At 43.4% G+C, this 142,338-nt stretch overlaps 8 protein-coding genes and 2 pseudogenes across 14 annotated transcripts in view; 5 read left to right on the top strand and 5 right to left on the bottom strand.

The window, feature by feature from the left end:
* LOC120061547 (DNA (cytosine-5)-methyltransferase 3A-like) overlaps nt 1-13,767 on the top strand; it is a 24,934-nt gene extending 11,167 nt beyond the window's left edge. Inside the window, exons 6-23 of the mRNA XM_039011463.1 lie at nt 204-271; nt 3,602-3,751; nt 4,414-4,476; nt 4,577-4,729; nt 4,824-4,931; nt 5,572-5,698; nt 5,953-6,072; nt 6,189-6,230; nt 6,354-6,433; nt 6,596-6,708; nt 6,814-7,082; nt 7,259-7,404; nt 7,588-7,678; nt 9,352-9,500; nt 11,661-11,746; nt 11,909-11,978; nt 12,171-12,289; nt 12,566-13,767. Coding sequence (XP_038867391.1) covers nt 204-271; nt 3,602-3,751; nt 4,414-4,476; nt 4,577-4,729; nt 4,824-4,931; nt 5,572-5,698; nt 5,953-6,072; nt 6,189-6,230; nt 6,354-6,433; nt 6,596-6,708; nt 6,814-7,082; nt 7,259-7,404; nt 7,588-7,678; nt 9,352-9,500; nt 11,661-11,746; nt 11,909-11,978; nt 12,171-12,289; nt 12,566-12,707 — 2,096 coding nt within the window. The 3' untranslated portion in view covers nt 12,708-13,767. The remainder of the gene's footprint in view (nt 1-203; nt 272-3,601; nt 3,752-4,413; nt 4,477-4,576; nt 4,730-4,823; nt 4,932-5,571; nt 5,699-5,952; nt 6,073-6,188; nt 6,231-6,353; nt 6,434-6,595; nt 6,709-6,813; nt 7,083-7,258; nt 7,405-7,587; nt 7,679-9,351; nt 9,501-11,660; nt 11,747-11,908; nt 11,979-12,170; nt 12,290-12,565) is intronic.
* A 6,529-nt stretch (nt 13,768-20,296) lies between these two features.
* LOC120061137 (microtubule-associated protein RP/EB family member 1-like) lies at nt 20,297-29,122 on the top strand. Of its 3 annotated transcripts, none has more exons than XM_039010705.1 (8): nt 20,297-20,418; nt 20,891-21,014; nt 24,974-25,119; nt 25,236-25,428; nt 25,624-25,671; nt 27,353-27,465; nt 27,658-27,810; nt 27,968-28,266. In XM_039010705.1, exons 2-8 carry the CDS (start codon nt 20,894-20,896, stop codon nt 28,016-28,018), a joined length of 825 nt encoding a protein of 274 aa, XP_038866633.1. In that variant the 5' UTR covers nt 20,297-20,418; nt 20,891-20,893; the 3' UTR covers nt 28,019-28,266. The 3 variants fall into 3 exon arrangements, with proteins under 3 accessions (XP_038866633.1, XP_038866632.1, XP_038866634.1); XM_039010704.1 differs by having other exon boundaries at nt 20,887-21,014; XM_039010706.1 differs by lacking the exon at nt 25,624-25,671 and having other exon boundaries at nt 20,887-21,014; nt 27,968-29,122.
* A 136-nt stretch (nt 29,123-29,258) lies between these two features.
* On the bottom strand, nt 29,259-32,433 carry LOC120061546 (annotated as a pseudogene).
* A 38,687-nt stretch (nt 32,434-71,120) lies between these two features.
* LOC120060685 (oxysterol-binding protein-related protein 2-like) lies at nt 71,121-76,491 on the top strand. Of its 2 annotated transcripts, XM_039010085.1 has the most exons (14): nt 71,121-71,194; nt 71,586-71,712; nt 71,861-71,975; nt 72,077-72,152; nt 72,385-72,519; nt 72,639-72,736; nt 72,907-73,089; nt 73,213-73,320; nt 73,434-73,523; nt 75,017-75,137; nt 75,418-75,537; nt 75,663-75,786; nt 75,897-75,987; nt 76,124-76,491. In XM_039010085.1, the coding sequence occupies exons 2-14, from the start codon at nt 71,676-71,678 to the stop codon at nt 76,224-76,226; spliced, it is 1,401 nt and encodes a 466-aa protein (XP_038866013.1). In that variant the 5' UTR covers nt 71,121-71,194; nt 71,586-71,675; the 3' UTR covers nt 76,227-76,491. The 2 variants fall into 2 exon arrangements, with proteins under 2 accessions (XP_038866013.1, XP_038866014.1); XM_039010086.1 differs by lacking the exon at nt 71,121-71,194 and having other exon boundaries at nt 71,602-71,733.
* Nucleotides 76,492-82,344: 5,853 nt separating this feature from the next.
* Nucleotides 82,345-85,611, top strand: LOC120061136 (proteasomal ubiquitin receptor ADRM1-like). The gene is made up of 10 exons (XM_039010703.1): nt 82,345-82,429; nt 82,697-82,912; nt 83,047-83,163; nt 83,348-83,471; nt 83,671-83,757; nt 83,937-84,018; nt 84,187-84,431; nt 84,655-84,812; nt 85,029-85,131; nt 85,359-85,611. The coding sequence occupies exons 2-10, from the start codon at nt 82,706-82,708 to the stop codon at nt 85,454-85,456; spliced, it is 1,221 nt and encodes a 406-aa protein (XP_038866631.1). The 5' UTR covers nt 82,345-82,429; nt 82,697-82,705; the 3' UTR covers nt 85,457-85,611.
* Nucleotides 85,612-89,409: 3,798 nt separating this feature from the next.
* On the bottom strand, nt 89,410-101,375 carry LOC120061135 (CDK5 and ABL1 enzyme substrate 2-like). 2 transcript variants are annotated; one of them, XM_039010701.1, is made up of 9 exons: nt 100,857-101,375; nt 99,876-99,971; nt 93,607-93,684; nt 93,365-93,470; nt 93,114-93,285; nt 92,892-92,989; nt 90,489-90,595; nt 90,098-90,302; nt 89,410-89,922 (listed from the first exon to the last, which is right to left on the bottom strand). In XM_039010701.1, exons 1-9 carry the CDS (start codon nt 101,042-101,044, stop codon nt 89,782-89,784), a joined length of 1,191 nt encoding a protein of 396 aa, XP_038866629.1. In that variant the 5' UTR covers nt 101,045-101,375; the 3' UTR covers nt 89,410-89,781. The 2 variants fall into 2 exon arrangements, with proteins under 2 accessions (XP_038866629.1, XP_038866630.1); XM_039010702.1 differs by lacking the exon at nt 93,607-93,684.
* LOC120060568 lies at nt 95,324-96,239 on the top strand (annotated as a pseudogene).
* A 3,091-nt stretch (nt 101,376-104,466) lies between the features above and the next one.
* Nucleotides 104,467-110,450, bottom strand: LOC120060684 (XK-related protein 7-like). The gene is made up of 3 exons (XM_039010084.1): nt 109,918-110,450; nt 107,456-107,655; nt 104,467-106,892 (listed from the first exon to the last, which is right to left on the bottom strand). Exons 1-3 carry the CDS (start codon nt 110,448-110,450, stop codon nt 105,934-105,936), a joined length of 1,692 nt encoding a protein of 563 aa, XP_038866012.1. The 3' UTR covers nt 104,467-105,933.
* A 4,809-nt stretch (nt 110,451-115,259) lies between these two features.
* Nucleotides 115,260-132,209, bottom strand: LOC120061134 (ras-related protein O-Krev). 3 transcript variants are annotated; one of them, XM_039010698.1, is made up of 9 exons: nt 132,089-132,194; nt 125,237-125,384; nt 118,392-118,480; nt 117,453-117,521; nt 117,312-117,368; nt 117,073-117,213; nt 116,490-116,633; nt 116,206-116,321; nt 115,260-116,021 (listed from the first exon to the last, which is right to left on the bottom strand). In XM_039010698.1, exons 3-8 carry the CDS (start codon nt 118,446-118,448, stop codon nt 116,235-116,237), a joined length of 555 nt encoding a protein of 184 aa, XP_038866626.1. In that variant the 5' UTR covers nt 118,449-118,480; nt 125,237-125,384; nt 132,089-132,194; the 3' UTR covers nt 115,260-116,021; nt 116,206-116,234. The 3 variants fall into 3 exon arrangements, with proteins under 3 accessions (XP_038866626.1, XP_038866625.1, XP_038866628.1); XM_039010697.1 differs by lacking the exon at nt 125,237-125,384 and having other exon boundaries at nt 132,089-132,209; XM_039010700.1 differs by lacking the exons at nt 118,392-118,480; nt 125,237-125,384.
* Nucleotides 132,210-136,482: 4,273 nt separating this feature from the next.
* LOC120061545 (leiomodin-1-like) lies at nt 136,483-141,024 on the bottom strand. The gene is made up of 4 exons (XM_039011462.1): nt 140,788-141,024; nt 138,190-138,403; nt 137,023-137,625; nt 136,483-136,874 (listed from the first exon to the last, which is right to left on the bottom strand). Exons 1-4 carry the CDS (start codon nt 141,022-141,024, stop codon nt 136,483-136,485), a joined length of 1,446 nt encoding a protein of 481 aa, XP_038867390.1.
* Between the last annotated feature and the right edge of the window lie 1,314 nt (nt 141,025-142,338).

Here is a 142,338-nt window from a genome sequence, read left to right as displayed (position 1 = left end):
TTCAGTCAATGACACAGGAAGTAAACTGAAATTGGAATTTCAGTTTACTTCCTGCATTGACTAAATGTAAATGAAATTGACCCCAACCTTGTCTTTTTACTTATCTATTCTCTGTCTTTTCACCTTTTGACAATTTCAGACAAAACTCTTGTATTTTCTGCATTAAAACATTGATTTGGTTTCTATGAAACTTGTTTATGTAGATGGGCCAAAGAATGAGGACGATACTGTGTTCGTTGAGGACAACGTCATTTGGACAAATACTATGGAGGTAATGTTTTTTATTATTTTGTTGATGTTTTTTTGTATCACATTTCTTGTCTAGTAGGATTGGGTGAATCAATTCAACAAATATGGTAACTTAAGATTTAACTAAGGGGGATGTTGTTTTCTTGTGACTCATAATCAACTATGCATAACAGACAGACAGGCCTCCCAAGTGGCGCAGCGGTCTAAGGCACTGCATTGCATTGTTGCGGTGTCACTATAACCTGGGGTTCGATCCCAGGCTGTGTCACAACCGGCTGTGACCGGGAGACCCATAGGACGGCACACAATTGGCCCAGCGTCGTCCTATTTGGCTGGGGGGGGATTACTTGGCTCATCTCGCTCTAGCGACTCCTTGTGGAGGGCCAGGCGCCTGCAGGCTGAATTTGGTCATCAGTTGAACGGTGTTTCCTCCGACACATTGGTGTAGCTGGCTATTAAGTGGGCGGATGTTAACCTGTCTGGCTCCGGCGTTCCGCTAGCGGAACTCCTCCCACATTCCACTGAAAAGGCAGAGCGCGAAATTCAAAAGATATTTTTTAGAAATATTTAACTTTCACACATTAACAAGTCCAATACAGCAAATGAAAGATACACATCTTGTGAATCCAGTCAACATGTCCGATTTTTAAAATGTTTTACAGCGAAAACACCACATATATTTATGTTAGCTCACCACCAAATACAAAAAAGGACAGACATTTTTCACAGCACAGGTAGCATGCACAAAGCCAACCTAACTAACCAAGAACCAACCAAACTAACCAAGAAACAACTTCATCAGATGACAGTCTTATAACATGTTATACAATAAATCTATGTTTTGTTCGAAAAATGTGCATATTTGAGGTATAAATCAGTTTTACATTGCAGCTACCATCACAGCTACCGTCAGAAATAGAACCGAAGCAGCCAGAGTAATTACAGACACCAACGTCAAATACCTAAATACTCATCATAAAACATTTCTGAAAAATCGATGGTGTACAGCAAATTAAAGACAAACATCTTGTGAATCCAGCCAATATTTCCGATTTTTTAAGTGTTTTACAGCGAAAACACAATATAGCATTATATTAGCTTACTACAATAGCCTACCACACTACCGCATTCATTCATCAAGGCACGTTAGCGATAGCAATAGGCACGTTAGCGATAGGGAATAAACCAGCAAAAGATATTAATTTTCACTAACCTTCATAAACCTTCATCAGATGACAGTCCTATAACATCAGGTTATACATACACTTATGTTTTGTTCGAAAATGTGCATATTTAGAGCTGAAATCAGTGGTTATACATTGTGCTAACGTAGCATCTTTTTCCCAGAATGTGCGGATATTTTTATGACACTCCAACTATTCTGACCAAATAACTATTCATAAACGTTACTAGAAAATACATGTTGTATAGGAAATGATAGATACACTAGTTCTTAATGCAATCGCCGTGTTAGAATTCTAAAAATAACTTCATTACGACATCCAGCTTAGGTATAGCGAGAGAGTGCCCAAACTCTGGGCGCAAATGACTATTTCACATGTTCGACAGATATATGAAATAGCATCATAAAATGGGTCCTACTTTTGATGATCTTTCATCAGAATGTTGTACAAGGGGTCCTTTGTCGGGAACAATCGTTGTTTGGATTTAGAATGTCCTCTTCTCCAGTCAATTAGCACGGAAAGCTAGCAAAGTGGCGCTAAGCTCTCCTTCCTGAACAAAGGCACACAACGCAACACGCCTAACGTCCCGAATAAATTTCAATAATCTAATAAAACTATATTGAAAAAACATACTTTACGATGATATTGTCACATGTATCAAATAAAATCAAAGCCGGAGATATTAGTCGTCCATAACGACAGCTTATCAGAAGGCAAATCCAGGTCCCTTCACGCGCTCTCCAGAAAACAGGAAACTGGTGACACGTCATGCCGAGAGCTATTATTCGACCCCAGATCAAGTTATACACTCAATTTCTTCTCTCACTGCCTGTCGACATCTAGTGGAAGACGTATGAAGTGCATGTATTCTAATAAATATCAAGGACATTAATAGGCAGGCCCTAGAACAGTGCATCGATTTCAGATTTTCCACTTCCTGTCAGGAAGTTTGCTGCAAAAGGAGTTCTGTTTTACTCACAGATATAATTCAAACGGTTTTAGAAACTAGAGAGTGTTTTCTATCCAATAGTAATAATAATATGCATATTGTACGAGCAAGAATTGAGTACGAGGCCGTTTAAATTGGGCACGATTTTCCCCCAAAGTGAAAACAGCGCCCTCTGTCCTCAACAGGTTTTAAGAAGAGCGGCTTGGCGGGTCATGTTTCGGCGGACGCATGACTCGACCTTCGCCTCTCCCCAGCCCGTTGCAGTGATGAGACAAGATCGTAATCACATAATTTACTGAAGAAATATTAACAAAGATGGACATACTGTAAATATGGTTGCCTATGTGTCACGCCCTGACCTTAGAGATCCTTTTAATTCTCTATTTGGTTAGGTCAGGGTGTGACTAGGGTGGGCAATCTATGTTTTCTATTTCTTTGTTGGCCGGGTATGGTTCCCAATCAGAGGCAGCTGTCTATCGTTGTCTCTGATTGGGGATCATACCTGCCTTTTTCCACCTGTAGTTTGTGGGATCTTGTTTTTGGTACTGTGCTGTTTAGCCCTACTAGACATTACGTTTCGTATTTGTTGTTGTTGTTTTTTCGGTGTTCATTTAATAAATTATAATGTACAGCTACCACGCTGCACCTTGGTCCGATCCTTCCATCAACGAACGTAACACTATGTTTGTTTTTACCTGTTCTGCTTTGACGTGTTCTTACCTTGCTATAGTGGGGGTGTGACAGATCAAAATAAACTGCACGTGACAATGGAAACAATATCATTCTTTGGAATCAAACAAAGCAAAACATGCATGGGTCTTTTGTATGTCTCCAAAGCTTGACATTATGACAAACCTTTCTATGCAGGTTTTGTGAAGTAAGAGTCACTAGTATGCTTTGCTTTGCTGTTGCTTGTGCAATCAACAATTCTCTATGCTTTTAAATCATTTTTATTAAAACCTTAAATGCTTGGGACAAGTTCATACTAGTATCTCACCCGTGTCTAACAAACTAACCTTGTTAGTAACTTTTTTATCCTCTCCTTTATCTTTCTTCTTCTTTTTTCATGTGGGTCTACTTTATGCTTGGTAGTCATAGCAATTCTTGGATGTGAGTGCATGACTGGGTGTGTGTGTGCGCTTGTGCCCACGTGTGTGCGCTTGTACAATGTCTGTGAGCAGTGTGCGTAATAGGTGTGTGCATGTGTGTTGTCCCTCAGGGCACCATTAGGGGCATTTATGGTTGGGAGAGCAGCTTACGCCAGAAGCCACAGGCGCGCACTGTGTTTCAGGCTGGTGCCGGCACCTGGGTCAAGCCACAGGCGCTTGACAACGACAGCAAAAAGGACCAGGAGTCCGAGGCTGCATCGGTAGGTACTCTCAAAATACCTACCAGTGATGGCTGGTGCGCTGAGATATCGGAGGACGGGCTAATTGTAATGACTAGAATTGAAACTATGTGTTTGATACCGTCTCATTCCATTCCAGCCATTACAATGAGTCCATCCTCCTATATGTCTGCCCACCAGCCTCCTGTGGCTCCTACGCTTGAGGGGAGCCCTTCTGACCTCTAGCGAATGGGACAGTGAAAGGCGCAATGCAATCAAAACACAAAAAAACATATATTTTGCTCTAAAGGTGTGCGTGGCTGTCAACGACACGTCATTCTTTCTGTGCATGGCTCTTGTGATTTGCTTCTAACGTTCTAATTTCCTTTTTAACCCTTTATATGGACTTACGTGGTCTCCCATTTTTCTTAACTCATTCTCACTACTCTGAAATTGGGTCGCTTGAATTAATGTTGACAAAACCTGACAAACCTTACTAACAAAGGGCCAATATTTGCTATTACATGTAAAGAAGGATATGTACAATTGTAGTCACCCATAGGAAAACCTTTCTTTTTTCCAATTTTCAGGTTCATCAGATATCAGTGGATGTGTTCGTCACTGTCTTCAGGCATGCATTGTCAACTATTTTATCTGTGTATTCAAGCATAAATATTTTTGACTTTCAGCCACCGAAGAAGGAGAATCATACATCCAACGTGTCTACAACGAGCCCCAGGGGAGCAAAGAAGGGCATTGATTACCAGGTTCCTATTTTCACAAATATTTGCTATGCATGCCAACATGCTTCCATATCATATAAACCCATGTGAATAACCCTTCATCTCTCTGGTTTTCACCCTGTAGGATGGGAAGGGTTTCCCCACTGGAGAGCTGGTGTGGGGAAAGGTGAAGGGCTTCTCCTGGTGGCCTGGACTGGTGGTGCTCTGGAAGTCCAACAAGGCACCGCCTGTATCCAAGCGCCGGGTAGAGTGGTTCGGTGACGGAATGTTTTCCGAGGTGAGGACTTGACTTGACTCTTTGTAAATAGCAAGATTGACCTGCAGCACAGATTGGTGTTTGGACAAAATTGTTCCTTTGTTTTGTGTTGCAGATCTATACAGAGAGGCTTCTGCATTTTGCAGCTTTTGCAAAGTGCTTCTGCAAGAATTCCTATTCCAGCTTGCCCACCTACAAAGATGCTATCTACCAGGTCCTTGAGGTGGGACATGAATGCTATTATCTATCACTATCTTAACATTTTAATGTACGACTCTGTAATATACTAGCCTGGTCCCAGATCTGTTTGTGCTGTCTTTCCGACTCAACTTGCATGGTCATTGCGTGACTGTCACGCCCTGACCATAGATTGCTTTGTATGTTTCTATTTTTTGTTTGGTCAGGGTGTGATGTGGGTGGGCATTCTATGTTTGTATGTCTATGTTTTCTATTTCTATTGTGTTTGGCCTGGTATGGTTCCCAATCAGAGGCAGCTGTCAATCGTTGTGTCTGATTGAGAACCATACTTAGGTAGCCTGTTTTCCCACTTTGAGTGGTGGGTGGTTATTTTCTGTTTAGTGTTTGTTGCACCTTTCAGAACTGTTCGTTGGTCGTTTTGTTGTTTTTGTTCGCGTGTTCATCGTTATTAAAAGTATTATGGATACGTACCACGCTGCACTTTGGTCCTCCTCTCCTTCTCCCGACGACAATCGTTACAGTGACATTGGCAAGACAGCACAAACAGATGTAGAACTATGCTAGTACTGCACCGTTACATCCCCATATATCACAATATTCCATACGGTATAATACCGCAAAGCACCATGTCACTCACTCACCACTCATATTTCATGTCTATGCAGTTGGCTGGTGAACGCTGTGAGAAGTCCTTTCTTGCAGCGGGGAATAAGCAGGAGTTGATGCTGGACTGGGCCTACAGTGGATTCCTGCCCACTGGACCAGATGGGTTCAACCCCCCACCACCTGCAAGTATGTGTGGTTTAGGGTGAAGTTTCCCCTAGATGCTGATCTTGGGTCAGTTTAGCATTTTCCCTACTAATGATTAAGGTTAGGATTGGGGCCGGGGAAGCTGATCCTAGATCTGTACCTATAGGAAATTTCACCCTGGCGCGTTTTGTGTTGCTTCCATTATATTTCCACAACAGGGTAACACTTATACCTGTGTAGTACACTAGTAACAACAGGTGTTCTCATGTTCCATTTATTTTGTTTCATTCCCAAAGATGCCAAAGACTCAAAGGCAGAATCTTCAGACTCGTCTCTGGCAGACTACCAGCCCCCAGCTAAGAGGAAGTATGTGAACAAGAACAGACCATCCTATGGGAATCAAAGCTACAGCAGAGGTAAGCCCTACACCCACAGCAATCCATATTCATTAATATGGGCCGTTTTTCTAGTTCCTCTGTCACTATAGAATTATATTTGCATCAATTAAATTCCTATCTTTTGTGGTTCACAGAGGCAATGGTACAAGAGGTTATGAAAGGCAAACATGTTAAAGGTATTTAACATTCTTTGAGCTGTAATTGTACTTTTTTGCTCTCTACTTGTCTGCACTTTAGAAAAATATTATATAATGGAATCAGTCATTTTACTAATGTATACAATTCATTATTCACCTCAGAATTCTGTTTATCATGTGGAACCCCCCACATCCACACCTTCCACCCACTGTTTGAGGGGAGTCTTTGCCTGAAGTGCAAGGTAAACTAACTACATCTTCTCATAAAATGAATGACTGTTCAGTTTATTTATGCAAGTGCATCCACGTAGACATGTTAGATCATGTCTGCTTATCATCTGAAAGATTGTTGACTTGAATGACCCTCGTCCCCATGGTAAAGCTGTCCCTCCTAACCTTTGCAGGAGAACTTTATTGAGACTTTGTACAGATACGACGAAGATGGCTACCAGTCCTACTGCACGGTTTGTTGCGCTGGCCAAGAGGTCATTCTGTGTGGCAATGCCAGCTGCTGCAGGTTAGCACTGCTCAAGAGTACACTTTCCCCTCTCTCTTCTTTCACTCCCATTTCCTCTTTCACTCGCTTATCCTCTCTGTCGTTCTCTCTCTCTCTTCCTCTCAGGTGTTTCTGTAAGGACTGCCTGAACATTTTGGTTGGTGATGGAACCTTTGACAAGCTGAAGGATGTTGACCCATGGAGCTGCTTCATGTGCTTACCATCCCAGTGCAACGGATCACTCAAGCTGCGAACTGACTGGAGCGTGCGAGTCCAAGAGTTTTTTGTCAACAACAGTGCTCTAGAGTTTGAACCCCACAGGGTGTATCCCTCCATTCCTGCCCATCAACGCAGACCCATCAGGGTGTTGTCTCTCTTTGATGGGATTGCCACAGGTTTGTACATTCTCAATATGGGCTTTCATTTAACCTATGGAGATGGTTGCAGATAAGTGGTTGTGATGTGTTTTATGAGTATGCAATGGCTTGTGTTTCTTCTGTCTTCAGGATTCAGTCGTTTTGGTTTGTGTGTCAGTGACTGATAATCTTCTATGCCCATTGTGCTCTTGCAGGGTACCTTGTGCTCAAAGACCTGGGCTTCATCGTAGAACGCTACATCGCCTCTGAGATCTGTGGGGACTCGATTGCTGTGGGTATGATCAAACACGAGGGCAAGATAGAGCACATCAATGACGTACGCACCATCACCAGGAAACATGTGAGTTCAGCATACACACACACATTCATGTTCAAACAAATTACAACACACCCACAAACACACACACACACACACACACACACACACACACACACACACACACACACACACACACACACTCACACACACACACTCCTGTGATCATTCTCTAACCTGTCTGTGTCTGTGTTTGCTGTGTTTCAGCTGGCTGAATGGGGTCCCTTTGACCTCCTGATTGGAGGAAGCCCCTGCAACGACCTGGCCTGCGTCAACCCTGCTCGGAAAGGCTTATTTGGTAAGGAACCTCCTGACTTCAAAGTAAATGGAGTGTTTCCACTTGACCAGTGGTTCTCAAACCTCTCCTCGAGAACCCCCAGCCGTCCATGTATTTGATCTATTCCAGAGCTAGCACAGCTAATTTAACTTGTTAACTAATCATCAAGCCCTTGGATAGTTGAATCGGGTGAGCTAGTTCAGGGCTACAACAGAATTGTGAAACTTCTGAGGTAAGGAGGAGAGGTTTTAAGAACCACTGTGCTAGACAATGTAGAGAGCTAATGTCTGGAGAACTTTATCAAGTATGTTATCACATCGTTTTATTAGCAGTTAACATGGTAGCCTACTGTTAGATGCACGTGTCTGTACACGCTAACCTACCCATTGGCCTAGTAAATGGGTTTAAATGGGGTTTTAATGGTCATCAAAAAGAAAGGAGGACCAAGGCACTCTTCATATAATTCATTAAAATGCCTTTATCAGTATGGCATGTTCAATAGAAACAACGTTTTTAAGCCGACGCGTTTCGGCTGCATGGCCTTCGTCAGGGAGTACAAAAAAAAGGAATACAATGTCCTCTTTTGAACAGCTTTTCCAATTAGCCCTAATTGGAAGAGGGAGTGGTTACAAAATAGTAAGTAGTAAGCAATATTATACACATTAAAAGGTGAAATTCTGTAGCTATGTTATCATAAAAATACAACTCCAAGCTAGAAGTATCAGAACACTAAAAGGTAGTTTTAACCTTAAATATGACTGGGAGAAGTGTCAAGAATAAGAAAGCAATATATTCCATAGTACACTAGAACACAGCAAAACATGAACAACAACAGTCTAAACATAGCTGAGGGCAATTGAGCAAAATGTCCACTAGATGACAGCAAATGGACCCATCACGACCCTACAGGAAGGGTGAGAAATCCATATCTTCATTTAAACCAGGTTATTTAGTGGCCTGTAGTTTGTAAATCCAAAAACTTTCCCTTTGGTTTAACTGTTTAAGGCGGTCCCCTTTTCTAATAGAGGCCGGAATAAGATCAATACCCGTAGCTTGTAGGGAGGCAGGGTTGCCATGGTGTAGGGACTTGTAGTGCCTTGCCATGGGGTAGTCTTCATTGCCTACCCGTATGGCGTACTTGTGTTCCGCTAAGCGGTCTTGAAGGCGTCTCTTTGTCCGTCCAATGTAGAACACCTTGCACTGTGGACATTCCAATCTATAGATGACATGAGTGGTTTTACAGTTAATGAAATGCTTGACGTAATACTCCATTTTGGAAGCTGTGTCAACAAAATATTTCTTCTGTGCAATATTACTGCAATGGTTGCAATGGTTACATTTAAAAGAGCCCTTGGGTTTGTGGTAAAGCCAAGTTTTTTGAGAGTCACCCGGAAGATAACTGTGGACTAATTTGTCATTTAGGGTAGGACATCTCTTAAAGCTTATGACTGGTGGCTCAGGAAAGACTTGGCGTAGTAGCGTATCACTTTGGATGATTCCCCAATTATTTTTAATGATTCTTTTTCTTTTAATGTTCTCTGCTTCAGTGCTGTATTTTGTAACAAAATACACTCTCTGATGTATCACGAGGCACTCCCCTTCGCAACAAGTTTTCTCTGTCAAGTAATCCAGCCATTATACCGGCATCTTTCAGGACCTGGTGTTTCATTGGTTTTCTCGGTCTCTGTTTCCAGAGGGCACAGGCAGGCTGTTCTTTGAATATTACAGGATGCTGACCATGATGAGGCCAAGGGATGATGACGACCGTCCGTTCTTCTGGCTCTTTGAAAATGTGGTGGCCATGCGCGGTCATGACCTGGCCGACATCTGTCGCTTTCTTGAGGTAAAGACACTAGCAGCTATTTCATGGTCAATGAGGCCTCTCCCTCTACCTTTCTCTCTCTTTCTTTAACTCTTGCTCTTTCTCCCTCTCTTTCCCTGGTCAATGCATTTGGGCGGTGTGTTTGCGTCTTAATTTCATTATTACTAATACAGTTGAAGTCGGAAGTTTACATACACCTTATACCCTGACTACACATTATTCAATTATTGCACCCACACTGCTCGCGCGCGTCAATGAGCGTCTGCGTTGCCAAGGGCTAAAATAGAAGTCAGTTCTATTTGTGACGCAGATCGCGGTGCAAGTCCTGCCTCTCCCATCTCATTGGTTTATAGAAGCAGATACCCACGTGCCATCTCCTCATTGGTTATACCCACGTGGGTGATTGAAAGACGAACTGTGTTGTCGGCCGTCGTGGTAATACTATGAAAGTTTAGATGCCAATCACCAAGTTCAAAGAAGAAAAAGCCTGGAATGAGGAGAGATGACTAGAAACGATTCGGTTGACCGTTTTATGTGTGGATTAATTGTCAGAGTAGAGGACCTTGTGCATTTCAGGTAAAATAACATCTCAATGTCTATATCCCAGGACAAATTAGCTAGCAACAGCCAGCTAGCTAAATAGGACAAATTAGCTAGCAAGTGCAAGCTAGCTAGCTAAATTGCCATAAATGTTTTATTTTTTTACCTTTCCCCAAATTAATGTAATTGGTTCAGAGTTTGTTTTGATATTTTAACCTGCGTGTCGTGATCGCGTTTGGTGTGGGGGGACAAAATAAATGTATGCACGATGGCGCATGCGAGCATTGCCTTTAAATTGTTTAACTTGGGTCAAACGTTTTGGGTAGACTTCCACAAGCTTCCCACAATAAGTTGGGTGAATTTTGGCTCGCACACGCTTTTTCAGTTCTGCCCACAAATGTTCTATTGGATTGAGGTCAGGGCTTTGTGATGGCCACTCCAGTACCTTGACTTTGTTGTCCTTAAGCCATTTTGCCACAACTTTGGAAGTATGCTTGGGGTCATTCTCCATTTGGATTTGCGACCAAGCTTTAACTTCCTGACTAATGTCTTGAAATGTTGCTTCAATATATCCACATAATTTTCCATCCTCATGATACAATCTATTTTGTGAAGTGCACCAGTCCCTCCTGCAGCAAAGCACCCCCACAACATGATGCTGCCATCCCCGTGCTTCACGGTTGGGATGGTGTTCTTCGGCTTGCAAGCATCCCCCTTTTTCCTCCAAACATAACGATGGTCATTATGGCCAAACAGTTCTATTTTTGTTTCATCAGACCAGAGGATATTTCTCCAAAAAGTACGATCTTTGTCCCCATGTGCAGTTGCAAACCGTAGTCTGGCTTTTTTCTGGCGGTTTTGGCACAGTGGCTTCTTCCTTGCTGAGCGCCTTTCAGGTTATGTCAATATAGGACTCGTTTTACTGTGGATATAGATACTTTTGTACCTGTTTCCTCCAGCATCTTCCCAAGGTCTTTTGCTGTTGTTCTGGGATTGATTTGCACTTTTTGCACCAAAGTACGTTCATATCTAGGAGACAGAACGCGTCTCCTTCCTGAGCGGTATGACGGCCGCGTGGTCCCATGGTGTTTATACTTGCGTACTATTGTTTGTACAGATGAACGTGGTACCTTCAGGTATTTGGAAATTGCTCCCAAGGATGAACCAGACTTGTGGAGGTCTACAATTTTTTTTCTGAGGTCTTGGCTGATTTCTTTTGATTTTCCCATGATGTCTAGCAAAGAGACACTGAGTTTGAAGGTAGGCCTTGAAATACTTCCACAGGTACACCTCCAATTGACTCAAATGATGCAAATCAGAAGCTTCTAAAGCCATGACATCATTTTCTGGAATTTTCCAAGCTGTTTAAAGGCACAGTCAACTTAGTGTATGTAAACTTCTGACCCACTGGAATTGTGATACAGTAAATTATAAGTGAAATAATCTGTCTGTAAACAATTGTTGGAAAAATTACTTGTGTCATGCACAAAGTAGATGTCCTAACCAACTTGCCAAAACTATAGTTTGTTAACAAGAAATGTGTGGAGTGGTTGAAAAACGAGTTTTAATGACTCCAACCTAAGTGTATGTAAACTTCCAACTTCCAACTTCAACTGTAAATCTCATCTCATCTGTTTCCAGTGTAATCCCATCCTGATCGATGCAGTAAAAGTGAGCCCAGCTCACAGAGCTCGCTACTTCTGGGGAAACCTCCCTGGCATGAACAGGTAAACATAAGTACAACTAACACATAGACACATCCCCATATCCCTTCACATACTCCTACTGATGAACACTAACACATGCACTCTCAATATCATGTTGTTTTTCTTATGTTCAACTCATCTACATGAGAGAGTTCACTTGTCTGTATGTTTTTCTCTCCTTAGACCTCTAGCTACCTCTCTGGATGACAAGGTGAACCTGCAGGATTGTCTGGAGCCTGGACGCACGGCCAAGGTAAGACTGACAAGCTCTTGCTTCTAGATTTTCTTATAATTCAGTACTTTACTGACAAGAGAGGTTGAAGTTAAAAGGTTGTTTAACTTCTATTGTCTATTTTCTTATTTCTGAATGAGTTTCTAGCATCAGGTGTGACTGGTGAGTACGTCCATATTTGTGATTGTTATCTGTTGGTTCTTTCCCTTACAGTATAACAAAGTTCGTACCATCACCACCAAGTCCAACTCTATCAGACAGGGGAAGATGGGATCACTACCTGTCGACTTTAATGGCAAGGAGGACTACCTTTGGTGCACAGAGATGGAGAAGTTAGTCTTTATTATTACGTAAAAGGGTAGAGGTGGAACAGCATAGAATATAGAAGTGATCACTGTGTAATTACATTGTTTTAAAGTTTTATAGTTAGCATAATTACTATACTGTGACTGATCATGGATAAAGCTCTCTCTTGTAAAAGTCAATGTACTTACAGTGTGGTAGTTAAGTGAATGTAATCTGTCATTTCTAAAACAAATACACTTACCCTCAGGTTGTTTTGAAATTGTTCTAACATGTTCCATGTTATGTGATTGACCTTTCTGCAGGATCTTCGGCTTTCCCAAGCATTACACTGATGTCAACAACATGGGTCGGAGCCAGCGGCAGAAAGTACTGGGCCGATCATGGAGTGTACCAGTTATCCGGCACCTCTTCGCTCCACTCAAGGACTACTTTGCCTGTGAGTAGGAACCCCACGTTCCTGTGTGTTGCACTGTCGTCAACAACAACAGCAACATGAAATGGCTGATTGTTGGAGAGCGGAGGGTAAAAACAGGATCATTATCCTGCCCTGCTTTTCAGTGAACGGAACTGTCCTGTGTTTCTCAGACTGACCTCACAGAATCATCTTAGTCTTTTTATCACTGGCTGTATTGACTGTTTTATTAGGTTTTAGATAATGAGCATGTCTCAATGCAGTGTGGTCATATGATCATAATATTACCAGAATGCACTGACACTTTTTGGTTCTTTCAGTTTGTCTGGAATAGTTCACATTTGTCTATCATTTATTTGATGTTTGGTTTTGTCAACTTTTGGTCAATGATGGTGAGATCAGACCTCAAACCCTGCCCACTATCTACCTCAATACTAATCTGTGATCGGTCTGACATCTGCAGAAACACAGTTTTATCTCTATTTAATTTAATGATTTTGTATCATTTATTTTATATTTGAATGTTATAAATAGTCAGATAAGTAATGTTCACGTGTAATTATGTGAATAAACCTAATGTTTTTTTACTTGTTTGGAAAAATAGATCTTCCAAGATAATTAAAAATCCAAAACTCAGATTCAAACCAAGGCCAAAAATGTGCCTTGAGTGTTTGTTTGTATTTTACCTTGGCCAATATTCATCATGGTTACAGTCTGTGTGGTGCTATTTTAGGGTTTTTAATTATATTCTTGTCAAAGAGGTGGTCACAGGACACACATTTTCACTAACTATAGGCAGGTTTCCATTGACACAGGTTAATTAGACTAAAGCAATGTTGCAAAAAAATAATTGCCACATGTGTAATGGAAACGGCAGATGTAGGAGAAATTTTCTAAAGATCTAATACATTTTTATACATTCGACAGGGGTGGATTTTTCTTTTGTCTTACGAATAAATTATGATTGCCGAATAATTTTGAAGGTAGGCCTACGCGGGGCATTTGATGTTATCGGGTAACTATAAATGTCCACTCCACATTTAATTCTAAATGCCTACTGCTTGCAAAATCCATTTATTCAACTAGAAAAAATTATGTTTCTTTGCATGATGTCCCCTTTGAAGAAACCCTTTTGGTTCCAGGTAGAACCCTTTAAGGTTCCATGTAGAACCCTTTCCACAGAGGGTTCTACCTGGAACCAAAAAGGGTTCTATCTGGACCCAAAAAGGGTTATCCAATGGGGACAGCCGCAGAACCCTTATTTCTAAGAGTGTACAGGCTATCGCCACTTCATTCATGCGCAATTTGCTAATTTTACCACATTTTTATTCGACATTCTAGGTTTTTGTGAAAAGTGTTATTTTAAGGGGAGACGTCATTACGTCCAGCTGTTTTCATCGACACAAGACAGTTGAATGGAAACGCAGCATTTTTAAATGTCGACAAAAAAAAAAAAAGACTGTAAAAGTTAATGGAGGCATAACTATTGTCTCACTTGTTAGAACATGCCGCTTATAGGCTTTAATTTAGGTGATATAGTCAAGCATGTGAATGCTATATGTACATGCATGCTTTTTCTCTTCAAAGGAAAAGTTGCTGAAACCAGTCCTTACAAGTTTGATTTAAATAGTAAGATGTGTGCCTTCTCCCTGTCTTGGAGCGATGGGGAGATGAACGGTTGTAATCGCAAGGGCCTACTAAACAACTGTTAAAACCTAGATACAATATACATACAACAATTTTTCTTCTGTAATTATTATTCATTCTTAAATATTTTAAAGGAGGGCCTCCCGGGTGGCGCAGTGGTCTAGGGCACTGCATCGCAGTGCTAACTGCGCCACCAGAGTCTCTGGGTTCGCGCCCAGGCTCTGTCGCAGCCGGCCGCGACCGGGAGGTCCGTGGGGCGACGCACAATTGGCATAGCGTCGTCCGGGTTAGGGAGGGTTTGGCCGGTAGGGATATCCTTGTCTCATCGCGCTCCAGCGACTCCTGTGGCGGGCCGGGCGCAGTGCGCGCTAACCAAGGGGGCCAGGTACACGGTGTTTCCTCCGACACATTGGTGCGGCTGGCTTCCGGGTTGGAGGCGCGCTGTGTTAAGAAGCAGTGCGGCTTGGTTGGGTTGTGCTTCGGAGGACGCATGGCTTTCGACCTTCGTCTCTCCCGAGCCCGTACGGGAGTTGTAGCGATGAGACAAGATAGTAATTACTAGAGATTGGATACCACGAAAATTGGGGAGAAAATGGGAAAAAAAATTATAATAAAAAATATTTTAAAGGGAGATGGACAAAGTTCTGAGGAAAGGAGTACATCATCAATGTCTTCACGTAATTGTTTCAGAAAAACAGACAGGCAGCGTGTAAGTTTGTCTTTAAAGTGGGCACTTTTTCTGAAAGCAACTGTTTTAAACTGACCTTGTATGTTCTTGGAGTGTTGATGAAGGTCACATGGAGGGCCTAGTCATAACATACCCACTTCAGTTTCATGCACGTGACGTGTGTTGTAATGACAGGTAATCTGTGTGTTAAGTTGAAGTGATGGCTTTAACTGCAGCGTTCTGTTCATCTCGCTCTCAACAAGTTTGTTGATGATACCACAACACAACCAGCTTTCATCAAAAACTTGAAGTTACGATACATTCTAAAATGAGTACTGTTTGTCATTAGGGGTTACTGAGATTTTTAACTCATCAGTTTGGAACCCTTGTTCCACCCATACCTACCTGTTGTACTGTATGAAGTGTGTCAGTGTGGTGCCTGATCTCAAGTCAGAGGCAGAACAGATACTGTATAACAAATGTGTTTTTCTTGCCATTTCTATTTTTAATAAGCACAACCAGGTGTACACCGTCTGGACAGTGATTTACATAGGATGCTGGCCTTATGAATAGTTTTTTAAAATGAAACAAAAAGAACAAACAATTGTTTTGTGTACTGTATGTTTCTATAATACTTTAATAACAATACCTTTAAAATGAGGTTATTCGGGTCATCACTAGACTCCTATTGGTGCTATATTATTGTTCAATTGTTTTCTTCTTTTTCATATTTTTTTGCATGGTATGTTAATATTGAGTCAAGCTGTATATAACATGTTTAGCTGTCCGCCGGCTTGTTTAGTGTATAGTTGTCATAGTCTCGTAACCCCATGTAAAGCTTTTGATCATGTTAGAGATGAGAAATAAACTGGCCTAATTCTATTATTTGTACTTTGTCTGTGTTGTCAGTCTGTCAATTGATGTATATATTATACTGTGAATACTGTGTGCCTGGTGTGAGTGAGCTTGTGGGCGGTCTCTGGCAAGCTTTTGACAATACAATATTTTTTTTATTTAACTAGGCAAGTCAGTTAAGAACAAATTCTTATTTACAATGACGGCCTACACCGGCCGAAGCTGGGCCAATTGTGCGCTGCCCTATGGGACTCCCAATCACGGCCGGTTATGATACAGCCTGGATTCAAACCAGGGTGTCTGTAGTGACGCCTCTTGCACTGAGATGCAGTGCCTTAGACCGCTGTGCCACTCGGGAGGCCGAGTGATGCATACTATTGCTGAGATTGTGGAAGTGTCTGTAAATTCAACAGGTCATAGTTCAGGTGGTAAAAAACGAAATCCTATTTCTCCTAGTGGGCCCATAAGTGGGAACCATGAGTGGTCGTGCAGAGGTACCTTGGAGGGAGAAAATGGCGGAAGTGGATGTTCTGTTTGAACCAAATTGTGTGTCGAGTGGAGATGAGAAGAATTGTATTACAGTGGCAAATGCAAAAGGAAATAAGAGAAGTAAAGTGATAGTGGAATCTAGTAAATCCAACCTAGTTCTGATTATTTTAAGGTAAGGGTTTTCAATCTATGTAGTTACCTGGGAGATCCAATTAAAACCTCTATAAATATAGTGGATGTGTTGGATGAGGTGGCGTCCATGAGAGTAACGAGAAGTGGGCTTATTTCGTTTTTTTGTGTATCTATGGAACAGAAGGAGTGCTCTGCGCTTCAGGAAGTTATCGGATTGGAATGTGTCGTGTGTGGATCTTCGAAGCAGGGCGCCTATCAAGGGTGTTATCTCTGGGGTGGCGCTAGAAGTATAAGGAATCAAGTGTTTGGTGCACACCGACTGACCCATATGCTTTTTTGATGAAGAGTCTCTCCCTTCTCATGTGTATTTGGGTTTTATGACATATCCTGTGAAAGCCTTCGTGCCCAAACCAATGCAGTGTGATAGATGAAAAATATTTGGTCACGTGTCAAGTGTATGTAGACGGGAGAGGTATCGTATGCCAGCTGAGCCTAAATGCTGCAATTGTGGTGTGCATGCACCCAAATGTCTGAAGTGTCCTGTCTTGGTGAATGAGACAGAGGTGGTAAGAATAAGGGGTGAAAAGCAGGGCCCATCTAGCTTGCCTGGAGTTGAGACTCTTGGCGGTGCGGAGATATTACAGGTTCTTGTGGTCTGTCCACACAATGAACGGATGTTCCGCCCCCTCCTCCAGTGCCTCCACTGCTCCAACGCCATCTTCACCGCGAGAAGCTCACAATTCCCCACATCGTAGTTCCTCTCCGTGGCGTTGAAGCAATGGGAGAAGAAGGAGCAGGGATGTAACTTGAGGTCCAGGGCAGAACACTGGGATAGGGCAGCCCCTACTCCGACATTTGAAGCATTGGCCTCCACCACGAACTGGCGGGACGGGTCAGGATGAACCAAGATGGGAGCTGTTGTGAAACTGTGTTTAAGATCCCACAGCTGGGGACCACGTGAACGGAACCTTGGGAGAGGTGAGTGCAGACAGGGGGGAAGCTAGGGTGCTGTAACCCGGCGATAGAAGTTGGCGAATCCCAGGAAACGTTGCAGTTGCACTCTTGACGTAGGCTGGGGCCAATCCACCACCGCTCTCACCTTCCCGGGATCCATCTGTACACTCCCTGCAGCGATGATGTAACCCAGGAAGGGGATGTTGGAGCGATGGAATTCGCACTTCTCTGCTTTCACAAAAAGCTGGTTCTCCAGGAGGCGTTGGAGAACCTGGCGGACGTGGAGCACGTATTCTTGGGAGGAGCGGGAGAAAACGAGGATGCCATCTAGGTAGACGAACTGGTTCAACATGTCACAGAAAACATCATTCACCAGAGCCTGGAACACAACAGGGGCGTTGGTAAGACCAAATGGCATGACCAGATACTCGTAGTGACCGCTGGTTATGTTGAAGGCAGTCTTCCACTCGTCACCTTCCAGTATCCGCACCAGGTGTTAGGGCAGCTTGGAAAACACGATGTCCCCCTGGAGCGTCTCCCCCGGAACGCTTCAATGGTAGTGTCGGGCACCTGTCGGGCACCACTTCTCGCTCAGTGTTCCCTCGTCATCGAGCTGCAGCCCTCCTCCTTCCCCTTGGACCGCTCTAAGATAGCGTACCTCATCTGGGATGCCCAGCTCGGACGCCAGGGTAGCGTCCATAAAGCTCTCATCGGCCCCAGAGTCGATGAGTACCCGGAGAGATTTTGACTGGTTCCCCCAAGGCAAGATTGTATGAAAAGGGGTGTGAGTAAGGGGAGAGGAAAAGTTCTCCGTATGGCCCACCAGACTACTCGCTCCTACCGGTGAGCCTGGTCTTTTAGTGGACAGGTGGCTTCCAGGTTCCAGGCACTCTCAGATGCCAACGTGCGGAAAGCCACCGCATAGTCTGCCACACTGCGGGAGTCTTGCCGAAGCAACTTCCAAGCAGCCTCTCTCCTGGACTGTTGTTCCCATACTGCCGTAGCCCAGGAAAGCGCCCTCCCGGACATCAGCGTGATGAGGTACGCTATCTTAGAGCAGTCCGAGGGGAAGGAGGAGGGCTGCAGCTCGATGATGAGGGAACACTGAGCGAGAAACGCCCGACTCTCCATCGAAGCGTTCTGGGGGAGGTAAGCGGGGTTACTGGGAAATCGGGGTGTCTGGGGAGGCTGCGCTGCTAACAGCCGGGTTACTGAGGGGCTGGGAAGTTACCGTCGTGGTAGGCTGCCCGTGGAATTGCTCCAGCAATGTGTTCACCGCTTGGTCATGGCGTTCGGCCAAGGTCTGGACCCCTTAAGGTCGTGAAGCTACTCCCTGTGCCTTCCAATGGTGGCTCCTTGGGAGGAGATGGTGTTGCGGAGCTGGTCCGAGTCTGCTGGGTCAGTCATGGCCAGTTCGTACTATCACGTTTCAGGGAAGACCCAGATGCAGACAATGTCAAAGTAACAAAAGTTTATTACTAGAACAAGGGGCAGGCAAAACGACAGGTCAAGGGCAGGCAGAGGCCAGTAATACAGATCAGCGTATAAAAGGTACAGAACGGCAGGCAGTCTCAGGGTCAGGCCAGGCAGAGGTTAATAATCCAGGGTGGTGTGACAAGGTACAGAAACGGCAGGCAGGCTCAGGGTCAGGGCAGGCAGAGGTCAATTATCCAGGCAGAATGGTCAAAACAGGAACTAGAAACAGACAGGAGCAAGGGGAAACCACTGGTAGGCTTGACGAACAAAACTAACTGGCAACAGACAAACAGAGAACTCAGAGAACACTGCTGCTACTCTCTGTTTATCATATATGCATAGTCACTTTAACTATACATTCATGTACATACTACCTCAATTGGGCCGACCAACCAGTGCTCCCGCACATTGGCTAACCGGGCTATCTGCATTGTGCCCTGCCACCCACCACCCGCCAACCCCTCTTTTACGATGCTGCTACTCTCTGTTCATCATATATGCATAGTCACTTTAACCATATCTACATGTACATACTACCTTAATCAGCCTGACTAACTGGTGTCTGTATGTAGCCTCGCTACTTTTATAGCCTCGCTACTGTATATAGCCTGTCTTTTTACAGTTGTTTTATTTCTTTACTTACCTATTGTTCGCCTAACACCTTTTTTGCACTATTGGTTAGAGCCTGTAAGTAAGTATTTCACTGTAAGGTCTACACCTCTTGTATTCGGCGCACGTGACAAATAAACTTTTAATTTGGTATAAATACACTGGGGATAATGGGCGACAGCTGGAGGGAGGTGGAGACAAGCACAAAGACAGGTGAAACAGATCAGGGTGTGACATGTCTAGCATGTCTCCTATGCAGAGGGGATGAGAAGGGTGGAAGAAAGGAGTGATGTTGAAAAAAATAATGGCAGTAGGAGTAGAGACCCTGGATAATATTCCTTGTCAAAAGAGCGATCCTGACATGTTGCATGTTAAGAAGGTGGACTTTGTAGCGTTTATTACATTGGTTATCAACTGCACAGCGCACACAGAGAGGAAATCTGAGAAAATAGGGATCATTGTAAGTGCGGTTGATTGTTTTTTGGGACTCAGGGATTTTACAGCAGAGGCATTACAAAGAATTCTGTCAATGAATGCACCGTCCTCACAGGCAGCTAAGCCTGTTAGGGATGTGATTTGAACTGTTACTGAAGAAGTGAGATGTTTCTCCCCCCCCCCCCCCCCCAGTGGGATATTTTTGGGTTCAATAGGTGGTGGCAATAGACCAATAGGTGCAATCTGCCATAACACCTTAAAGAAGAAGAAGTGGGAGCCATAGCCTGTTGTGTATACTCCAAGCCTGTAGGTGGCAGCAACGTTAATGTTCAGCTACCTTCTAACCGTACAACAAGAGCCAAGAGGAAGGAACAAGGCACGTAAGAATTAAAACGCCGGTGAACGGCGAGAAAGTTTGGTGTATCCACAAGTTTTAACCTTTTTGTAATTTAATTCAACCAGTGGAAGATTAAGAAAATGTAAGTTCAAAAGCGTGTTTCACGGAAATGGATAATGCACAGTAAAACTACCCAGCTAAAATGGATAGCGTATCTAGTGTTAGCGATGATGTCGTTGTTGAAGGATAGGTGTGTTTGATAGCTAACAGCTAGCTATCGTATTGTTAGGTTAGCTGTTCCGGATTAGCTCAATATTAGCTAAACTGGCAAACTCTGTATAACGTGATGCTAACATTATATGACTAACGTTAGCTGGCAAAGATCACTGTCAACTACGTCAAAGTTTATGATGGTTAACACGGCATTTTAGTTAATAGGGCGTAAAGTTAGCAAACGTTAGCTAAAACGTTGACTAGCTACTAGTAGCTGTCTAGCCATAAAGAACATTGATCCTGCGTGTCTTAGCTAGCTAACTAAGATGTAAGTTAGCTAGATGTTTCTTTGTTTGTCCCTTCTTCCCTAAAACTTACATTACTCTCATGTACCAAGCTAGAAGATGGCTGTGAACGTTTACTCCACATCTGTGACCGGCGACAACCTTAGTCGCCATGATATGCTTTCTTGGATCAACGAGTCTGTACAGATGAACTACGCCAAGATTGAGCAGTTGTGCTCAGGTCAGTAAGAAAGCACGTTAGCTAGCTAACTTAGCTGATCTAGATCAAACCAGAAATATGTCCATCGACATAGCTAACTAGCCTGTGATGGCCGTTCCGATGGTTCATTCAAAGCGTGGTAACGTTATTTTCGACAAACCTTTATTTGGAGATGCATACCTTGTCTTTTAAATTTCTGTTTCCAGTTGCAGGTGGAATTCAAAAAAAGAGAATATGAAGAGAAATTATAATTTGACTCAATACAGAAAGTGCATTTAATATTTTTCATAATATTAAATTGCAAGATCCACCTGCAACTGGAAATTGCCGTTTATAAGACACCTGTGGCATCAGAATCGAGAACCAAGAAAGTATCACCAGGAAAAGGTTGGATGGAAGTTTTTTTTAAATCGTACTGTCAATGCATCCTTTGCGCGATCAATTAAGACATATCTATAACGAGTCTGGACTACTTTAGCTATGTGCAGGAGGTTCAAGCCTACTTGGCAACTAACTACAACACCATCAGCCTGTATGTGTAGTCCTATACCGTGCATTCGAAAGTATTCAGACCCCTTGACTTTTTACACATTTTGTTACGTTACAGCCTTATTCTAAAAGGTATTAACATCTCATCAAAATACCCAGAATGACAAAGCAGAAACAGGTTTAGACATTTTTGCTAATTCATATTAAATGAAATTACATTTACACAAGAATTCAGACCGATTACTCAGTACTTTGTTGAAGCACCTTTGGCAGCGATTACAGCTTCAAGTCTTCTTGGGTGTGACGCTACAAGCTTGGCACAGCTTTATTTGGGTAGGTTATCCCATTCTCTGCAGATCCTCTCAAGTTCTGTCAGGTTGGATGGAGAGCGTTGCTGCACAGCTATTTTCAGGTCTCTCCAGCGAGGTTAGATAGGGTTCAAAGCTGGGCTCTGGCTGGGCCACTCAAGGACATTCAGAGACTTGTCCCGAAGCCACTCCTGCGTTGTCTTGGTTGTGTGCTTAGGGTCATTGTCCAGTCGGAAGGGGAACCTTCGTCCAGGTTTCCTCCAGATGTGATGCTTGGCATTCAGGCCAAAGAGTTCAATCTTGGTTTGAGTCCTTTAGGTGCCCTTTGGGAAACTCCAAGTGGGCTGTCATTTGCCTTTTACTCCATAAAGGCCTGATTGGTGGAGTGCTGCAGAGATGGTTGTCCTTCTGGAAGGTTCTCCCATCTCCACAGAGGAACTGGAGCTCTGTCAGTGACCATCTGGTTCTTGGTCACCTCCATGACCAAGAATGGGGTATTGTGTGTAGATTGAGAAGGCTGTAACATAAGAAAATGTGGGAAAAAGTCAAGGGGTCTGAATACTTTCCGAATGCACTGTATATTCATCTACCGCCATCTTGGAAACTACTCCACGTATAGGGAAATTGTACTCACCACAGATAAGTGGCTTGTGCTGTCATAGGACATTTAGGCAAGAGGTAATGTCAGGAGCAGAGAAAAAAGTACCCCATTTCTATACATGAGTAAAAAATAAAGATGCCTTAATAGAAAATGATTCAAATAAGTGTCACCCAGTAAAATACTACTTGAGTAAGTTATAAATTATTTGGTGTTAAGTATCAATTGTGATTGCTAAAATATACTTATGTATCAAAAGTATGGATAATTTCATATTCCTTATTAAGCATACCAGGCGGCACCATTTTCTTGTTTTTTCTTTCTCATTTACGGATAGCCAGGGGCACACGCCAAAACTGACATAATTTGCAAACGAAGCATGTGTGTTAAGTAAGTCCACCAGATCAGAGGCAGTAGAGATGACCAGGGAAGTTCTCTTGACAAGTGTGTGAATTGGACAATTTTCTTGTCCTGCTAAGCATTCAAAATGTAACAAGTACTTTTGGGTGTAAAGTACATTATTTTCTTTAGGAATGTAATGAAATAAGTTGTAAAAAATATAAATACTAAAGTACAGATACCCCCCCCCCCCCCCCCCCCCCAAAAATGACTAAAGTAGTTTTACTTAGCGTCCCACATATCCCAGAGAAGTTAACGTCCCACTTGGCCAAAAGCCAGTAAAAATGCAGAGCGCCAAATCCAAAAATTTCTATAAAAATCAAACTTTCATGAAATCACACATGAAAGACACCAAATTAAAGCTACACTTGTTGTGAATCCAGCCAACATGTCTGATTTCAAATCAAATTTTATTTGTCTCATACACATGGTTAGCAGATGTTAATGCGAGTGTAGCGAAATGCTTGTGCTTCTAGTTCCGACAATGCAGTAATAACCAACGAGTAATCTAACCTAACAATTCCACAACTACTACCTTATACACACAAGTGTAAAGGGATAAAGAATATGTACATAAAGATATATGAATGAGTGATGGTACAGAACGGCATAGGCAAGATGCAGTAGATGGTATCGAGTACAGTATATACATATGAGATGAGTAATGTAGGGTATGTAAACATAAAAGTGCATAGTTTAAAGTGGCTAGTGATACATTTTTGATCAATTTCCATTATTAAAGTGAGCTGGAGTTGAGTCAGTATGTTGGCAGCAGCCACTCGATGTTAGTGGTGGCTGTTTAACAGTCTGATGGCCTTGAGATAGAAGCTGTTTTTCAAAAAGGATTTACGGTGAAAGCACACCTTGCGATTATGTTAGGTCAGTACATAGCCACAGAAAAACACAGCCATTTTTCCAGCCAAAGAGAGGAGTAACAAAAAGCAGAAATAGAGATAAAATTAATCACTAACCTTTGATGATCTTCATCAGATGACACTCATAGGACTTCATGTTACACAATACATGTATGTTTTGTTCGGTAAAGTTCATATTTATATCCAAAAATCTGAGTTTAGGCGGGACGCTACTGTTTCACTTGGCCAAAAGCCAGAGAAAATGCAGAGTGCCAAATTCAAATAAATTACTATAAAATCAAACTTTCATTAAATCACACATGAAAGATACCAAATTAAAGCTACACTGGTTGTGAATCCAGCCAACATGTCAGAATTCAAATAGGCTTTTCGGCGAAAGCAAACGATGCTATTATCTGAGTTAGCACCATAGTAAACAAAGAGAAGCATATTTCAACCCTGCAGGCGCGTCACAAAACGCAGAAATAAAAATATAATTCATGCCTTTGACGAGCTTCTGTTGTTGGCACGCCAATATGTCCCATAAACATCACAAATGGTCCTTTTGTTCGATTAATTCCATCGATATATATATATCCAAAATGTCCATTTATTTGGCGCGTTTGATCCAGAAAAACACCGGTTCCAACTTGTGAAACATGACTACAAAATATCTCAAAAGTTACCTGTAAATTTTGCCAAAACATTTCAAACTACTTTTGTAATACAACTTTAGGTATTTTTTAAAGTAAATAATTGATAAAATTGAAGACAGGATGATCTGTGTTAAATACAGGATTAAAACAAACTAGCTAGCCTTCTGGTCATGCGCCTCTAACAAACAGGACACTTCGAGTGACCCTTGTTCAAGATGGCCGTACTTCTTCATTACACAAAGGAAAAACCCTCAACCAATTTCTAAAGACTGTTGACATCCAGTGGAAGCGGTAGGAACTGCAAGAAGATATATTAGAAATCTGTATTCCCAATGAAAATCCATTGAAAAGAGAGTGACCTCAAACAAAAAAAAATCTGAATGGTTTGTCCTCGGTTTCGCCTGCTAAATAAGTTCTGTTATACTCACATACATGATTCAAACAGTTTTAGAAACTTCAGAGTGTTTTCTATCCAAATCTACTAATAATATGCATATCTTATCTTCTGGGGATGAGTAGCTGGCAGTTGAATTTGGGTATGCTTTTCATCCAAATGTGAAAATGCTGCCCCCTATCCTAGAGAAGTTAAGTACTTTACACTGATTATAGCCTATAAAAGTTGAGACATGATTGATTAGCTGGGAATTTAATAAATGATCTTATCACATTCACACAGGTGCCGCTTACTGTCAGTTCATGGACATGCTTTTCCCTGGATGCATCCCTTTGAAGAAGGTAAAATTTCAGGCAAAACTAGAGACTGAGTTCCTCCACAACTTCAAACTTCTGCAGACCAGTTTTAAGAAGATTGGGGTTGACAAGGTGAGTGTTTCCGAGTGTCTAACTCAATGTGTACTTTCGGCTATTGCAGTATTCCTAAAAGATCACATTACTGCCATTTTTGCCATTGAGATTGACACCTTTTAAACAATTTCCAGATCATTCCTGTGGATAAATTGATAAAAGGCAAGTTCCAGGACAACTTTGAGTTTGTGCAGTGGTTCAAGAAATTATTTGATGCCAACTACGATGGAAAGGAGTATGACCCACTCGGTGCTCGCCAGGGCCAGGACACTGCTCCTACACCCAACCCAGGGCAGGTCGCATCCAAGCCAAGGAAGCCCACCACTGGTGAGGAAGAAAAATGTATAATTTCTAACATTTTGATGAATATAACATAAATACCTAATTGAAAATATAGCTACAAGCAACAACAGGGTGGGCGTCTAATCCAAGTTACTCCCAGTCAGCCGGTGGAACATAAATTGTTCCTGTGTCTTTGATGCTTGATCCCTTAAATGCATACTGTATGCATCTCTATTTCAGTACAGTTCCACAGCTCCCCAGCTCTTATCAGACCAGCGGCGAGAGTCGGTAAGGCGGTTTAATGGTCAAACGGGGATCTCCAATGGGCACCTATGGTGGGCTTTCACATTCATGGTCACACTGTGGAAAGGACTTTTTTGTTGTAAGGCTAGGTCATAGATACCCTACTAAATTACAAGAGGCTATGTCATAAACTTCAAAGTTCCAGAATGGGGTGAAAATGGCAGCCATGTTGGTCAGGGAGAAATCCAAACCAGTCTAATTGGAAGGAAGGGCAGTAGAGGCGTAATCCTGATTATACTTATGCAGGAAAATAAAAGGAGTGATATATCATCAGCTGTTAGTGGCGGTCTCAGACGTTCCCGCAGGTGAAGAATCGGGTTGTGAGTCCTGTTGGACATACTGCCAATTTCTCTAAAATGACAAAGGAGGCTGGTTATGGTACTGAAATGAACATTCAATTCTCTGGCAACAGCTCTGGTGGACAATCCTGCAGTCAGCATGCCAATTGCACTTTCCCTCAACTTGAGACATCTGTGGTGTTGTGACAAAACTGCACATTTTAGTGGCCTTTTGATTTCCCCAGCACCAGGTGCAACTGTGTAGTGATCATGCTGTTTAATCTGCTTCTTGATATGCCACACCTGTTAGGTAGATGGTTTATCTTGGCAAAAGAGAAATGCTCACTAAAAGGGATGTAAACAAATTTGTACACAACATTTGAGAGAAATAAGCTTTTTGTGTGTATGGAACATTTCTGGGATCTTTTATTTCAGCTCAGGAAACATGGGACCAACACTTTACATGTTGCGTTTTATATTTTTATTCAGTGTATATGTGACACAATATCAATACTTGTTGCATTTCCGTCTAAGTACTATCATCAACTGATTTCGACCAGTGTATGGCTGTGTAGGGTCCTATAAAATCAGCGTTGCGGAGAAAGTGGACAGAATTACAGAATCCAGACATTAAAACGGAATTCAATACTCCAAAATCTATTGAACTTAGTAGGAAATCAACTAAATCTATTGTATTTATTAGAAAATGCATTAATTTGCCCAAGATTATCATAAGACATTAATAAAATGCATCAGTGATTTAGTATTTTCCTGGCCCTGTGCGTCCGTTTGTCTACCACTTTGTGTAGCCGTTAGCGATGATGCTAATGTTGACATGTTCTGGTAGATGGAAAGGCTTTCCCCAAACATTTCTTAGTTAACTACAAAGTGGCCTATGCCTACCTGGCAGAATATGATTATTGGCACCAATCCAGTGGCCATTTGTTTAGCAAACTCTGGAATCACATGAGCGCTACAGAAACATTGCTAACCAAACAATGATCTCTAGTTGTTGCACAGTTGAATTAAAGGGTAACAGTGGTAACACTGAGACAGTGGATTGTCCAGTCAGATGGAACAGAGTAAATAGGCATTTTAACGTCATAGATTTAGCCGGTGGTAACTTGTGGAATAGACACCAGCTGGAATGCGGTTTTAAACAATCGGGATTAGACCCACCCGTTGTATAAAGTTGACTGACCCCCTGACAAATGGCTGACCTTTATCCTATCATACGTAGGTTCATGTCCATTCCAGTATTCTATAGGCTAGGAACTGGAGTCAGTGGGTATAAATGTGCAGTTGTGTGTCTAAGGTTGAGTGCATGCGCACAGTCCACTGTTATTATTCTGTCCTAGTTTGCCAACTGTGATTTGTGTTGGATCCAGCTCCCACGAGGTCTACAACGACAGTAACCAAACCCCCGCCCAGGTCAGCAGGGAGTGCTTTGCGGAGGCCCGGCGGGGCAGAGGACGTGGAAAGGGTGGAGCTAGCCCAGGAGGTATGTTCTTTCGGAGGGTCACTGCTAAAATTAGTTGTGATGAGACACAATGAGATTTCCCGTCAATCTCCTGTACAGCTTTTGTGTGCTAGGTGAATAGTTTATTGAAATTGAAGCTTGTTTAGTTGTAACTTGAGTCATGACAGCCCCGCCCAGTCGTTCTCCTATCACTTATGTATTCTCTCGCCTCAGGTCAGTTCCCTGAAGGCCACTGTCCAGGACATGGAGAAAGAGAGAGACTTTTATTTTGGAAAGCTGAGGTCCATTGAGGTCATCTGCCAAGAAGTGGATGGAGAGGCAGATACAACTATGCAGAAGATTATGGATGTTCTATACGCCACTGATGTGAGTGAAACTTCACAGGAATACTCTGACAGACACATCTGAGAGACTCCGTCTTCTGCAGTTCTATACATGTTTCATAACTGATGATTCTGTAGTAGGAAACAAATGTAGCGTTGTATTTGAATATTGAAATCCAAATTTTGTTTCCTGCTAACAGGAGGGGTTTGTTATTCCTGATGCTGAAGGAGAAGAACCAGAAGAGTTCTGATGAAAATGGACACAACTGCAGTTCATACCTTAATCACACACTTCAATACACACACACAAGTTTGCATGTGCAACGTTCATGCGCACTCTTTGGGTCTAATGAACATGCACTTACTCACACTGTGGATTAAGTTGCCTCTGGATTATACACTGCCTGCCACCTTGGTCCAAGTGTTTGTTGGACCAAGTGTTATTTTTTTTTTTTTGGACCATAAAATAAATTTCAGAGACCCTGCTAATCCAGCCACCAGAGAAGAAGAACCCTGGATAAAATTCCAATGGGTTTTTATTTTCTGGGGGTTTTCTGCCTTGTTCTTATTCTGGCCTTTTCTGTGCCTTTAAATTTAGGCCTGTTACTTTTGAAATGTGTTCAGGTTGTCTTTTTATTCCTTATATATTTCCAATTGACCTAAACAGTACTGTACTAGATTATTTTGATATGATATTTGCAAATATGAGTAATTCTTAAATATATATGAATGTATACTCTGCCAATTGAAATTATTGTAATTTTTATGGTATGTTTACACACATTCATTATATACTTAAGAGTTAATTTGTGGTTTAGGCGATCAGCGTTTGTATTTAGTTTGTTTTTTATCTCCGCAGGTATTCATCACATTACTTTTTTGATTTTTCAATGAAATTAAGTGTTTTTATTGAGCACCTTAAATAAAAAAAAGAATGTACTTCTTACCTAAAAGCAAAATTATAAGACTCATTCTGCCATTTGTGTATTGTATGTAGGCTAGAGTTGCACTCCACTGACCTGTGTTCTAATTTACTTCCTCATGTAAGCCAAAGACAGGATGTATGGTTGCCAGTCCACACAGTGAAGAAATACATCCCTCTAGTCTACAGTTAGAGCAGAACTATACACTCTTAGCAGAGGAACTGAGAGCTCTCTTTTAGTAGGAAGTCTGTTTGTGAATTTATTAGCAATATAAGGCTTCTACAGGCATCACTTTTCTTTAAAAATCAAGGTTTGATTGGAAAAACTAGATGTGTTTTTTAGGTTGAAGAAATAACTTTTTAACTTCTATGTGATGTTAACTGAAATTGATTTAGAATGTGTATATTTATCTGCTCATTAAAATGTCCTGACGTACATTTGCATTGCTATTGGCAGTTGGCTCTTGGTAGAATAACTGCAGTAAACCAAAATCAGCACAGTGATATAGGCTAATTCAAAACAAATGTAAACATGCCCAGAGTAAAGGGCCATAAATAAAAACAAATGTCTAGACACCCACTGCACCATAGACTGGGTGGCAGGGTGTACTTGTCATACTGGGTGGTGTCAATTCTGCCACCGGTGGGCAACATGGCAGCCCTTTGTGTGGGGCGGATCTGTTCCTGATCGGGCTCCCTGCCTCCACTCTGGGGGATTGCAATAGGGAGCACCTGCCTTGTGGGGACCACTGTGAGGCAGGGGACCTGAGTGGCGGTGGTGGTGTGGACCCTATCTGTGTCTTGATTCTGTATGTCCCGTTGAGCCAGCTCCATCATCTGCGTCTTCATGTTGCCCTCTCCCTCTGCTGTTGGCACCAGGGGCTTCCTGACGACCGCTCTCCTCATTCTGAGCTGGGCCGTGTCATTTTCTCTGATCAGAATATACAGGTCCTCATCTAGATCTTCCATGTGGGGTTTTCCTCTGTCTCTCACTGACCCCCATCCTTGCATGTTGATATGGCATCCGGTTTCTGCTTCCAGTCACTTGGCCCCAGTAAACTGCCTATAAAGTTATTGTCGGGCTAGTCTTTTACAGGCACAAAGCTTCTCCTGCAGGTGAACGATGAGGCCCACCGGGCCTTGGGTAACTGCAGAGGTTGTTTGTCTACAACATGTCGTTGGACATGTTATCCTGCACTCTATTGATCTCTTCATTCATAACCTTCTCTGTGTCTGTCAAGATGCAAAACAGATTTGGATAACTGGTCATAATCTTTTCATGTAACGATTGTGTCAAATAGGCAGGACTCTGTCTCTCCCCTTCTGTCTCCCTAGTGTCATCTTTCTGTCATCAAGAGTGCAAGGTTTTTTTTTATAAACAGAAAAAAGCTTGGAAATCTGGTCAGAATCTGGTTAAGTTTGATATCAATGATTTACAGTGTAGGAAAAAAGTATTTGATCCCCTGCTGATTTTGTACGTTTGCCCACTGACAAAGAAATTATCAGTCTATAATTTTAATGGTAGGTTTATTTGAACAGTAAGAGACAGAATAACAACAAAAAAATCCAGAAAAACGCATGTCAAAAATGTTATAAATTGATTTGCATTTTAATGAGGGAAATAAGTATTTGACCCCCTCTCAATCAGAAAGATTTCTGGCTCCCAGGTGTCTTTTATACAGGTAACGATCTGAGATTAGGAGCACACTCTTTAAGGGAGTGCTCCTAATCTCAGTTTGTTACCTGTATAAAAGACACCTGTCCACAGAAGCAATCAATCAGAGTCCAAACTCTCCACCATGGCCAAGAACAAAGAGCACTCCAAGGATGTCAGGGACAAGATTGTAGACCTACACAAGGCTGGAATGGGCTACAAGACCATCGCCAAGCAGCTTGGTGAGAAGGTGACAACAGTTGGTGTGATTATTCGCAAATGGAAGAAACACAAAAGAACTGTCAATCTCCCTCGGCCTGGGGCTCCATGCAAGATCTCACCTCGTGGAGTTGCAATGATCATGAGAACGGTGAGGAATCAGCCCAGAACTACATGGGAGGATCTTGTCAATGATCTCAAGGCAGCTGGGACCATAGTCACCAAGAAAACAATTAGTTACACACTACGCCATGAAGGACTGAAATCCTGCAGCGCCCGCAAGGTCCCCCTGCTTACGAAAGCACATATACATGCCCGTCTGAAGTTTGCCAATGAACATCTGAATGATTCAGAGGACAACTGGGTGAAAGTGTTGTGGTCAGATGAGACCAAAATGGAGCTCTTTGGCATCAACTCAACTCGCTGTGTTTGGAGGAGGAATGCTGCCTATGACCCCAAGAACACCATCCCCACCGTCAAACATGGAGGTGGAAACATTATGCTTTGGGGGTGTTTTTCTGCTAAGGGGACAGGACAACTTCACCGCATCAAAGGGACGATGGATGGGGCCATGTACCGTCAAATCTTGGGTGAGAACCACCTTCCCTCAGCCAGGGCATTGAAAATGGGTCGTGGATGGGTATTCCAGCATGACAATGACCCAAAACACACGGCCAAGGCAACAAAGGAGTGGCTCAAGAAGAACCACATTAAGGTCCTGGAGTGGCCGAGCCAGTCTCCAGACCTTAATCCCATAAATCTGTGGAGGGAGCTGAAGGTTCGAGTTGCCAAACGTCAGCCTCGAAACCTTAATGACTTGGAGAAGATCTGCAAAGAGGAGTGGGACAAAATTCCTCCTGAGATGTGTGCAAACCTGGTGGCCAACTACAAGAAACGTCTGACCTCTGTGATTGCCAACAAGGGTTTTGCCACCATGTACAAAGTCATGTTTAGCAGAGGGGTCAAATACTCATTTCCCTCATTAAAATGCAAATCAATTTCAAAAAATTTTGATATGTGCTTTTCTGGATTTTTTTGTTGTTATTCTCTCTCTCACTGTTCAAATAAACCTACCATTAAAATTATAGACTGATAATTTCTTTGTCAGTGGGCAAACGTACAAAATCAGCAGGGGATCGAATACTTTTTTTCCCTCTCTGTATGTTACGACCATCTCTCTCACATTGTGAAATCACCAAAAGAGCATTGTTCTTCTGTGAGCATTTGTGCCTGTGTTAAAGGAGGAAAGCCATGACCAGTGTGAGCTTGTGGACTGTCACAGGGGAACTGAAGATGGCCAGCCTTACAAGGTCAGACTAATATCAATATAAAGCTAGTTTACATTAGGACTTTAAGTGTGTTTGATCACTAAATCCCATTTTGGATTGCTGGGTGTTCAATGTATCCGTTGCCCGTGTTATCACAGTTCCACCTCTGATGACAAGCAGAAACACACCACAACTAAATACATCTGCACACTGTTATGCTCCCCAAAGTGCTCTGTTTTATTTACACAGATATTTCCATTCAAATTGCCTGGGTTTTTGCTGCCTTGTCACCCACATTTTCTACGCAGTTTTTAATTCATCTTGCCCTCCTAAGACATTTTCAAGTGAAAAATGGTTCATGTTGGTTTTAATATCAGATGTGGAGTTAAGTGTGACTGAGGTGCTCTATATCCTCCCTCAGCAGGGTGGGGAGGCGGAGCGTTCAGGGAAGAGCAGTGACTACGGGAGGAGGACATGCCAGCTCAGGGGGGAGTGGAGAATCAGATCAATGAACAGCACCTTCGCCACATTGAACGTATGTTCAGAGAGGCTGACACGGATGGAGGAGGGGGTGAGTGACCCGAACACATAACACCTCTCCATAACTAATAGTATACCACGGTATCATTTTTAGCCCAACCCAGTATCATTTTTAGCCCAACCCAGTATCATTTTTAGCCCAACCCAGTATAATTTTTAGCCCCTAGTGGATCCCTGCCAGTTTCACCAACCAGCTGCACATTTCTACATAGTGTTGTCATACGAACACACATGGGTCGTTCCATGAAATTAGCTAAGGGCCCTCAATAGGCTAGTGCCAGCTCTGACTGCATGTGTGGGTATGGATGTGGGTACGCAGACCCGCGAGCCACTGCGGCACCCCATGATAAGTTCAGATTTGTTGTGGACCCCACCCCAATCTAAGTTGCCCATCCCTGCCATCCATACAGGCTAGAAATGTTTTAACAATTTCAACTTTTTTGTGAAGCTTGCATTCAATTGCCCGTCCCTGTTGCACACGACAAGCTTCCATTCCTCCTGTAACAAGGGGATTTATGGCTGATTTAAGATGAAATCGTCAACCCTGTTGAGGTCAACCCTGTTACTTTATTTGGCACATAATAGGCACTTACTATAGTGATTTTGGGGGGGAAATTGGGTTTTTATTTGGTTGAACATGTGCTCTTTATGACAGAATGTGAATAATAAAAAGAATCATTAAGTTACACTATCCAAAAGGGACCTATTTTCTTGAACAATGTGTCATTCTCTCTGTCAGGGTTGGATATGTATCAGTTCTGAGATGCGATGAAGAAGATCATGGGTGATGTGGATGATGAGGATGTGGACATTATCTTTATGAAGGTGGACACCAACTGTGACGGCAGAATGGACTGGGTGAGAGAGCAAAACGACAATGAACAGGAGTGCTGTTTTGTCGTCAGTTGACCAACTGGTATGTGACAAACACGTAAACACATTTAAATTCTTACTCTCATAAACAAAAACTTTGTGTGGTTTCATACAGGTTGAATATCTGAACTACATGCTTTTAGAGTACAGAGAGAAAGACTCTTTGCAGCAGCAAAACAGGCCAATCTACTTTCCCAAACCACTCAAGATTGCGCCTGTGTAAGTGGTATTTCATTGGCTATGTTCTACAGGTTCCTAAGTAGTATATGTGCATCCTTTAATTTTTCTGTGTCTCTGTCTGTGTAGTGCACACTGTGAGGCCATTGTCCGGCTCCAGTTCTACCCATTCCAGCCCCCAGCCGGGGAGAAAAAGACAGACTCTGGGGAGCATGGCAGGGCCTCGGGGGGTTCTAAGGGCCGCGCCCACAGTGGAAGCTACCTGTCAATCAGCCGTGATGGCGTTCTCAACTATTGGAGCGAGAGGTTCAAGCTGCTGCGCACTGTCAAGGTGCGTATCAGCCATGTTCTAGCATTATATCATGAATAATCAATCAATTAATCTATTACAATTGAATTGAATAGCAATGCATATGTTTTCCCCAGACGATCATGTTTGATATGATGTGAAAACTCTGAAGTAATACATGATGTTGACAGAGATGGAGAAAAGACAGTTGTGAAACATTGCTAGGTAATAGAACATCGCACAAGCAGGTATGCTTCATGTCGTGCTTGTGGACCAGCAGGTATGCTTCATGTCGTGCTTGTGGACCAGCAGGTATGCTTCATGTCGTGCTTGTGGACCAGCAGGTATGCTTCATGTCGTGCTTGTGGACCAGCAGGTATGCTTCATGTCGTGCTTGTGGACCAGCAGGTATGCTTCATGTCGTGCTTGTGGACCAGCAGGTATGCTTCATGTCGTGCTTGTGGACCAGCAGGTATGCTTCATGTCGTGCTTGTGGACCAGCAGGTATGCTTCATGTCGTGCTTGTGGACCAGCAGGTATGCTTCATGTCGTGCTTGTGGACCAGCAGGTATGCTTCATGTCGTGCTTGTGGACCAGCAGGTATGCTTCATGTCGTGCTTGTGGACCAGCAGGTATGCTTCATGTCGTGCTTGTGGACCAGCAGGTATGCTTCATGTCGTGCTTGTGTACCAGCAGGTATGCTTCATGTCGTGCTTGTGGACCAGCAGGTATGCTTCATGTCGTGCTTGTGGACCAGCAGGTATGCTTCATGTCGTGCTTGTGGACCAGCAGGTATGCTTCATGTCGTGCTTGTGGACCAGCAGGTATGCTTCATGTCGTGCTTGTGGACCAGCAGGTATGCTTCATGTCGTGCTTGTGGACCAGCAGGTATGCTTCATGTCGTGCTTGTGGACCAGCAGGTATGCTTCATGTCGTGCTTGTGGACCAGCAGGTATGCTTCATGTCGTGCTTGTGTACCAGCAGGTATGCTTCATGTCGTGCTTGTGGACCAGCAGGTATGCTTCATGTCGTGCTTGTGGACCAGCAGGTATGCTTCATGTCGTGCTTGTGTACCAGCAGGTATGCTTCATGTCGTGCTTGTGGACCAGCAGGTATACTTCATGTCGTGCTTGTGGACCAGCAGGTATGCTTCATGTCGTGCTTGTGGACCAGCAGGTATGCTTCATGTCGTGCTTGTGGACCAGCAGGTATGCTTCATGTCGTGCTTGTGGACCAGCAGGTATGCTTCATGTCGTGCTTGTGGACCAGCAGGTATGCTTCATGTCGTGCTTGTGGACCAGCAGGTATGCTTCATGTCGTGCTTGTGGACCAGCAGGTATGCTTCATGTCGTGCTTGTGGACCAGCAGGTATGCTTCATGTCGTGCTTGTGGACCAGCAGGTATGCTTCATGTCGTGCTTGTGGACCAGCAGGTATGCTTCATGTCGTGCTTGTGGACCAGCAGGTATGCTTCATGTCGTGCTTGTGGACCAGCAGGTATGCTTCATGTCGTGCTTGTGGACCAGCAGGTATGCTTCATGTCGTGCTTGTGGACCAGCAGGTATGCTTCATGTCGTTCTTGTGGACCAGCAGGTATGCTTCATGTCGTGCTTGTGGACCAGCAGGTATGCTTCATGTCGTGCTTGTGGACCAGCAGGTATGCTTCATGTTGTGCTTGTGGGATGTTCTATTCTTTATTTGTGAAACATTCTTTGCATGTTTTTCTCTGCTCTAGATAAGTCAGATGCAGCACACAGTGGCCCAGCCCGTCTGGGTGACAGACATGGTCTGCCTGAGCAACATCAACCAGCTCTCCATCTCCTCCACAGGGCGAGACGTAGGTGTGTCTGTGGGAATGTCTGTACAAACATTTGTACACATGAAAACATCATGTTATGCGGTGATATTATGTTGTACAATGTAATACCTACTGATGTATAGCTACTGTATGTTTGTTGAAGTGTTTGTACAGTGTGTTTGTTTTTCTGTCACCAGAATTCTATGACATCAGTGCCAGTAAGTGTGACATAGTGTTCTCCCTGTCGGAGCTGGAGGCCAACGTGGAGGTGATGGACTACTGGTAGGCTTTGTGTGTATTCCAAATGGCACCCTATTTCCTAGTGCACTGCTATTATTATTGATTATTACTTCTGTTTAATGGAACATAATGATTTTTGCAGGCCTTTTGTGAGAATAACCTTTTTCTCTCTGCTTCCTTTCAGGACAGATGGTAAGAGAGGAGTGTATTCTATTGGTGATGCCAGTGGCACCATATACATCTTTGTCTCCTCTGATGTGGTCCATAATGGCCTGTTCAACAGTGCTGCCTTCAAGACAGGTACTGGGTGAAAACATGCAGGTAAAGATGGTAGGTACACATGTTCATGCCGAAGATCACACTCACTTCTTTGCCTCTTTTTCAGGAACAAACTATCGCATCCCTGTGTCAGCCCTGCTCAAAAACACCTCCAGCTCATTTCTCTGCTTTAGAGTCGTAAGTAGCCTATATAACTTTTGTTTTTCCTGTTCACGCTCTTTCTTCCCCTCTTCAGTTAGTTCTCTGTTTCATATCTTCCCCTTTTTTTTAATGTTCCAGCCCAGCCATAATGACTGGATCCACCAGATCCGCTACATCCCAGAGTTGAATGCCATTGCCACCTGCTGTGCGGCAGACCAAACTTCCATGATCCTGACCACGCTGCCCCACTCACGCAAGTGTAAAATTCAGTACGCCCCCTTTTGCGTTTTCCCGTCTTTATTTTTCAGTGTGTCTATCGTGTTATCTCAGAGTTTTACAGGACTGTTTAAAGACGCACTGCAGCTATATTTGAACTTTTCGTGTTGAAAAACAATATCCCACGTATAAATACAGTAATATACACACACTTAAAGTTAACAAAATATGTTTTGAGCAAAGTAGTTTTTTTTTTACACAACCGCAAACTTCTAAGATTAGGCCATACAAGGAGTTGGTCTGATGTGATGTTATCGGCCTCCCTCCTTGGTTGTGGGAACATCTTGTGCCATGTAATGTCATACCTACCACCTATTGAGATGTGCCTTTTGTTAGGTAAAACAGGTGCTAAATGAGGTAAAGAAGAGACTGGAGTGCCTCTTTAAAATGCCCCCAAATCTCTCATTTCTAATGTTCATTTCACGGATGAATATAATTCTCTTGTTTTTCTTTCTCAGAACTGCACTCTTTCACCTGCAGAAGGGAATTCTGTGTTTTGACTACTCACCTGAGCTCAACGTTCTAGGTATGTGTAGAAGTAATACTCCATACAGTGCTGTTTATGACGTCTAAACCAATTACGTATAAAGTCAGTTCCAAAATTATTGGCACCCTTGATAAAGATTAGCAACAAATACTGTATAAAATAAATACTAAATACTCATCTATATCGCATCCTCCAAACATTTTAAAATTATATTATTTTATATTAAAATCGAAAGCGTATTTTGATTCCACTGGTCCTGGGGCCCTTGTTAAGGTCAACAGCATCAGGAACTTTAGGAGGCTGACACTTCCAAGCACACATCAAAAGCCACAAAGAAATGGTTAATTGACTACAAAAATCTACATTTTGCAATGGCCATTGACTTGAACCTCATTGAAAACCTGTGGTGTGAATGGAAGAGGGCAGCCTATAAACAGTCCTGTAAACAGTCTATAAGCGCAGACGAAGGATATCTAGGATCTGGAAAGATTCTGTATGGAACAATGGTCTAAGATCACTCCCAATGTGTTCTCCAATCTCATTAAACATTACAGAAACATACTAAGTGTCATTATTCTTACAAGGGGAGGGTGCTGGAGTATTGAAAACAGAGGTGCCAATAATTCTGACCCCTATCTTTGAGGTTTTTATTTTTATTACTTGTTAAACTAAATCTCTTTCTCTAAGCAAATGTATTAGTATAAAATAATATAATTTCCCTTTTTTTTCATGCAATATAGCTCAGTATTTATATTACTTATTTTATACAGTATTCTTTGCTGATCTTTCTGTAGCTGTCAATCTGGATATTATTATTTTAATGCAATATCCCATGATGTGTCTTTGTCCACGCTTGTTTTCCAATGTTCCAGTGACTGGATGCTTCGATCGGGTCGTGAGTGACTGGATTCTTCGATCGGGTCGTGAGGGTCTGGAACCCCTATGTGACCAATCAGGCCACATCACAGATGAAAGGTCACAGCACCGTCGTCACTCACATCGCTGTCAACTGCAGAGACAACAAGATCATCAGTGTGTCCAAAGACAAGGTCAGATGTCCAGCATTATCACTACAGTGACACTCAATGTCACCCGTTGCCTACTCAGATTTGTAATGCTCATTTAGACCACAAAACAGGTAAGGGTCGTTTCTTTCTGTTCCAGAATGTGCGGGTGTGGGACCTGCAGGACAGTGTCTGCCTCCAGAACATCCAATCCAGGAACGTCAACATGGGCCGCTTCCCCATCACCAGCACCTACTATAACCACACCAGTAACACCATGGTGATGGCTACGTACCTAGTGTGTGTTCGTTATTGCCTTTAACATGTGTACTCATACACACTCTATTGGTTGTACAAGGTTCTTTGGTATTGCTGTGTATTTATTTCCTCATGTTTACGTTGTGCTGGGCAGATTGGAGTTCTTCGAGGGTCTATGGAGGATGCAGACAGCTCTGTACCCACAGCTACAACATCACATGAACAACCACTCTGTGCTGCTCTCTACAACTCCAACTTCAAACAGGTTGGTGATGGTTCAATACTTGGGAGTGAGGTAAGGTCAACTAAGAGATGATCATACTACTTATTGAAGCTAGGTAAACCCACCTTCTCTCCACTGCTCTGTGCCCAGGTGGTAAGTGGGTGTCATGCGGGCGTGGTCAGTGTGTGGGACATCCTGACAGGGGAGAAGGTAATGCAGTTCCAAACGACCCCTGAGCAACCTGTTGAGGTCACTGCCATGACATTCGACGGGCCCAAACGCCGCCTCATCACCGTGTCTAAAGACGGCACTCTGCGTCTCTGGAACTTCAACAACGGGGCTCTTATCTCTGAACTGCCCCTGGTGGACAGCAATGAGGTACTACGCTGTATCCTGCAGGGCACTGATCCCTAAGTGACAGACCAAACTTGTCTTTCTTACCACCAAGCACTGCCATTCGAGGACAGAAAAAATACTTACTGAAATGACTTGTTGGCAGGTTACAGGGATTCTGTACATCAACGAGAGGATTTATGTTTCAGGCTGGAGCAAACGGGTCATGTCGTATCTGTGAGTGCTTCATGTTTTTACATCTTTGACTGTATGCAACTTTTAAGCACTTTCTTGGCTGGCAATTGGTCAACTTGTGTGGCTTTTGTATGTTTTATTTGTATTGATTGTGTCTGTATGTTTACTTTTTTCCGTCTGTCTGTCCGTCCGTCTTTCCTCCTGTCTGTCCGTCCGTGTGTCAGGGACGATAAGGAGGAGGATAAGATGGAGCACCGTGTGTGGAACCAGTACCACTCAGACGACATCTATTCCATGCACGCCCACGGCAGAAAGATGCTGGTGACCGCCTCCTACAGCGGTGACATCATTGTCTGGAACATAGATTCAGGACAAGCCTTCTGCCATTTCAACGCTAGCGAGAGCCCACTGCCCCTCATACCCATACGGGTGAGACGATACACAATGGAGCACCGACATTTTTTTTGTTTGTCGCTAGAGACTGTACAAAAAGACCTCTGTTTCTCTGTTGATGTTCATGTTGATGTGCATGTTTCTATGCATCCCACAGGGCCGGAGGGGTAGCATATCGACTCCAGCCTCTGCTTTACTGCCCCAGTCAGTCACAGTCTCCATGGGCAGGCGGACGACACTGCTGCCCAGACACAAGACCAAGACCATCAACCTAGACGAGCTGGAGAAGCCTCGGTTTGCAGTGGAGAAGGTACTGACTGACTGACATGTACACTGTAACCTATCTGACGGTTTAATATTGTTTTACCTTGATAACCGACAGAGGATGTCAATGACTGTCTCTCCCTCGTTTTCTCTCCCTATTTCTCTTTCTGACGAGCAGGTGTTGTTTCTGGCCACCCGTGAGCGTAGCCCTGACACGGCCATCCTCCTGACCAGCTCAGCAGACGGCTACATCTACGCCTGGTCTATCAGCCGTAACGGAGGGTTGCTGGGGAAATTCCGTGCCGTGCATAGCAAGGGGCCAGTCATCTGTGCCATGTCCACTGACAGACAGGACCAGATACTGCTCACTGGAGACAGCAACGGATACATCACGGTAGCACTGGAGGGGTTGGAGACCATAGAAAAGTCAATGTGTTGTTTATCTATGTTGGCTACACCAACTGATGTCTTTGACTGAAGGGGACAGTGGTGAGAAGTGATCAGGGTGGAGACATTGGCAGGATGTTTTACAGATCGACTATGGACTGATAGTATCTTTCTTTTCTTTTCCCTCTGTTTTTCTTTGTTCACGTCATCCCTCTACATTTTTATTTCCTTTTCCGCAGCTGTGGGACATTGAGAAGTACTGTTACCGTATGAGGGGTGGGGTGGCTGAGGAGGAATCATCCAATGAGGACTCTGAGGTTGCCTCAACTCATACCTCCCTACTGCAAAGTGGAGGGACCACGGAGACTGGTGGTGGAGCAGGACAAAGAGGTAACTCAACAACAGTACACACAGAACATAATGACACACCAAAATATTTGTTCAAGTTACAGAGCTTTAGGGAGGGCAGGTTAGGATGAATGTGTAACAGATGTGAAACTAGCTAGTGGTCATTGATGATGTCACCTTCCGTAGATGGAACAGACTCTGTCATAAATAGATTTCCCACTCATTTCTATTATCCCTCTCTGACCAGATTTTGCGGGGATGGAGTGTGTCCCTGACACCCCCTAGGCCCCTGAGTTCCTGGCGCTGCCACCTGAAAGGGATCGTTCATCTTGAGTATGTGGAGCATTTCCGCCTCATCGTCACAGCCAGCCTGGACTGTAACGTACGTCTGTGGACCGCCGCTGGCAGATACATTGGTAAGCACCACCACTACCACCACTGTAGTTACGTGTATGGTGTCATTCGTTTGAGAACGTCTTATGGTTCTATTGAATATGTTTTATCAGCCACAAGGGGGGAGTGTTGATATGCGCCAACTACTGAATGTGTACTAATACTGACAACTAGTACCCGGTCTGTCTCTACATCTCAGGTACATTTGGGCAGGGCATGTGGCGGGTGGGCGACTCCAACGCCCTCCACACAGAGCTCCCAGTGGACCTGAAGAGGATGGGGTCCTGTCAGACACTTAAAGTCCTTAATGAGGGGAAGTACCCGCACTGGAAGTGAGGGGAAAAGTCCAAATGGAAGCCCTTCTGTCTCCATAATTTGAACTATAGGGCTGATGAAAGGGACTTTCTACACACAAAAACATGCTAGTCATGCACTGTACCCATCCATGCACTATTACTGAGTCTGATGTTTGTCCGGTCATGTCATCTGTCTGCATCTCTTTGATGTCCTCCTATGCCTTCTTAGCTGTGCCAAACGCATCCTGGAGGGCCTGACTGCACAGAAGAGTCAGCAGTCGACAAAGTTTGGTGAGGTCACAACGCAGCTGAGGGAACTGGTTCCTTCCGACCCACGGATCGCCAAGTACACCGACGAGCAGATTGAGAACACATGGAGACTGTGGCAGGAGAAGGGAAGGCAGGTGAGTTACAGATGCCATCCACACTCACAGTAGCCTACGCACATCAGAGTAAAGTAAAGGACTGACTGCAACTCCCTTGTGTGGTTACTGTGCCTAACGATTGAATGTTGCTTCAACTGTCCTTCCCTCAGACCAGCAGCATTTTAGGACGAGCATAAAAAACAGAAAGTGAGACATCACCTTCCATCCTGTACCCCTTACCTCCAGACAACCTTCAGCAGTCAAGAGCAGGTAGGACTCATACCTTAAAGAGCCTACAACTAACTCTATTGGACCGTTTCCTGGCCTTAGATGTGTAGTTCTCTGTCATTTTTGAGAGAGTATAAGGCACCATCTCTGTTGTTCGAAGTCAAAAGGGATAATGATGTGCCTGTTTATTTATTTTGTTTGTTTCTCTGTAGTTGAGGGTGTATAAGGCCTTGCCCTACAGCGTTCTGCGGCCCGTCACCCTGCCCCCTATCCCAGAGCTTCTGAAGGACCATCAACACAGGTTAAATGAGGGCACAGACACTGCCACCAAGCAGAAGAGGAGCACTAAGCGCTGGCCCCACTCACACGCACGCTACCTGGCTGCTCCTCCACGACCAGCAACTCCCAGGTGCTAATATGACCCTCGCTGATTACACTCAGAAATGAAATGAGTCTGGCAGGCACTATTTCATGTGTTTGGTGTAGTTGTTTTAGACGGATCAGGTCGAGACAGTTCTACAGGACACGTGCAACGCTTTTTATCATATGTGATGAAATGGTGAAGAGCACATAGATTTTAGTTATTGCATGTTTAGAGGATATCAAAAAATATAAATTTTCTCACAATGTGGACAGTTTGAGGGAAAAAGTAATATGTACAAGTCATGTGTGTCTAGGAGTTCTCCCAGGGTTTAGGTCTCCTCTCCATCTGAGAGAGACTTGGAGTTTGGTTATTAGGTTTCATGTCCAGCTTTTACAGGCCTGGGACCTCCTCTCCTGCTTGGACCAGCCGGATCACTTCGTCGAATGCGAGTGGTGCATCTGTGTTTGCTGAGGTCCCACCAGTGGTACTTAAAGAAATACCAAAAGGTCAGCAGCAGAAAGTACCGATTGTAAAATATTAATTGAATCCCCAAAACAGTTTCCCCGCTGGGATCCTGAAGATTCTTCAAACCACTCTAGAAATTCTGATCACCCTCTTGCAGTCATATGAATCAAACCGACAGTAGAGACTCCATTCCACGTGGAAAATATTATTGCCTTTCATGAAGCTGAGACTTTTTGAAATCTGAAAATATATACTTTCATCTACTACAACAATGTATCTGAGTCAACTTTTTCCTTGTGAAAGGGAAGAGAAATAAGAGGGTGAGGGTAGAAATAACAGGACAAATATATAGAGCGCTCCCCCATTGGAGAATTTAAGTATTTTTGTTGATTTGCTGTCTTCTTTTGTTTGGCCCGTCATGGGTTCCACTACTTATGGAAGATAAAATCCAATTTGAGCTTTTGAGAAAGGGGAAAAGTTCATGCTAAGCAAAAATGTGACACTATGGTGTGGTTGAGTGACCCTGCCTCTGAACAAAGCCAGCTGCCAGCCACACCTTGGAGTGGCACCGCAAGGCCTTGGGTAACTGCAAGAGGGTGGCGGATCATCTCTCTATGATTTTTTACCTTGAAATGTTTTTTAGTTTTTTTTATGTAACCTACACCGGCCAAACCCGGATGACGGTGGGCCAATTGTGCGCCGCCCTATGGGACTCCCAATCACGGCCGGTTGTGATACAGCCTGGAAATGAACCAGGGTGTCTGTAGTGACGCTTCAAGCACTGAGATGCAGTGCCTTACACCGCTGCGCCACTCGGGAGCCCGAGTGACTCTTGTTTACTGCACTATACAATTGGATTAGCAGCCCGTTAGCAGATCTGGGAAAACCATTGTTGAAATCAGGTGGGGGGAAAGTCAAAGTGGGAGGTAGAGAGTGAGGGATGTACGGTAAGGCTTCCCTGACTGCACAGTGACAGGACATCTGATCTCATCAACTGCTTAGTGTGGTCTCACCTTAATTTGTCTGCATGTTACAGATAATGAACAGCTGGCCATATACCCTATCCTATTCTAAGACCCACGTGTCTGTGGCCGAGGTAGGTCTCAAGGTGAACTGTCAACTTTGCTCTTATATGTCATGAATTTGTGACACTGGTTAGATGAGCTCAACTAACCCAGAGGGTTAACAGACAGCCACAGGACGACAGTACAGTATGTACACTACAAGCATGGACAACATGAATTACAGTTCAGCATTGCATAGTATAGTTTATTAATTCTGACAATATTCATACAAAATATTATTTAGTTCTATAAGCTAATACAAAATCAATGAGTACTGACAACTTTAACTGCTTTGGTGGATCCAAAAAAGGTTGTTGCATATTGTAAAAGGATGAAGTGCCATGGGCTGAACTGAAAGAAAAAACGAATTCTAGCACAAATAATAGGCATGTATGTATCTGAAATAACTGTAACCCTTATCATAATGGGTTCTAAAGTACTTCCATTCTGTCCCTTCATCCTGACTGTTGAATGCAGAATTCCAGAACACAGGCCTTGGATTCACCATGTCCCTCGTAATCTTTATCAGCTGTCTAGTGGTGTCAATGTGTTACTGCCTCCACCCCCTCATTCACAGTTGGAGTTGGGCTCTCCTGACCCACCACCGTTTACAGCAGAGGAGTATCTATGTCGCTGTAGCTTGGTCGGGGTCAAGGCGTTTCGTTGGGTGGAGGAGCGAGATGATCGGGCGAAGCAGAAGGACAAGGACTTGGAACTGCTACATTCATAGTTCCTATCCTGAGAGGGGGAAAGACGGAGGGAGGGAGAGAATGAAAGAAAGACTGTTATAGCATGTTCATTTATTGGGTATATTTTATTATTTATGCTATTCCTTTCTCAAAACCAAGCAAGCAAACTAGTATGTCATGTGGAATAACATACATTAGCCACTAAATTGAATATGAGTGAAGTACAGTATGTATTCAGTGTGTGGATCCTGTGTTGGGCAGGCCTACTGTACTTACCTCCAGTGTCACGTTACTCTCCAGGCTCGGTTCTTTTCTGACAGCCTGGTTCTGACTGTGGGCCTGACTGGGGCATATATGGACCCGGCATGCTTCCTCTCTCTGCTTCATGAACCTCTGGTTCACAATCCTGGTGACACTGTCGTTCCTGTGTACTGGTGCAGCAGGGGGACGAGAGGGCCCTCGCTCTAGGGTTTTATGAGTTGGACTGCATTTCCCCTTCTGGCCCCCGCCTGATGCTGATGCTGGGGCTGGCTTGTCTGCCCGACCACTCATTTTGCGTAGGAACTCAGTGACTAGGCCGTACCGGTTGGCTCCAGCAGGTTTGCTGGTGGGTTTAGTGTTTCCACCACTGCTCAACTCACTGTTTATTGTACTGTGGTGGATAAGCCCTGGACCGGCTCTGGGATTGGTGGGGCGGGCCCATGTCGACCCAGCTGGACCACGATGGGACAAGCCCCAAAAAACACGCTCACTGCCAGGAGTGACAGAGGAGGCGGTGGAGGAGTTGGGGGTTGTGGTGTTGGACATGGTGGTGGTGAAACCAGTTGTGGAAGAAGGGAAAGAGGAGGAGGGGGAGATGGAAGATGCAGAGGCAGAGTGTCTGCGATACAGTTTTGGGGAGGTGGAGCCAGACTTGGGCCTTTCTGTCCTACCTGGGAGCCTCTCCAGGGAAGTAGAAATCTGTTGAGCACGGGCAGAAAGCCGTGAAGGGGAGGCTCTCACTGCACCTATACTGTAGGGCCCATCCGTCTGTAGACCCACACTCACCATCTGTGGGTGCATCTGGGTCTGAGTCCCTGAGGTGGCCACATCCACCGTCCACCCCCCACTCATGATCACCCTCCCCTTCCTCCTCTCTGGCGAACTGGAGTGAACTGCCTGTCGTAAGCTAGCTGTCATCTCCTTCATGTCGTCGCTCAAATTAGCGGAGAGCCTCAGACATAGGGGAGTGAGAGAGCTTTGGGATGTACTAAGCCTGGTGGAGATTACACTAGTAGTACCATTTCTATCAGTGTTGGTGCTGTGCCTCAGATGAACCAGATGGACTCTCCTTGCAGATAGGGGACTGTAGTAGATGCGGAGGACGGTCTTCTCTGGGGCAGTGTGGCTCCTGTCCAGGGACAACTGGTCCAAGTGCAGATTGCGGAAGCTAGGGGGCATGATGGGATGGTCCCAGGTCTTAAACGGGTCCCCTCTGTCCAACTGAGCTGCCTCATGGCTGAGATAGCACCAGTTCTTCTTATTGGACCCAAATGTAGAACTTTCTGGTCTGATCTTATTTTCTGTCTGTGAAGAAATAAGAGTCTCTGCAGATTATGGTGGAAAGAACAGAGAAACACATGGAAAACAGCCATGTAAAAAAAATCTGCTCTTCCTAATTCAGTCACACAGCTAAAATATTTGCATTTGTTTTTATTTGATTTAAATTGCTATTGTGTTTGCCAGGAAAACAATATTCTATACATTAAAATGTAATCATGGAGACCAGAAACCTGTTTTAAGTTATCATTCAACATGTGGTGGGAGAAACCACTTCCCTGTTTAGCGTTTTGCACGTTTATAGACGTACATAGGATAAACAAAATGTGAAGGTTTTACGATCGAAATGTAGCCTACTATTGTCTTTGGACAACTATCCTCAGACCACAAGCTCAGGAAGAAGAGTGAGTTACGAGTTCAAGGCACTTTCTTTTCTACCCACACTTCATTCCAAGTTTCTCTCCCACACTCTGCTTCTTATCACCCTCTTTCTCCCTTTCACCCTCTTTCTCCTTTTCTCTCTCCTTTTTCCTTCCATGCTCTCACTTTCTTGCTCACACATTTTCCCCCTCTGTCTCTGTCTGAGTCTTGTAATGTAGTCAATGCACATGCCGGTCCAGCAGTGCTGCTTTTGGCAGTAGCCCCCACAAGAGCTTAGCCTAAATACTATGGCACAATTGATCTTATGATGGCTGTACTGATTGCAGGCAGGCCAGGGGGAAGCCCTGCCAGATAGAAGCCATCAGCTGAGCTTACTGCTGAACCACATCCCATCACATGCTACCAAACACAACACAGGACAGATGAACGTGGGCGGCTGGAGGAAATAAAATACTTCCTTACCTCAGTCATCTCACTCTGTGTGTCCATAGGGTGACTTGGCTGGACTGAATAACCCTGTGCCCTAGTCTTACCAGTGCTGCACTCCATCTGAGTTATTACAAGAAATGGGAAGGTATTAGTCTTTGATGATTACTCAGAATCAGGATATCTGTCTGATCCACTCCTTGCCTTAGAACATAACAGTGGTGTATCCCTCATTCTACGGGACAATGTACTTAAAGGGCAATTCCACCACTTTTCAACCTCATATTCAATATCTCCAGCACAATACCAGTGTCTACATATGTGAAAACGGTGGGTTTCTATGTTTTGTAGTAAAACATATAAAGTTACAAAGTGTTTATCAAAAACAAAAATAGATTTGCAGTTATGTGGGCAGAAAGAAAATTCCCTCCCTCTGGCTAAAAACTGTTTTTTACTTTTAATCATACACTGTGATGTCATTTGATTACCTTTTTTCTTGTTGGTGATAATCTTTTCAATCACAGATCATAGAAATGTGCCGTTTTCACATATGTAGATACTGGTATGGTGCTGGAGATGAAGAATATGAGGTTGAAAAGTGGTGGAATTGCCCTTTAAGTACTATATCACAGTCATATCAACTTATGTAATTGGACAGTCACTTCATAGGCTGAGCCCACAGCGTGACAGTAGCATTAGCTTACCTTGGAGATTAAGCCGTTCCAGTCTGATTCCCATGTGGCCTTGGAATCCTGTCCTGCTATACTGTCCTCTGAGTCCTGCAGCTCTCTACCCAAATACTGCAACAGCCCGTGTAGCATAGATATGGTCGTAGGATCTCTGCTCTGCAAAAACCAACAGTAAAACATACTTTTAATCTTGGCTTTCATGATTACTTGCAGAAAGAAATTGATTTATGAACATTTCAGTTACAGTATGTTGCAATACATGTTCCCCTACATTCCCCTCCTCTCATACCTCCTTGCCCTCAAGGCCAGATCCCTTCCTCAGACAGTGCTGATGGAGGACCCAGAGCATCTTTAAGGTCAGCTGCATCATGGGGTCCATGCAGCTGTCGAGGTGGTCTGACTGTGTTGCCCGGTTCACTTTCTCCTTCAGCACTACTGTGCACAGGCCTTCGCCATTTTCATGCTTGGCTAAGACCTCTGTGTTGTTCTTTGTGTCCTGATCAGCCAGGGAGGGGATGGCGATGGGATTCCCTTCAACCCTCAACTGTCCTCCTGGTGTCACCAGGCTCTCCACCCTCACAATTAAGGCCAACAGCATGGCCTTCAGAAGCTCCAGAGCCTCATACAGGTGGCCTTGCATGAGTGGGTCCAGAGCCAGAGGCTGGGCTTTACCCTGAGGGTTAGACTTTGCCCGGGGGAGGTGGGGAGATAAGGCAGGGGACCTGTGGCCATTTTGGGTTGGTGAGGCAAGAAGCTGGATAGCTGAAGTCACAAGGCAGGCATGATCTCGCAAGGCAAGGAGGGCCTCATGATCTTTTGCATTCAAGGCATCGGCAACACTGCCTCTGCATGTATCACTCTGCTGGTTGTCCAGGGGCTCCCGTTCCCCACCTACAGGCCCCTCTCGAGGGATCTGTTTGAGGGGACCCAGCCTCTCCGTCTGGGATTGGTCTCTATGCTGTATTTCAATCACCTCCTCCTGAGAACACTTAATCACGCATCTCCTCTGTCTCTCCCTCGCCGCCTCCTCAAACTGGATGTACTCCATTGTCAAACCCCTTTCACCTTCCTCTGCATCCCTAACATGGGCTGGTGGTAAATTCCCATGTTCCCTGACACCTTCCTGCAGTGACTCCTCTTCCTCCTCTCCTCCTATTCTTCCACTATCCCTCATGTCGCTCATCTCTGCCCGGAGGCCACGGTTCTCCACCTCCAGCTCTACGATACGGCGGCTCAAGAGCGTTGCTTCCTCCTCCACCAGCCGCAGGTGAACCTTGACCTCTGCCTCCCTGGTGTGCGGGGACTTAGCAGTGGCACCCTCAGAGGAGTGGGCAGCAGCGTCTACGTCTCCGTAGGCTGAGCGGAACTTTGCCAGTTCCTCACGCATGCCCTCACTCTCCGACACCATCTTGGCCAGCTTCTTGCACATGAGAGCTGATTCCTCCTTTGCGAAGTGGAGCTGGCACTTTAGATCAGTACTGTCATCCTGAGGAATCAAATCACACAGACATAAAGAATCCTAACTTGTGATATGCAGTCGTAAGCTATGTAAGTTAAATGTTAATAACATGATAATAACATTAAACTTTTACCTGAGACGACAGCTTCTTCTCAGTCTTGTTGGTTGGTGATCTGACATTTTTTCTCTTCAAAGAACTCTGTGGAGTAGAACAAATGTCAAAGAATGTTGAAGATTCAACAGTACTATTCACAGCATCGTTACCACCCCATGAAAACATGACGGAGGAGGAGAATATATATTTGTCAAATGTCATTCAACAATGAACCCCTCTTTCTTTCAGCTCTCCTCTCCCGTCTCCTTCCTATCTGTCACTCCTGTCTGTCTTTGACCTTCATATAGACATTCTTACAGGAAATCAGTGTTTTCTCACAGCATCTGCAGTGTCCAAGAGACACAAACCAAGAGAGTCAAAGTATATATGTACACAAATTAGCTCCATTACAAACTCACTATTTTTCTTTCGCTTAGAAAGTTCCATTAGAGTGCAGCACTTCATGTATGAGTTGGTATGTTTACAGAGCTGAGTATGAAATGAATGTAGGCTGGTGTCACCGTGTCAGTCGCTGTCTGCAGCTTTGTCTGTTGGCAGGCAGGGGTCAAAGAGGTTAAAAGAACTCAAAATAATAATCTTACTGAGGCGTTGCAGTGGGAGTTACGAATAAATAACCACATTAATCTAACCCTAGCTGTTGGTCTGTAAATTAACGAACCCAGAGGCAGTGAATAGCGAAAAAACTATAATCGCCAGTAGTACTGTATGATTCTGTATTTTATATATAAATATTATGTGAGTAATACTACCCTTCTGGATTCAGTTCCATAAGCAAGGCAGCAAACCACACAGACAACTTGCAGTAACAGCAGTTCTTCCATGTTGACTAGCTTCCCTTGTACTTGTCTGCCCAGATTAGGTAATCTAAGTGGATTTCCTAGTCAGGATCAGAGGGAGTAGCAGCTGAGCTGATACCAAAGCACTGAATCCTGGATTAAACTAAAGCACATGTAGATGGACTGCACTGCACTATAATAAAATACCTGGGCTCCTCCATGGCCACCAGTTGATGACATTCAGTGATAGTATGCCAACATGCCAGTACCTAAACCACTGTCATTTTGATGCTGTAATACATCCTCCTGACCCAGATTTACCCATGCTTAAAATAACCAGAGGAGAGGGCGAGGGGAGTCTTGAGAGAGCTATTGCTCTATTTTGGTCCATCTTTCTCTCTCGCTCTAGTCCCTGGTGCAACCTGGTCTCAGAGAATTTTGTATTATTCTGTACGTAAATCCAGGACACTCCGTTTAGTATGATATGTTACTTTTTGTATGGTATGTATTCATTTGTGGATGTCCATCACCCATTTCATATGATATGTTACAAATTACAAATCGTATTATGTTACCAATTTTAGCTAGGTGGCTAACTTTAGCTAGCTCGCTAATGTTAGCTAGACTTAAGGGTAGGGTTAAAATAATGAGTTAGGTTAAAGGGTAATGGGAAGGGTTAGCTAAAGGGGTTAGGTTGAGGGTTAGCTAAAAGGGTTAAGGTTAGGAGAAGGATTAGCTAACATGATAAATAGTTGCAAAGTAGTAAAAAGTTACCCACCCTACTTTCGTTTTTGCCTTAAGTAACCATCTGTCTTATGTAATCATACCAAACGTAACATATCATACTAAATGGAGTGTCTCGGATTTACGTACAGAATCATATGAAATGCCCTGAGACCAGGTTGCCTGGTGAGAAGAATGTCAGCTGTGCCCCCCATGTTCAGCCTCCTACATGCCACACCCCTCTACCACACCCACCGCCCAGCAGTCAGCTGCTAGCAATGTCCTCATTCTTCATCCCAGCAAAGCCCTAGGATCCAGTCAGGGTCATGTGTCACCTCACTTCAGAGTGACAGCAGGATGATGGGGGAGTACCAAACTGGGTGGGATGGGGCAGCTGTAGTGTATATACTAGTATTTGAAGAAATAGGACTCTGGACCAGAGCACTGTGGGTTAATGGTGGGGTTATGTTTAAAAGGATACCACTGAGGGCAGTGGGTTAAACTAATACAGTCGGTGGTAGATAGTAGTAGTTGATGGTGGTGTATAAAAGTAGTAGTACCTCTCTGGCTTTCTCCATCTCGGCCTGCAGAACTTGCTTCGCCACCTCCAGCTCCTGCTGCATCTCCCGCAGTGCCTCATTCTCCCACTCTAGCCGGGAGTTCTTCTTCTGAACTGACTCCAACTCATTGTGTAGGCGGAGGGATACACTCTTTGCTACCTGTAAACAGAATAACCTGATAAAGCAATGACTGACAATAATTGTCCTCACTATAACTGCCTTCATTAGCGGTCGTTATTGTCGTAGTAGTGCATTCATTTCATAGATTTTTTTGGGGGAAACAAAAGGTCCTTTCTCAGATATCAGCCTTCAGAACAACAACACTGTTATTGATGTCGTCATTGATGTAATAAGGTGAATGAAACATCCCTGGAGGGGCAACCTGTGATCACACACAGAAATGCCTAAAAGGCCCTCCCTTTTGCTAATCTGACAATAACTCTATCCTCCTGATTTCTGCTTACAAGCAAAAACTCAAACAGGAAGTACCAGTGATGCGTTCAATACAGAAGTGGTCTGATGAAGCAGATGCTAAACTACAGGACTGTTTTGCTAGCACAGACTGGAATATGGATTCAGCCGATAACATTGAGGAGTTTACCACATCAGTCACCGGCTTCAGTAATAAGTGCATCGACGATGTCGTCCCCACAGTGACCGTGCGTACATCCCAACCAGAAGCCATGGATTACAGGCAACATCTGCACTAAGTTAAAGTCTAGAGCTGCTGCTTTCAAGGAGCGGGACACTAATCCGGAGGCTTATAAGAAATCTCCCTACGACCTCCGATGAGCCATCAAACAGGCAAAGATTAAATACAGGACTAATATAGAATCCTACTATGCCGGCTCTGACGCTCGTCGGATGTGGCAGGGCTTGCAAACTATAACAGAGGGAAACCCGTCCGCGAGCTGCCGAGCGATGTCGAGCCTACCAGAGGATCTAAATCCCTTCTATGCTCGCTTCAAGGCAAGCAACACTGAACCATGCATGAGCGCACCAGCTGTTCCGGGTGCATGTGTGGCCTACCACTAAGCAGCTGAGCCGTTGTTGCTCCTATTTGTTTCCACTTCACAATTACAGCACTAACAGTTGACCGGGGCAGCTCTAGCAGGGCAGAAATTTGACGAACTGACTTGTTGGAAAGATAGCATCCTATGACAGTGCCACGTTGAAAGTCACTGAGCTCTTCAGTAAGGCCATTCTACTGCCAATGTTTGTCTATGGAGATTGCATGGCTGTGTGCTCAATTGTATACAGCTGTCAGCAACAGGTGTGGCTGAAATAGCCAAATCCACTAATTTGTAGGTTGCATCCACATACATATAGAGTACATTCGGAAAGTATTCAGACCCCTTGACTTTTTCCCCATTTTGTTACGTTATAGCCTTATTCTAAAATTATTTAATTGTTTTTCCCTCATCAATCTACAGACAATACCCCATAATGACAAAGCAAAAACTGTTTTTTAGAAACGTAAATATCATATTTACATAAGTATTCAGATCCTTTACTCAGTACTTTGTTGAAGCACCTTTGGCAGTGATTACAGCCTCAAGTCTTCTTGGGTATGACGCTACAGGCTTGGCACACCTGTATTTCTCCCATTATTTCTCCCGTTCTTCTCTGCAGATCCTCTCAAGCTCTGTCAGGTTGGATGGGGAGTGTCGCTGCACAGCTATTTTCAGGTCTCTCCAGAGATGTTCGATTGGGTTCAAGTCCAGACTCTGGCTGGGCCACTCAAGGACATTGAGAGACTTGTCTCGAAGCCACTCCTGCATTGTCTTGGCTGTGTGCTTAGGGTCGTTGTCCTGTTGGAAGGTGAACCTTCGCCCCAGTCTGAGGTCCTCAGCGCACTGGAGCAGGTTTTCATCAAGGATCTCTCTGTACTTTGCTCCGTTCATCTTTCCCTCAATCCTGACTAGTCTCCCAGTCCCTGCCGCTGAAAAACATCCCCACAGAATGATGCTGCCACCACCATGCTTCACCTTAGGGATGGTGACAGGTTTCCTCCAGATGTGACACTTGGCATTCAGACCAAAGAGTTCAATCTTGGTTTCATCAGACCAGAGAATCTTGTTTCTCATGGTCTGAGAGTCCTTTAGGTGCCTTTAGGCAAACTCCAAGCGGGCTTTAATGTTCCTTTTACTGAGGTATGGCTTCCATCTGGCCACTCTACCATAAAGGCCTGATTGGTGGAGTGCTGGAGAGATGGCTGTCCTTCTGGAAGGTTCTCCCATCTCCACAGAGAAACTCTGGAGTTCTGTCAGAGTGACTGTTGGGTTCTTGGTCACCTCCCTGACCAAGGCCCTTCTCCCCCAATTGCTGAGTTTGGCCGGGCGGGCCAGCTCTAGGAAGAGGCTTGGTGATTCCAAACTTTTTCCATTGAAGAATAATTGAGGCCACTGTGTTCTAGGGGACCTTTATTGTTGCATACATTTTTTGGTACCCTTCCCCAGATTTCTGCCTTGACACAATCTTGTCTCGGAGCTCTACGAACAATTCCTTCAACCTCATGGCTTGGTTTTTGCTCTGTCGACTGTGGGACCTTATATAGACAGATGTGTGCCTTTCCAAATCATGTCCAATCAATTTAATTTACCACTGCTGGACACCGATCAAGTTTTAGAAACATCTCAAGGATGATCAATGGATACATCTGAGCTCAATTTCAAGTCTCATAGCAAAGGGTCTGAATAGTGATGTAAATAAGGTATTTCTGTTTTTTTATTTTATAAATTTGCAAACATTTCTAAAACCCTTTGTCATTATGGTGTATAGTGTGTAGATTGATGAGGAGTTGTTTTTCACACCGAGAGTGTGCAAAGCTGTCATCAAGGCAAAGTGTGGCTACTTTGAATAATCTCAATTATAAAACATATTTTGATTTGTTTAACACTTTTTTGTTTACTACATGATTCCATATGTGTTATTTCATAGATTTGATGTCTTCACTATTATTGTAAAATGTAGAAAATAGTAAAAAATAAAGAAAAACCCTGGAATGAGTAGGTGTGTCCAGACTTTTGACTGGTACTGTATATACACTCCGTACTCCGACATTGCTTGTTCTAATATTTCTATATTTCTTAATTATTTTAGATTTGTGTGTATTGTTAGATATTACTGCACTGTTGGAGCTAGGAACACAAGCATTTCGCTACACACGTAATAACATCTGCTAATATGTGTATACGACCAATAACATTTTAGTTTATTTTGATTTGACATTACAGTGCATGGAGAACGGTTTTATTTCGATCAGGAAAAAATAAAGTAGATGCTATTTCCACTTGGAACCGGTAGGTTCGATAGAACTTATTTATGGTTTCAACGCATGTAAAGGTGGTGGAATTATTTAGGGAATTAAGTAAAGGTCAGAATAGGGTGTATCTGTAGACACACCTCAGCTACAAACTCATTTATTCGATGTCCACCCCAAACGAATAGCCGGTGAAAAGCATGATATTCTCATGCTGGACACAAAGACATGATATTCATACTGGACACAGAGACAATAAAATGGCATCCATGAGTTCATCTGACTCCGGGGAAGTATATAAAGGGCCTTATTGCCAAAATCCTGAAGTTTCCCTTTAAGTTCAAGGTCAGAATACTCATATAGAGAAAAGTGCATAAAAAGGGAATTACGTTTCATTTGCACGCACTTAACTCGGGTTGGAATTTCCCCCTAAATGATTATATTGTGGAAGATATCCATTCCCCAAAGAGAAAATATATTAAACACAGATACTATACTTTTGTTAAAATACCTACTTTTTAAACTTGGTGGGAATACACAGAAAGAGAAAATCCATGTGTTTGAAAAATGTCAGGAGTGAAGAAGGGGGAAGCCAAGGGTATCAAATTCACTGCCATGTGGCTGGTTGGTATTCTATTACTACACACAGCTGTGCAAATAAACTCAGCATTGCAACCTCCAACAGAGGAATCAGCCCACATACCAGTAAACTTTCCACAGTGATCTGCCCAGTGCCCACTCAACCCACAAAGTCTTCAGAGTGATCATGGGTTATTTGGTAACCCAGCATTGGGTAAATATTGAACAGAACACACACTGGGTTATTCTGACCCAGCCAGTTGGGTTGCGTGAATATCCCTACATATTCACGCATATAGGGGATATCCTGCTTTCATTGGAACAGGCCCAGATCCACGCCCGTTGCGTGAAGAAAATACGCCGGAAAAGGGGCCTGAAAATCCAAAGGCGAGCGAGTAAACTCCCACTCCCTTCCATTCATTGAAAAATAAAATTGATGACCTACGATTAAGATTATCCTACCAGCAGGACATTAAAAACTATAACATCTTATGTTTCACCGAGACGTGGCTGAATGAAGATACGGACAATATAGAGCTAGCGGGATTTTTCATGCACCGGCAGAACAGAGACGCTACCTCTGGTAAGACGAGGGGTGTGTGTCTTTTTGTCAATAACAGCTGGTGAGCGATGTCTAATATTAAAGAAGTCTCGAGGTATTGCTTGCCTGAGGTAGAGACCTTATGATAAGCTGTAGACCACACTATCTACCAAGAGAGTTCTCATCTGTATTATTCGTAGCCGTCTATTTACCACCACAAAACGAAGCTGGCACTAAGACTGCTCTCAACCAACTCTATAAGGCCATAAGCAAAGAAGAAAATGCTCACCCAGAAGCGGCGCTCCTAGTGCCCGGGGACTTTAATGCAGGCAAACTTAAATCAGTTTTACCACATTTTTACCAGCATGCAACCAGGGGGAAAAAAATCCTAGACCACCTTTACTCCACACACAGAAATGCATACAAAGCTCTCCCCTGCCCTCCATTTGGCAAATCTGACCATAATTATATGTACCTACCGCCCCAACAGATCCACAGATGATGCAATCTCAGTCGCACTCCACACTGCCCTTTCTCACCTGGACAAAAGGAACACCTATGTGAGAATGCTGTTCATTGACTACAGCTCAGTGTTCAACACCATAGTGCCCACAAAGCTCATCACTAAGCTAAGGACTCTGGGACTAAACACCTCCCTCTGCAACTGGATCTTGGACTTCCTGACGGGCCACCCCCAGGTGGTAAGAAGAGTAGGCAACAACACGTCTGCCACGCTGATCCTTAACACTGGGGCCCCTCAGGGGTGTGTACTTAGTCCCCTCCTGTATTCCCTGTTCACCCACAAATGCGTGGCCAAACACGACTTCAACACCATCATTAAGTTTGCTGACGACACAACAGTGGTAGGCCTGATCACCAACAACGATGAGACGGCCTATAGGGAGGAGGTCAGAGAACTGGCAGTGTGGTGCCAGGACAACAACCTCTCCTTCAATGTGAGCAAGACAAAGGAGCTGATCGTGGACTACAGGAAAAGGTGGGCCAAACAGGCCCCCATTAACATCGACGGGGCTATAGTGGAGCAGGTCGAGAGTTTCAAGTTCCTTGGTGTCCACATCACCAACAAACTATCATGGTCCAAACATACCAAGACAGTCGTGAAGAGGGCACGACAAAACCTTTTCCCCTTTCAGGAGACTGAAAAGATTTGGCATGGGTCCCCAGATCCTTAAAAGGTTCTACAGCTGCATCATCGAGAGCATCCTGACCGGTTGCATCACCGCCTGGTATGGCAACTGCTCGGCACCTGACCGTAAGGCGCTACAGAGGGTAGTGCGAACGGCCCAGTACATCACTGGGGCCAAGATTCCTGCCATCCAGGACCTATATAATAGGCGGTGTCAGAGGAAAGCCCATAAAATTGTCAGAGACTCCAGTCACCCAAGTTATAGATTGTTTTCTCTGCCACTGCACGGCAAGCGGTACCGGCGCCAAGTCTAGGACCAAAAGGCTCTTCAACAGCTTCTACCCCCAAGCCATAAGACTGCTGAACAATTCATCAAATCGCCACCGGACAATTTACATTGACCCCCCCCCTTTGGTACACTCGCTGTTTGTTTGTTACCTATGCATAGTCACTTCGCCCCCACCTACATGTACAGATTACCTCAACTAGCCTGTAACCCCGCACACTGACTCGGTACCGGTGCCCCCTGTATAGCCTCGTTATTGTTATTCTTATTGTGTTACTTTTATTATAACTTATTTTTTTGTCTACTTGGTAAATATTTTCTTCTTCTTGAACTGTCACGAATCCCGTTTCCTGAGTCTGTTTTTTGCCTGTGTTCTGTTCTGGAGTGTTTTTTCCGGTGTCCTGGAACGCACCCTGTCTGGTTGCCGGGCGATTTAGCTAGTTGGGAGATCTCAGATTACCCGCACCTGTATCCCATCAGCTATCTGCACACCTGGTCCTGATCATCATCTCTCCTCTTCATAAGCCCGGACCTGACATCCATTCCCTGCCGGATCGTTAGCCATTAACAGTATGTTGTGCCAGCGTATCAGCCTCCAGCTTGATAGAATTTGTTTTGTTGTTTTGTACGTCTTGCTTGCCTTAAACTTACCTCCGTTTGTTCTGTCTTCAGTTATTCACCCGGATCACTTACCCCATTCCTGCCTGGTCGTCGGAGGTTTCCGCTACTCCCTTGGACCCACCTATTCACTCCCATCAACTCACCACCGCTGCCCGCTACGCCACCTGGATATTTCTACCCCTTCATCTTCACTTGTAAATAAATACTCACCTTCTTCCTACTCTCCTTGTCCTGGTCTGCTTCTGGGTTCGATTTTGAAAGAACGTGACAGAACGATCCGGCCTAGGATGAACCCAGCGGACCTGGACTCCGTTTGCCATGCCGTTACCCAGCAGGGGAAGATATTGGAACAACACAACACGGCGCTACAGGAGATAGCGGGTTCAGTCCGGAACTTATCTGCTAGCTTGACGAATATCCAGGATCAGCTCAGTTTGCCGGCAGGACATCCACCACCTGTTTCACCCATCTCACCTGCCGATTCTGGAGAGGTTTCCTTCCGTGAGCCCAAGGTTCCGACGCCTGATAAGTACGAGGGGGATTTCGGAAGATGCCGTTCATTTCTAATGCAGTGTGGCTTAGTTTTTGATCTACAGCCCTACTCTTACGCCACAGATAAGGCTAGGATAGCTTTCGTGATTGAACTGCTGCGTGGTAGAGCTCTGGAATGGGCTTCAGCCGTTTGGGAACGACAGGACACCTGCATGGCTTCATACCAGGAGTTCACGGCGGAGATGAGAAAGCTTTTTGACCATCCAGTCCGAGGTAAGGACGCAGCTAAACATTTGTTCACTCTTCGCCAAGGAGCTCGCAGTGTGGCAGACTTTATGATCGAATTCAGGACATTGGCTGTGGAGAGTGGTTGGAATGAGGAGTCACTACAAGCGGCTTTTTACCAGGGGTTGTCGGAGCAACTCAAGGACGAGCTGATATCCTATCCAGAGCCTAGTGACCTAGACAGCTTGGTCACTTTATCTATTCGGGTAGATAATAGAGTCCGAGAGAGAAGGAGGGAGAAGCAGTGGGGCCCGTCCAATCAATCAGCAACTCGGTTACCATTCGGTTCAGGAAATGGACCAGAACGTGTTGATCATGATTCCCCACACGGGATTAGTGGAGGGGTCTTGCCACCAGATCCTGAACCAATGCAAGTGGGGCGACACGGGCTAACTAAGGAGGAGTGCCAACGTAGACGTGAGACCAACAGCTGCCTCTACTGTGGTAGCTCGGGACATTACATCTCCGCTTGTCCACAGCGCCCGTTAAACTGCCCGGCTCGCTAGTTTTGGGAGGAATTTTTGCGAGCCAGTTTCAACCTCTCAAGAACCCTGTCAGACCCCGTTTTCCTGCGACCCTTATGAATAAAGATCAGAGCTTAGAGATGAACGCTTTTATCGATTCAGGTGCCGATGGCAGCTTTATTGATGCCGACTTGGTGGAACAGCTGGGGCTTTCCAAGGAGCAATTGCCGGAAGCCATTGAAGCAACCACTCTGAACGGCAGTAGTCTGGCACGGATCACTATGAGGACTGAACCGGTTAAGATGTTGTTGTCGGGGAATCATTCAGAGTTTATCTCCTTCCTCATTCTGTCCTCGCCCCATGTTCCTCTGGTTCTTGGTTACCCCTGGCTGAAGGAACACAATCCCTCGTTTGATTGGGTGATGGGTAAGGTAACTAGTTGGAGCATTGAGTGTCATGCTAACTGCCTTAGGACTGCCTGTTCTCCTGCTGTTCCCAGTCAGGTCAGTGACTCTGCTCCTCCTGATTTGTCCCTGGTTCCAGAAACATATCACGAGTTGGGTGAAGTATTCAGTAAGCAGAAGGCTCTGTCACTTCCTCCCCACCGACCTTATGACTGTGCGATTAATCTGTTCCCTGGAGCTGCCTTTCCCAAGGGACGGTTATACAGTATCTCTCGACCTGAACGTGAAGCCTTGGAGACCTACATCAAGGAATCTCTAGCTGCAGGTCTCATTCGCCCCTCGTCATCACCTCTGGGAGCAGGATTCTTTTTTGTGAGTAAGAAGGATGGCTCTCTTCGACCATGTATTGATTATCGGGGGTTGAATGATATTACGGTCAAGAACAAGTATCCCCTGCCCTTGATGAGCTCTGCTTTCGACTCTTTACAGGGTGCTACGGTTTTTACGAAGCTTGACCTACGTAATGCTTATCATTTGGTTCGGATCAAAGAGGGGGACGAGTGGTTGACTGGGTTCAATACTCCTATGGGACATTTCGAGTACCAGGTGATGCCGTTTGGACTGACCAACGCTCCTGCTGTGTTTCAAAGTATGGTGAATGATGTTCTGAGAGATATGATTGGTATTTTTGTGTTCGTTTACCTGGATGATATCCTCATCTTCTCGAGGGAGCTTTCTAGCCACGTCCAGCATGTCAAGCAGGTCCTGCAGCGGTTATTGGAGAACCGTCTGTTCGTGAAGGCTGAGAAGTGTGATTTTCACGCCCACACGACGTCCTTCCTCGGGTACATCATCTCCAGGGGAGAGATCATGATGGACCAAGAGAAGGTTCGGGCGGTTCGGGATTGGGCCCAGCCCGGTACGAGATTGCAGCTCCAGAGATTCCTGGGGTTTGCGAACTTCTATCGGAGGTTTATCCGTGATTACAGCCGGGTGGCCGTCCCTTTAACTGTCCTGACGTCTTGCACCAGAGATTTCTATTGGACTCCTGAGGCAGACCGAGCATTTCTGGACTTGAAGAGCCGATTCACCAACGCCCCGATTCTCTCTCAACCTGACACTTCCCGTCAGTTTGTTGTTGAGGTGGACGCGTCTGATGTGGGGGTGGGCGCCATTCTGTCCCAGCGTAGCTCCACTGACGGTAAACTCCATCCCTGCGCCTTCTACTCTTGTCGTCTTTCTCCAGCTGAAAGAAACTACGATGTGGGTAACCGGGAGCTTCTCGCTGTGAAGCTTGCCTTGGAGGAGTGGCGTCACTGGTTGGAGGGAGCGGAGCAACCGTTTGTGGTCTGGACTGACCACAAGAATCTGGCTTACGTGCAATCGGCTAAACGTCTCAACTCCCGTCAGGCCAGGTGGGCTTTGTTTTTTGGACGCTTCAATTTTTCCCTGACGTTCCGACCTGGGTCGAAGAACGGGAAGGCGGACGCTCTGTCCCGGATGTTCTCCAAGACGGAGGAGAGTGGGGCCAAGACTGAGACGATTCTTCCCCAGAATGTTGTCGTGGGAGCCGTTACATGGAGGATTGAGGAGGATGTGATGGCGGCCCTTCGGACGCAGCCCGGGCCCGGTAACGGTCCACCCGGTCGGTTGTTCGTGCCTGAGTCGGTCCGTTCTGCTGTCCTTCAGTGGGCCCACGCCAGCAAGATAGCTTGTCACCCTGGCGTTGCTCGGACTATGGCGCTACTGCGCAGACGATTTTGGTGGCCTGCCATGGGAGAAGATACCCGGAGGTTTGTTGCCGCTTGTCCTGTTTGTGCGCAGAATAAGAGTACCAATCGGCCCAGCTCTGGGCTTCTTCACCCCCTACCTATTCCCCGGCGACCTTGGTCGCATCTGGCCCTGGACTTTGTCACGGGGTTGCCCTCTTCTGTTGGTAACACGGTTATTCTGACCATTGTGGACAGATTCAGCAAGTTTGCTCACTTTGTCCCCCTCTCCAAGCTGCCTTCTGCCACTGAGACGTCCGAGATCCTGGTTAGGGAGGTTTTCAGGGTCCACGGGTTGCACTGTGACATTGTTTCTGACCGTGGTCCTCAGTTTACCTCTGCTGTCTGGAGATCCTTCTGTTTGGCCATTGGAGCTACAGTCAGTCTCACTTCTGGATTTCACCCCCAATCTAATGGTCAGGCGGAGAGAGCCAACCAGAAGATGGAGTCCACGCTGCGCTGTCTTGTTTCCTCTGATCCCACCTCTTGGTCCTCTCAATTACCCTGGGTCGAGTATGCCCATAATACTCTCCCTTCATCTGCTACTGGGATGTCTCCCTTCCAGTGCCTGTACGGTTACCAACCTCCCTTGTTTCCTTCTGAGGAGAGGGATCTCTCGGTTCCCTCTGTCCAGACCCACATTCGTCGTTGCCACCGGACCTGGCATAGGGCCAGGAAGGCTCTCCTTAGAGTTTCTGACCGGTATCAGATCCAGGCGAATCGTCGCCGTATTCCTGCCCCCGCTTATACGGTCGGAGATAAGGTTTGGTTGGCTACACGGGATCTTCCTCTACGGACTGAGTCGAGGAAACTGTCACCGAAGTTCATTGGTCCGTTTGTAGTGGAGAGAATCATTAATCCTGTTGTGGTCCGACTCAAGTTGCCTGCAACACTTAGAGTACATCCCACCTTTCATGTCTCCTGCCTCAAGCCGGTTCTCCTCAGTCCTCTGTTGCCCCCTCCTCCTCGTCCTCCTCCTCCTCGGATGATCGGAGGTGGTCCTGTCTACACGGTGCGCCGCATCATGGACTCAAGATGGCGGGGTCGAGGGTTCCAGTATCTAGTGGATTGGGAAGGATATGGTCCAGAGGAGAGGAGTTGGATTCCTCGGCGTCAGATCCTTGACGCTGACCTGCTTCGTGACTTCTACCGCCTCCACCCTGGCGCTCCGGGTAGTCCGCCCGGTGGCGTTCGTCGGAGGGGGGGTACTGTCACGAATCCCGTTTCCTGAGTCTGTTTTTTGCCTGTGTTCTGTTCTGGAGTGTTTTTTCCGGTGTCCTGGAACGCACCCTGTCTGGTTGCCGGGCGATTTAGCTAGTTGGGAGATCTCAGATTACCCGCACCTGTATCCCATCAGCTATCTGCACACCTGGTCCTGATCATCATCTCTCCTCTTCATAAGCCCGGACCTGACATCCATTCCCTGCCGGATCGTTAGCCATTAACAGTATGTTGTGCCAGCGTATCAGCCTCCAGCTTGATAGAATTTGTTTTGTTGTTTTGTACGTCTTGCTTGCCTTAAACTTACCTCCGTTTGTTCTGTCTTCAGTTATTCACCCGGATCACTTACCCCATTCCTGCCTGGTCGTCGGAGGTTTCCGCTACTCCCTTGGACCCACCTATTCACTCCCATCAACTCACCACCGCTGCCCGCTACGCCACCTGGATATTTCTACCCCTTCATCTTCACTTGTAAATAAATACTCACCTTCTTCCTACTCTCCTTGTCCTGGTCTGCTTCTGGGTTCGATTTTGAAAGAACGTGACATGAACTGCGCTGTTGGTTAAGGGCTTGTAAGTAAGCATTTCACGGTAAAGTCTACACTTGTTGTATTCGGCGCATGTGACAAATAAAGTTTGATTTGATTTGATGTTGGGTTGTTTGGATTATCCAAACATGGGCTATTTCAACCATTAGCTGACTTTTTATTCACTTTCATGCTGGGTTGACCCAGGAGCTGCTTAATGTAATCCATAGGTTATTTTCAGAAGGTGTGGCCTATTAGGGGCGTGGCTTTCAGGTAATCCCACCAATGAGAGTAAATGTCATTCCTGTTCATCAGGTTAAGTTTGTATATTAGAAATAAACATTTATTTTAATATTTTTGCACATTATATATTTTAATATAAAATTAATAACATTATTGCACTGAACAAAAATATAAATGCAACATGTAAAGTGTTGGTCCCATGTTTCATGAACTGAAATAAAAGATCCCAGAAATGTTCCATACGCACAAAAGCTTATTTCTCTCAAATTCTGTGCACAAATTTGTTTACATCCCTGTTAGTGAGTATTTCATCTTTGCCAGGACAATCCATCCACCTGAAAGGTGTGGCATATCAAGAACCTTATTAAACAGCATGATCATTACACAGGTGCACCTTGTGCTGGGGACGACAATAAGAGGCCACTCTAAAATGCACAGTTTTGCCACAGATGTCTAAAGTTTTGAGGGAGTATTGACTTCAGGAATGTCCACCAGAGCTGTTACCAGAGAATTTAATGTTCATTTCTGTACCATAAGCACCCTCCAACGTCGTTTTAGAGAATTTGGCAGTATGTCCAACCGGCATCACAACCGCAGACAACATGTATGAAGTCGTGTTGGTGAGCGGTTTGCTGATGTCAACGTTGAGTTCCCCATGGTGGCGGTGGAGGTATGGTATTGGAAGGCATAAGCTACAGACAACGAACACAATTGCATTTTAACGATGGCAATTTGAATGCACAGAGATACCATTTTTTTAAGGTATCTTTGACCAACAGATGCATATCGGTATTCACAGTCATGTGAAATCGATAGATTAGGGCCGAATGAATGTATTTCAATTTACTTGTTTCTTTATATGAACTGTAACTCAGTAAAATCTTTGAAATTGTTGCATGTTGCGTTTATATTTTTGTTCAGTATATTTACATATTGTAACAAAGTGGTAACTATCCCAACATTCGGATATGCATAAGCTCGTGAGGAACTCATACACTTGTGTAAGCCTTGTTTAAGCTACAAAAAGTGTCAGTGTTCAACCTTAACATACGCACAATGGAAAACAGCATCTAGTGGTTTAAGTGTAGACGTTGCTGCAAGCATTTAGATAATATCCCCATAATCTAATATAGACATAAAAGACGGTTTGTGCTCTCTTGACAAGAGTGGTGGTGTTGTTGGTCCATGACAAGTTCTCAATGCCGAGGAATTTAACTTGTGACTCTCTCTACTGCAGTCCTGTTAATGTGGATTGGGGCATGTTCCATCCTCTGCTTTTTGAAGTCAATAATCACGCCTTTGTTTTGCTGACATTAAGGGAGAGGTTGTTGTCATGACACAATGCCAGTTCACTTAGCTCCTCCCTATAGGCTGACTCGCCTACAAGTGGTGTCGTCAGCAAAATGGATGATGGAGTTGGTGTCGTGCAAAGTCACGCAGTCATGGGTGAACAGGGAGTAGAGGACTGAGGACACACCCCTGTGTTAAGAGTCGGTGTGGAGGAGGTGTTGTTGCCAATCCTCACAGCCTATGGTCTGCCCTTCAGGAAGTCCAGGATCCAGTTGCAGAGGGTGGTGTCGAGACCCAGGGCTCTGAGCTTGGTGTCGAGCTTGGAGGAAACAATGGTGTTGAATGCTGAACTGTAATCAATGAACAGATGTGTTACGGCCGTGTGCATAGCAATGGAAATGGTATCTTCTGTGGATCTGTTGGAGTGGTAGGCAAATTGGAGTGGATCCAGTGTGCCTGGCATGCTGGCCTTGATGTGGGCCATGTCCAGCCTCTCGAAGCACTTCATCATGACCGAGGTTAGCGTTACAGGACGCTAGTCATTTGGGCATGTCACTTTGTTTTTCTTGGGCACTGGGATGATGGTGGTCTCCTTAATTTAAAGCATGTGGGGACTACAGCCTGGGACAGGGACAGGTTGAAGATGTCCGAGAAGAAGCCCACCAGCTGGTCAGCACACACTCTGAGGACGCGACCAGGGATGTCATCTGGGCCGGAGGCTTTATGAGCATTCACTCTTTTGTGCGTTTTCAACTCAATATTAGGAAGGTTTTCTTAATGTTTTGTACATTCAGTGTTCCTCAATGTTGATGGATGAGTCCTTAGTGGGTGAATCTTTGAACATATTCCAATCAGTATTCTCAAAACAATCCTCCAGCATCTCACAGCGCAGCTCCTCCATCTCATCCTGGACATGACACCAAAGGCATCCTCTCCATCAGCATCTTCAACAGCGCCTCACTTTTCTCTGTGTTGGTGGCTTCCTCTTGTGTTGCTGCTTGTAGGTGTGGAGTAGGAACAGAGAGACATGATCTGATTGGCCGAAGTGGGGGCAGGGGATGGCTTTGTATGCGTCACGGATGTTTGTGTATACATGTTCAAGCACGCTGGATCCTCTTGTGGGGCAGGATACATGTTATTGATATTTTGGGAAAATGTGTTTTAGACAGGCTTGGTTAAAGTCACCCGTGACAATAAAGACTGCTTCCGGGTGAGAGGATTCTTGCTGTGCCAGCTTGGTGCCAGCTTGGTGTTTGCTTGTGGCGGTATGTACAGAGCTGCGATAAGAACACACATGAATGCCCTCTGCATATAGTGTGGTTAGCATTTTAGCATTAGGAAACTCCAGGTCGGTTGAACAGGAGCTCACAATATTTTCAACTTCAGTACACCAGTAATTGTTTATGAGGAAACGTACCCCTGCCCCCCCGACTATTACCAGGAGCTGCCGTTTGATCCATTCGGAATATGGAGAAGCCATCTGGTTGATTGGCAGAGTCGAGAGTATTGTCCGTAAGCCACATCTCACTAAAAGCAAAGATAAAGCATTTCCTGATGTCCCACTGCGATTGCAGCCTTACTCGGAATTCACAATATTTATTTTCCAGCGATTGGACATTAGCCATCAGGATACTAGGTAGAGGAGGCTGTGTAGGCCATCTTTTAAGCCTAGCTAGGAGTCCCCCTTTCCTTCCTTTTCTTTGTTGCCGGCATTGCCTTAGGTCATCTCGGCCAGGAGTAACAGGTAAGCTCGCTGTGCGGGGAACAAAGAAGCCAATGTAGTATTCTAGATCTGGGAGGCTGAGAGATAAGTTTGTAGCTTCCAATTCATGATCCAGACGTGTTTTCAGTCGTAGAAAACTATTGCACGAACATTCTGAGCAAACAAACTAATAATTAATGCAAAAATAGCCTTAAAAAAGGAAAGTCAAGCAGGAACCGTCAAGACGCGCTTTCCTCAGCGCCCCATCTCATCACAGGTGCCCAAAAATAACTATCTGAAAGCCAAGTCCCTACTAAGCCACGCCTATAGTCTTCTGATATGTTTGTTTTTTTAACAACCCAACTAAGTGACCCAATGCCTGCAACTCAACAGTTGGGTCATCCAAACAGCGCAGTATTTTGTCATGTGCTTGATTTAATGTCTCTGTCACACAAGTTAACAACTTCCACCACAACAAATAAACACAAACAAAAGCTGCCGCACACACAAGGATCCATTAAAATACCTACTCCAAATATTTTGAAGACCATCTGACAAGATTTGGCTGAGCCATAACATTGTTAAATACTGTAATTGCAGTTTAATGTGCACTTATAAAACTAAGACATAGGATGTGAGCAGTACAGTTGCTCTGAAACATTTTGGACTCATGAGACAGTAGAGGGGTATTTGGTACAGTCATTCAAAGGGCTTTTCAAGGGGCTTTGTGCATTGACTGGAATACTAATGACTCACTCGACCCCACTGATGACATTGTGCAACATAGCAAGAGATGGAGGGATTACGGTACAATCCTTATAGGAGAAAGATGCCTGAAAATCAAAAGTTGCTTTGAGTGAGCACTCCACATGCACACATAGTGAAGTATGTGTGCATGAGTGTTGAGGGTGCTGCAGCACCCCCTGAAAAATCGTGCAACAAAAAAATATGAATAAACTTTTTTCACAAAAGTAGTGCACTGTGCCTTTACCAGTCTTGTATTAGCAGTTCGATGTAGCCTTCTGTAGCAGCAGCAAAATTTAAAAATGTAGCTTGGCCTTGCAAACCTTGTTTTAATCTGATAGCCAGGGGTTCATTTAATTGGGAATTGGGAGGTGGGGAGCCCTCCTTTTTGGTGACCATTCGAAACCAAAAGCTGTTTTATTGCTATTAAAATATAGGTTGTGATAACTGTAAACCTAATTGTATTTCCATTTATTCGCCCAGTAGGCTAATGTAATTTTGGTTTCATGTAGGCGTATTGGTATGAAAATAAACAACTGAACAACTTGCTATTTAGAGTGTTTCCCCAAAATACATGTTTGGCTTCGAAGACAATAACAATTGTAGGCTATGCAGTGACAGAATGATAATTGAGATAATGCAAATAATGAATGATTAGTTGGGATAACTTTTTTAACTTCTTGGTGTAGTCCTACCTGCTTCTGGTATAATGCATTTCCACCTCTCACTCTATCGGTCTTGCTTGTCCATCTTCCTGAATTAAAATTAGATATTCTAACAGATCAATCTTGCTGGAAAAACATAATTAAATATTGCTAAGTTATTTAGCTATAGTGTGGATGTAGAGCTGTTTATTTGTATAGAATGAGCACCCAGATTACAACATTTTGGTTGGAAGTGCATGTGACAGTGACACTGCTGTCAAAGTAAACTGTATGCGCCATTCCACAAGCCTGACTTCATTTAGCCTATAACAAGGGGTCTGCAACATTTTTCATATGCGTGACAATTTACAATTGATTCTACAATTTCTAAAGATCTGTGTGCCAGTTATGATTTTCATATAAGCATTGTAGGCTACTCAACTGTGCCCAAAAAATGTATCACATTTTTCTTCATTCCTTGATTGAGTTTGTTTGTCTTTATTGTCGATTGTAGGCCTAAGTAATTCCTTTGATGTATGCCTTTTATTTAAATGCGTGTTTAGGATTTATCTGGCATAGTTTGCATTCGCAGTCAACTTTTTTTTTAGCTCGGGTTACTTTCACATTGATGTATTGGAAGTCGGCCTTGATATCGTGTATTGTCTATTTCATGTTGCACTGTTCCACAAGTAGACTAAATGTATCAATGTTGCCTATGTATGATGAGGTTGAGTAGTACATTGTACACGCCATTCCACAGACATTTAAACCTAATATAAACCTATTATTGCGGTGATAATGTCTGTGGGAAATTTTTGTTTCTTTTTTCGGTTCTCCAAATAGCATTTTAGTTTCAAAATTGTGTAGAAACCCAGTAAATGAGCTTCAACTGTTGGGTGTATTTCTACACCCCCCACTTTGCCATAACCTAGGTTTAGCTGAACTGAAGCCACACACACACACACACACACACACACACACACACACACACACACACACACACACACACACAGATGCTTCACCTTGACGTCGTGTTCCAGAGAGCGGACTAGTTCCCCGTCCACTTGGCCAGTCTGGGCCACCCTGAGGCTGCGTCGTTCGGCCTTACGGAGGCGGTACTGCAGGATGCGACACATCTTATTGGCCTGCTCCAGCTGCAGCCGCAGCTCCTGCAGCTGATACACCTCATCCTCCAGGAAGAGGTCCCGCATCTCCAGCATCTCACAGCGCAGCTCCTCCATCTCATCCTGGACATGACACCAAAGACATAATCTCAATCAGCATCCTCAACAGCAGGATCATCATCAACAACAGTATCGCCATCATCATCAGGCTACTTTATTAGGCTTTATTAGGCTGCTTTATGCACAACCAAGTGTCAGTTCTAAAGGCGGAACTGTTTAATTCGTTTTTTTCTTAGGCAAGCTCCGAATGTGTGTGTGTGTGTGTGTGTGTGTGTGTGTGTGTGTGTGTGTGTGTGTGTGTGTGTGTGTGTGTGTGTGTATGTGTGTGTGTGTATCAAATCTAATTTTATTTGTCACATGCAGCGAATACAACGAGTGTAGACTAATGCCCTTTCCAACGATGCAGTTTTAAAAAGCAAGATTCCGGGAGTACCAGTAGCAGATCAATTTGCAGGGTTATATTTTTTTTTTTTGCTTTACCCCAACCTTGAACTACCCAGGTTGGGATACACACCCACTGTGGCTAATGACTTTTGATGCTCCTTGCGTGAGCGTGCTGCTCCTGCAGTCACGTGTAAGTAATTAAGGTTGACACGGCCAATTACATAAAGTATTTAATCGGCTCTGCTAAGGAAAGTCTGGCCCTCTTACCCTGACAACAACTAATGTCACGAGCGTGCCTGCGTTGTTGTTTCAATAGCCTACTTCAGTATTAAACTCTATTCAAATCAGTCGATATTCAAGTTATTTTCTTTATGATAAGGGGGGTCAAGACTTGAGGAAATGTGTTAAATAATAAAAGGCCTCGTTTTTACGGGTAATGACATGACAATTAAGTGAATCGTCTTACTTTCAAATACTCATTTTCTGATCTCAAGTCGTCGTTTTCTCTGACAAGATCCTCGTGCGTCTCGTCCACGAGCTCCCCGGTCAGTTCTGAATAAGACAGGGATGCTACGCTGACATTCAGCGAAGGAAGAAGAGACCCTCCACATCCAGGAGAATGGTTTCCATCCCTACCAGAATGCATGATGGAATTGTCATGTGATATGCCTTTCCGTGTGAATGGGTTGCCTCCAGTGCTCATATCGGATACACTGTTTAGAGCATTCCCACTCAACCTGTCACTATTTGCATCTTCGTCTCGAACACTTGATCCAGTCTCGCTGCTTGGAGACAGAGTGTCCCCAGAAAGTTGGTTTTCCTCTGATGCAGTCAGAAATCCCTCCGTGCAGTCCGACATTTCAGAACTGCTGTCCGAGGATGATAGCTTCCCCGAGACGCAATCTGAGTCCTTGCTCAAATCCCCCGAAGCATTTCTGGCATCAGATAGTTTCCTAAGTGTGCTTTGATTCTTTTGGCACTCGGTAACGGATGGCACGCCATTTCCTGTACACGTCCCTTTCTCCGATTTAATCTCATTCCCTTTGCCCACGACGCGCCGTATAGTCCCGGTTGACCTGGATGAGCCTGGGGCATCTTTGGTTTGCACACTCGATGGGGTTCGATTCTTCTTCATGCTGAAAACCTTTTGCGCCTTGGGCTGTCTTTGTCCCCGGTGCGCCTGTTTTGGCACGGGACTGTCACCATCCCTGCTGTTCATTTCTTGTCCGTTTTTATTGAAAGGAGTGCATAAAACTAAGAATTTCCCTAAATTAATCTATAAAGTCTATCATGTTTTGTTGAGTCCAACAAAATAAACATAATGAGTTATAACAGAATTGCCACAACTATTTTCTGTGGAAGCCAAAATCCAGACTTTGCGCACAGAGCGCGCATGAATGCTGTGGATCTCTCCTTCTTTCGGTCAGTCGATCAAGTGGGCTGTCACACTGCTTGATTTAAACCGGGCCAGATATTTAAGCACACCCCGCCCATATGTTACTCGTGCACTGTGGCAAATTATGGGGTGCGTCAAAGGCATTGCCATTGGAATCCCAATTTGTATTTATTCTGTTGCTGTGATGGGCTACATTTTGCCATGGAAACAGTTTATTATTTCTGGACAGATGTATGGGAAAATGAAAAAGCCCATCCAACGTGTGTAGGCCTACTCAATTCAGAGGCCTGTTCAATTCAGCCCCGTCTGCTGAGGTCCAGTGCGCCCCATGTTCCTTTTTTTATCAATGACGCCCTCACGTGGCCAGAATAGAAATTAAAACATTTGCAACACCGACACTTAAACGCACACCTGTCAAGATAGGCTATCAGATAACGTGATTTATTATAGCGCTTATAAATATCACCCGTTAACCTGGCCCTTTTTAGTGTCTTGTCCGCGGAGAGGCACTGTAGTACATCCTACCCATCATGCATCACTATTCTTCCATTGGACATAATGGTTGGAGGGTCAAGAGATTCTTCTGTGCAAAAGAAATTAAAGGCTAATGTCAATCATTTAGGATATTGTCCATTAAAATCTGAATTTGAACTGGCTTTCCAAGTAAACAGCTAGACATATATGGACCATTACCATTCAAGAGGGTCACAATGGAAATACTTTTGAAAACTTTTTTGTGTCATCTTCGACGATTTGAATGGCATTGTACTGTATCCACGTGTGGTTTTACTGTGTTTAAAATGGTCAAATAAATCAAGTAAAATAACAAATTAGGCTACTGAATTGATACCCATATTAGGCAATATGGAATTGGTGTCCATCACTAAAATCTCTGAGAATCTGGTGCATGTTTTACTGATCATAGCATAAATATTTTTTAGACCTTTATCCGTTCTATCCATTATATTTCTATTTTTCTTGCACTGTCTAGATAGGACTAGAAACCGAGATTGGGATTGGTTGACAGGCCTATCAGTAGCATCGTCCTTACCGCCCACTTCCGCCCCCTAGAGTTCTTCAAGCCTAGTACACTTTTCGTTGTTTATGTTTTGTACAGCAACACATTTGGACTTTGAAACGCTGGTAAATCACATTTACTACATTCCTTCAATTCTTTACATTGTATTTAGGCACTTTCAGTCGTTAGCTGACGTTTTCTAGCCGTTTGAATCTTTGATCCAGCACCAGCTCACTTGGCGCGCAGTTGTCGCAAAATCCAAAGACATTGGAATAACTGGCTGGTTGGCTGACATTAGCTGTAGTTGGCTTCGGTAGTACTGTAACGTTAGCTAGCTAGTGGTCCTAGTTGCTAGCCAGCCATCACAGCTCAACAAGCTTGGGTATTTCGCAATAAGTAAATGGATTTTCTCATGGATAAAAAATAAATACAATTGTATCATTAACTGTAACTATTTTCGTATTATTTTTCTTGTGGCACTCACTGATGGATGGGAATGTGTGTTTTTGTTTCCAGGTGTCTGTGAGGCTTGGATAGCCTGAACCACAAGTACCCGGCCAAAAAATAAAGATATGTTTTGAGTGATATTGGACAATACTGCTCAGAATGAACAGCGAGGAAGAGTTCTACGATGCTGAGACAGGTGGATGCATGCTTTAGAAATGTAATAAAAAATACATTTGCTAATTGGTGGGAGACTAATAGCTATGTGTTTATAATAGCAGACGTCCGTGACTGTCTAAGGGAGACTTCTTAGTGTGAGTGACCCTTTTTTTTCTTGTATTTCTCAGGTCTTGAATCAGATGATGACTCTTGTGAGGTCAATTTTGAAGATGCCCAAGTGTATGACAGCAAGCATTCATCCAATGCCAGCACACCTCAGGAAAATGGAGTGTGGGAGCGCAGGTGAGGTTACAAAGGAAAGATCTATGTCCTGTAGCATCACAGTTTGCATGCGTATTCAGTGTCCATAGTTTTTTGTGTCTTTGTGTTGGTGTTTATTACAGGAAAACCCTGCGTGCTCCAATGATCTCCAGACATGACTACAGTGTATGGGGCATACTAAAGAAATGCATTGGCATGGTGAGGATGTAACTGTAATAAGTTTAAGATGTCTGCAACACTTCTATGCCACCAAAACCATCCACTATACAGACGCGCAAACAGAAATCACAACAAAGCTACAAATTGGATGACATTCTGTTTTACCCACACCTTACAGAGGAGTTCATACAAACGCCTTAGGGTAAATGTAATAAACAAGCTATTATCTATTAATGACTCTATTAATTTGTTCTTTGCTGCGTTTACACAGGAGCTGTCCAAGATAACGATGCCCATCGTGTTCAACGAGCCCCTGAGTTTCCTCCAGAGAATGTCAGAGTACATGGAACACACTCACCTCATCCACAAAGCCTGCACCCTGTCAGACTCCATAGACCGCATGCAGGTAAACAAAACAGATGTTGATACACTGACACCCTCCCCTCACAAAGTCTATTGTTGTACCTGCTCTTACGGGGCTCACACAATGACAGACTTTGTTTTCTCCTGTGTTATCTCTATCAGGTGGTAGCTGCTTTTGCAGTTTCTTCTGTGGCATCTCAATGGGACAGAACTGGAAAGCCATTTAATCCTTTGCTGGGAGAGACCTATGAACTCACACGGTACAGTTTGCATTTTTCAAAAGAGTATCATACCGTACCTCTTTTTCTGGAAACCTTTTTGAGATTTTTATTGATTTCAGAGGACAGTTTAAATAAGTCGAATCTCTTTGGATAATCTATTTATTGAGGTGTCGAGTATGCTCTTTTTAACATGCTCTTCTCTGTCTTAGTGAGGACGAGGGGTACAGGTTGATCTCAGAACAAGTGAGCCACCATCCACCTATCAGTGCCTTCCATGCCCAGTCTCTGAAGCAGGAGTTTGAGTTCCACGGCTCCATCTACCCCAAACTCAAGTTCTGGGGCAAGAGCGTGGAGGCGGAGCCTAAAGGCACCATGACACTGGAGCTGCTCAAGTGAGTGACTGCGTGTAAGAAAGTGTATGCAGTATGTATGTTGACATCTGTGTGTACTAAGCACACATACAGACTCTCTCACATCAACTGCTAGTGACTTAATAACAACTTGTTTTGTTGCAGACGTAAAGAGGCGTTTACATGGACAAACCCTCTCTGCTGTGTACATAACATCATCATGGGCAAACTCTGGATTGAGCAATACGGAACTGTGGAAATAGTCAACCACAAGTAAGACAGCAAATGCCAAACCTTGATTCAGAACAAATGTTTATTATGATTTATTTGATTGAATTTACTACAATAAGTTAATATTCTCCCTCCCGCCTCTTCTGATTGGTCAGCACGGGGGACAGGTGTGTGTTGAACTTCAAGCCGTGCGGCATGTTTGGGAAAGAGCTGCACAAAGTGGAGGGCTACATTCAGGATAAGAGGTGAGAGAAGAATAGAGTAATGAGCCCACAATTAATGAGCCCACAATTAATGAGCCCACAATTAGGAATTTGTTAAGTCATAGTAATACACTACCTTTCAAAAGTTTGGGGACACTTAGAAATGTCCTTGTTTTTGAAAGAAAATATAATTTTTTTGCCAATTAAAATAACATCAAATTGATCAGAAATACAGTGTAGACATTGTTAATGTTGTAAATTACTATTTTAGCTGGAAACAGCAGATTTGTAATGGAATATCTGCATAGGCGTACAGAGGCCCATTATAAGCAACCATCACTAATGTGTTCCAATGGCACGTTGTGTTAGCTAATCCAAGTTTATCATTTTAAAAGGCTAATTGATCATTAGAAAACCCTTTTGCAATTATGTTAGCACAGCAGAAAACTGTTGTGCTGATTACAGACGCCTCACAAGTCCTCATCTGGCAGCTTCATTAAATAGTACCCGGAAAACACAAGTCTCAACGTCAACAGTGAAGAGGCGACTCCGGGATGCTGGCCTTCTAGGCAGAGTTCCTCTGTCCAGTGTCTGTGTTCTTTTGCCCATCTTAATCTTTTCTTTTTATTGGCCAGTCTGAGATATGGCTTTTTCTTTGCAACTCTGCCTAGAAGGCCAGCATCCCAGAGTCGCCTCTTCACTGTTGACGTTGGGACTGGTGTTTTGCGGGTACTATTTAATGAAGCTGCCAGTTGAAGACTTGTGAGGCGTCTGTTTCTCAAACAAGACATTTTAATGTACTTGTCCTCCTGCTCAGTTGTGCACCGGGGCATCCCACTCCTCTTTCCATTCTGGTTAGAGCCAGTTTGCGCTGTTCTGTGAAGGGAGTAGTACACAGCATTGTATGAGATCTTCAGTTTCTTGGCAATTTCTCGCATGGAATAGCCTTAATTTCTCAGAACAAGAATAGACGACAAGTTTCAGAAGAAAGTTTTTTGTTTCTAGCCATTTTGAGTCTTGCAATCGAACCCACAAATGCTGATTCTCCAGATACTCAACTAGTCTAAAGAAGGCCAGTTATATTGCTTCTTTAATCAGAACTACAGTTTTCAGCTGTGCTAACATAATTGCAAAAGGGTTTTCTAATGATCAATTAGCCTTTTAAAATGATAAACTTGGATTAGCTAACACAATGTGCCATTGGAACACAGGAGTGGTGGTTGCTGATAATGGGCCTATGTAGATATTCCATAGAAAATCTGCCGTTTCCAGCTACAATAGTAATTTACAACATTAACAATGTCTACACTGTATTTCTGATCAATTTGATGTTATTTTAATAGACAGAAAATGTGCTTTTCTTTCAAAAACAAGGGCATTTCTAAGTGACCCAAACTTTTAAAAGGTGGTGTATGTCATCTGTTATGCATTCTGTCAGCATTGACGTACAATAACGACTGGATGTTTTAAGTTGCATCTCACTGTTTCATGTGGTTGTTCCTAAATGAACTTTGGTTGCATTGTTTTGGGGACAGTAAGAAGAAGCGACGTGTGCTGTATGGGAAGTGGACAGAGTGTATGTACAGTGTGGCGCCTAAGGTGTATGAAGCCAACAAGAAGAAGGCAGAAAAGGGAGATGCTAAGAAAAATAAACCGGTGAGCACTCAGAAGTGATTTGTCCAAGAACCGGCCCAATGGCAACAACAAAAAAGGTGAAATCATTTTCCTAAAATTGTGTTTCTTCCTTTCACATAAACATGCAGTGGCTTTAGGTGAAGGTATTGTAAGTACTGTAGGCATAGTGTGCTACTGCAGTTCTAGTTATGACTGTTCTGTAGTGTATTATGGTAGATGGCTCTTTATGTTGCTTTAAAGTTTGTGTAAATGCAACTGCCTGTAGTTTATAGTAGACTAATGTGCATAGTCTTGTATGTAGGAGCAAAGTGCTGGAAAACAGGAGACTGAAGATATGCCTGGGGTTCAAGAGACCGTCTCTGTGATAACAGGAAGTGCCTTACTATGGAGAATAACCCCACGACCTGCACATTCTGAAGAGGTAACACACACACGCACACGCACGCACACACACACACAGGGCGCCATTAGGGATATGGTGTTTCTTACTGTTTCTACTGTGTACCTAATTAACCCTGACTCTCATCCTTGGTCTCTCTGGTATAGATGTATAACTTCACCAGCTTCACCATGACACTGAATGAGCTGGAGCCTGGTATGGAGAGGCTGTTGGCACCCACAGACTGCCGTCTACGACCTGACGTCAGAGCAATGGAGAATGGAGACCTGGGTAATGACTCACTTTGAAACACAGACACGCGCACACACACGATTCGATAACAACATTCAAGATGAATCGATAACCAAACAAAATGGAGCACATTGGTTTGTATATTGCAGACACAGCAAGTGTAGAGAAGGACAGGCTAGAGGAAAAACAGAGAGCTGCACGCAAGGAATGTTCCAAGGATGAAGAAGAGTGGTCAACCAGGTGTGTTCGCTATGCAACAATAATAAGTATACGTATGCCCTGAGATGTGAATGTGTTTTCATGTTAATATAATCCAATTTTGATTCAATCATTTCCCTAAAACAAATTCCTGTACCATTTCTTTTGAACTTTACAGGTGGTTTCGGTTGGGAACAAACCCTCACACAGGAGCCCAGGACTGGCTGTACACAGGGGGATATTTTGATAGAAATTACACAGACTGTCCCAACATTTACTGATGGGGTAGGAGGCACTAGGAAGGGTTTCCATCACCACCCATAGTGGATTGATGTATGCCCGATGATCCCGTTCGTTCTCAGCCTTAGAATGTTAGGCAGCTGAGCCCACAATTATTACAGTTTTCCCAACCTAGACAAACCTTTCCCGCAATACAACAATGGAATCAAGAAATTAATATGTACAGTGGGGAGAACAAGTATTTGATACACTGCCGATTTTACAGGTTTTCCTACTTACAAAGCATGTAGAGGTCTGTAATTTTTATCATAGGTACACTTCAACTGTGAGAGACGGAATCTAAAACAAAAATCTAGAAAATCACATTGTATGATTTTTAAGTAATTAATTTGCATTTTATTGCATGACATAAGTATTTGATCACCTACCAACCAGTAAGAATTCCGGCTCTCACAGACCTGTTAGTTTTTCTTTAAGAAGCCCTCCTGTTCTCCACTCATTACCTGTATTAACTGCACCTGTTTGAACTCGTTACCTGTATAAAAGACACCTGTCCACACACTCAATCAAACAGACTCCAACCTCTCCACAATGGCCAAGACCAGAGAGCTGTGTAAGGACATCAGGGATAAAATTGTAGACATGCACAAGGCTGGGATGGGCTACAGGACAATAGGCAAGCAGCTTGGTGAGAAGGCAACAACTGTTGGCGCAATTATTAGAAAATGGAAGAAGTTCAAGATGACTGTCAATCACCCTCTGTCTGGGGCTCCATGCAAGATCTCACCTCGTGGGGCATCAATGATCATGAGGAAGGTGAGGGATCAGCCCAGAACTACACGGCAGGACCTGGTCAATGACCTGAAGAGAGCTGGGACCACAGTCTCAAAGAAAACCATTAGTAACACACTACGCCGTCATGGATTAAAATCCTGCAGCGCACGCAAGGTCCCCCTGCTCAAGCCAGCGCATGTCCAGGCCCATCTGAAGTTTGCCAATGACCATCTGGATGATCCAGAGGAGGAATGGGAGAAGGTCATGTGGTCTAATGAGACAAAAATAGAGCTTTTTGGTCTAAACTCCACTCGCCGTGTTTGGAGGAAGAAGAAGGATGAGTACAACCCCAAGAACACCATCCCAACCGTGAAGCATGGAGGTGGAAACATCATTCTTTGGGGATGCTTTTCTGCAAAGGGGACAGGACGACTGCACCGTATTGAGGGGAGGATGGATGGGGCCATGTATCGCAAGATCTTGGCCAACAACCTCCTTCCCTCAGTAAGAGCATTGAAGATGGGTCGTGGCTGGGTCTTCCAGCATGACAACGACCCGAAACACACAGCCAGGGCAACTAAGGAGTGGCTCCGTAAGAAGCATCTCAAGGTCCTGGAGTGGCCTAGCCAGTCTCCAGACCTGAACCCAATAGAAAATCTTTGGAGGGAGCTGAAAGTCCGTATTGCCCAGCGACAGCCCCGAAACCTGAAGGATCTGGAGAAGGTCTGTATGGAGGAGTGGGCCAAAATCCCTGCTGCAGTGTGTGCAAACCTGGTCAAGAACTACAGGAAGCGTATGATCTCTGTAATTGCAAACAAAGGTTTCTGTACCAAATATTAAGTTCTGCTTTTCTGATGTATCAAATACTTATGTCATGCAATAAAATGCAAAAGAATTACTTAAAAATCATACAAAGTGATTTTCTGGATTTTTGTTTTAGATTCCGTCTCTCACAGTTGAAGTGTACCTATGATAAAAATGACAGACCTCTACATGCTTTGTAAGTAGGAAAACCTGCAAAAACATCAGTGTATCAAATACTTGTTCTCCAATAAGGATTGAATTCCCATTTTGCAAATGACAAAGGGAAAATTTGAGCATTGTGAAAGACTTAAAATCGAGGCTAAGGCGGTTAGATAAGAGAATATTCAGTCTTCCTAAATGGCCTGGGCCGCCTGGCTAATTAACTGGAAGAATCCCACTCATCTCTGATGGTTTTATTTATTGTACCCATGGCTTTATAAAACTATATCCGATAATGTGACATCTGGTGGTGGCCATTATTCAGCAGTGGAATAATGTACTATGCTCTGATCGACATACATTATCATGTTGAGCTAGGTTGGAAGGAGGAGTTTGTACATACTCACTGTACAAACACAGTTACATTCAAATATCAGGCTTCATTCATAAGTTGTGTGAGTATTAAGACTTTTATTTGAGATGTTTCTAAAACATGATGTGCACATTGTTAACGTGCTGGTTCATTCTTAAATATTAAGGATTTTAACGTGTTGTTTTGTGACTAGAAGTCTAGAACTGAAAGCTGCTAATGACCATGTTTATACTAACTTAGTAAACTAAGTATTATTTGTAAATGATTGTTATGGCATTGAAAACTGTAACAAATGCAGATGATAATTTGGTGTGTGTGTGTGTGTGTGTGTGTGTGTGTGTGTGTGTGTGTGTGTGTGTGTGTGTGTGTGTGTGTGTGTGTGTGTGTGCATGGTCACCAAAACAATTCTTTACACAAACGAAAGCCATACAACACTTGAAAGATTGTTTTTCCAAGTCGCACCCCCTTTTTCATTACGTAAAGCTCTGGTATTGATCACAGCAACATGAAATAAAATGGAGCACCTTTTAAATGTCAGCCATTGTAAATCTATGCAAACAAACATTACCATTTTTGTCTGTCTAGTGCACAACTAGGAGACAGAATGTGAAAATAAACAAACACCACTTATGGGCCTCCCTCATTGGTATCTGACCGCTAAAGATTCTGTGCTGAACATACAGTACTTATAGATTTGGGAGTGTGTCATACTCCGATGGGATAGCACTAGTTATCTCTTAACACTACAATCTGAGAATGCTTCCAGTCCTGTGCACAGAATGATGGTATCTGACCTGCTTCCCCCACCCTCACATCTTCACAACACTTATGTTTTGTTACCCTTAATAAAAAATGTTTTATGTAGAAGTAGGCTACGTTTGGCATGTTTGTAACAGTGTATCCCCTTGGCAGTAGAATGGCCTTACTGAAGAGCTCAGTGACTTTCAATGTGGCACCGTCATTCGTTAGACTTCTGCCCTGCTCGAGCTGCCCCGGTCAACTGTAAGTGCTGTTATTATGAAGTGGAAACATCTACGAGGAACAACGGCTCAGCCTCAAAGTGGTAGGCCACACAAGCTCACAAAACGGTACTGCCTTGTGCTGAAGCGCATCTGTGCTTGGTTATAACACTCACTACCAAGTTCCAAACTGCCTCTGGAAGCAATGTCAGCACAAGAACTTCGTCGGGAGCTTCAAGAAATGGGTGACCATGGTCGAGCAGCCGCACAAGCCTAAGATCACCATGCTCAATGCCAAGTGTCGGCTGGATTGTTGTAAAGCTTGCCGCCCATTGGATTCTGGAGCAGTGCAAATGCATTTTCTGGAGTGATGAATCACGCTTCACCATCTACCAGTCTGACGGACTAATCTGGGTTTGGCGGATGCCAGGAAAACACTACCTGCCCGAATGCAAAGTGCCAACTGTAAAGTTTGGTAGAGGAGTAATGGTCTGGGGCTGTTTTTCTTGGTTTGGACTCGGCCCCTTAGTTCCAATGAAGGGAAATCTTAATGCTACAGCATATAATGACATTCTAGACTATTCTGTGCTTCCAACTTTGTAGCAACAAAGCCCCCGTGCACAATGGTTTGTCGAGATTGGTGTGAAAGAACTTGACATCGAATGCCTTTGGGATGAATTGGAACGCCGACTACGAGCCAGGCCTAATCACCCAACATTAGTGCCCGACCTCACTAATGCTCTTGGCTGAATGGAACCAAGTCCCCACAGCAATGTTTCAACATCTAGTGGAAAGCCTTCCCAGAAGAGTGGAGGCTGTTATTTAAAAAAAATATTATTATTTCACCATTATTTAACCAGGTAGGCCAGTTGAGAACAAGTTGTCATTTACAACTGCGTTATAGCAGCAAAGGGGAAATCAACTCCATATTAATGGCCAGGTTTTTGGAATGAGATGTTCGACGAGCCACATACTTTTGTCCATGTGTAGTCTTAACATTCTGTATACTCCCCTTGTCCTAAGGGTAAAAAATGACCCGCCTTCACTAAACCCCTCAAATAAAGCAGCTTAATTGAATTTTAAAACCCAAATCTATTTTGCATGAAGAAACAATCTGTCATTCATCACAAACTTGGTGAATATCTGGGTTTTCCCTCTTCACAATGCACAATCAGTGGACACCACTCGTTTTAATTACAACACACCTGTCATAATTGTTTTCTTTACTAAAGTAAAGGTTTATTATTATTATTATTATTATTGCTAAAGGTATTGCATAGGTGTAAACACATTTTTTAGCATTTTTTACCCTTAAGACAACACTAGGGAGCTTTTCCTCTACACCTGCTTCTACACCTGCATTGCTTGCTGTTTGGGGTTTTAGGCTGGGTTTCAGTACAACACTTTGTGACATCAGCTGATGTAAGAAGGGCTTTATAAATACATTTGATTGATTGATTGAAATGTATACATGTCAGTCCTAGTCAATGTACCGGCATGTATACTATTGTTTCAGTTGTTTTCCTGCACTTGTACAGAGCTTTTGCGAATTATTACACACATCGATCGCCAGGTTACAGAAACACGCCTTACTCTACTATATTGTGATGTTCTTACTGTACACTGGTCATTTGCAAAGAAGCAACATTTATGAAATAAAGTATCAGGACCCATAATTGAGAATTTTGTGTTTGTTAATGATGTCAAAAGAAGATGTCATTTTCATTTCACTTTCGAATATACAGTCTAGAAAATGTGAATGTACAGTAAAATAAAGTTATTATATTCTATATCTGGCCGAACAGCACAAAAAGCAAAACATTTTGTATCGTTTAAAGGTGTAACATTGACGCATGTTCTAACCAATCACAGCCATGCAATGGTGGTAGTCAGCCAATCACAATAATCTTTTTCAGAAAAGTTTTGTTCCACCCTCCTGTCAGATTGTTTTCTGCTCTAGTAGATGGCCGTTCTCCTAGCAGCAGGATATTATGCTGGCAGCACAGCAGCAGGATATTATGCTGGCAGCACGATCACAGATTTTCCTTCTTCAAAATAAAGATTTCTTGCAGACATGCTGAACTTTGGAAATAGTTTTTTTTAGTACTCTAGTGCAGTACAACTGTTTTTCACAGAACTGCAACCACAAATTCATGGATAATTTGACAAATTCAATTTTTTATATTGTATTATTTATGCCAGCATTTCTTTTGAAAGTTTACACAAATGCTGGTATGTTGAAAGGTATTGTGTAGGCTATATTTAAAGAAATACACTTTCAATAAAATACAAATATATGTTTTTGGAACTACTCAACAGTCTGCTAAACCTAAATTGGTATCTTGTGCTGAGCAGCAGGTTTAATACAGAGTGGTGGGGACCTCCTTACTCCACCCACTCCATTTACCGCAATGCAATACTTGTTATATGGGATACTTATTGGCATGTAGAGAAAAAACTTTACCTGTCTCAGCTAAAGTAGGGTGGAAAATACTCAGTAGGGTGTCCCATGTACAGTCTATTACAGTTTATGGCATTGAGGGCTATGTGGTGGAGGTGGAGAACGGTGTTGTTGGATATGTATGACACAGTCCCCCCCAAAGAAACTACACATATTTGATCAGTAGAGACCCTACTGAAAAGTTTTTTCTCTACAAGCCAATATGTATCCCATGTGCAGTCTATTACAGTGTAATGCATTGGGGGCTGTGTGAAAAGCCAGCAGCAGGCCGTGTGACACATCCCCCTCAAAAACCAACCATATTTGGTTAGTAGAGACCCAACTGAGTGTTTTCCACCCCACTTTAGCTGAGATAGGTATAACAGTTTTCTATCTACAGCCCAACATTCTGAACATACCAGTGTCAACAATGTATTATTTCATTATTGGTCTTATTTTTTAATAAAAAACAATTTTATTCGTTTTTATAAATTACTCATTGACTTTTCTTGTTGGCACAATACAAGTGGCCACTAATTAGAATTCAATACCTTTTGATTGAGTAATCCTCATTGCAATGTTTTGAAATGCAGGGATTTATTTTGAAGGTTTCCTCATTACCACAAGAACGTGATGTTATCGTTTGTGCTGCTGGCAGAATGCTACTAGTCTCTAGTAGCTACTGGTGCAATCTGATTCCAAGGCCATCTCGCATCTTCGATCTCAAAGTGAAATGTAAGTTGGTGTTATATTTATTGCCTCTATTAGCTAAGAGAGTAGCTACGTTTTGAATTCAGGATAATAATGCAATTTAAGGTTCGATTGCTCCATCGTTTACATAGGTAGCTAAATTCGGTAACGTCGTTACCTGACTCACTGGCTAACGTTAGCTAACGGAGTAACGGTAGGCTATCGTAACGGTTGGCTAGCAGTTAGCCGTAAACTGCAAGCCAACGTTTGTCACTGTTTGTCATAATCTCGCTCCTATTTGCACAACGCCAGATCATCATCATGTCGGGAGCTCTGTTTCCCAGTCTGGTGTCGGGGTCCCGCGGCTCCTCTAGCAAATTCCTGGTTGAGTTTCGGGCCGGGAAGATGACCATGAAGGGTAGCACGGTGACTCCAGACAAGCGCAAGGGACAAGTCTATGTTCAGCAAACCGACGACTCCCTCATTCATTTCTGTTGGAAGGATCGGACCTCTGGAAACGTGGACGATGTCAGTGGCACTTTTCTGTTGGTGCTGAAACTGCGCCACCATATTCTCTTACACCATCTCTCTCTTTCTCTCTCTATCCTTTGTGTTGTCATGGCTAACTAACCCTTGTGATGAATATGGTTGTCCCTGTTCAGGACCTGATCATCTTCCCAGATGATTGTGAGTTCAAGAGAGTGAACCAGTGCACTACTGGTCGGGTGTTTGTACTGAAGTTCAAGGCTGGCTCCAAGAGGCTGTTCTTCTGGATGCAGGTGTGTATGGCAATTTAAAGATATTAACGTTACGTAATCCACACCCCTGCCTCTTTTGTTTATTTTATATCACTCTGCCTCCTTTGTATATTTCTCTGCAGAGGAAGGCAATGTTATCAGCAGCTGATTGTATGAGAAAATAAGTTCCTGATGTAATACACTTATTTATATTTCCCTGTTGTAGGAGCCCAAAACTGAAAAGGATGAGGAGTACTGTCGTAAAGTGAATGAGTATCTGAACAACCCTCCCATGCCTGGGGCCCTTGGCAGTGGAGGCAACAGCGGGCATGAACTGTCTGCTCTGGGGGGTAAGGATTCAGGAAGGGTGCACGGCACAGTGCACACACTCACAAACAGAGAGCAAAGGTACTGTGGCATGTTGACACAGGAAGACGGCAATTTTTTTTAGCAGTGCATTCTCAGAGATGATAGTTCCTTTCCCACTCAGCCTCTCCTTATGATGTGTTGATCCGTTCTGAACATTTTGCATTCTTCCTCCTGTCCTAGGTGAGGGTGGACTGCAGAGTCTGCTCGGTAACATGAGTCACAACCAGCTCATGCAGCTCATTGGACCAACTGGACTAGGTGGTCTTGGTAAGGCTTGGCGGTCTGCAAAGTACTCTGTACAGTAATATTCTTACCCCACGTAGCAATGTGCTTACAACAGCTGACAGCTGGCTTGACTAAGAATGTGTTTTGGACTGGAATACCTGACTTTATTGGGTTGTCATTAATTGCAACATGTCTGAATGTGTCCACCTGTCTGTCTGTAGGAGGTCTTGGGGCTCTGGCTGGACCAGGCCTGGCCAGCCTGCTCAGTAGTGGAGGTCCTGCAGCCGGCAACTCCTCTTCAAGGTACCATAAGCCTACGGAGTCACTTCACTAATACATTAAATCATTTTGTACATTTATACACTTTCTCTCCAGGTCAGACTACACATTTACTACTTATTAACCAACTTTTACAGATGGCTTATTCTACATTTATTACAATTTAGTTTCTCTCTTTCTGTTCCCTCTCAGTCCATCTCAATCTCCTGCTGTCACCCCCACCTCTACCTCGGCTGCCACCCGGCTGGGCTCCTCCCAGGTGCCAACCACACCCATCACCCCGTCTGCCACCAGTGCAGCGTCACCCATGGCCTCACCTACCATCCCGGTTGCCCCCTCCATCGCAGCTGGGGCAGCCAGCCCCACCCAGCCCATCCAGCTGAGTGACCTGCAGAGTATCCTAGCAACCATGAACGTACCTGCGGCTGGGCAGGGAGGTGAGGGACTAAACATATAAATTATAGAGCAGCGCACAACAGTTTAGAACAGAAAGAGCAAATAAGAGTCTTTTGAATAATTTTACAGTGGAAATAAGGAACTTTAGTCATGCTGTTACCAGTTAAATAAAAAACCTTGCGGCAGTAGATCCATGATCTAGCCCTCCGTATGTGCGTCTGTCTGTATGAAATATGAATGACTGACTGTTTGTTCTCACTACAGTGGACCTGGCCAGTGTTGTGACCCCTGAGATCATGGCTCCTATTCTGGCCAATGCTGAGGTCCAGGAGAGGCTGCTGCCCTTTCTGCCGTCAGGAGAGTCCCTGCCTCAGAGCACCGACGAGCTCCACAACACACTCACCTCTCCACAGTTTCAGCAGGTATAACACACTGCTCAGAGTGTGTTGAGCAGTGCTCTCTTTCTGTGTAGAGTACACTAGAGCATCAGTTGTCAGACTGTGTAGCAGTGTTCTCTCAGTACACTATTAGTATGGATAGACGTGATCTTGGTTGCTTTTCTTTTAGCTACCGCTTGAGTGACACATTTGGTTTACTACTGCGTGTACGATGTAAAGCAGGGATTATTCTCTCTGTAGGCCATGAGTCTGTTCAGCAGTGCCCTGGCGTCGGGGCAGTTGGGGCCTTTAATGAACCAGTTTGGTCTGCCAACAGAAGCTGTGGACGCAGCTAACAAAGGAGGTCAGTGTCCTGTATCTGCGTACAATACATGAACGTAAACACAGGGGCCTTGTTTGTCTGTACGTTCCATTGTTTAAAGAGAACACAAGCATGCAGTCTCCTGCCTGTGCAGACATTCCTACATAACATTGACAGTGTCTACCAATTTTAATAAGGATTTCCATAACATTAAGGTTATTTCCTGCTGTTTCGTATCATGAGTGAAATGGAACTTTCCTCTATTCCAGACGTTGAGGCTTTTGCTAAAGCCATGGAGACAGACAGCAAGTCTGACCATGAGGATGACGCCAAAGACAAAAAGGATGAAGATATGAGTTTGGATTAGGACCCTCTGTTAGTTCTGTTTAACTTAATGTATTTTATTTAAATTATTTACTGGTTGTGATGTTGTTCAGAGCACTGAAGCTGTGGACCATTTACCTCTGTACATGTACTCAGAATAGAGATATTTTTTAAAAAATAAGAAAAAAAGGCACGTAAGACACGCAAGGCTCTATTCAATCTCTCATGCTTCAGCGACACATCGAATAGAGCTCCTAACCTCTCCTGTTCATTTATAACAAATTAATTATGTACATCCTCAGAGCTTGAATCAACATAACATGAAATGTTTTCCCTGATATATTGCGAACCAGATTACTGCGGCTGGTTAGGACTTGGTAGACAAGTGACAGCTGCATGTGCCAATCTGTGACCTGTAGCTTCCTGACAAATAAACAAACTCCAGTCACATGGTCAGAAAAAAACATTTCATAATTTCACACTACTTTTACAAAATTGACACCATCCATAAAGCACAACATTTTCACATTCTAAACAAATGACATGAGGTAATTTAAGCATACATTTGCAAAACAGAGACCAATTCACACCACAGCAGAAATGAGCAATTCTCCATGTTACTGTACAAAACGTTTTCTCCAAGATCACACACAATGAGATTCACATAACACTAGATCTGTCCAGATACTAAGATACATTAAGCAGTCTGCAATTTTCCATGATTTTTCACAGGTGCGGTGGAACACTCAACAGCAACAAAACAAGTGAAATAAGAGGGAATAACATCTGGATAGGACAGATCATTATTAAACTGGTTTTAGGCACTTCTTACTGTATGTTGAGTGGCATGAGCCAACACTGATGAAAATAAATACACGAGAAATACTGTAAAATAGCTAAATAAATGTAACTTTAGGACATTTCACACACAAATAACTGCTTTCTACCTGCACTCATTCCAGAGATCTCCTTTTGTTTGTTTGATAAATCCCATGATCCCAGATCCATGGGGGGGGGGGGGGGGGCTTTATTTCAAAGATATTTCCTGAGAACTTAAAAATATGACAACTGGCTGGTGGATGATCCAGCACATTGAACAATAGGGTAAGAATACTTATTGCAAATCCTATCCCTGGATGTTGACAGAACAGCAACCAAGTAATGATAGGAAGTTTGATTTAACAACCGTCACAGAAGAAAAGTCATTTGTGGTCTAGATCGACACTGCCAACACGTTTCCAGCCAGCAAATAGGCAGTGGTTTGCACAGTGAGTGTGGATTTAAAGTGTACAAAATTAAGTTAAAAGCAGCTACAGTGCCAACCCAAGAAGGTAAATACAAAAACATCCAAGCTGTACAAAACCACAAGTTCTAAACAAATGATACCATAAAACAATGGAATGGCTGATGCTTCTACAGTGTAGTTTAAAGTGGCACTCTGGCCAGCCCATAACTCCCTCCCTCAATAACACAAACAATCATATTAAGACTTTAAGACCAATGATTGATGTGTCATTTTCACAGCAAGTGAAGAAATAGTCATATCAACAAGCTAGCGAGTGTGCGCACACACATGTAAAGTGTGGGCCTATGTTTCATGAGATGAAATAAAAGATCCCAGTCATTTTCCATATGCACAAAAAGCTTATTTCTCTCAACGTTAGTGCACAAATTTGTTTACATCCCTGTTAGTGAGCATTTCCACGTTACCAAGATAATCCATCCACCTGACAGGTTTGGCATTCTCAAGAAGCTGACTAAAGAGCATGATCATTACACAGGGGCACCTTGTGCTGGGGACAATAAAAGGCCACTAAAAATGTGCAGTTGTCACAACACAATACCAAAGATGTCTCAAGTTGAGGGAGCATGCAATTGGCTCGCTGACTGCAGGAATATCCACCAGAGCTGTTGCCAGAGAATTTCATGTTAACTTCTACCATAAGCCACCTCCAATGTCATTTGAAAGAATTTGGTAGTACAGCCAACCGGACTCACAACAGGGATGTAAAACAATGTGCACAACATTTGAGAGAAATAAGCTTTTTGTGCATAACGAACATTCCTGGGATCTTTTATTTCATCTCATGAAACATGGGACCAACACTTTACATGTTGCGTTTATATTTTTGTCCAGTATGTATGTATGTATGTATGTACGCACATTCTGAGATATAAATAGTACCAGTCAAAAGATTGGACACACCTACTCATTCAATTGTAGAATAATAGTGAAGACCTTCAAAACTATGAAACAACACATATGGAATCATTTATTAACCAAAAAAAGTGTTAAACAATTCAAAATATATTTGAGATGAGATTCTTCAAAGCAGCCACACTTTTCCTTGATGACAGCTTTGCACACTCTTGGCATTCTCTCAACCAGCTTCATGAGGTAGTCACCTGGAATGCATTTCAATTAACACGTGTGCATTGTTAAAAGTGAATTTGTGGAATTTCTTTACTCCTTAATGTGTTTGCACCAGTCAGTTGTAGTGTGACAATAAAGGGGTGGTATACAGAAAATAGCCCTATCTGGTAAAATACAAAGTCTATATTATGGCAAGAACAACTCAAATAAGCAAAGAGAAACGACAGTCCATTACTTTAAGACATGAAGGTCAGTCAATCCGTACAATTTTAAGAACTTTGAAAGTTTCTTCAAGTGCAGTCGCAAAAACCATCAAGCGCTATGACAAAACTGGCTCTCATGAGGACCGCCACGTGAAAGGAAGACCCAGAGTTACCTCTGCTGCAGAGGATAAGTTCATTAGAGTTACCAGCCTCAGAAATTGCAGTCCAAAAAAATGGTTCACAGTTCAAGTAACAGACACAACATGATCTGTTCAGAGGAGACTGCGTGAATCAGGCCATGGTCAAATTGCTGCAATGAAACCACTACTACAGGACACCAATGAGAAGAGACTTGCTTGGGCCAAGAAACATGCGCAATGGACATTAGACAGGTGGAAATCTGTCCTTCTCAAATTTGAGATTTTGGGTTCAAAATGCAGTGTCTTTGTCACAGAGTAGGTGAACAGATGATCTCTGCATGGGTGGTTCCCATCTTGAAGCATGAAGGTGGTGCTTTGCTGGTGACACTGTCAGTGATTTATTTAGAATTCAAGGCACACTTAACCAGCATGGCTACCACAGCATTCTGCAGCGATACGCCATCCCATCTGGTTTGCACTTAGTGGGACAATCATTTGTCTTTCAACAGGACAATGACCCAATACACTTCCAGACCGTGTAAGGGCTATTTGACCAAGAAGGAGAGTGATGGAGTGATGCATCAGATGACCTGGCCTCCACAATCATCCAACCAACCCAATTGAGATGGTTTGGGATGAGTTGGACCACAGAGTGTAGGAAAAGGAGCCAACAAATTCTCAGCATATGTGGGAACTCCTTCAAGACCATTGGAAAAGTGAAGCTGGTTGAGAGAATGCCAAGAGTGTGCAAAGCTGTTATCAACGGGTGGCTACTTTGAAGAATCTCAAATATAATTTGATTTGTTAAACACTTTTTTTGGTTACTACATGATTCCATAGTTTTGACTTCTTCACTATTATTCTACAATGTAGAAAATAGTAAAAATAAATAAAAATCTTTGAATGAGTAGGTGTGTCTAAACTTTTGACTGGTACTGTACGTGTGTGTTGTTTTGCTAGACATTACTGCACTGTTGGAGCTAGAAACAAGCATTTCGCTGCACCTGCGAAAACATCTGCAAATCAGTGTACGTGACAAATAAACTGATTTGAGCTATACATGAACAAAGATAACACCAGGCACAATTTACACATAAAAACGACTTTTCTGCACCTTTGGACAGTAAATTAAATTATTTCAAACTGATATGACAACCATCAACATCAAAGCCTCCTCTCTGTGTGTACTTAAAGACACCCCCATTGGGATGCTACCCCACACCCAGTTTGAGCTATTTTTCAATAAATATTTAACTTGTACTGTTTGTACAAATAAACATGGTTTAAAAAATATATATATTGATCAGAATGCAATACACACCACAGAAAGAAGTTTGGTACAAGCGAACGCAATAAGAATCAAAACAAAGAAAAATCAGTCCAATATCTTTGCGGAAAACACTCTTAATCCGTCATATCATGATAAAGAAAAATTCAAAATAAATATTGAGCACCTAAACCATTTCCCCCCCCCAATTTGAATAAGGGACACGTCAGCTGGGCTGACCTGCTATACCTAAACATATTCTAGGGAAGAAAATGCCTCCCTCCAGGTGATGATCCAGGATCAGCATTTCCAATCAATATCCTCAGGACTTAAATATCCAAACTGGCCCCAGGCCAGTGATTCAGGCCACCTCCAGGCTCCAGCCTAGCCCTGCTGCACCAGCCTGCGGTAGTGCGGCATGACCTTGCTGTCAGGGAGGTAGAGCCCCATCTCCAAGGCAACCAGGACAGGGAACTCCAATGGAATCAACTCCCGCCGGTTTATACGAAAACGCTCCTCCAGCTTCTGCTCAAACATGGACGGGGGGGGGGGGGGGGGGGGGGGGGGGTGTAGTGTTAAGATGGCTAAGAATCTAACTATGATCACTAACAATTAATAGAAAACAAACTTAGTTATCCTGTGAGCAAAAGTACATGTAAGAAATTACTAAAATGTACATGTAAGAATTTACGTCACTCACGTCAATCAGCTGTCGGACCTCCTGCTTCTTCAGATCACTGCTGATCTTGGCTGCCAGCAGGACGCAGGCAGCAGACACCAGCTTCCTGTTTTGCTTGTTCAGGCGGCCCTGCAGCACCAGCTTCTCAAAGTACACAAAGGCCATGGCCACCGTGACTGGCTGCAGACTGCACTCCTCTCCCACCGCACGCATGTCCCGCTTCAGGCTGTCAAACAGGAGAGAGGTTATTGGTTACACATGGGTGTTCATGGAAGGCAGGTATGCAGGATTTGCATTTGCAAATGCATGGTTTGGAGACAAAGATACAAAGGGAAGTTTCAGACAGATATAGACAGTGGATTTAAAAAAAAAAAAATGTGTTGACTTGTTACATCTGTGTTCATGTCTGCACCTTCTTATCTTGCTGAGGGTCAGTTTGATATGGGGGAACTTCTCCTTGAACGTCTCATTCATGTCTTTTTTCAGGTCCGACGGCTTCACATACTCAATAACAGTCGTCTGGAAGACAGGGAACAAGATAAATAAACTTCAGTTACTGCTAAACAGCTGTTAGAATCTTGACTAGAACCCTACAATTGTATATTACTCCAGTGCTAGCCTCTCTACACTGGCTTCCTGTTAAGGCCAGGGCTGATTAAGGTTTAACTGCTAACCTACAAAGCATTACATGGGCTTGCTCCTACCCATCTCTCCGATTTGGTCCTGCCGTACATACCTACACGTACGCTACGGTCACAAGACGCAGGCCTCCTTATTGTCCCTAGAATTTCTAAGCAAACAGCTGGAGGCAGGGCTTTCTCCTATGGAGCGCCATTTTTATGGAATAGTCTGACTATCCATGTGAAAGCGCAGAATCGGTCTCGACCTTTAAGTCTTTATTGAAGACTCATCTCTTCAGTAGGTCCTACGATTGAGTGTAGTCTGGCCCAGGAGTGTGAAGGTGAACGGAAAGGCACTGGAGCGACGAACCACCCTTGCCGTCTTTGCCTGGCCGGTTCCCCAAAATCCACCGGGATTTTCTGTCTCTAACCCTATTACGGGGGCTGAGTCACTGGTGCTCCATGCCGTCCCTAGGAGGGGTGCGTCACTTGAGTGGGGCGAGTCACTGACGTGATCGTCCTGTCCGGGTTGGCGCCCCCCTCGGGTTTGTGCCGTGGGGGAGATCTTTGTGGGCTATACTCAGCCATGTCTCAGGGTAGTAAATTGGTGGTTTGAAAATATCCCTCTAGTGGTGTGGGGGCTATAATTTGGTAAAGTGGGTGGGGTTATATCCTGTCTGGTTGGCCCTGTCTGAGGGTATCGCCGGACGGGGCCACAGTGTCTCCCGACCAGTCCTGTCTCAGTCTCCAGTATTTATGCTGCAGTAGTTTATGTGTCGGGGGGCTAGGGTTATATCTGGAGTATTTCTCCTGTCTTATCCGGTGTCCTGTCTGAATTTATGTATGCTCCCTCCAATTCTCTCTCTCTCACCCTCTTCCGGAGGACCTGAGCCCTGGGACCTTGCCTCAGGACTACCTGGCCTGATGACTCCTTGCTGTCCCCAGTCCACCTGGTAGTGCTGCTGCTCCAGTTTCAACTGTTCTGCCTGCAGCCATGGAACCCTGACCTGTTCACCCGACGTGCTACCTTGTCCCAGAACTGCTGTTTTCGACTCCCTCTCTCTACCGCACTTGCTGTCTCTAACTCTAAACGCTCGGCTATGAAAAGCCAACTGACATTTACTCCTGAGGTGTTGACCTGTTGCATCCTCTACAATGACTGTGATGATTATGGTTATCATTTGACCCTGCTGGTCATCTATGAACGTTTGAACATCTTGGCCATGTACTGTTATAATCTCATCCCAGCACAGCCAGAAGAAGACTGGTCACCCCTCAGAGCCTGGTTCCTCTCTAGGTTTCTTCCTAGGTTCCTGACTTTCTAGGGAGTTTTTCCTAGCCACCCTGCTCCTACATCTGCAATGCTTGCCGTTTGGGGTTTTAGGCTGGGTTTCTGTATAGTACTTTGTGACATCGGCCGATGTAAAAAGGGCTTTATAAATACATTTGATTGAAATTTGATTGATAAATATGAGAACTTTGCTTTCATCCTATTTATAGAGATTCCATGTAAGAGATTCCATCATCTACGAGGGGCTATGTGTTCTCTGGAAAATAATGATCGACGTGGAAGGTGTGTTCGGAGTGGAACTGTCCTTCCACGGAGTTGCATTATTTTCCAGAGAACGCGTAGAGCCCCGAGTTGATTATCCCTTTTATACCATGGCTATAATTTACCACTAGAAATGTTTTCATTTGCAGGTAGAAATGTGTTCAACATCCACTGAAGTAGCTAGCAAGTTTTGACAGTAGTTGCCTTGGTAACCAAAGAGACTTGGTAGTTTAGCTAACCAAACCATCAGTCCTAGCTTGCTATTATGAAGATCAAATTCAACAATACCAATAAATGTTTCCAATTCGACTTTTGCTTTTAAAAGCAGTTCCAACATAGAACATGTAATATCTATAGCCATTTAATTGTACCATGTGTTATAGGGAAACAATGCATGCTCTAGAATGCCCTTCAAGCCAATCAGAAACAATTACTCAACAATGCCATGGTATAACATGTCATTTTTATTATGTGCAGTAAAGTTTACTAGTCATACAATTGCTTTATTGTTTTAGTTTATAATGGTGCTACTGTACAAAATAAGTGCATTCTGGACTGTCAGTGTGTCTTGTGATGTATTGTCTAGTCACAAAGTCATGTGTTGAGGTGTGTGTTACATGTATCATTTTATATGAATGCTTACCATATAGGATGCAAATATAAGAACTCTCTTGTGTCTCCCGCAAGGCCACTGAGGGTCACTGAGTAGGTAAGGATCATAGTCTGTCAGGTCTTCTATACCTGTAAAAATGGGGATTAAATCAAATGAGAACACACACACAGTAATGATTGCAAAAACAATTTGCCAGAGGAGAGAGAGAGAGAGAGTGCATGTAAGCCTCTATTCTAGTGAAGTGGAGCGTACTCGGGTCCTGTCCTATGGTGCTGTTGAGTCGAGACGGGTTGGTGTAGTTCTTCTGGCCGTTGCCTCGGTAACGGGACAGGGGTGTCTGTGTTGTGCTGGGCTCTAGTGGTCCACTGCTCTTCGACCTCACCAGGGCATTAGTTGGGAAAAGGAATCTGGCGTACGATACCGTCTGATGAGGAAAGATACATGTTAACTAACACAAAGCACAGACAGATAGTACGTAATCGCACTCTCCAGTTCAACCTTACCTTTCCATATGCCCCTAGCTCCACCCCAAGGCCTTCCAGGCCAGGGAACAGGTCAGAGCCAACCCCAGAGGACAGCCGTTGTTTCTGAGCATCCAGCTTTGGGTCACTGGGTGGGCAGGAAGAGAAACTACTCATGTCACCATCATGTAGCTCCACGTTAAAGCCTGAGATCATAATAACGCAACTCCTTTCCTGAGGGCGATACATGACACCTGTAGTTGGTTGGGGTTGTGTGTTTGTACCTGAGGTGAATACATTCTCCATAGGGCAGCACTGAGAAAGCAGCACATAGAGACCGCTTGGCACAAATCAGCATAATCCTGCAGGACATAGATAGCAAGTACAGGCACACAAAACATACGCAGTGTCAGGCTACAGAAACAGCTAGTCACACTACAGCCATCTACAGCATTAGTACTGCACTTATTAGTACAATAAGTACACAAGGCAGGCAATACCCTTGACCTCATCTTTACTAGAGGCTGTTCGCCTACTAATCTCACGGCAACCCCCCCTCCAGGTCTCTGATCACTACGGTTTCCTTTTCTGTCTCATGTTCCCCCAACCCTAGCAACTCAGCCCCTATTCAGATAATCATGCACCATTGCAATCGTTGCGCTCTCTCTCCCTCACTACTCTCTCCTCTTCTATAATATAATCTCTCCCTTCTGCTAAATCCTTCTCCCTTCAGTCTCCTGATTCTGCCTCTCCTCCCTTTCCACATCCTATGACTTGCACTGTCCCCTTTCCTCCCGGCCGGCTCGACCCTCCCCTCCTGCTCCGTGACTGAGTGACTCATTGCGAGTTTACAGAACAGGGCTGTGGGCAGCTGAGTGAAAACTTACAGAGGACCTATCATCCCTCCTCTCTACCTTCTCTTCCTCTGTATCTGCTGCCAAAGCCACTTTCTACCACTATAAATGTCAAGCTTCTGCCTCTAACCCTAGGAAACTCTTTTCCACCTTCTACTACCTCGTTAATCCTCATTCCTCGTTCAACCACGTTGAAAAGAAAGTTGACAACATCCACTCCTCATTAACTCAGCCTATTGAGTCCACTGGTCTCACTCACACAGAACTACCCTATGCCTTGACCTCTTTCTCCCCTCTCTCCAGATAAAATCCTGCAACTAGTGAGGTCCGGCCGCCAGACAACCTGCCGCACTACCCCATCCCCTCCTCCCATTCCTCATCCCTGACCACTGGCTGCATCCCCTCCTCCCATTCCTCATCCCTGACCACTGGCTGCATCCCCTCAGACTTCAAAATGGCCCAAGTCGCTCCCCTCCTCAAGAAACCAACACTTGAACCCTCTGATGTAAAAAAAAAAAAAAAAAAAAAAACTACAGACCAGTATGCCTTCTTTCCCAAACACTTGAGCGTGCTGTCTCTGACCAACTATCTCACTCAGAACAATCTTCTTGACCCTAACAAGTCAGGTTTCAAGACGGGTCACTTAACCAAGACTGACAGAGATGAGCACTGTGTCACGGAGGCTCACAGCACTGCCAAAGCTGACTCTCTCCTCATCCTCCTAGATCTATCCGCTGCCTTCGACACCGTGAACCATCAGATCCTCCTTTCCACCCTCAGGGACTGGGCATTTCAGGCTCTGAAGTTGTTCTTCCTCCTGGGGAAGGCCTGTCAGCTCCAAGACCGCTCCATCACGGTTGACAACTCCAGTGTCCCACTCCCAGAATGCAAAGAACCTTGGCGTGACCCTGGACAATAAACATCAAAGCAGTGACTCGCTCCTGCAGGTTCATGCTCTACCACATCTGTAGAGTACAACCCTCTCACACACAGGAAGCGGCGCAGGTCTTAATCCAGACACTTGTTTTCTCCCATCTGGACTACTGCAACTCACTGTTGCCATAGCTCCCCGCTTGTGCCATCAAATCCCTACAATTTATCCAGAACACTGCAGCACGCCTGGTGTTCAATCTTCCCAAATTCTCCCATGTCACCACACTCCTCTGCACACTCCCCTGGCTTCCAGTAGATGCTCGCATCCACTACAAGACCATGGTACTTGCCTACGGAGAAGCAAGAGGAACTGCCTCTCCCTACTTTCAGGTTCTGCTCAAACCCTACTAACCCAACCAGATTACTCTGTTCTGCCACCTCTGGTCTCTTGGTACTCCCACCCCTAAGGGAAGGCAGCTCCCGCTCAGCCCAACCTCTTCTCTGTCCTGGCACCCCAATGGTGGAACCAGCTTCCTCCTGAAGAGGAACTTAAAAGAGGACGTACAGACCGAGCAACTGATCCGAGAAGCCTGCAGAAACTGCCAAACAGGTCTTCTCAGATGGGTACAAAGAGGCAGTGGCAAGTCCTGGTCCTGAGCCTCCAGTCAAGTGGGCGTAACTGGAGGATGAGGCCAGTCAAAGGACCAACCCTGTTCCAAAAAGCGGAGAGGGCGCACAACAGCTCCTGTCGGTTCCTCTGACAAGCCTGTTACATTTAGCAATCTGCCTAAGTCCAAGACATCAGAGTCCATAACGCGCGAGGGACCAAAATGGGACCCTTCCAGACTGAATGAAGGGAGCACATTTGGTCTTGGGTCCAGAGCAAACAAGGCTTTAGGAATGGGTGGCACCAGAGGAAGGACTTCACATAAAACATGCTGACCTCAAGTATACGGCCGATGCCCAGGACAAACACTGGTTGGCAGAGAGACAGCATGAGAGCCACAGGTGGAAAGATGGCCCATCTCCTTATTGAAGAGTATGTCCAGGACCTGTCTCTGAGTAACGATTACAAACATTGCCCTGACCTGAAAATGACCCCAGTTGAATTGAAGCCTTTTACGGTTCCCGGGTGGATGATTGAGAAGATGCAGAAGGCCATGGAGGCCCAGAGTTCAGGGAAGGAATAAAGTCCTAGTCAGTAAAGGGCACCCTGTTCTCTGGCCCCTGTACAAAAGCAGTGCACTAAAGGGCACCATTGTGGGTGGCAGGTAGCCTAGCAGTTAAAAGCATTGGGCCAGTAACCAAATGGTTGCTGGTTCGAATCCCCAAGCCGACTATGTGAAAAATCTGTCGATGTGACCTTGAGCAAGACGCTTAACCCTAATTACTCCTGTAAGTCACTCTGGAGAAGAGCATCTGCTAAATGACTCAAAGTAAAATGAAACTAGGACAGCAATTTCCCTGACCATCTTCCAAAAACATGTTAAATAATCCCACAGCACACCCCCCCCCCCCCCCCCCCGCAAAAAAACACAATCACACTTGACTCTTTTCCCTCTTACTAGCTCAGACTTTGCTGATAGCTACACAAGGCCAAAAGTATGTGGACATCCCTTCAAATTATTGGATTTGGTTATTTCAGCCACACCCGTTGCTGACAGGTGTATAAAAATCGAGCACACAGCCACGCAATCTTCAAAGACAAACATTGGCATTAGAATAGCCTTACTGAAGTGACTTACAACGTGGCACAATCACAGGATGCCACCTTTGCAACAAGTCAGTTCGTTAAATTTCTGCCCTGCTAGAGCTGCCCCGGTCAATTGTAAGTGCTCTTCTCATTGTGAAGTGGAAATGTCTAGGAGTAACAACGGCTCAGCAGCGAAGCGGTAGGCCACACAAGCTCACAGAACGGGTGCTGAACCGCTTTTAAAAAATTGTCTGTCCTCGGTTGCAACACTCACTACAGAGTTCCAAACTGCCTCTAGAAGCAACGTCAGCACAAGAACTGTTCGTCGGGAGCTTAAGATCTTCATGCGCAATGCCAAGAGTTCGGCTGGAGGGGTGTAAAGCTCTCCACCATTGGACTCTGAAGCAGTGGAAACTCATTCTCTGGAGTGATGAATCACGCTTCACCATCTGGCAGTCCAACGGACGAATCTGGCTTTGGCGGATGCCATGAGAACACTACCTGCCGCAATGCATAGTGCCAATTGTAAAGTTTGGTGGAGGAGGAATAATAGTCTGGGGCTGTTTTTCATGGTTCAGGCCCCTTAGTTCCAGTGAAGGGAAATATTGCTACAACATACAATGACATTCTAGACGATTCTGTTTCCAACTGTGGCAACAGTTTGGGGAAGGCCCTTTCCTGTTTCAGCATGACAATGACCCCATGCACAAAGCGAGGTCCATACAGAAATGGCTTGTGAGATCGTGTGGAAGAACTTGACTGGCCTGCACAGAGCCCTAACCTCAACCCCATCGAATACCTTTGGGATGAATTGGAACGCTGACTGCAAGCCAGGCCTAATCGCCCAACATCAGTGCCCGACCTCACTAATGCTCATGGCTGAATGGAAGCAAGTTCCCACAGCAATGTTCCAACATCTAGTGGAAAGTCTTCCCAGAAGAGTGGATGCTGTTACAGCAGCAAAAAGGGGACCAACTCCATATTAATGACCATGACTTCGAAATGCAGGTGTCCACATACTTTTGGCCATGTAGTGTATTTTGAGGAAAAATGTACTTACTATGAATGTGATGTGGTTGTCCCACCTCGCCATCTTAAGTTGAATGTACTAACTGTAAGTCGCTCCGGATAAGAGCGTCTGCTAAATGACTAAAATATAATGTACATTACCAGGACAAAAACATGGTATACTGTAAACCGCGTCAGCCAACAAAGCTACTTCAGCCAGTGTACGCAACCAATGCAGTATAAATCTGCTAACAGTTTACAGAGTAAGCTCAAAGCAACTGTAAACAGCCAGCCATAGCACTTAGGCCTATCTATAAGACAGCCTAAATCTACACACAGCCGCTAAAAGGCGCCAGTCCTCACAACACATCAGTCAATAACATACAACGTCAGCCAGCCCAGCAGCCTCTCCTTTGGGATTTCAGCCTTGCAGCTAAAGCTCGGGCCAGACCTTGGATAAGAGAAGCTTATCTCACCAAGGGGGAAATACATACACTTTTTAAATCCCCTTTCTCATCCACTCCAGTGGTTTTACAGTTACTTCAATGCTCTGTATAGACTAAATACAAGTTTATAAGCAAAGACAGAATCTTTGGGAAACTGGTTATTGCCAGAGCCATATATTAAAGAGTTGGGCCACCTTTTAGAATGTTTTATATTGTTCCAATTCAGTTCAGTTACATAGTATTATTTAAATATTTCCCCCATGCTAATGGAGCACTAACATGGCTCCATATCATTTTGAAGTGTCATGTAAATGCACTATAATACTCATTTTAGACATTACCATGTGTACAAAACATTAGGAACACCTGCTTGTTCCATAACATAGACTAACCAGGTGAAAGGTGCTACCTTATTAATGTCACTTGTTAAATCCACATCAAATCAGTGTAGGTGAAGGGGAGGAGACCGGTTAAAGAAAGATGTTTAAGCTTTGAGACAATTAAGACATGGATTGTGTATGTGTGCCATTCAGAGGATGAATGGGCAAGATAAAAGATTTTTGAACGGGGTATGGTAGGTGCCAGGCGCGCCGGTTTGTGTCAAGAACTGCAACGTGGCTAGATCTTTCACAATCAACCGTTTCCCGTGTGTATCAAGAATGGTCCACCACCCAAAGGACATCCAGCCAACTTGACAACTGTGGCAGGCATTGGAGTCAACATGGGCCAACATCCCTGTGGAACGCTTTCAACACCTTGTAGTCCATGCCCCGACAAATTGAGGATGTTCATGGGGCGCTAACATGGCTGCAGTGCCATATAAAATTGGTCACATAATACAGAAACCACAGTGTCCCAACTCTAAATACATGGTTCTGGTTATTGCTAAACGATCTTACGTGTCAGCAACATGCAATACTGTATTCGCATTTGACACGATACACAGGAGACTATGGGTGTGATATTGTCTATGATTAAGTAATCTTCAGGTAGGGTGAAATGGGGGGGGGGGGGTTCTAAAACTGTGTTTTCCTTGTTGAAACAGATTAGATGCATGTCTTATATGTATGTCCCCAGGGGAACTTTTCTTTCTAAAGACAACCTAACAGCTGCAGCCGTAGCCCTATACTCACTCACGAAAACACATTGAGTAAGAGACAAAGTTCAACGGAGATAGAATAGGCTGGGTGCAGCCTGAGCATGATATTTCAGTCCCATCTTACATAAGGGGTGTTTTACTGTTATTGCCAGAGAGAGTTATATTTCCACAGGACAGCTCTTTGGTGTTTTGATTTGTTTCCAAGGGTGATTCAATTCACACAGTCCTGCTGTTACTCATTTAGGGGTCTAGCTAAGTGAGCGATCTAAGTTCCAGCAGGTCTTAGATAAAAGCCAAATGCATGCGTTTGCATCGCAACAGGGCTTAGTATAGAACTGGCTGTGAAGTTACTTCATGGAAAACTCTTAAGGCCTTTGCAATCTTCTTCCCTCTTTTCTAGACATTACAATTATCAATTCATTGTAACTAATTTACTGTATGTAATGGAATTCACAGAAATGCCATTTAGAATGCCTTTCTTGATCCCACAGAAGAAAGTGTTATGTTTTGGTTGTCAATTTCATTAGAATACATGGTTTGCTCAACATCTTCTGCATTCTCATCTACTACTTTAACTCACCTGCTGCCTCTTGTGTCATATTGCCTCATACTCTTGATAAAGTGGACCTTCTTGGCCACCCTTGCGGGTCCTGGAGAGCCCGAATGATTCCGTGATCTACGACAATGGAGTACCCCAAAAAAGTTGTCAATTAAAACGTCAACATTAGTCATGTCTAATGTCTGGACCAACTGATAGCAAGTAGTACCATATCATTTCTCACTGAGTTGTAGAATATGGAAGTAGACCAAGTCTGTACATGAGGGGAATTAACAATGTTCTTGAAATAATAAAGGAAGACCTTGTAGATTTCTTTACATCACATATTTGAATAACAAAGCCAAAATTACAATCTTACAATCTTATCTGACAGGGAATTGAAGTAATTGTGTTTTTCAAAAGATGTCAGAGGAGAGAAAGACAGAAAAATATGTGGGGGAGGGAGAGATGAAAACACAGGACAAGATCTGACAACTATTGTAATGTTTACTTACACAAACAGAAGATCATTTTATTAAAATAAGCAACCCAATAAACAAAATATGTAAGAACTATATCAAATAATTGGATGAGCCTTTAGTTTTACTTAGGGATATATTGTAGCTGCCAGCAAGGTTGTTTTTTTTAAATCGGACCTTGACAGGCAGATACGATTTTCTCAATGGGACAGCTGACAATATAAAAATATATAATCATAATATTATTGCCTTGAGAAAAAATGTTGCTTTTTTTAAACGACAATTTCGAAGGTAGGTCTAGTAAACTGTTCCTATTTGAATAACCATTGATTTGTATAATGAAAGTACCTGTTGGCAATATGCGGAAGTAAGAACACCTTTATAAATCAGGCCTATTCTGTCAAACGTTGAAACAGCCAATGTTTGTTACAATGAATACAAAAGCAGTTAGTTACACCTACAGTCCCAACGGATGGTCATCATAACAGATCCCTGATCGTTTACCACCCTTATAAAAATTGTGTATCTAGATAATATGTCCCACCTTTGACGTGTATCCCCCGGCACGGAATTCAGAGTCTGGAGCACAGATGGCGATTTGGCAATTGGATTGAAGGTCTGAGGTCCAGAAATAGGGGACAGGGGAGTCTCTGGGGGTACTATGGTGTCTACACCCTCAAACAACACCTCACGGCACCCCACAGCAACACTTGCGCCCGTGTCTGTAGACATACCCAAATTAGGTAGGACTGGGCTCAGTCCCCCAATCCCCGCCACAGTAGTAGCAGCGCCACCGGCCAAGTAGGGTGATACATGGGGGAAGGTTCCGTAGGTGCACGGTGTCGCCTGTGCCCCGGCGGCGTCTCGACTTCGGAGCTCGGCGGCGTCCCTTTGACCGAGGTTTCCATTGCTGAGATGATATAAAGGCCGTCCGTCTAGAGATATATTGTTCAGGAAAGAAAGAGCCGCCTGTCTCCGTTGTGAGTCTTTACCTTTTCGCAGATGTTCTTTTTGTGATTTGGCAGTATTACCGCCTGTTTTACACTGACGACCGCACGCAGCAGTCGCCATTCTAGTACTATAATGATTGATAGTGCGTATTGAGGAACGAATTTAGCCGGCGAGAGGACAACTCCACACCCACCATAAGATGATTGGTTCAGACGTATCATTATGTAAATAAGTTCGTTCTAGCGGATTGGCTGTGAGATGTACACTGAGTATACCAAACATTAGGAACACCTTTTGTCCTCAGAACAGCCTCAATTTGTTGGCGCATGGACTCTACACTTTTGTCGAAAGCGTTCCACAGGGATGCTGGCCAATTTTGACTCCAATGCTTCCCACAGTTGTGTCAAGTTGGCTGGATATCCTTTGGGTGGTGGACCATTCTTGATACACAAGGGAAAGCGTTGCAGTTATTGACACAACCCTGTTCAAATGCACTTCAATATGTTTCTTGCCCTCTGAATGGCGCACACACACAATCCATTTCTCAATTGTCCAAGGCTTAACAATCATTCTTTAACCTGCCTCCTCCCTTCATCTACACTGATTGAGGCAGATTTAACAAGTGACATCAATAAGGGGTCATAGCTTTCACCTGGTCAGTCTGTCATGGAAAGAGCAGGTGTCCTTAATGTTTTGTACACTCAGTGTATATATGCCATTTAGCAGACGCTTTTATCTAAAGCGACCTATGTCCTTGTGTGCATATGTTTTATGCATGGGGATGAACAAACTATCCTGGCATCCAAAGCAATGCTCTACCAACTAAGCTACAGAGGACCACAGATGCTAGAGGGATTTGTAACAACGGATAGATACATCGTTACAATGGATAGAGATACATACTGTAGGTACAACAGATAGATACATCGTTACAATGGATAGAGATACATACTGTAGGTACAACGGATAGATACATCGTTACAATGGATAGAGATACATACTGTAGGTACAACAGATAGATACATCGTTACAATGGATAGAGATACATACTGTAGGTACAACGGATAGATACATCGTTACAATGGATAGAGATACATACTGTAGGTACAACGGATAGATACATCGTTACAATGGATAGAGATACATACTGTAGGTACAACGGATAGAGATACATACTGTAGGTACAACGGATAGAGATACATACTGTAGGTACAACGGATAGAGATACATACTGTAGGTACAACGGATAGATACATCGTTACAATGGATAGAGATACATACTGTAGGTACAACAGATAGATACATCGTTACAATGGATAGAGATACATACTGTAGGTACAACAGATAGATACATACTGTAGGTACAACGGATAGAGATACATACTGTAGGTACAACAGATAGATACATACTGTAGGTACAACGGATAGAGATACATACTGTAGGTACAACGGATAGAGATACATACTGTAGGTACAACGGATAGATACATCGTTACAATGGAGAAAGATACATACTGTAGGTACAACAGATAGAGATACATACTGTAGGTACAACGGATAGAGATACATACTGTAGGTACAACAGATAGATACATCGTTACAATGGATAGAGATACATACTGTAGGTACAACAGATAGATACATCGTTACAATGGATAGAGATACATACTGTAGGTACAACGGATAGAGATACATACTGTAGGTACAACAGATAGAGATACATACTGTAGGTACAACGGATAGAGATACATACTGTAGGTACAACGGATAGAGATACATACTGTAGGTACAACGGATAGATACATCGTTACAATGGATAGAGATACATACTGTAGGTACAACGGATAGATACATCGTTACAATGGATAGAGATACATACTGTAGGTACAACGGATAGAGATACATACTGTAGGTACAACAGATAGAGATACATACTGTAGGTACAACGGATAGAGATACATACTGTAGGTACAACGGATAGATACATCGTTACAATGGATAGAGATACATACTGTAGGTACAACAGATAGATACATCGTTACAATGGATAGAGATACATACTGTAGGTACAACAGATAGATACATACTGTAGGTACAACGGATAGAGATACATACTGTAGGTACAACAGATAGATACATACTGTAGGTACAACGGATAGAGATACATACTGTAGGTACAACGGATAGAGATACATACTGTAGGTACAACGGATAGATACATCGTTACAATGGAGAAAGATACATACTGTAGGTACAACAGATAGAGATACATACTGTAGGTACAACGGATAGAGATACATACTGTAGGTACAACAGATAGATACATCGTTACAATGGATAGAGATACATACTGTAGGTACAACAGATAGATACATCGTTACAATGGATAGAGATACATACTGTAGGTACAACGGATAGATACATCATAGGCATAGCCAAGGTATTGTTATACATTAGATCCCATGCATTTATTCAGCAAAACATTGGACATCTTTGGAAATCTTAACCAATATATTTTTACATAAATTATTATGGTGCTATTACTAATTTCATTTCACCAATCAGTGCACTTCATGGTAAGTATAGGGATCTTATTTATAATAGCCAACTATATTGAGAAGTTCAGTGATCATTTATATTGAATTACATTGTGCTGCAGATTTTCAATATTGTGCCCCTATATGAGATAAGAGTGGCTGGGAAGTGAACTGTTTTCGGTTGAAAATTATGATAAATAATAAATAATTTTGTGGACACAGCCCCACCTGGCCCAATGACCTCTGGCTGGACTCAGGTGCCAGCAGCCAACCGAGTAGTGTTTCATAATCCACTGATCCACTGCTACACGAGACAGGATTTAGCTGTTTACCACTGGGCAATCTAATCAGAACAATCTGTCACTTTAGTAGAATGATTCGCTCGGTCTCTCTCTCCATCTGTCTCTGTCCGTCTGTCTAATTGTATGATTCACATTTAAACCATTCTACAGTAGTTTGATAACTGTATTTAACTGACCTAAAAGATGGATTTCCAGTTCCCACATATACTGTACATGTATGTATATTTTGGATAATTAACTATATTTTGGATAACTGTGGATGCATTTGGTTTCTGAAAATCACACATTGAAAGAATGACTTGGTCATAGAAGGTAAACACATTGCTCTTTATTTTCTCAACAACAACATAATGAAAGTCTTTGTTCTTTTTTTCTGCAGTGATCAGCAACAGTCTGGAAAGACCAGTTTAAGGCTTTGATTCTGGTATGTGTGTTTGAGGTACAGCCCAGCCAAACCAGTATGGTTTGATGGATGAATCCAGACCAGAACACTGTATAAGTTAAGCCGTGGTGTTATACACAGACTCAACAGTTAGCACCAACATGGAGCCGTGGCTTCTTAGTTCTGTGGCTATGTGGAGATACTGTATTCATCTGCGTGCTAACAGGAGAATTGAGTTTACTGGACAGCATTTAGAACTAACGCGTCAGCATCTTTCTACAACACAATATCATATGAACCCCAATGTACAACATACACATGGGCACGAACAAGCGCACACGCTCCTCAAATAAAATTGCTCCCAGTTTCAGCCTCTCAGCCACATGGTTCTGTCTTCTTCTTCTGGATTTAAAGTTAATACGCTCAATTTTTAGTGCTAGACAGATAGAACACTTATTTATGGAGCAATGGCAACCTAGATACACACAAAGCACATACTGTATCATCATCATGAAGATTGAGAGATATCTAAACTATTTTATACACGGCATTCGGAGTCCAGACAAGTTAGACATAATATAGCAATCCATGGTGCAGCAATCCTGCACATTCTGTATCCAGCCTACTTCCTATTTGTTGTACTACAGGAATGTTGTTGTAATACCACACCAACTGTAGAAAACATAGTGTACTGAACATTCATCTCGATCAATTTTTTCAATTTCCCTTGCTCTTTAGAAATTGTCCTATGGATTTTAGACAACTTATTAAGGCTTTGAGATTACTTAAACATGCATAAATAGCTATGACAAATCACACACAGCAGTAAGATATTCCATTGTCATCTTCAGGTCAAAATGTCCTGTTCCAGTAGCTCAAATAGATGGATATGTATTAAGCATACCCATGTGACTTATTTACTGTTATGGTGTATTATCATAATAAATTAACAGAAATATTGTCATAGGTATTCATATGTTTAGGTATTGTCTCTAATGGTATTTGTCTTGGCTTGAGAGGACATTATTTTGAAGCACGTTCATTGAGGATGGTTTCCCTCTGATTGACAGCCAGCCACAAAGCCCAGCTCCTCATTCTGTGTCCCTCTGCATGTTCACTGATCCCTAACCTCTGACCCCTGGCCCATAACACTCCCTGTACCATCCCCCTAACCTGAGAAATTATACTGACACCAAAATACACACCTCACCTAGTCACCTACTTAAGCCACATTAGACATTGTGTCTCTGTCCCAGACCTTTGATGTGAAAACATTTGGACACACTCCACCTCTCCTTGTCAGTGTACCCTTGATGCTTCACAACACCGACGGGCGACAGAGCAGAACTGGAGAAGAACTGATCCTCAGAGGGAGTTAGTCAGCTGTGTGCCACTGTGGGGCCTTACCGGCTGGCTGGAAGCCAGTTGAGTAACAGCACTCTCTGCGGTTCACACCGTGGTCTCATACTCCATCACCTCTGTGGGAGAGCCTAGACAGCGGTACTGGATCCTTGGTGTGACCGGAGCAGCACCCTCGAGCACCAGGATGGTTTTGCGCAGCCGGCGGTCAATGAAGTGGGCATCCCAGGCAGGGTACTTCTTCCTGGGCAAGTCAATACGGATGACTGGCCCCTCTGTACTAGGGGCAAGGGGTGGGAGAGTGGCTTTGACTCCTCTTTTAAGTGTTCGTACCAGAAACACGTCTGAATTAGCCCCTCCCATCTGCTCACGGTCTCCCCCTTTAGTCCTCTGCAGGGTCCTGGGGGGGCTGGCCACTACATCTGGAGGGAGAGAGGAAGCTGGGGAAAGGCAGGACTCCACTGCTATCTCCTCCGGCACCCCCCATCCCCAACCTGAGATAGGACCGTCAGGGTGCAGCAGGCAGTAGTATACAAACATAAAGAAGGTCCCCAGAGCGTAGCTACTGGCCACCATACACACTGTGAGTAGGGAATTGAAGTCTGACGTCTGTGGGGCGCGGTACAGATACCAGAATGTGGTGAGTGCCACGTTCTCAATAAATACAACCACACTGTAGACGAGCATACGGCAGCGTGTGCGCCCCTCCCTCACGCTAAACCAACAGAAAACATACACAATGCCGACCACCATGTTATAGATGATCTCCTCCCATTTGGACATGCAGAAGTCTGTTTCGCCTTGAATGATCCAGAATGTCATGATGCACCAATGGGCCACAATGAAGATACCAAAGTAGAGCTGGAATACGGAGGCGAACAGGGCGAAGGCCATCGTACGGGCTCCGATGGTAAACAGGTGCCACAGGATTTGCACAATGACGGCCTTGTAGGACATGGGCAGCTTGTCGTCCCGGGAGTCCCTCAGAACCTTCTGGTAGGAGGCGATCATCCAGGACAGGGACACCAGCGAGGCAGAGGCTGAGAGGCCTGGAGAGAGAGATAGAGGCAGGGAGAGACAGGAGACAGGCAGAAAGAGAGAGACAGGAAAAAAAGTAGAGGTTTAGCAGTGTAAAAGGGTCTGGCAGTCATGAGATTAAAAGAACTCGCTGCTGAGCTGAGTGTCATGTGAAGCAGAACGCTCCTTTGTAGTCTAAGGAATGCTTCAGGCCGGGGAAACATTCCTACAATCCAGACCAGTATGCCAGAATTTGTCAGCTTTCACCCATCTTTGTGTAGGCATTTTTAAATGAAGGATGTTGTGGATTGAAAATCTGGCAGTTCTGACTGAGTGATGTCACGTTTGGGGGAGTTTCAGAGGGTGATGTCACTAGTGAGTGATTATTAAGGTATAGGCATAAGCAATATAAATGGGTTTGGGTATAGAATGTGTCAAGATACTGGGTAGTTTGAGATGGTGATTAGTACGGTAAAGTACGTGTCAATGTCAAGGATAAGCCATCACAGTGGATTGTATTGGGGAGTTTGAGATGGTCATGCCACTAGTAATTATTAAGGTTCAGGACAGTATTTGTGTTCAGACCGTGACTCACCCTGCAGCGGGAGGACCTGGCTGGCCTGGACCATGATGCTTAGCTGCAGGACCAGCTGGGGGGCGCTCTTCAGGAAGGACTCCAGCAGGCGCAGCATGCTGATGTCAGCGCTCTCAAACATCATGCGCCAGTAGTAGTGACGACGCTCATGGTCCCCACGCCAGCGACTCTGCACCCCCAAGTACAAGGCATGGACATACCTGTGGAACATCAGACAGGAAGAGGGAGGTGGGGAGATAGGGACAGAGAGGGAAGGGCATGAGTATGATATTGGAATCATGTCACATTTTTTGGTGAGAGAAGAATCTCCAGCTATCAAGAAACACTCCATATCAATCTGTTTTATCCACATGACAGCACCATTCCAAGACAGATGGCTCATTGCAGCCTTAGTCCAGCCTCATTCTAGCAACTGAACTTCAAACTCTCCAGACAGCCTGGGAGCTGTCACTCCATCCAGACAGAAAAACTGGTAATAGTTTGTCATCTCTTGGTAGAGTGCCACTGAGCATGAATCGGTCTGGTCACTTCATCCTGTCCTCTCCAGGCTACAGAAGTGATCGCTTTGACAATATAAAATGATACTTTCTCATTTGACTTCAACCTCTCTAAATGGAGTGACTGTTTTTGTCATGCGTCATTACCTCTGACTGATTGTGTGAAAGAGAAATGTGTCTCTGTGATGGAGGAACAGGAACTAAATGTGGCTTGGTGATGGCTAGAGGGAGGTTGGGAAAAAACAGAGCCCTGTCCTATAGTATCTCAATGAGCCCAGTGAACCAGGAGGGAGTTAGTATAACCCTTTCTGTTCTGGTTTCCTCTGCCTGGGGATGTCATACACACACCGCACACACATAAATGCATGCTATAGTTTCCCACTGATGATTATTCTCATTCAAAGTGATCCAAAAGCATCCTGCCATGCCACTCCCATCTAATATCATCCAAGCTGATTTAAATATAATGACAACATGCTTTGCTGACCCCAGAACAGCATCATTAGCCTTTACTCGCCTCTATCCCAGTGCACCTGTCTGTCTGTGTATCAGTGACAGTTCATTCCAGAGTTAACACCTGAGGGTAAAACATTCAATGGTAATCCTCTTTAATGTGCAGACACGCCAGTCCAAGACCAGCAGCATGGAACAGAGCACACACAACAGCTTTAATGGCATTACAGCTAATACCACTTTGCCTCAGAGACGTTCAATAGACTCCTCAGACGGGACTGTACCGTGTTTCAATCTATACCAGGAAATAAAGAATATGTAAATCCTGCCCATGGAGTAATCTAAAATCAAATCAAAACAAATTTGATTTATCACATGCGCTGAATTCAACTGGCGTAGACTTTACAGTGAAACACCTGCTTACAAACCTTTTCCCAATGATGCAGAGTTTAATGATACAGATGCAGTGAAAAAGAGCAGAAAACTGATTTTGCAAAGAAAGAAATGATGGTGTGGTTGTCTATTCAAATCGTGTTTCTACAGTAGATCATGTGCCGGGAGACTCATTCAAGTGACAGTGAATTGACCTAAAGGTCGATCCCTCACATGTAATTGACATACAGTTGCCTAGCTATGTAAACTTACTTTCTGTCCCAGGGGAACAATGATAGAGAGAGAAAGAGAGAGAGAGAGGGTGGGGGATAGAAGGACATAGAGAATTAATGATTTGCCTCTGAGGTCCATATCACTGGCTGCTGTAAATACTATTAGCCTCAAGGCAACAGCTAGAGCCTGTCAAAACCAATCATCACAGACTATGGCTGATTCCGAAGACTACTACTTCTGTATCTGTGGCTGATTCTGAAGACTACTGTATCTGTGGCTGAGTAGACCTACAGAGCAATACATCTGCACTGTGAAATGCAATGAGGCTAAGATATATTTGTTACATCCTCCTAACATGTCTAGCCTATTTTTCACAATATTATTGGCATGCATGGCATAGATAGAAAATCCATAACATAGGAAATCCATGTCCTGATATCAAATCCTAACACTCCCATCTCACAGAAGATCCGACACTTTCACACAAACGATGGAAGGAAGACAAATGGGATTTGTGTGTTCATAAAGCGAATGGTGTGGATGAGTAGACAATTTTCCCCGGGAGATTATTGACCTAGAAGCTCGTGAGGGGGGAGGAGCCTACAACTCCCTAACCTCGTTACCAGACGTCAAAGAAAACGATACAAAAGACATATCGACTTTGTGAATAGAGTAGCCTTCTCTGGGCGAGTTTAGTTTAGTAGGGAAAAGGCTGAAATTAGGAAATGTTTTAACAATAATGTTTCAAATTGAGCTGTTACAACAAACCCAAACATAGTAGCCTAGTAGGGATACTAGAATGTTTTGATCACCATCTAAGCAGAACCCTTGACTCTCTCTCACACACACACACACACACACACACACGTTCAAGCCAGGACAGTATCCGTGTATGAGTGATCTTACCTCCAGACCTGTGCTAGCTGAAATATATGGATGAAGCATTGAAAGAGCCACATAAGGGCTCTGCAGCAGCCCCGGGCGCCTCCCATAGTGCCGGTCGTAGGCAATGCCCCGACCGCAGCATCACCGCCAGCGCCCCCTTGCTCGCTGTCCTTGGTGCTGAAATGGCTCTTCGCTCCGGATGCTGCGACCACGGCAGCTGCGGCTGTGCTACTGTCGTTGGTATCCGAATAATCATAGGCGAACCACCTAAAACTCAACACCTGAACCACCACAGATGGAACTATCACGAAGACCAGTGTCAATGCAAACCACCAGTAGTTCCGCCTGAGGTAGTAGTCCGCGGCCAGCCACAGGTCTGAGGCCCCGTCCGAAAAGAACACCAAAAGTGCACATATCGTCCAGCTGCAGTCGAGGAGCGAGTAGCGCTTCCTAGCAGGGTGGCACTGAGGCGAACGTTGAGCTGAACCGGACAGGCACTCGGGCGGGATGTCATTTCGCAACGAGACGGGTGCACCATCAGATTTAGCGGCCATGTTTGTTTTAGAGAAGAGAGTGGGCAAGGGAGATGAGAAAATTATGGAAGGGGGGAGGGGTCGCGTATGTGTATGAATGCCTGCGTGTGTGGGGGAGAAAGGGAGGGAGCAAAGGCGAGGGGAGGTGGGAAAGCGAAAACGATATTTCATAATAAATCCTGACGAAAAAATTGATTTATTTAGCTCTACCATACGATAGAAAATTAACAGTAAAATGTTAGCACGCTAGATCATCATACGATTAATGATTGTGTGGTTTTCTTTAAGACTGCATTTGCACTGGCAAGGGGAGCCACGATGAAACAGTTGGACGTTTCATCCGTGCTGAACCGAACTGTGCTGAGATGGCCGTTTTGACAACACAGCACAGGGATCATCAACTAGATTCAGCCCCGGGACGATTTTATGTTGAGGGGATGGTCAGGGGGCCGGAACATAATTACAAATCATTTGTAGACTGCAAATTGACCGCAAGAATCCCAAACATATATAATGTTTAGTTTGACTAAAATATAATAATTTCAAGCCTTGCTTATATTTGTATACGATCACCTGTCTCTCTATTATGAGCGGGAATGAGCGGGAATAATTAAAATCACTTGGAGCTGAGTTCCTGGTGTTTTTACTGTATTTTATGTCCAACAATGACCATTGAATTATATATTTTTTAATTGTGTGGGGGGGGCTAAGAAAACTTGGGAGGCGAAATGAAATCACCAGCGCGCCGCCAGGTGGGGAAACCTAACATGGCAGATGTTAAAATGTCATTTTGCAAGTGCATTCAGTACTTTGCTTCATATGAGTAGGCCTAATTTGCTCTAAAGGAGATTGTTGCTCCTCTGTGTAGTTAAGGCCTACATGATCCATGTGCCACAAAGATACTGTACTGGAAACATGTCTTAATAGACGACCTATTAAATACCAAGAAAGGCATACTATGATGGTGTGACACACATAGGCCTATCAAACCTGTCTAAAAGCAGGCCCCTATTTAATTATATATATTTTTTGATGTAACCTTTATTTAACTAGGCAAGTCAGTTAAGAACAAATTCTTATTTACAATGACGGCCTAACCCGGACGACGCTGGGCCAATTGTGCGCCGCCCTATGGGACTCCCAATCACGGCCTGATGTGATACAGACTGGATTCAAACCAGGGACTGTAGTGCATTAGACCACTGCGCCACTCAGGAGCCCATGCCTCCTGGTACAGTCTGTAATTATACTGACACCTACTGGTGGCAGGGGCGGACTTAGTGATTTGGAGGCCCCAGGCAGAGGCCAGGCAGAGGTGGCTTTCACCCTCTGAATGGCACACCATGTCTCAATTGTTTCAAGGCTTAAAAATCCTTCTTTAACCTGTCTCCCCCACTTCATCTACACTGATTGAAGTGGATTTAACAGGTGACATCAATAAGGGATTTTAGCTTTCACTTGGATTCACCTAGTCAGTCTATGTCAAGGAAAGAGTAAGTGTTCCTAATGTTTTGTGCACTCAGTGTATGTATCCCAAGTATCTGATGCTGTACATGTCCTTTGCTTCGACAACAATGGCAGTATTATCAGCAGCACCTGTCTTTTTACTAAAGAAATTTGTAATTTTTCTGTTCAAATTAAATCTTTATTTTTCCTTTCTCTGCCCTGCTCTGAAAGCGTCTCATTGGTGCAACTTAATTTCAATCAAAGTCACTTTTACAATCATATCGTGTGAAACAATGCACGCAAACTCTTCAGGGTGGAATAGTCTATTATTATAAACCCGTCCGTGGGTGATTAATAAACTTTGAACTTAAGAGCAAGGCTTCAATCGCAGACAGACATCAGGATTTGCTGTCTCTTTTTTTACTGCGACATGGCTTACGTACACTTGATTCTGCTATTCTGGTAAATCAGGGTGAGAGGTATGTTTTCTCAAACAATTCCTGGTGTATCAAAGTTAAAAACATTGCAACTGCTGTTCGCCCAGCCTGGAGTTTCTTGATGTTAAAATGCAGACCCCACTACATGCAGGGAATTAATGTGTTATTATCACAACTGTGTACATACCGCTACAAGCAAACACCAAGGCGGCACTCAATGAACTTTACAAGATCATTAGTCAGCAATAATCCTCTCACCCGGAAGCAGTCTTTATTGTTGCTGTAGTAGGATGTCCCTTGGGGGTATCCGTACCTATGTAGGACATGCGAGGGTTAGGTTAATAAACAGGCTGGAGCTAGAACCTCATTGTCGCGCGTCCTTATTTTAGATCATTCTACAGTCGCGTGTGACTTTAACCAAGCCCGTCTTAAACACATTTTCCCAACATGTATCCTGACCCAGAAGAGAACCCAGTATGCTTGACCGTGTATACACTAACATCCGTGATGCATATAAAGCCATCCCCCACCCCACTACGGCCAATCAGATCATATCTCTCTGTTCCTACTTCCCGCCTACAAGAAGCAACTTAAGAGGGAGTCACCAACACAGAGAATAGTGAAACGCTAAAGAGGAGACAGCTGTGCAGTGTCCACTGAAGCCTCCCTCCCAGACAGGCTTAACACATTCTATGCTCGCTTTGAGGCAGACAATACTGAGCCATCCAGGAACGCTCCGGATGACCAGGTGCTTTCGCTCTCTGAGGCTGACACAAGGAACTCTCTCAAAGAAATGAATACTCACAAAGAGGGATGGTATCCCTGGCTGCTTCCTCAGAGTGCGTGCTGACCAGCTGGTGGGTGTCTTCTTGGACATCTTCAATCTGTCCCAGGCTGTAGTCCCCTGCGTTAAGGAGCCCACCATTGTCCCAGTGCCCAAGAAAAACAAGTTGACATGACTATTGCCGCATTGCGCTCACCTTGGTCATCATGAAGGGATTCGAGAGGCTGGTCAAGGCCAGCATGCCAGACACACTGGACCCACTCCAATTTGCCTACAGCTCCGCGGAAGATGTAATTACCATCAGTATTCACACATCTGGACAAGAGGAACACCTACGTGAGAATGGTGTTCATTGACTACAGTTCAGCATTCAACACTATTGTTCCCTACAAGCTCGACACCAAGTTCAGAGCCCTGGGTCTGGTCACCTCCCTCTGCAACTGGATCCTGAACTTCTGAATGGGCAGACCACAGGCTGTGAGGATTGTGAACACTCTTAACACAGGGTCCCCCCAGGGGTGTGTCCTCAGTCCTCTACTCCCTATTCACCCACGACTGCGTGGCTTTGCACGACATCAACCCCATCATGCTGATGACACAACAGTTGTAGGCCTGTTAACCAACAACAACGAGTCAGCCTATAGCGAAGTGAACTGGCATTGTAGAATTATGACAACCTTTCCCTCAACGTCAGCAAACCAAGGAGTTGATAGTTGATTTCAGAGGAGAGAACATGCCCCATTCCACATCAACGGGACTGCAGCAGAGCCACAAGTTCCTCGGAGTCCACATCACCGAGAACTTGTCATGGACCAACAACACCACCACTCGCCAAGAAGGCACAGCAGCATCTCTACTTCCTAAAGCAGCTGAAGAAATCTGGCATGCCGCCCCAGGTCAATCAATCAATCAATCAAATGTATTTATAAAGCCCTTCTTACATCAGCTGATGTCACAAAGTGCTGTACAGAAACCCAGCCTAAAACCCCAAACAGCAAGCAATGAAAGTGTAGAAGCACAGTCCTCTTCAAAGACAGCCTGGTATGGGAATTGCTCCGTCAATGTTGATATCCAAATAAAACTTTAAACTTGTTTCTACTATTTTGAGAAAATATAATCAGTTTAATATGAAATATATACACGGAGAAAAAAAGTGATCTATTCTGAATTATTATTCAGCTGATTGGATTAATTTACTTCTTTGGAGGCCTTTTTGTCAACAATGTGGCCGCATTAACCTGGGCACAGTGGCCAGGTAAAACACCCTTCCTCCCCATTTCCTTTGCAGCTTCCCACAGATTTAGCTGCTTTTGAAGCGAGAATAAGAGTGCCGAGCTGAGCAGCCCACGACAGCGGGTCGTTTGTTTGGGGGGTTATATTTGCTTAACGTTTATTGAAAAAGTATGGATTTCTGCTAACAAAGAAAGGCATTCAACCACAGAGGACAAACAGGTACAAGGTAAGCGTTTCATAATTAAACATTGTTGAAGTATTGAGCTTGGGCGAATTGATGTAGTCAGAGCTGAATTCCACAAAGCCTGGTCTCTGCTCAACCCCATTGGTGGAGTTCATCAGTAACTTCCTTCACCATGGAGTTGAGTTTAGTCAGCTAGGTCTGACATTCTCGTGACACAGTCGCGTAAGGCGAACCCTGTTGCAGAACAATAACAGGTGACCTGTCTGCCTTTCCGCTCAGCAAGCCTGGCACACACCCTGCGCCTCCTTGGGTGGTTCCTCATAAGCCAAGTTGTAGGCCTTTGCTGTGGCCACGTCTCATGAAGAGCCACTGCTGTTGCATTTCTCCAATTCCTGCATGTGAACATCTCGAGCTTGGCTGCTGCGTCAGTCATTTTCTAGGATAAGCTTTCGGCTTTTAAATCATTTGAAATTAAAAATAATATTAAAAAAGGAAACCTAAATCAGGCTAAAAATAATGGGCCTGAATTAGACAGGATGAACTGTGACGATTGGAGGCAGCAGTTGGCGCATCAGTAACGATGAGACACGGCTGTATTTCAGAAAGGCGAGCTGTCTCATTCTAATTCTATGCCAACAATCATTTAATGTTCCCGCAAAACACTAGAGACTTGCAACAGGCAAAAATTCTTCACAACTACTAATTATCATCATCATGTAGAGAAAATAAAATGCATTGACAAAAGATAATGAAAATGTTTTTGTTTTTTTATCATTCATAAAAGCTGGAAAATCATTTGCGACAAGGTAACAAGACACAATAGAGTTGGTTTAGTACAACATATTTTCAACCTCAAGACAGAAATCAAGTCTCCTCATTTCCCCTATTCTAATAAACACACATTTTCCAAAGCTTCATTATTGAAAAAAACAAAACAAGAATTAGAATATATTATAGGAAAGATGAAAGCCTTGCAGCTTCCCATATAAAACAAAGACACTTAGTAAATATGTTATTTGATGAATACAACTTCTTAAAAGTAATAGGAGAAAGAAAACATGGAAGTTGATGCATTACTGTTGACACAATTAGTGCAGATGGGTAAGGTAATGAAAAGGGCCAATATTTACCATGATTTATTTTGCAAACATTTTGTCATTTGAAATGAGCCAAAGATCTGAAAATATCTGCAATCAAACAACCTAATTGTCCAAATCCACAATAAATTGCTTGGTACTGTTTTTTGTTTTAAATTGTAATTTATAAAACAGGGGAAAGGGAAAACTCTTCATCACAAGGCTGTCCCATTGACAAAATGAAAAAGAGAGAAAAAGGTCTGGATTTCTTAACCATTACGAAGCAAAGAGTATCCATGAAGAATCCTCCATTATTAGAGTGGTGAAGTAGAGAATTACTTTTCTGCTATTGTCAAACACCTCCATTCATTATTGAAAGGGCTTGAAATGCTGGCACGTTTCAACTGGGCACCAGTATTGTATTGCAGCTTCCTACAGGTAGAGACAGAGGACATGTTACTCCACAGGTACTTTTTTAATTCCTTTTTTCAGTTTATTTTGATAGAAAACAAATGTATCAATGCAAGTACATTAGCTGGTGCCATACTCATGGGATGATGATAAAATTAGACACAGATTCCATATCACCCATTGGATCCCATCTTAGCCCACTCACCTGGCTCAGAGCTGCTGTAAGGAGGAGCTTCAGAGCAGTGTGCAATTTGACTTCTTTTCCTTCTTCTTTTCTATTGGTGTTTTCCTATTAATCTGTCTGACCAGGTCATAGAAAATCTAAAGCAGACCAAAGGAGCCAGTAGTTAGAGATACATCTGTTATAAGCTCCAGATAACCACACTTGTTTACTTGACGAGATGTATATTCTTATTGCAATTCTCGTCAACTCCGAGACGTAACATACATTCATTTCAGGTGACTGGAAGTGAAAGCGGTGGGGCTTACCTCATTAACGTTGATCTTTGATTTAGCTGAGGACTCTAGAAAGGCACAGTTGTTCCACTGTCTGGCCAGGTTCTGACCCTGCTCCTTGCCCACCACACGCTCGTCCTCCAGGTCACACTTGTTGCCCACCAGGATCATGGGGACCTGATACAAAATAATGAGAAATAGACAGAAGACAATGAGAGACTATAGCTCTTTACCCTGTTGCTTTGCAAAGCAAAAATATAGGCCATATAAGTCTCCATAACGTGGCAACAAATCAATAATGTACTAACTCTGCATGTGGCAGAAATAAGAGCTAAACTGAAACTGGCAAACATCTCTCATGACATTTCTACTTTGTTATTGCTATGCTCTTCCCACACAGAGAATACCCTATTGAGAGAACCTATGGCTCTCAGAGCAGTAGGATTACAAGATAAAAGCCAACAGACTCCTTAATTTAAAACACCATTAAAATTGCATATAAATCATTAACGTATCAGATTTCATAGCAGCTGTAATAAATGCATTGACGACGAGGCCCAAGTGTTGGAAGCACGTCAATGACAGTGACTGAGCCCTGATAAGCTACAATACTCACATCCTCAGTGTCCTTTACTCTCAGGATCTGTTCCCGAAGGTCCTGTAGATCATTAAACGTGGACTGTGCCGTGATGGAGTATACAAGAGCAAAGCCTTGACCGTTCTTCATGTACAAGTCCCTCATCGCTGTGAACTGCTCCTGTAGAACAGCAGAGGAAAGACTCCATGACATACTGGTCATATTTACTGTTAACATACAATCTGTCACCATGGCTAACATGGACACATTCTACCTACTGTTCCAGCTGTGTCAAGGATTTCAAGCATGCACTGCTGCCCATCCACTTCAACTTGCTGTGGGAGAGAGGGAGTAAAGTTTAGTAACATTTTGACATCAGTGGTGGCAATTGAAAACTTGGTAACTATAGGGCAGCATACCTTTCTGTAGGAGTCTTCTATTGTGGGGTCATATTTTTCCACAAAAATACCCTGTACAAATTGGACAGTCTGGAAGAGAAAAGGCAAGGGGAGGAGAACATGAATGTAGAGAGTGACACATACATTCTCCAAATCAACACGGCCACTCAATCAGGGCTCCAAATTAAACACTTTCATTGGTAGCACAACATGTGCTTCAAAAATATTGACAAATCATATTGGCCCAATAAAGGCTGTATCTAAATCAATTTAAAATTTGTATTTTCTGGTGCTCCTAAAGTTTATATGGTGCTCTTAACTAAGTTAGGAGCACCAGAAAATAAGATTTTTTAATTGATTTAGATACAGCCTTTATTGGGCCAATATGACTTGTCAATATTTTTGAAGCACATGTTGTACCCTGGAAACTAATCTGTTTCAAGGGTACAACATCTGTTTATTATAAAAGTTTAAATGTTGACACAAATACCTGTCATTGAAATTACAAAGTCATTTGTGGAATATTAGGTTAGCTAACATTGTGAAAAACACAGTTTCCTAATGAGCTGCATAATGCGGTAACATGACTGAACAAGTTGTTAACAGCCCGCGACATGGTTTATGAATGGAAAATATGGCCCGCCAATGGAGATGCATACAGCTGCAGCGCCAATGCGTAATAGAAGGGGGGAAATGTAGTGCCGGTAATATGGTCACAACTTTTCAACGGTTTGGGCTACAGACAACTGTTTTTTCTCCAGGGCAGCTTAATCATTACAACAATTATTATCTGGCTTATTTTTTGTTCTAGGTGCACTGGTGCTCACAAATTTAAATTCCAAGTCACACAGCAAAATATTTAGGGGTATATGCGACCAAAATGGTCGCACTTTAAAGCTCTGCACTCAATGCACCCAGAATGACTCATAACAGAAACCTAAGCATGGCGGTACTACTAACCAGTGCAGATTTGCCTACACCTCCTGAGCCTAACACCACTAGCTTGTATTCACGCATGGTGGGGTTACTTCACTCGACGGCACAAAAGTCTGCAAGAGATGAGACAAGAGAGAGAACATTGGTTAGGCCTACTTATGTCACTATTTATATAATTTTACACATTGCCGGCCACAGATGAGGAGAAGCCAATAATTCCCTTCAGTTTTCATCAGCTCTAGACGCCACATTGTGGGCGGTTCCCTTGGCTCGTCCATTATCTAACTACTTTAGTTATACATAGCCAAGCCTAAACATAACTGCCTTGTCGCGGTAATCCCCTTTGACAATACATATTCAGAAACTGAAACTCCCCTCTGCCAAAAGAAGAATATCTCTTTCTGACTCACTATCCAGGGACATCTGCCGACATGAAAAGGCCTTCTTTTCAAAAGAAGGAAACAAATAGAGCCAAGATAACCCAGAGATTTATTTCCCCTTATAAAATGACGCCCTATAACACTTGAGTGACAGTGAACTGATGCTAATTGTCAAACAGCTCAGTCTCTATGGAGACGGTAGGCAATAGCCATAGTGCCACAAATAGCTTCATCTAATTAGCATGCATAGGAGAAGGCCATGTGGGGTGAGGCTTCGCCACCTCTATCAGCTTGGCAAGGTGAGAAGTAAGGCTTGTTAAATTAGCACATTATAAAAAACTCAAGTCAATCAGGTTTTTATGACTTGATATTACAAAGCTATCCAGTAATTGTTTCCTGTTCTGTCTTGGAGCCAGCCATGGAAACGTGAGGCACCTGCCAAGAGACACTTTTCTCTACAGAATATTATCCCATGATACCTTTTGTTATTGTTTAGTTTGGTCTGTATTCCAACGGGACCACGTTGGAAACAAGTGAGATCGCTTTAACGTGTTGTCATTGCATCTTTTCCTCCAATAAATCAATGTCTCTTTATGTCCAATAGGAATTACTACCAGGCATAGGCAAAAACTCCTCAAAGAGAAAATACATTTTATGTGCTGTGCAGGGAAACAATCCAAACCCACTATCATTATCTAGCTATGCAAACCTAACAAATTCCAAGCGGCAGCAGCATGACAGGCCTACAACGGAGAGCTGGGCGGTATGCGGGATGTTACAAAGGTCCATTTAAAGGTCCTCATGCCATTGCAATACACCCCTTCCTCTGTGAAAATGATGTGCATATAGAAAACAGAACAGAGATAATAGTAAGAGAATGACCATTGCTCTTCTTAAATATGACCACACCAAGAAAGGACACTTCTGTGTTTGTTTCTGATATTAGGCCATTTTTAGAAGCAGAAGTTAAACCTACAGCTGCAATAAGAATACAAAACAAAGTGTGTCACAAAGGTTTCAGAAAGACATTTCACTTTTATCTGATGGCCTTTAGTTGACTGATTACAGGTGACACATCTGGAGTAGCGCTTAAGCAAATACAGTGAGCTCCAAAAGTATTGGGACAGTCACACATTTGTTGATGTTTTGGCTCTGTACTCCAGCACTTTGGATTTGAAATGATACAAATGGACAATGAGGTTAAAGTGCAGACTGTCAGCTTTAATTTGAAGGTATTTTCATCCATATCAGGTGAACTGTTTAGAAATTGTACATAGTCCCCGCATTTTAAGGGAACAAAAGTATTGGGATTAATTAACTTTTATGTTTATTAAAGTAGTAAAAAGTTAAGTATTTGGTCCCATATTCATAGAACGGAATGACTACATCAAGCTTGTGACTCTACAAATTTGTTGGATGCATTTGCTGTTAGTTTTGGTTGTGTTTCAGATTATTTTGTGCCCAATAGAAACGAATGATAAATAATGTAGTGTCATTTTGGAGTCACTTTTATTGTAAATAAGAATAGAATAGGTTTCTAAACACATCTACATTAATGTGGACGCTACCATGATTACGGATAATCCTGAATGAATCGTGAATAAGGATGAGTGAGAAAGTTAGACGCACAAATATCATACCCCCCCCAAAAATGCCAGCCTCCCCTTTCATTGTAATGGTAAGAGGTTTGCATATCTTGGGGATATGATATTTGTGCATTTAACTTTAACCTGTCTCCTCCCCTTCATCTACACTGATTGAAGTGGATTTAACAGGTGACATCAATAAGGGATTTTGTCATGGAAAGAGCAGGTGTTCCTAATGTTTTGTACACTCAGTGTATGTGAATTTGTCCCAATACTTTCCCCTAAAAATGTGGGGACTATGTACAAAAAGTGCTGTAATTTCTAAACTTTTCACCCGATAGGAAAGGTATGAAAAACCGTCAAATTAATGAAGTTATTTTTTACAACCATTTTACTTTGTATGTCAATGGCATGTTATAGAAGGGTCCAGACAAATGTATTGTGATTTCACGTTTTTGAAATCACTTCCTCATCCTCGTTGTGTAGTATAGTGGCCCCTAAAATGACATGAACAAAGGCTCCAAAAACACCCAAAACCTGCCAAAACACGTCCTTTTAGAAACAGCAAAGCTCTCAGTATAGTGATGCAAGTCTTTAGATGTTGTACACATGAAATTGTGTTATTCCAAACTTTATCCGCAACGTTATATTCCATTTTGTTGCGACTCGAGCAATACCCCTCCGTCTATTTTACAGGTAACTGACAAAATAAAGGAAACACTTGAGTAAATGAGGGATACAAAGTAGCGGTCGACCGATTACGATTTTTCAACGCCGATTCCGATTGTTGGAGGACCAAAAAAAGCCAATACCGATTAATCGGCCGATTAATTTTTTATTTTATTTGTAATAATGACAATTACAACAATACTGAATGAACACTTATTTTAACATAATATAATACATCAAAATCAATTTAGCCTCAAATAAATAACAAAACATGTTCAATTTGGTTTAAATAATGCAAAAACAAAGTGTTGGAGAAGAAAGTAAAAGTGCAATATGTGCCATGTAAAAAAGCTAACGTTTAAGTTCCTTGCTCAGAACATGAGAACATATGAAAGCTGGTGGTTCCTTTTTACATGAGTCTTCAATATTTCCAGGTAAGAAGTTTTAGGTTGTAGTTATTATAGGAATTATAGGACTATTTCTCTCTATACGATTTGTATTTCATATACCTTTGATTATTGGATGTTCTTATAGGCACTTTAGTATTGCCAGTGTAACAGTATAGCTTCCATCCCTCTCCTCGCCGCTACCTGGGCTCGAACCAGGAACACATCGACAACAGCCACCCTCGAAGCAGCGTTACCCATGCAGAGCAAGGGGAACAACTACTCCAAGTCTCAGAGCGAGTGACGTTTGAAACGCTATTAGCGCGCACCCCGCTAACTAGCTAGCCATTTCACATCGGTTACACCAGCCTAATCTCGGGAGTTGATAGGCTTGAAGTCATAAACAGCGCAATGCTTGGAGCATCGCAAAGAGCTGCTGGCAAAACGCACGAAAGTGCTGTTTGAATGAATGCTTACGAGCCTGCTGGTGCCTACCATCGCTCAGTCAGACTGCTCTATCAAATATCAAATCATAGACTTAATTATAACATAATAACACACAGAAATACGAGCCTTAGGTCATTAATATGGTCTAATCCGGAAACTATCATCTCGAAAACAAAACGTTTATTCTTTCAGTGAAATACGGAACCGTTCCGTATTTTATCTAACAGGTGGCATCCATAAGTCTAAATATTCCTGATACATTGCACAACCTTCAATGTTATGTCATAATTACGTAAAAGTCTGGCAAATTAGTTCGCAATGAGCCAGGCGGCCCAAACTGTTGCATATACCCTGACTCTGCGTGCAATGAACGCAAGGGAAGTGACACAATAACACCTGGTTTATATTGCCTGCCAACCTGTATTTCTTTTAACTAAATATGCAGGTTTAAAAATATATACTTCTGTGTATTGATTTTAAGAAAGGCATTGATGTTTATGGTTAGGTACACGTTGGAGCAACGACCGTCCTTTTTCGCGAATGCGCACTGCATCGATTATATGCAACGCAGGACACGCTAGATAAACTAATAATATCATCAACCATGTGTAGTTATAACTAGTGATTATGATTGATTGATTGGTTTTTATAAGATAAGTTTAATGCTAGCTAGCAACTTACCTTGGCTTCTTACAGCATTCGCGTAACAGGCGGGCTCCTCGTGAGGCAGGTGGTTAGAGCGTTGGACTAGTTAACCGTAAGGTTGCAAGATTGAATCTCTGAGCTGACAAGTTAAAAATCTGTCGTTCTGCCCCTGAACAAGGCAGTTAACCCACCGTCCCTAGGCCGTCACTGAAAATAAGAATGTGTTCTTAACTGACTTGCCTAGTTAAATAAAGGTGTAAAAAAATATATTTAAAAAACAAATCGGCAAAATCGGCGTCCAAAATTACCGATTTCCGATTGTTAGGAAAACTTGAAAAACGGCCCTAATTAAATCGGCCATTCCGATTAATCGGTCGACCTCTAATACAAAGTATATTAAAAGCATGGGGTGCTTCCACACAGGAAGTTCCAGACACTTGTAGAATCTATGCCAAGGCACATTGAAGCTGTTCTGGCAGCTCGTGGCGGCCCAACACCCTATTAAGGCACTATATGTTGATGTTTCCTTTATTTTGGCAGTGTCATGACGTTGGCCTGGGGGTAGGTTTATGACAGTCATAAATACCTCTTTCCCCCGTTCCTCTCCCTACTCTACTGATGTGACATTAGAAAGCCCCTTTGGTTAACATAGAGATTCTGGGAACATCAGAAGTTGGGGGGAAATTAACTATATTCTGGTAATCCGACCAACTGAACATATGCGGTGGTACTTAAGGTATATTATGTCAGTTCGGTTGCCCTCTGACACATTCTCATCAATGATAGAATGACAAACTCTACTGTGGAAAGTCTAAACATCAGAGGTATCGGATTCACATGGAATTGTTGTTTAATTCAAATGTTTGAATATGAAATTATTTGTGAAGAGATGAAATGTAATTTTAGCTTCCAAATGAGAGATTTGGGTTTTCATAAGTTTGGGCCTCTGCTCAACCAGTGGCCCGCCCCTGTGAAGAGACATGGGTTATAAACTTTTCAGACACACCCCTCTCCCTCCACTATATAAGCCATTGACGAAGATTTAACCTTCTGTTCCACAGGATGACGGTCCTATGTCAGAATGGTTCAGATAATAACTACAGAACTAAGCCAGCATCAGCATGAGCTTTGGTTGTGAATGGTATGAACTTTGAACTCGTATTCACTACAGAAGTGATACCTCCTAGCCGTTGAGTTAGCAACAGCTGCTACAAACGCAGGTTAGGAAGGACAGTCAGAGTATCCCGTCTACTACACAACGACGTTACTACAACGTATCCAGTGACCACCAGAGACATTCTTCAGAGGACAGAGGACTCGGTTTGGCAACACGGTCTTCCATCTACCACCAACCTACTGGAGCGCAGCTCAGAGTAAATATTTATTGCATTTTCCTTTTCCAAATGGGTGGTAATTTAGAATGCATAAGATACTGTATTTACGATAGCACAGCTTCGCCTCTGTTCCAGTCTCCCGCTCTTTCACTAAAACCCAGACCCTTTTCCTTTGTGTAACAAGCTGACATATCTGTTCCGCCCGCTAGGGACGTTATGACGGCAATTTGTAATCAAGTTATGATTTAATTGTGTATGTGTGATTCTGTGTGATTAGTTTGGTATTTAGTAAATAAATAATTAAACCCAATTTTGTATTGCTGATTCAACTTGTTAGCCAGGGTTCGTGAAGATAACCAAGAATTTACAACTTTCAGATGAGACTAAATAAGATTACGATTAATATTGACTGCTATTGATGTAAAATATGATTAGGTCTTTTAAGAGTTTATTTGGAAGATAACAGCTCTATAAATATTATTTCGTGGTGTCCCTCCTCTCTAGTTAATTACATTTACATGATTAGTTCAATCAGGTAATATTAATTACGGAGAAAGTATTATAGAATAGCATGCCATAACACTTAATCCGGCATAGCCAAAGAAACGACAGCAGTTACCTGTAGCAGCAGGCTACACAGTAAATGGAACCACTCGAGACGGCTTGAATCGTGCAAAGGGGACTATAACATTGTGGATAAAGTTCGGAATGACAACTTCATGTGTACAACATCTAAAAACCTGCATCACTATACTGAGAGCTTTGCAGTTTCTAAAAGGACGTTTTTTGGGTATGTTTTTAGATTTTGTTCATGTTTTTTCAGGGCCCCCATACTACACAATGAGGATGAGGAAGTTATTTGCTGTTTGGGGTAAGTTTCTCTAAAACATGTAATCACAAAAAAGGTGTCTGGACCCTTCTACAGTATAACATTCCATTTACACCAAAAATAGAGATTTGGTTGTAAAATATTAATCTCCTCCTTTAAAGCAGATAGTCTGCAATTTAACCTCATAGTCATTGTACCATTTCAAATCTAAAGTGCTGAAGAACAGAGCAGAGTGTCCCTGTCGCCAATACTTTAGTAGATCCCTGTAAATGCCTGTAGAACTTCACATGGTCAATCCCAATGTTAGTATTCCTGCTAAACACAGCTGATATGGTGAGTGTTTCCATGTTGACAGGAACTTGGCACATCCACCATGCTCACTGCACACCAGCACAGTGAGCACACTAGCCTCTTGATATGTTATAAGTCAGTGAGGGTTCAGACCCAGTATTCTCTTAATATAAGCCTACATGTTATTTTATGTTTTACTAATGCTCTGTGAGTGGTGCGTTCCCAGTCAGCATAGAATAGCCTAGTTTCTGCACTGAAACTCATTTTATAGCAAAAACACCCACTCTAAGGACATAACCTACTGTGCTCAAGGCTGGAAGCGACAACTCCCCACTACATCTAGTGAGGGAAGGCTAGCAGATCCCAGGACACACTGACATCTGTTGGGCAGGTGTGGATGCTGTGTTGGGAGCCAAAGGAGCTAGGCTACTCCAAAGAATCCCCACAAAACTAGGGAAAAGACAGAAGAAATATATAAATTGCAATTCACTTTTTGTGAATAATCTTAGGCCTGCACTTTGACAGAGTTGGGAGTGGGACACACATTGCCAAACAGTAGATGTACATTAGCCTGAATCATCTACTCATCGGTGAGTACGTTTACATGCACGCTAATAATTCAATAATAAACTGACTATGACACAATGCCAAGTATGGCATTAGTCACGTAAACACCTTACTCTGCTTATCTTAATTGGCGTAATGTCATAATCGAGGTAATCATACGCAGATTAAAATAACTGGTTTTCTGAGCAATCTTTCAAATGATTAGGACATGGTAACAGCATAATCATCGCTCCAGCTGGATATTTGATTTGCGCATTTGCCAGTGTGTGGTAGCGCAAGCATCCCTCTTATGCGCGAGTGAAGTGAGTTCTGAAAAACTGAAAGTATGCATCATCTTATAAATATTTTTCACATGCAAACTTTTTGTCAGAACTCTTCGCAAAACTAAGTCCTGCATTTCCTGCATTGATCAAAAGTCCCATCAGTAGCCTGATTTCAGATGTGTCCATGTAAACAGGACTATTACATTAACCTGACTATCCACAATAATCACATTATTGTGTGCATGCTACCGTGCTGTGTTGGGGAAGCTTCTCTGAAAATGGAGTTTACCAAGCTACCAATTACTTCACATTGGAAGAAGTTACGCTAGACTAAAGCTACCCTTAAGAAAATATAGTTTACATAACTAAAGTTACTTTGATGAAGTAGTTCATCCAAACTACGTTGTGAAAATGTATCATCAGTAAATCTGTATTATCAGACTACAAATTGCAAGAACAAATCACTTTGGGGTCATATGTTAACAGAATGTTTAACGGATTAATGGAATTTAGCCTATTAATTAAACCCCAAAAAAGTTTTGAGTGAGAATTAGGCAAGTCCGATACCGGATAAGTTAATTTTTAAAAGTTGTGTAGTTCCAGTAGTTAGCCTAGCTACACGGCATAAAAGTAATTAACTACTGAAAACACGACCTAGATTTTAATTTAGTTCAACTACCACCAAGCTACTGGAAAATGTAATGAATTACTAGCTAGTTGAACTACTGTACGTGTCCACTGAATGTACAAAACATTAGGAACTCCTGCTCTTTCCATGACAGACTGACCAGGTGAATGTTTACCCCATTGTTTACCCCACTTTTCGTCATTTCCGGTCACAACTTGCAGACGTGTTGCTGTGCGTTTTGTTGCCAACCTTACTTTGCTACCTGACAACTTTACGGTTTTTACTTTTTAATTACCGTTTATATATATATTTTTTTATATATGTTTTTTCCTCACAATTTTTTTTTCATTCAACTTTTTCGCTCCGGACGCTTTATCTGGACATGGTTTGTCAGGACTTCCAACAGCCGAAGCTAAGTAGTAACATTAACATGATGCCTTCTAATTGCAGTCGCTGTACTCATAATATACAGGAGAACGATCGCCTTACGGCGAGGATAGCTGTGCTGCAAGCCCAGCTTCAGACGCAATCGTTAGGCAAGGGTAATTTTAGTGTAGGAAAGGATGAAACAGCGTCTGTGCCACCAGTAAGTACAGATAGTAGTATAAATCCCCTCGCACAGTCCCGGCAAGCCAGACAACTTTCTCATGGCTTCTGGAGGGAAATGCTGTAGGAATGCTCAACCGGTGTGTCGCTCATTCAGCCGACAGACACTTTCAACCGGTTCTCCCAATTAAGCAGCGAGTCGGAGTCTGAGGCTGAGCCTTCTCTTGTCTCTACTCCTCCCGTTACGGGGTCTGAGACGCCGAAGCTTCCCACCATTAGCTGTGACAAATTGAAAACCCTAGTCATTGTCGACTCCATTACCCGCAGTATTAGACTTAAAACGAGTCATCCAGCGATCATACACTGTTTACCAGGGGGCAGGGCTACCGACGTTAAGGCTAATCTGAAGATGGTGCTGGCTAAAGCTAAAACTGGCGAGTGTAGAGAGTATAGAGATATTGTTATCCACGTCGGCACCAACGATGTTAGGATGAAACAGTCAGAGGTCACCAAGTGCAACATAGCTTCAGCATGTAAATCAGCTAGAAAGATGTGTCGGCATCGAGTAATTGTCTCTGGCCCCTCCCAGTTAGGGGGAGTGATGAGCTCTACAGCAGTCTCACAACTCAATCGCTGGTTGAAAACTGTTTTCTGCCCCTCCCAAAAGATAGAATTTGTAGATAATTGGCCCTCTTTCTGGGACTCACCCACAAACAGGACCACGCCTGGCCTGTTGAGGAGTGACGGACCCCATCCTAGCTCGAGGGCTGCTCTCATCTTATCTACCAACATAGACAGGGCTCTAACTCCTCTAGCTCCACAATGAAATAGGGTGCAGGCCAGGCAGGCTGTTAGCCAGCCTGCCAGCTTAGTGGAGTCTGCCACTAGCACAGTCAGTGTAGTCAGCTCAGCTATCCCCATTGAGACCGTGTCTGTGCCTCGACCTAGGTTGGGCAAAACTAAACATGGCGGTGTTCGCCTTAGCAATCTCACTAGGATAAAGACCTCCTCCATTCCTGCCATTATTGAAAGAGATCGTGATATCTCAAAATAGGGCTACTTAATGTTAGATCCCTCACTTCAAAGGCAGTTATAGTCAATGAACTAATCACTGATCATAATCTTGATGTGATTGGCCTGACTGAAACATGGCTTAAGCCTGATGAATTTACTGTGTTAAATGAGGCCTCACCTCCTGGTTACACTAGTGACCATATCCCCCGTGCATCCCGCAAAGGCGGTGGTGTTGCTAACATTTACGATAGCAAATTTCAGTTAAAAAAAAATAATAAAAAAAATGACGTTTTCGTCTTTTGAGCTTCTAGTCATGAAATCTATGCAGCCTACTCAATCACTTTTTATAGCTACTGTTTACAGGCCTCCTGGGCCATATACAGCGTTCCTCGCTGAGCTCCCTGAATTCCTAATCGGACCTTGTTGTCATAGCAGATAATATTCTAATTTTTGGTGATTTTAATATTCACATGGAAAAGTCCACAGACCCACTCCAAAAGGCTTTCGGCGCCATCATCGACTCAGTGGGTTTTGTCCAACATGTCTCTGGACCTACTCACTGCCACAGTCATACTCTGGATCTAGTTTTGTCCCATGGAATAAATGTTGTAGATCTTAGTGTTTTTCCTCCTAATCCTGGACTGTCGGACCACCATTTTATTACATTTGCAAATCGCAACAAATAATCTGCTCAGACCCCAACCAAGGAGCATCAAAAGTCGTGCTATAAATTCTCAGACAACACAAAGATTCCTTGATGCCCTTCCTGACTCCCTCTGCCTACCCAAGGACGTCAGAGGACAAAAATCAGTTAACCTCCTAACTGAGGAACTCAATTTAACCTTGCGCAATACCCTAGATGCAGTTGCACCCCTAAAAATTAAAAACATTTGTCATAAGAAACTAGCTCCCTGGTATACAGAAAATACCCGAGCTCTGAAGCAAGCTTCCAGAAAATTGGAACGGAAATGGCGCCACACCAAACTGGAAGTCTTCCGACTAGCTTGGAAAGACAGTAGCGTGCAGTACTGAAGAGCCCTCACTGCTGCTCAATCATCCTATTTTTCCAACTTAATTGAGGAAAATAAGAACAATCCAAAATGTATTTTTGATACTGTCGCAAAGCTAACTAAAAAGCAGCATTCCCCAAGAGAGGATGGCTTTCACTTCAGCAGGGATAAATTCATGAACTTCTTTGAGGAAAAGATCATGATCATTAGAAAGCAAATTACGGACTCCTCTTTAAATCTGCGTATTCCTCCAAAGCTCAGCTGTCCTGAGTCTGCACAACTCTGCCAGGACCTAGGATCAAGAGAGACACTCAAGTGTTTTAGTACTATATCTCTTGAAACAATGATGAAAATAATCATGGCCTCTAAACCTTCAAGCTGTATACTGGACCCTATTCCAACTAAACTACTGAAAGAGCTGCTTCCTGTGCTTGGCCCTCCTATGTTGAACATAACAAACGGCTCTCTATCCACCGGATGTGTACCAAACTCACTAAAAGTGGCAGTAATAAAGCCTCTCTTGAAAAAGCCCAACCTTGACCCAGAAAATATAAAAAACTATCAGCCTATATCGAATCTTCCATTCCTCTCAAAAAAAATTGAAAAAGCTGTTGCGCCGCAACTCACTGCCTTCCTGAAGACAAACAATGTATACGAAATGCTTCAGTCTGGTTTTAGACCCCATCATAGCACTGAGACTGCACTTGTGAAGGTGGTAAATGACCTTTTAATGGCGTCAGACCGAGGCTCTGCATCTGCCCTCGTGCTCCTAGACCTTAGTGCTGCCTTTGATACCATCGATCTCTCTCTAATTCTCTCTTTCTCTCTCGGAGGACCTGAGCCCTAGGACCATGCCTCAGGACTACCTGGCATGATGACTCCTTGCTGTCCCCAGTCCACCTGGCCATGCTGCTGCTCCAGTTTCAACTGTTCTGCCTGCGGCTATGGAACCCTGACCTGCTCACCGGACGTGCTACCTGTCCCAGACCTGCTGTTTTCAACTCTCTAGAGACCGCAGGAGCGGTAGAGATACTCTTAATGATCGGCTATGAAAAGCCAACTGACATTTACTCCTGAGGTGCTGACTTGCTGCACCCTCGACAACTACTGTGATTATTATTATTTGACCATTTATGAACATCTTGGCCATGTTCTGTTATAATCTCCACCCGGCACAGCCAGAAGAGGACTGGCCACCCCTCATAGCCTGGTTCCTCTCTAGGTTTCTTCCTAGGTTTTGGCCTTTCTAGGGAGTTTTTCTTAGCCACCGTGCTTCTACACCTGCATTGCTTGCTGTTTGGGGTTTTAGTCTGGGTTTCTGTACAGCACTTTGAGATATCAGCTGATGTAAGAAGGGCTATATAAATACATTTGATTTGAATGCTATGATCCCTTATGGATGTCACTTGTTAAATCCACATCAATTAGTGTAGATGAAGGGGAGGAGACAGGTTAAAGAAGGATTTTTAAGCCTTGAGATGGATTGTGTATGTGTGCCATTCAGAGGGTGAATGGGCAAGACAAAAGATGTACGGTCTGAATAAATTGTCAAACTACCTAAACAAAGTTTGACAAAAATATAAAAATACTTTACATTTCAAAGTCATCGAATTTTGAGTGTTCATTTAATGTTCAAAGCATTCTGAATTCATCTAACATGGTCATAGGCCTAAGCCATGTCAAAATACATAGAATTGCAGAAAATTAGCTTTAAAACAGCACAAGTACCTTCCCCAGACTCCTGTCTAGGTCAAATCACCTGTGCATAACAGAAGGGGGCCACCAGAAGTGTTGCCAATTAAAAATACTGTCTGATCCAACCGTAATGAAGCCGGTTAAAACAGTGTACATACAGTAAGTGTGTATTTTGCATTTGAGAATCGATTCACGTTTAGATGGGAGTAATTTGGCTCTGAAAATAACATGCAAGGACCTTAGTTGGACCTAAAGGAGTAACGGTACAGTTAGGTTCCTTTAAGAGTACATATTGGGCTACACTCAGTCTTAAACTTGACAGATATGGTCTAAAAATCCTGACTTGAATGCATACAAAAGGAACACCTGATGGGACATTGCTTTTATTGCACATGGGTGTGCTCCTGAATGTCAAATCACGTGTCAAATCTTAAATTCTCAAAAGACAACACTAGCCACCCTTGCTTACATAACTAGTTTGCTAAATGCAACCTTTATTTAACTAGGCAAGTCAGTTAAGAACAAATTCGTATTTACAATGACTGCCTAGGAACAGTGGGTTAACTGCCTTATCTGGGGCAGAACGACAGATTTTTACCTTGTCAGCTCGGGGATTCGATTCATCAACCTTTAGGTAACTGGGCCAACGCTCTAACCACTAGGCTATCTGCCTCCCCTCAATCTATCCATCTAGATCAGCGTTTCCCAAACTCGGCGATCCTCGGGACCCAACGTTTTGATTTTTGCGCCAACACTACAATGCGGATTCAAATTATCAAAACTTAATGATTCGTTGATTATTTCTATCAGCTGTGTAACCTTTCTACTGTACATAAGTCAAAAACCAGAACGTGCACCGAGTTTGGGAAACCCTGACTAGTTAGCTAACTAGCTAACGTTAGCTAATAGGAAACAGTAGATAACTTGCAACTATGTGTCTGACATCACTTCGACAAAAGAACGTTTCAGTGTAACGTTAAAACTAAGAGGAAGGGATCAGCTGTACCTAGCCAGTCAAGTTAGCTGGCGAAGTTTGCTAGCTAAACTAACGTCCCCCCCGTACAGTTTCCACCCCGGTCCGATTCAAAGTTATACCTAACAACTAACGTTATGTAGCTAGGTGAGCCAACCAGGTAGAGCCTTGCTAAATTCTTAATAGTTAGTCAATTAATGTCCATCTAGCCAACATGGCTAGTTAACTAAGGCGTGTGAACCACTTGTGTTAACTAGCTACAGACAACTCCCTTCGGCTTGTTGTGTTAGCTAGCTGCTTAGCTAACGTTAGCCTCCCTTAGACGTTCCATCCGGCCTGGACGTTAGCTGTCCTACTTGGCCATCTGACACGTTTCTAACATTTTCACGACCTATATACATGTTCGAGTATTGATTATCCCCAAACTGTTGCTTTGACTAGAGATAATCGTTACTCACCGTGTTTGTATCCCCGCCACCTCACTGGAGTAGCTGACTTCAATGAACCTCCGCGAACGTCAATCCCTAGCTAGCTAACCTCTCCCACCATAAATGGCAACGGACGATGCACACTAGCTACTGTAGTTTCAAGGCGGCCTGACGATTCACAATGTTGTAGTCCATAAAACCATAATGGATCATCTGAGTATCATGGCAACCATGCACTCACTGAAAGTGCAAATGTTATTAAATAAGAGATTACAATTTTATTTCCATGGTCTTCGCATTATAAACTGAGGCTGACAAAAACTATAAAGTAGGCCTACTGCCATACAAAATCTGTTTGGATAATGTGGGCATGCAGAATACTGTAGTCGTGTACGCAATTAGAAAGCATACTTTCCACTTGAATTCCCAGAAATAAGCCAGCTCTACTTTTTCAAACATATCAAAGGAAACAGTCAAACAGATGCAAGGAAACAGTCAGAAACAGCAAGGGTCTTCAACTTCAAGCCAAACACATATACACATATATATATATATATACACACACACACACAACAATAGCAATATTTATTGCCAACCCAAAGCTTCTAGATATTGTACATATGTACACTATCAACAGCTTGCAGTGTTGTGAGAATGCCCTCTATAAACTAAAGACTTTTGACTCTCACTGAGGTCTTTGTTACTTTAGTGTCAGGAGGGAGTAGAGAGCATTGTCATCTATTTTCAGTGGGGGTTCTCCTAAATGTGCGGTGCAGTACATGTCACTGTCTTCCTGGGGAAGAATGTTGGAGCTTTACATAATTATCTCATTATACACATGACAAGTGTCCTTTTCACCCTGAGAGAGAGGAAGAGAACAAGAGAGAGAGGGGATTGGGTAGAGTTTATTTGTTGACCGAGTTGGTGCAGAATGACGGCTGTCTGATGAGGACATGCAAAATCTTATTCAAACTATGATAAAGCATAAACAAAGATCCAATTCACCTGTGCAATGGCTACAGGATCTGATACTTTAGATGCTGGAAATGCTGAGGGACACAAATTAGAGGCTTCAACATATCAAAAACAAATACTATTATTGTAACTGTGGGTACGATATCAAAGAAAGGGAACTTGGTCTTACTCAGTGAGCACGGCATTGATAGTTTTCTGAAGAATACACAAAGTGCAACCACAGTGCAACACATCAACAGTCAGACAGCTCCCACAACAACATGGACACTTACAAAACCTAAAGGAAAGAAAGAGAATAATTCAACAAATTTCAATCAAACCCGTTTTCCAGTGTTTTAGAACAAAATAGAGTAGCCTAAAGTTAAATTACCTGTGCTGTCAATCAGAATCGATGAGGATGTTGGCTCGACATCCCAATCTGCAACAGGTAAGTTTTTGCATGGCACCATTAAAGTGACATAACAAAAGCATACAGAAGATAAATGGAAGATTTATTAGAATAAGAAAATAATTGTACAGTAGGAGCTTATTTTTTAAGCTATTTAAAGTTATATCAACCAGCGTAAATGTGGGGACCTCTGGGGACACATATCTGTTTGTTTCTGTGGTGTCCTTCCTATCAGGTGTTAACAGTGAAGTGACCAATGAAGCTGTGGGTAGAAACAGTAGAGGGTAGGCCGAGTATGATTTTTGTGCATTCAAAGACAATCAAATGGGATCAAAGCAAAACAATATGCATACCTTTACTCACAGAGACATCTACTTTTGTTAAAACATCTCTTCCCCACTGATCAAGTCCACAATAGTAAAGTCCAGTGTCCTTGTAATTTCAGGTTTTTGATGGTGGCAATGAAAGTATGTCCATGGACATTGTCATACACAGAAAATCTTCCTACTGTGACAAATGTGTCCGCTTACACACTTCGGATGAGAATGTCACTGTAGGAACAGGGGTGGCGACACAAATATTAGGGCTTATATTGATATCCATCTGGATATGAACACTTAATGTCTAAAGATCCACCTTCATTTCCATGCTCTCCAATTTTGCTCCTTTTTGCATAACAGCTTAAAACTTGATAAAAGAGAAAACAATGTTATTCTTTATCATAATAACAAATAATAGTTGAAACGTGAAATAAACAAAAACTTTGTGGAATTGTTCGGCAGAAGTATATTCTATACAATTTGCACTATGCAGGAGTCTCTTTCACAAAGAAAATAATCAACAAAAATTGTCTGCAATTGTAATCAACAACAACAAAAATGGTTTGTGTTAAACTCACCTGGCAAGTAAAGGAGAATCATCAGATAGAATTTCATGTTACATTTTTTAAATCTTATTTCACCACAGATCCCTTTTTCTCTCAAATGATCTTACTGTCACCATATCAGTTTCTACCCAGCAGCATCACTTGCAGTGGCTTAGGGCTGTTTTTGTCGTATTACAGGAAGTGAAAAAATAAACTGATTGCAATGTTTCAGGAAGGAAGTGCTACAGACAAGTGCTACTTTTGTTAAATCAAAAGCCTATGAGGCAGACGGAGACATCGAAGACAGACGAAATATACCATAATTGTTAATCTGGAGGAATTAAATGACCTGGTTATTAGCTATTAGATGCACTCTCGAAACCAGACATACGAATGTGTTTTGTTTGGGTCTGTAAATACATTTCAGAATTTGCACTTGAATACATCAGGTAACACCTGTGGCCTGACATGTCAACCTCAGTGCTTTACTGTCCTCTACTAGTAGTTAAAAATCTTTACTTGTCTTGGTATATGTTCATGTCATAAAACATCTGTATGATACAGTATGTACACCTCATGAGTCAATTCTAAACAACACAACATTCTCAAAAGCATTCTCAAAATATATTCCCTCCCTCTCAGGACACAATCTATCACAGTGAAATGTTTGCAAAGGTCAAGGGGTCTCCTGCCAGCTATAGGGAAGTCCCTCATACTTTCATGTTGTAAGCAACTGCCATCCCTATAGACAACTAATAGCGATTGACTGCTATTATATTACACATGGACCAGATTAAGAACCTACGCACACTTCAGATACGAGTTGTGTGTTGCATACTAGCTATGTGTTTGGTTAAATGTTTTATTTAGCTGTACTGAACAAAAATATAAACGCAACATGTAAAGTGTTGGTCTAATGTTTCATGAGCTGAAATTAAAGATCCCAGAAATGTTTCCATATGCACAAAAAGCATATTTCTCTCAAACGTTGTGCAGAAATTAGTTTATATCACTATTAGTGAGCCTTTCTCATTTGCCAAGATAATCCATCCACCTGACAGATCTGGCATATCAAGAAGCTGATTAAATAGCATGATAATTACACAGGTGCACCTTGTGCTGGGGACAATAAAAGGACACTCTAAAATGTGCAGTTTTGTCACACAACTCTCTCGACCTTGTACTCTTCCGAGTCCGTAGGGGAGTTGTAGCGATGAGACAAGACTGTAACTACCAATTGGATATCACGAAATTAAGGAGAAAAAGGGGTAATAAAAAAATAGTAATAATAATGAATTGTTGCATGTTGCGTTTATAGTTTTGTTCAGTATATAATATCCTTTAATCGTGACACTGGAAAATTATCTTTAAAAAAACATTTAAAAAATGTCTTTGTTCATTCCTCTTACGGCTACTTAACTGTCTAAAAATACAAAAAATATGGTGACTTGCAATGTGTAAGCCTTTCCTTTCAGTTGTTCTCCCCTTTGAACTTTTCTGTTTCCGCTATGCAACTCCCCCATTCTCCCTACCTCTTAGCTGGACAAAGCCTCACATGAAAGAGCAGAACATCCAACTGACCATCATCCAGTAATTAAAAAGAACAAAGAAATTATTCTTACATCATACTGTGTCTTCAATGCAATGACCAAATATGAACATCTAAGGAGAAAAGGAGGGAGAGATTCAACTGAGGGAGACGGAAGTCAACAGGAAGTGTAGCCTAAGGTGGTTTCACCAAAACCACCTTCTGACTCACAGTACCCACTGCATTAGATATCTCTCCATATCTCAGCAGCAACAACAGAAGCAAGGCTTCGCCCCAGGTACTACTGTAAGACAAATGCAGTTCTGTTTCTGTATCAAGTCCAACCTCTTCTTCCTGTGATCCCCTGCCCGTTACTGAAGCAGCTTCGGAACATCAACCTGCAAGAGGGTAAAAGATTTAGATTAGATTTATTCACCAATATTCTTCCTGACTGTAAATTCAAGGGAAATGCTGGCTTTATATATATATATATATATATATATATATATATATATATATATATATATATATGTGTGTGTGTGTGTGTGTGTGTGTGTGTGTTAGCCTACAGATGTAATGAAAATTCCTCTCATACTGTTGGCTGCTCACCACATTAACCACATTGTACTGATTGCATTATCATGCTGCTTTCACAAACAACTTCCACTCTACTCCTCTCCTGTTCGAACATTTTTTAGAGCTTTCATAGTGCTCTTGCGAATGGAGTCCAGCAACTGGTCCCTAGTGTTCCTCTCTCCGTGGCGTGAAGTCAGCCCGCTGAATTTCCTCTGTGAGGCAGGCATAAGGGCTTTCCTTAGGCCCTCCAACACTGGGGCAGGGGGAGGAGGTGGAGGTGCTGCTGGTCCAGATTGGCCAGCCTTAGGAGCCTGAGGTGGAGGTGGTGGAGACCCAGGACGAGATCCAGCATCCCCAGCCTTAGGAGGAGGTGGTGTAGACCCTGTTCCAGATCTACCACCCCAAGCCTTAGGGTTTAGCTTACCCACAGCCTTAGGGCTCGCCATGTCCCCAGCTTTGCCGCTCACCTTGTAGAAGGGTTCAGCTGAGGGTTTAGGGGGGACAAAAAAGGAGATGTTTTCATAAGGTTTCCTGTCCTCTTAGTCTCACCAACAGACTTGGGTTGAGGTTGACTAACTTCCCCAAAGGCAAGGTGTTCTTTTTTGTGTTAGTCTATGGTTGCGGTGTCTGGCATGATGACTGGAATGGCTGAAGCTGCTGGGATGAATGGGCTTGCAGCTGCACCTGTTTCTTTTCCTCCAGTCGACGTTGCCGCTGCAAGTCCATGTTCCGACTCAGGATGTCGGTCATGGTCATCCTTGGGCCGGCCAGCTCAAACCCGTAGCCCAGCTTCATCAACCTGGTGTTGTTTCTCAACGCATTGGCCATCTCCATCTCTGTCTTGCCTCCACAGATGTGCCGCTGGTTGTGGAAGCGAAGCTCAGTGACGGTTATATTTTTCTCTAAGGCGTGTACCACGGCCAAAATTCCCTTGCCAGTGAGGTGGTTGGAATCAAGGATTACGCTGGTCAGAGACGTGTTGTTCCGCAGAGTGCCGGCAATGGCATAAGCCACATGGTCGTCAGCCCAGGTGTTGGCTAAAGCAAACGTCTTGACATGTGTGTTGCGTTGTAGTGCTTCTGCAAATTGGATGAGAGTGTGGGTCTTGATGACATCTGAGTTGTTGACATTGAGCTCCGTCATTAAAGGGTCATCTTTTCTGACCTGCTCAAGGAGCTCATCCAACATGCTGGCCTCCTCGTCTCCCTCCACCAGCCAGGCGTTCATCCCTACTGCTGTTCTCTAGGTTTACATTGTTGACTTTACTGTATTTACTAGGATTCCTTTCTGTCTCATTTTCACTGTCTCTCTGTGTCTTATCCTGGACACTACTTGGTTTCCTGTGGGATTGGGTGTTTTCTCTCTCTTTGTCCTTCTCATTATTCCTCTTTTTCTTCGTCTCAGTACCTCGGAGTTCTTTTTGCTTTTCCTCTACTTTAGAGAACATTCCTCTTATCTTGCTATCCTTCATTTTTTGAGATTTCTCTTTCTTATCTTTCTCCTTACTATCGTCTTTCTCAGCTTGCCCTCGAAGCTTTGAAATCAGGTCCTTGGTTTTAGAGTCTGTCTTTGTTCTGTTTTCCCCTCCTTTTCTTTCATATCCTCTTTTTTTGTTTGCAATTTTGAGATAAGGTGAAGTGTTTTGTTACTACGCTTATCCTTTTTGTTCTTTACTTCAACCTGTACTTCACTGCTATTTTCAACAATCTTATCTTCCTTTTTTTCACTGTCTTTGTCCTTATCTCCTCCTAACCTACTATGTGGTCTTTCCTCATTTTCTTCTCTACTCCCTCCCTCACCCTTCAAGTTCTTGCTCTCTGGTTTTTCCTCTTTGTCCTTGGATATGACTTCTTTGTCCTTGGATATGTCCTCCTTAGGGGTCTCCAAAGCAGCGAAGTTTAGGTCCATGACATCCTGGTCACCCGGGTCATCGGACTTGAAGTTGAAGAAACTATCACAGCTCTTCCCCATCTTCTTCAGGCGTTCCCATTTCACTTTGTCAGTTGTTGGCTCCTTAAGTATGACGTAATTAAGAAAAGATAGTTGCATGAATCATACAAGTATGAAATGCAGTATTAGATTAATAATTATTTAATACACAATGTACTGTATGTTCATTTTTATATATTTAAAAAAATATTTTCTGAATGGTTCTGGAATGTCCATAAGTCAGGACACAGCCTATGTAAAACCTATGGAACATTGCCTCTACGAGCACCCCCTGTAAAACTGTATATCTTGCATATAGCAATCAGGGTTTTTTCATCCCTTACAGGGCGATGCGTCGGTAGGGATCTGCGAGCCACTGTGTAAGTAACTCTGGCAGATGTTTCCTTAAAAGGCAGTATGGGTCAGAGCGTTCTGCTCTGGAATTTCATTAGTCTTAGAATTGGAACCAACATGCCAGCATTAACCAGACTCATTATTCCATGAGCCTGTATTTTACCTTGTTCATCAAAACTTTCTCCAGATCTCAAGGGGCTTTGTGAAAACAAGACGACATACAAAATATCTACAGCAAATACCCTACAGATGGCCAAGTACAGCTTTGTAGGATGGAAATTAAGAATTGATAACTATACTACTGCTACATAATTGGTTAACATTTGAATACAGTGTGAATCATATATCCTGCTATTTATACATGTTCTCTTTATGGCTCAGGGGCTCATTTGTTTATGATTTAAAAAATGGGTCTGCCTAGGAACTCCTCAGACTTATGATGCCCCAGTGTGTAGGTTACATTTTGCCTGTTCACAAGACTTCTCTATAGCCTCTATACACGCAGCTGTTTCAACATAGCTCATGGTTCCTTACTTGCAACCTGTTGGAGCCTTTATCCAACAGCTGAGTGTCAACATACTCTGAGTCTCTAAAGATAAGCTCACTGTCTAAGCTTCTCTTTATTAATCATTAGGATATTATTGTATCATTTGAAAAAATAAACTTCATTTACAAAATAGGACACTGGTATTGTCACAGTCAAGATCTGAGACTTGTGTAATATCTCATATTTATATTTTATACTAATACAATTGCTCAGAGAAAGATTTTGTTTAACAAGTAATTTTTTTCTCATAAAAAAAGGTAGGGTTCAAAATTACTGTTTTCAATACCTTTCACCTTGCGAGGATAGCGGCACTGAGCCTTTAAAAAATGTTTAATGAGTTGGGAGGGATCTTAGACCATTCCTCCATGCAGAATCCTTCCAGATCCTCGATATCATTAGTCTGCATTTATGGGCTGCGCTCTTCAATTCAAACCACAGGTTTTCAATGGGGTTCAAAAAGCCATTGCAAAATGTTGATTTTGTGGCCAATTAACAATTTCTGAGGATTTTGATGTGTGCTTGGGGTTATTGTCTTGCTGGAAGATCTACTTGCGGCCAAATTTCAGCCTCCTGGCAGAGTGTCACGCCCTGACCATAGTTTGTTTTGTATGTTTCTATGTTTTGTTTGGTCAGGGTGTGATATGAGTGGGCATTCTATGTTGTTTGTCTAGTTTGTCTATTTCTATGTGTTTGGCCTGATATGGTTCTCAATCAGAGGCAGGTGTTTGTCGTTGTCTCTGATTGGCAGCCATATTTAGGTAGCCTGTTTTGTATTGTGGGTTGTGGGTTATTGTTCATGTTTTATGTGTACTTGTGTTCACGGTACTGTTTCGTCGTTTGTTTGTTGTTTTTTTGTTTTGTTCAAGTATTCTATTAAAATGAATACTCACCACGCTGCATCTTGGTCCTCCTCTCTTTCGCCCGACGAAGATCGTTACACAGAGGCAACCAGGTTATTGGCAAAAATGTCCTGGTACTGGGTAAAGTTCATGATGCTGTTGACCTTAACAAGGACCAGTGGATTCAAAATAGCCCCATAACATCAAAGACCCACCACTATGTTTTACATTAGGTATGGGGTTCTTTTCTGCTTATGCACTCTCATTTTGACACCAAACCCACCACTTGTGTGCTTGGCCAAGGATCTGGAAGGGACCTCACTGTACGTCTGTATTCCTATTTCCTATTTCTGTCAAACTCCAAACAATTATAGATGTATTTCCAGTAGAGACACTAACAGCAGTTATATTTGAAGTTAGCGGGTGAAATATTGCCCACAAAAGTATTCATAATCCCTGGTCTTGAATCCTGAAATCACTACACCATGTCTGGAATCCAGGGATGACAGGGTGAGGGTCCTGATATACTTGGGCACTTGAATAAGGTGTCAAATTGGTAGGCCAACTTAAAGTACTCAATTGACAGCTGTTCATACATCTAGGATACACTATTCCTACTGTAATAACACCATTTCAGGGTTCAACCAGCAAAAACAACTTCTAACTATTGTATTTGTTATTGGTTACAAGCTGTCCTTTACGCAAAACTAACGACATTGGCATCATACCTCAAAGGACAGCTCCATTTGAATGAGTTTCTTGATTTCGCGCTCACAGTAATCAAGCATCGCCACCCTATTGTATTTTATTGACGGCTGCTTGTCTGTCTGGTTCCTCTGCCGGAGCCCGACTGGCACAGTTGGATCCGGGTCAATAACGGTCAGTTCGCACTGCAGCTCTTCCACCTCGGCGGGTGTCAGAGCGGCTAACAGTTTGTCAATATCGGAGTCCTCCTCGCTCTCCATGGGGCATTGATTCTGCACTTTCCACATTATTTCTCACGAAAATGTCCTGTTACGCAAACCGGTGCGTAATTGGTACGTCCGGTCTCCAAAAGTCCTTTGATAATAATAGTTGTATTGGAACACTAATCTCTGGTTCATTGACCTCTCCAGTCTCTCTTTGAAATAGTCTTTCAGTGCAATTGAAATAGTTTGGACAATGAGAGGGTACTGACCTATCAGACGAACTGCCTGGGCCGCCTCTCGAATAACTGTTTAGCTCAATGTCCAATTTGAGATCAGCGCACTGGAGCTGGACTGGAGCCATATGACAAGGAAAAATTCTAATTGATAGCTATTAAATCATCTATATTCTGTATGGGGCTATTATAAGTTTGTGCATGATGTCATCAAGAGAGAATTATACTTTTGTAGCCTATTATGGCCATTTAATTCAAGGTTCTTTTTACTAACACCAATAATCCGTATGCATTCATCACGTAATAAACCTGCTTATATGATAGTGGTACTACACACAAGTGTTGATATTACGACATCTAGTGGACCAAATTAAAATATGAAAACCGTCCCTTAGATATGAGAAAATGTTTTTATTCCACAATATAAACTGCAATGTCTCAAACTACTTCTCTCCATTCCTTCCCAAAGTAGCCCACCCAAGCACATACACTACATGACCAAGAGTATGTGGACAACTGCTCGTCAAACATCTTATTCCAAAATCATGGGCATTAATAAGGAGTTGGTCCCCCCTTTGCTGCTATAACAGCCTCCACTCTTCTAGGAAGGCTTTCCACTAGATGTTGGAACATTGCTGTGGGGACTTGCTTCCATTCAGCCACAAGAGCATTAGTGAGGTCGGAAACTGATGTTGGCCGATTAAGCCTGGCTCGTAGTCAGTGTACCAATTCATCCAAAAGGTGTTCGATGGGGTTGAGGTCAGGGCTCTGTGCAGGCCAGTCAAGTTCTTTCATACGATCTCGACAAACCATTTCAGCATGGACCTCGCTTTGTGCACGGGGGCATTGTCATGCTGAAACAGGAAAGGACCTTCCCCAAACTGTTGCCACAAAGTTCAAAGCACAGAATTGTCCAGAATGTCATTGTATGCTATAGAGTAAGATTTCCCTTCACTGGAACTAAGGGGCCTAGCCCGAACCATGAAAAACAACCCTAGACCATTATTCCTCCTCCACCTAAATTGACAGTTGGCACTATGCATTCTGGATCGGCAGCGTTCTCCTGGCATCCGCCAAACCCAGATTTGTCAGTCAGACTGCCAGATGGTGAAGCGTGATTCATCACTCCAGAGAATGT

This window comes from Salvelinus namaycush, chromosome 16, assembly GCF_016432855.1.
Source record: "Salvelinus namaycush isolate Seneca chromosome 16, SaNama_1.0, whole genome shotgun sequence".
Taxonomy (NCBI): Eukaryota; Metazoa; Chordata; class Actinopteri; order Salmoniformes; family Salmonidae; genus Salvelinus; species Salvelinus namaycush.
This window is presented reverse-complemented; position numbering and strand designations above follow the sequence as displayed.

Coding starts and splice junctions, on each gene's coding strand:
- LOC120060684 (XM_039010084.1), bottom strand. CDS start 110,450: ATGGCCGCTAAATCTGATGGTGCACCCGTCTCGTTGCGAAATGACATC. Junction 107,656..109,917: donor CAGCTAGCACAGGTCTGGAG/GTAAGATCACTC, acceptor GATGTTCCACAG/GTATGTCCATGCCTTGTACT. Junction 106,893..107,455: donor CCAGGTCCTCCCGCTGCAGG/GTGAGTCACGGT, acceptor CTCTCTCTCCAG/GCCTCTCAGCCTCTGCCTCG.
- LOC120061134 (XM_039010697.1), bottom strand. CDS start 118,448: ATGCGTGAATACAAGCTAGTGGTGTTAGGCTCAGGAGGTGTAGGCAAA. Junction 117,369..117,452: donor TAGAAGACTCCTACAGAAAG/GTATGCTGCCCT, acceptor TCTCTCCCACAG/CAAGTTGAAGTGGATGGGCA. Junction 116,634..117,072: donor GAGTAAAGGACACTGAGGAT/GTGAGTATTGTA, acceptor ATTTTGTATCAG/GTCCCCATGATCCTGGTGGG.
- LOC120061136 (XM_039010703.1), top strand. CDS start 82,706: ATGTCGGGAGCTCTGTTTCCCAGTCTGGTGTCGGGGTCCCGCGGCTCC. Junction 83,472..83,670: donor TGAACTGTCTGCTCTGGGGG/GTAAGGATTCAG, acceptor CTCCTGTCCTAG/GTGAGGGTGGACTGCAGAGT. Junction 85,132..85,358: donor GGACGCAGCTAACAAAGGAG/GTCAGTGTCCTG, acceptor CCTCTATTCCAG/ACGTTGAGGCTTTTGCTAAA.
- LOC120060685 (XM_039010085.1), top strand. CDS start 71,676: ATGAACAGCGAGGAAGAGTTCTACGATGCTGAGACAG. Junction 71,713..71,860: donor GTTCTACGATGCTGAGACAG/GTGGATGCATGC, acceptor TGTATTTCTCAG/GTCTTGAATCAGATGATGAC. Junction 73,090..73,212: donor ATGACACTGGAGCTGCTCAA/GTGAGTGACTGC, acceptor GTTTTGTTGCAG/ACGTAAAGAGGCGTTTACAT.
- LOC120061135 (XM_039010701.1), bottom strand. CDS start 101,044: ATGTCTACAGACACGGGCGCAAGTGTTGCTGTGGGGTGCCGTGAGGTG. Junction 99,972..100,856: donor CCGGGGGATACACGTCAAAG/GTGGGACATATT, acceptor CCATTGTCGTAG/ATCACGGAATCATTCGGGCT. Junction 90,596..92,891: donor TTATATTTGCATCCTATATG/GTAAGCATTCAT, acceptor CCTGTCTTCCAG/ACGACTGTTATTGAGTATGT.
- LOC120061545 (XM_039011462.1), bottom strand. CDS start 141,024: ATGGAGAGCGAGGAGGACTCCGATATTGACAAACTGTTAGCCGCTCTG. Junction 138,404..140,787: donor AAATGGAGCTGTCCTTTGAG/GTATGATGCCAA, acceptor GTCATACTTAAG/GAGCCAACAACTGACAAAGT. Junction 136,875..137,022: donor TCAGCCATTCCAGTCATCAT/GCCAGACACCGC, acceptor CTAAACCCTCAG/CTGAACCCTTCTACAAGGTG.
- LOC120061137 (XM_039010705.1), top strand. CDS start 20,894: ATGGCTGTGAACGTTTACTCCACATCTGTGACCGGCGACAACCTTAGT. Junction 21,015..24,973: donor GATTGAGCAGTTGTGCTCAG/GTCAGTAAGAAA, acceptor ACATTCACACAG/GTGCCGCTTACTGTCAGTTC. Junction 27,466..27,657: donor GGGTGGAGCTAGCCCAGGAG/GTATGTTCTTTC, acceptor CTCTCGCCTCAG/GTCAGTTCCCTGAAGGCCAC.